Source organism: Mya arenaria, chromosome 17 (genome assembly GCF_026914265.1).
Source record: "Mya arenaria isolate MELC-2E11 chromosome 17, ASM2691426v1".
NCBI lineage: Eukaryota > Metazoa > Mollusca > Bivalvia > Myida > Myidae > Mya > Mya arenaria.
This window is the reverse complement of record NC_069138.1, coordinates 40,842,719-40,986,897: the sequence shown is the minus strand read 5'-3', so window position 1 is coordinate 40,986,897 and position 144,179 is coordinate 40,842,719. Positions and strand designations below refer to the sequence as shown.

At 38.2% G+C, this 144,179-nt stretch overlaps 9 protein-coding genes and 1 long non-coding RNA gene across 15 annotated transcripts in view; 4 read left to right on the top strand and 6 right to left on the bottom strand.

Annotated features, from left to right (window-relative positions):
* LOC128222863 (DBH-like monooxygenase protein 1) overlaps positions 1–5,664 on the top strand; it is an 11,654-nt gene extending 5,990 nt beyond the window's left edge. Inside the window, exons 7-12 of the mRNA XM_052932017.1 lie at positions 112–214; positions 1,029–1,201; positions 3,505–3,714; positions 4,195–4,254; positions 4,610–4,870; positions 5,318–5,664. Coding sequence (XP_052787977.1) covers positions 112–214; positions 1,029–1,201; positions 3,505–3,714; positions 4,195–4,254; positions 4,610–4,870; positions 5,318–5,401 — 891 coding nt within the window. The 3' untranslated portion in view covers positions 5,402–5,664. The remainder of the gene's footprint in view (positions 1–111; positions 215–1,028; positions 1,202–3,504; positions 3,715–4,194; positions 4,255–4,609; positions 4,871–5,317) is intronic.
* Positions 5,665–12,590: 6,926 nt separating this feature from the next.
* On the bottom strand, positions 12,591–13,523 carry LOC128223488 (uncharacterized). Its single transcript, XM_052932768.1, has one exon. The coding sequence runs from the start codon at positions 13,521–13,523 to the stop codon at positions 12,591–12,593; it is 933 nt and encodes a 310-aa protein (XP_052788728.1).
* Positions 13,524–25,945: 12,422 nt separating this feature from the next.
* On the bottom strand, positions 25,946–28,965 carry LOC128224807 (beta-1,3-galactosyl-O-glycosyl-glycoprotein beta-1,6-N-acetylglucosaminyltransferase-like). Its single transcript, XM_052934871.1, has 2 exons — positions 27,828–28,965; positions 25,946–26,462 (listed from the first exon to the last, which is right to left on the bottom strand). Exons 1-2 carry the CDS (start codon positions 28,948–28,950, stop codon positions 26,173–26,175), a joined length of 1,413 nt encoding a protein of 470 aa, XP_052790831.1. The 5' UTR covers positions 28,951–28,965; the 3' UTR covers positions 25,946–26,172.
* Positions 28,966–41,681: 12,716 nt separating this feature from the next.
* Positions 41,682–84,552, bottom strand: LOC128223487 (mucin-2-like). The gene is made up of 22 exons (XM_052932767.1): positions 84,198–84,552; positions 79,996–80,164; positions 79,068–79,324; positions 78,583–78,745; positions 77,661–77,860; positions 77,208–77,401; positions 76,715–76,923; positions 72,685–72,867; positions 58,815–59,017; positions 58,476–58,607; positions 58,202–58,297; positions 57,714–57,922; positions 52,279–52,303; positions 51,420–51,506; positions 51,027–51,162; positions 50,560–50,759; positions 49,704–49,886; positions 45,803–45,935; positions 45,316–45,506; positions 44,319–44,759; positions 43,912–44,047; positions 41,682–42,384 (listed from the first exon to the last, which is right to left on the bottom strand). Exons 1-22 carry the CDS (start codon positions 84,265–84,267, stop codon positions 42,195–42,197), a joined length of 3,807 nt encoding a protein of 1,268 aa, XP_052788727.1. The 5' UTR covers positions 84,268–84,552; the 3' UTR covers positions 41,682–42,194.
* Positions 65,994–68,961, bottom strand: LOC128223651 (uncharacterized). The gene is made up of 3 exons (XR_008259315.1): positions 68,221–68,961; positions 67,418–67,587; positions 65,994–67,105 (listed from the first exon to the last, which is right to left on the bottom strand). It is a non-coding gene; the product is annotated as an uncharacterized LOC128223651 (long non-coding RNA).
* Positions 84,553–84,573: 21 nt separating the features above from the next.
* LOC128223650 (receptor-type tyrosine-protein phosphatase mu-like) lies at positions 84,574–100,665 on the top strand. The gene is made up of 15 exons (XM_052932924.1): positions 84,574–85,281; positions 86,491–86,592; positions 88,699–88,794; positions 89,101–89,244; positions 89,590–89,727; positions 89,952–90,078; positions 90,260–90,486; positions 93,223–93,282; positions 93,588–93,780; positions 93,996–94,141; positions 94,259–94,588; positions 94,844–95,070; positions 95,317–95,490; positions 96,049–98,619; positions 98,916–100,665. Exons 1-15 carry the CDS (start codon positions 85,233–85,235, stop codon positions 99,075–99,077), a joined length of 4,746 nt encoding a protein of 1,581 aa, XP_052788884.1. The 5' UTR covers positions 84,574–85,232; the 3' UTR covers positions 99,078–100,665.
* A 906-nt stretch (positions 100,666–101,571) lies between these two features.
* Positions 101,572–107,792, bottom strand: LOC128223965 (surfeit locus protein 2-like). Its single transcript, XM_052933508.1, has 6 exons — positions 107,637–107,792; positions 107,286–107,443; positions 105,907–106,010; positions 105,296–105,454; positions 103,236–103,525; positions 101,572–102,973 (listed from the first exon to the last, which is right to left on the bottom strand). The coding sequence occupies exons 1-6, from the start codon at positions 107,721–107,723 to the stop codon at positions 102,920–102,922; spliced, it is 852 nt and encodes a 283-aa protein (XP_052789468.1). The 5' UTR covers positions 107,724–107,792; the 3' UTR covers positions 101,572–102,919.
* Positions 107,793–107,828: 36 nt separating this feature from the next.
* Positions 107,829–135,898, top strand: LOC128223964 (axonemal dynein light chain domain-containing protein 1-like). Of its 5 annotated transcripts, none has more exons than XM_052933506.1 (26): positions 107,829–107,917; positions 108,857–108,927; positions 109,321–109,502; positions 110,041–110,250; positions 111,470–111,555; positions 111,827–111,883; positions 112,220–112,328; positions 114,002–114,171; positions 114,677–114,769; positions 115,289–115,355; positions 115,520–115,678; positions 116,347–116,475; positions 116,837–116,973; positions 121,958–122,039; positions 123,965–124,147; positions 124,735–124,786; positions 125,167–125,326; positions 127,333–127,359; positions 128,167–128,260; positions 128,645–128,835; positions 130,820–130,916; positions 131,785–131,982; positions 132,289–132,429; positions 132,813–132,887; positions 133,385–133,500; positions 134,700–135,898. In XM_052933506.1, exons 2-26 carry the CDS (start codon positions 108,864–108,866, stop codon positions 134,998–135,000), a joined length of 3,180 nt encoding a protein of 1,059 aa, XP_052789466.1. In that variant the 5' UTR covers positions 107,829–107,917; positions 108,857–108,863; the 3' UTR covers positions 135,001–135,898. The 5 variants fall into 5 exon arrangements, with proteins under 5 accessions (XP_052789466.1, XP_052789464.1, XP_052789463.1 ...); XM_052933504.1 differs by having other exon boundaries at positions 125,167–125,383; positions 131,785–131,976; XM_052933503.1 differs by having other exon boundaries at positions 125,167–125,383.
* LOC128223486 (uncharacterized) lies at positions 135,523–137,987 on the top strand. Its single transcript, XM_052932766.1, has 3 exons — positions 135,523–135,527; positions 137,415–137,542; positions 137,724–137,987. The coding sequence occupies exons 1-3, from the start codon at positions 135,523–135,525 to the stop codon at positions 137,930–137,932; spliced, it is 342 nt and encodes a 113-aa protein (XP_052788726.1). The 3' UTR covers positions 137,933–137,987.
* A 2,331-nt stretch (positions 137,988–140,318) lies between these two features.
* LOC128224819 (casein kinase II subunit beta) overlaps positions 140,319–144,179 on the bottom strand; it is a 7,473-nt gene continuing 3,612 nt past the window's right edge. For both annotated transcript variants that reach the window (XM_052934884.1, XM_052934885.1), the window contains exons 6-8: positions 143,532–143,587; positions 142,936–143,069; positions 140,319–141,097 (exon numbers count right to left, since the gene is read on the bottom strand). In XM_052934884.1, coding sequence (XP_052790844.1) covers positions 140,989–141,097; positions 142,936–143,069; positions 143,532–143,587 — 299 coding nt within the window. In that variant the 3' untranslated portion in view covers positions 140,319–140,988. The remainder of the gene's footprint in view (positions 141,098–142,935; positions 143,070–143,531; positions 143,588–144,179) is intronic.

Genomic DNA, 144,179 nt, shown 5'->3' with positions numbered 1-144,179 from the left:
CTGTATACATTCTCACGCCATGTCGTTTCCATTACTTCTTATGTTGTATGGTTGTGATAAAGCTCAGCTCGAATGACATGCGTTTTAACGCCCCATATTTCCAATTCATAGGACTTTTTCCTGCCTGAAGACATGGGTATCCCTATTGGCGGCCCAGAGGAGGCAAATGTGTATGTTCTCGCCACACACTACCAAAATGATGGGTTTGAGACAGGTGAGGGTTTATTTCAATCATTAAAGATGCACTCTTACTCCTAAATAAGATAAACCACAATTAATACAATTGTTTTAATATACCAAACATGATAAATAAATGTCGAAAACAATGGTTCTTATGAAAGATACTGGGTTTAATTTTTGAAAGAAAGGTGCAAAAACACGGTATTTCTATCTTATTAAGCGATAGTAGATCGCAGTAAATATTTTAGCATTCACCAATCATTTAATATTTTTGCGTTTTCAGTAGGGATGGCAATGAGTAGTAAAATTGGTACTCGAGTACTCGGACAATCTTTCGATCGAGTACTCGAGAAGTGATTTGGTACTCGGGTACTCGGATGATTGATCGAGTACTCGAGTACTCGGGTACTCGTTGCCATCCCTAGTTTTCAGCTATTAAATACACAGTTACAATCGTGTTATCAGTTATTAATATTTTCCATTTATGCATTATTTAGGAAGTAGCTAAAGGTTTATCTCTCAAAATGTATGTATGTTTACATGTGTATGTATTGATTTTGAATAAGAGTGTCCCTTTAGACAAAGGTTTCTACGCTTTTCATAACAGTTACAAACTTATAGTACAATTACTCTAGGAACTCCTTGAAAGAGCTTGTTAGCAACTTCGAGATTCTGCTTTTATCTGATTCAGTGAGATCTACGCTTGATATATGTACGTATTAATTATGTAAATGTGACCACTCGTTCACATTAAGTGAAACATTTATGCTAAAAACCACGAACACTAATGACAGATAAACACATCATCTATGCTTTAATCAAGTTTTAATTTGCACCATCTCCCGCAGGCATTGTGGACAACTCCGGCATCCAGCTGACGTACACGGCGATGTTACGGCCTAACGATGCAGCCTTCCTGTCCATGGGGAACATCATCTCGCCCAACTGGCTGCAGTTCCTCCCGCCCGGGGAGAGTAGCTTCACCCAGAAGGCCTACTGCTCAGAGAGATGCCTAGGATGGGTGAGTAGATACAGAGCTTTAAGATTACTATTTTTATACCTTCTGCGTAGCATGGCAGACATAGATGGACCATTTTTCTGGTGTCATTGGCATCGTCGACCGCGTTGCCACACTTTTATTTCCGCTATCTGAATTTCGTATTTATGATCCAATCTATACTAAACTTGGCAATACTGCTTATTTGCATAATATCTGAACTATGTTCGATCAACAGCCAGACCACACAAATAGATCTAGAGATATGGCCTTGGAATTGTCAAAATTTGACCAAGTTTACTTCCTCCGCTTTCTTACATGTACTTGAGCAATTCTTATCTGATCCTTGCCGCACTAACGTACTTGTATATGTATATACAGCCATATTTCAATATCAGCCCTGGCTCCAATATCTCGAAACTTTTTAAGTCTCTTATAACAGGTTCAAGCTAAGCTCAATATTTTAGTTTTTCTATTATTTGCTTTATATTTATTTATAAAAGATTTTTTAGACTTAAGATATGAATTATCTTCATGAAAATTACAATTTAACATTTTTTTGTCATTTATCAAAATCAAACTTAAGTATGCATTTTGGCTCAATGAAATAAGCTACTTAAGCCTGTTAACTTTAAGAAGTTTGGAGAAATTGGGGCCTGATGTTATGGCCCTCAAATAGTAAAAGGGGTGGCTAAACCTCTTACTTGAGCATTTGTCATCCAATCTGGTCTACAATGGCTTGCAATGTTTGAAGCTGCACCCTCACAGATTGAACGTTTTGACAACTTTTTTATTTATTGTCTTGGAACGAGCCATTTTTTTGCGAAAATCCATGGAAATTAGAGATATAAGACTGCTGACAAAAAAATAGATCTCAGGTTTTTATATTTAAGTTTAAAAAAATCATGTTTTATGCATTTTTCTTAAACCGTAAGTAACGGTTTAAGCCATAAAACATTAATTTTCAAACGGAAATATGCAAATCTGCGCTCTGATCTTTTGTCAGCAATCTTTAATCATTGGTTTGCAGATATTTACGCAAAAATTTGCTCTTTCCAAGATAAAAAATAAAAAAGTTTTAAAAACGGTAAATAAATATGTGAGAGTGCAACTTTAAGGGCATAATATCTCGAACAAGTATAATCAACAGGCAGACCACGCTATTCACTCTGGTCTTATGGCCTCTTACATATTCAGCAAATGCTCAGCAAATTGGATGCAAACAGTAATGGATATAATACTTCGTTTGATGTTGAGAAACAAGCAGACCGCATTATTTATTCCACAGTTACGGCCTATGAAATTGTCAACACCCAATCAAGTTATTTTTGTTATTTTCGGTAAGAACGCCATGCATTCAGAACCATTATTTGTTTATATCCCTTGATCAGAACAGTATTTTGTTCGCGCGAATGGCAAAGTAAAGACTTAGCAAATATCAAATGTTTTACTTTTCAAACGTCCATGCTTTTCTCGAAAAATGGATGCAGTCATAAACTGTGAAATATATTGTTTTTTATATAAAAAGAAAAGAAAAATCTGCATTGACTAAGGCACTCAAAATTTTTGTTCGACATATTCATTTCTATATTATTTTTACGGATGTATCAGGCTATATTATGTATGCAAGTCCGTATATGTTACCACCTCATAAATAAACATCAATGTATGTGTGATGGTAGGAGCTAGTAGTCATAGTGATGGTAGGAGCTAGTAGCCATAATGATGGTAGAAGCTAGTAGCCATAGTGATGGTAGGCGCTAGTAGCCATAGTGATGGTAGGAGCTAGTAGCCATAGTGATGGTAGGAGCTGGTAGCCATAGTGGTGGTGGGAGCTAGTAGCCATAGTGATGGTAGGCGCTAGTAGCCATAGTGATGGTAGGCGCTAGTAGCCATAGTGATGGTAGGCGCTAGTAGCCATAGTGATGGTAGGAGCTAGTAGCCATAGTGATGGTAGGCGCTAGTAGCCATAGTGATGGTAGGCGCTAGTAGCCATAGTGGTGGAAGGAGCTGGTAGCTATAGCGGTGGTAGGAGCTAGTAGCCATAATGATGGTAGAAGCTAGTAGCCATAGTGGTTGTAGGAGCTAGTAGTCATAGTGGTGGTAGGAGCTAGTAGCCATAATGATGGTAGAAGCTAGTAGCCATAGTGATGGTATGATCTAGTAGCTATAGTGTGGTAGAAGCTAGTAGCCATAGTGATTTCGTCTTCCCTTTAATTCTTTTAGCAACCTGCTGAGTGATTTGTCTTGCATGTATGGTAATCGATAGAAAACTTTTGCCACTTGCATTACAAGAACTTGATAATACAGTAGTGTCAATATTCCAGGGTTTCCGGGGCAGCGGGAACGCTATACCCATGACGATCGTCGGTGCGCAGTTTCACGTGCACGGGCTCGGGAAGGCCATGAAGTTACGTCACTTTTCACGCACCGGGGGACAGAGTTTCGCTGAGAACCCGTGGCTCGTGCATGACGATCACTTCGACGCACGTCAACAGACGTTCAACTTTGCTGACCAACGGAGAAATGTTTCTTATGTACGTCATTTTACCACTCCAGTAATATACGTATTATCCTCGCTACGTTGACAATCATGCGGTCGTGAACGTTTAATCGATCAACGTAATGAATGCGATAGACCATAACTTACATGAACTCCTAGTTTGGCTTACTGACGTTTTATGTACAAGCTTTGTGGCTTTACTAGTTGCTATCCCGAGTGTTCGTGCATGTAGGTTACAACACACCGCATTATTATTACTTTACTAATACTTATATTTCAACGGTGTTATGAACGATACTCGATAAATATCGAAAACATGTTAACTGAAACCATTTCATACATTCGTGACGTAGATTTCTATTTATAATTAGCATTACTACATACACCTAACTATTGAAATTAAGTTTTGCTCCAAAGTTAAAATTTGAAAAAGTCGTTCGTCTATCAGAAGTTTGATTTATTCAAGCGTATATCGTATTTATGATCATGTCAATATTGTGTTTCCTATTTCCAGTTCGACCACATGCTGCTGGAATGTACGTACGATACGAACGAACGCAGTGGGCCAACCTTTGTAAGTTACCACACCAACGTCATTGAAACGTGGCGTTACCTTTTATGTCATAGGCAGTGTACGTGAAAAGATGTTGTTTGATATGCAAACATCACAATGAATGAGATCATTTTACCCCATACATATACAGCATACGACATTTATCAGCCACTTCCTTTTATATTTGAATATAAATTAAATTGCAGGTAAAGTCATTTAATTAGAATAATAGAATAGTTCTTGTTTCTTGTTCATATCTTTAAAATGTCTACTTTCGTCTTAAATTGGTGTTCGTCCGTCCCAATGAGAATTAACCATTTAAAACACGCTTTAAATTGTATCATCTGCAATGACCACCTAATCTTATCTTCCCTAGGGCGGCTGGAATATCCGTGACGAGTTGTGCCGCGCGTATGTGCTTTACTACCCCCGAAAGTCCATTGAGGGATGCATGTCGTGGAGCAACTATGACCAGCTGCGCAGCACCAATGGAACACGGATCCCCGGAAACCAGGTGTTTCAGACGCTTATCAACACCGACTGGACCGGAAATAACGTTATGCGACGGAACCTGCGCAGTTCCCTTGACGAATCGATAGAGAACGCTCAGTGTTGGTCGTCCAAGCAGCAACCATCGGTAGGTGCACTTTCAAGTTTGAACGGCGGTGGAACAAATAACATGGAGGGTAACAGTTTATATCAGTGTAAGATAGCTATAACCCTCACCAAGCGAGCACCAAAAGCTAAGCTTACTTTTGGTGCTCATAAGGTGAAATATAAATGCAATCTCACACCGAAACAAACAATATAGGCTTCTCATGTCGAGGTTATGATTTATTAATTGGTTGCTCAACTTTTCTAAACCCAGTTTATAGGATAAGAAATGATTAAACCCAGTGTCAAGTTACCGTAAGGAAAATTTAATAACCGGCCATTAACGATAAGGCTAATAGTTGACCCATAACAGGGTTGAAATATGCATGTAAATCTATCATTGCTATCGTCTCCCATAGGATCGTATATATAGCCTGTACTTAATCTGTCGGTTTAACGATTTAACTGTCATTTTGGGTCTTACTTTCAGTATGCAATCGACTGGATGCCGCGTACAGAAAAGCAACCAAGCTCGTTGTACACGCCTCCAGCAGACAGCACATGTCGCGTTTGAATGACGTCATTTCAAGTATCCTAGTAGTGCTTGCGTAAAACATACCGCAGTTCTACAACAGATTACAGCTACTAGACGTTAAACATTGTTTCAGTGTCGACAATGATATGTTGTTGTTCTTGGCAGTCCTTACCTCAGGTGTAAGAGCGGTCATGTTTTTATGAAGTATGAATTTGCCATAATATGTCATTCTATCTATTTATTATTCACTGTTTCATCTCTACATTTTTGTAAACTAAATGACAATAAATTGTTATAAAGTACTAATTTGCGGTGTAGCTTTTTTGAAGTAACCCTGATCAATCACGATCAACAGCAACGGGTTGTTCACAGTGGAAAATGAATAATAAGTATATCGAATACAAACCAGTTTTAAGGTTAAATTACACAAATACGGAAGTGACTACAACACGGGCTTTTTGGCTTTTTATTGACACATGTCAGTGATGGTAATGCACCAGTCAATTGTAACCACGGCCCCCAGGTCCGGGGAAAAGCGGGGACTTTGACTTGCGGTCTAGCCAACCCCGGGTAAAATATCCGTCCTGCGGGGACGAACTGCTGGTAAAATCCCCGCAAAATGCCCCCGTACCCCAGGGAACCTAGGTAAGGCCTCGCTATTTTTTGGCGCGAGGACAAAACCATCACATTCACACGGCACTGCGGGGCCACCTGAAAGGTAAAAATACGGCCCATTTCCCCGGCTATCCCCGGTATACCCCCGGACACGGGGGGGGGGGGCGTGGTTTCAGACCATTTGCTACTTTCCATCTTCATAAGTTTTGAAGCAAAATGGTTTGTGATGTCAAAAACTTGGTAAACATACACTTCATCGGCTTTATTTATTACATTTTAACCGTATTGTTTGCAGGGCAAATTACAACAATTAGGAATTGCCTACTCATTGTCACATGCCTTATTTCTTTGTATTGACAAATGACAGTGAATTAAAGCATATGTATACCATCTCAGACCATTGGCTTGTATAGGTTTTGAAGCTGAATGGTTTGTAATTTCAAAAAACATGCTGGATCTTCTTAATCTACTTGTTTGTGTTTAAATTTTCACCGCAATGTTTGTACACCTACACCAGATTTGGACACTTTATCGAATACACAGTGGTTACGTTCAAACAATTGTATTGTTCTTATAAGAAACGTTACTGTTTTCACCAACATTGTTTAATGTTTAGTAAAATTCATTCATTCTTGAATGTCCAATGTCCAATGTCGTGCCAGCACGACTTTCACTTTTGAATGTCCAATGTCCAATGTCGTGCCAGCACAACATTCGATTTTGAATGTCCAATGTCCAATGTCGTGCCAGCACAACATTCGAATTTGAATGTCCAATGTCGTGCTAGCACGACATTCATTTTTGAAATCCCAATGTCCAATGTCTAATGTCGTGCTGGTACGACATTCATTTTTGAATGTCCAATGTCCAATGTCGTGCCAGCACGACTTTCACTTTTGGGTGTCCAATGTCCAATGTCATGCCAGCACAACATTCGATTTTGAATGTCCAACATCGTGCCAGCACAACATTCGATTTTGAAAGTCCAATGTCCAATGTCGTGCTAGCACGACATTCAGTTTTGAATTCCCAATGTCCAATGTCCAATGTCGTGCTGGCACGACATTCATTTTTGAATGTCCAATGTCGTGCCAGCACGACTTTCAATTTTGAATGTCCAATGTCATGCCAGCACAACATTCGATTTTGAATGTCCAATGTCCAATGTCGTGCTAGCACGACATTCAGTTTTGTAATCCCAATGTCCAATGTCGTGCTGGCACGACATTCATTTTTGAATGTACAAAGTCGTGCCAGCACGACTTTCAATTTTGAATGTCCAATGTCCAATGTCGTGTCAGCACAACATTCGATTTTGAATGTCCAATGTCCAATGTCGTGCAGGCACAACATTCGATTTTGAATGTCCAATGTCCAATGTCGTGCTAGCACGACTTTCATTTTTGAATGTCTAATGTCCAATGTCGTGCTGGCACGACATTCATAATTGAATGTCCAATGTCCAATGTCGTGCCAGCACGACTTTCACTTTTGAATGTCTAATGTCCAATGTCGTGCTGGCACGACATTCATAATTGAATGTCCAATGTCCAATGTCGTGCCAGCACGACAATCACTTTTGAATTTCCAATGTCCAATGTCGTGCCAGCACAACATTCGATTTTGAATGTCCAATGTCGTGCTAGCACAACATTCAATTTTGAATGTCCAATGTCCAATGTCGTGCTAGCACAACATTCAATTTTGAATGTCCAATGTCCAATGTCGTGCTAGCACAACATTCAATTTTGAATGTCCAATGTCCAATGTCGTATGTTTAGCTAACTTCACACAGCTTAATTTAAGTATTCCTTTGGCAAAAGCATCCACGTACTATATCAAAGATAGGAACCTACGTCACGCGCACCTGCTGTAACGAGTCCATGCGGTCTGAAAAACGTCAAACCATTCACGTATGAAGTCTAATTCACAGTGTTGAATGTGTACTGTTAATTAGTCCTTCAGGTTATCAAAGTGACCATTTGACCATTTGGCATCGTATATAAAGGCACTTTGTTTAAATGGAATTTCACTGCGAGCATCAGATCGACGACCCAGAGCGTTCCAGAGATTACGAAAATTAAAAGTTTAGTATATCTAAATCCCCTGTTTGTGCAAAAATCCCAGTGACGAAAACATTTTTGCTCATTATATCAAATTAATTCACAAATTGTTCATATATGTTATACATTGTGATTAAATTTTAAGCTAGCTCCAGTACATGAAACGCAGTAGAACTGTTATGTTCAGATCTTTAATCAAATGATTGCCTAATACATACAACTTTGATGTCAGGGACATCCCCGACCCAGGGTTTTTTCATATATATCCCTGCCCTGGTTTGGCTGAAAATAACTAAATGAACATTCACGAACAAAGATGGCGGCCAAAGGTGGGTTTTCATCCGGGTACTCCGGCTGTCCCCACAACAAAAGACCATCCTCTCGCATAGGACCGCACTCTCGCGCAACATCGTGCCAACGAGAGTGACTCAGTATAAGTTAATAATAACTATCTTTATTATCGTTGTAATATATATACTGTTTAACCTAACAAAAAGAGAAGGTTATTGGCCGTCCTGATAAGACTCTAATACTAATCAAAGCGCGAGGCGCTGAAAGACTATCTGCGGGCAAATATGTGAGAGTTGCAAATTTTATTTGAACTATGGGAATGGTTGAAGGGCACATATATAAAGGTGAAAAATGTGCCGAGAGCGCTTGTGCCCACACTGGGCAAGGAAACAAACATATCTATATCTTTATGGCGTTTTGTGTCATTTTGTTTTTTTGTAAATGTCACTTCAATCGTCGTAATCCCCATCCCCATGTATTTAGTGTTACAATGCATGCCCCATTTCAATCGTTTCTAACGGTTTTTCGTTTTGATTAGATATCATACGATTGGAAAATACAATACATCATAAACCAGTATATATATATATCATTTCCTTTTATTAACATACACGTTTTGTTTAGGGAAAATCATTTTTTTACAAACAACTTCAGCAATAATTCCATTCAAAATGCACAGCTTATTACTAAAGTCGACATATACCCATGTATTTGAAGTTACAGTAAATGCTCTTTTCAATCGCGTCTTAAGGTTTTTCGGTGCTTTGATTAGATAGCATACGTTAGACAAGTTTTTATGAACTTACACGTTTTAATTCTTTAAGGAAAATGATTCTATTTTTACGAGCAACTTTAGCAATAATACCTTTTAAAATGCAGAGCTTATCAGATGGTCGTTTTCCCGCGGTGAGGACAAACATGTGGTCAGTTAATGTAGTTGAAACTATTTTTAGATTATCGAACTTGTCTGTTTTATGAATGAGAATATGATTGTGCTTTTTAAAGTTTATTGATAAATTTAATGTTATTAATGTTTTATGTAAGTACCTGTGTAGAAATAGTACTAGTGCTGTTATGAATGTTTCGTACTCTTTGGATGTTAAACAGGTTTAATCCGAACTACTTTGCTTCACTAAACGTATGCATGACTCACTGTCGTACCAGGGCATGTGTGCTTATATAAATTGAAAGCCTAATGTCTAAAACTATGCCAAGAATACACCGGAACGAAGCTTTATGCAAAAAATGAAAACATCTCATTAGAAATTTAAACGCCTAAAATCATAGAATGAATAGTATCTTGTTATTGTGTAGCAGGTAAATTGCAATGTATAGTATTTGAAGCATAAGCAATACGAAACCTGAGATACAACTATTTTAACACTTAGACAATCATTTCTTTTTATTATCTCATAAAAGACAAATAAAAAAGCACCATTACAAATAAGCGTGCTTCAGGGTCACGTCAGGTTATAATAACAAATCCTGCAGGCGATGGGACACTTGCGGTCGGTAATCATTTCTGAAACATCATGGGCTAAACTCAGAGTGAATATCAATATGTTATCTTCCTACCAGAGCCTCCATTATCTTGACCCTCATTAATCTGAAAACGATCTAAAATAGTTATATTCTGCTAATAATAAAACGCCGGGATACATAATTACAGCGCGAAAATAGCCGAACAAGCAAAATCTCATACTCGGACTGCAACACAACCAATCTATTTTTATAGTGTTGACGTCATTCTGCTAAACAAAGAGCGCATTGAGACAAAAAAAATGGGTCAAAACGACATGAATAGAAGTAGTTCTTTGGAGTTTGTGGTCTTAAGACTACCTGCGCGCATGCGCAGATAGTCTTAAAACTGAATGAATGTTAAGGGATAGTTCACTTCTTCGGGGGCTTCAATACTGTTTTCATGAAGTTAAAACTTTATCTTTGATTAGCATATAAACATACAATTGGAGAAACAAACATAGTATGCACTGCACGAATTCATATTTAAACATGATGAAAAACATAACAGATCAATATTGAGGGGCGTATCCTTTGATTTGTCGCCCCCACCCCCCGCAAAGCACTGCGAGTCACCCGTCCTTTCGCCCTGGGTCAGAGAATTTGAAATAACGTTCACATACCGGGAATAATATCACCATTCGGAACTCCTCGGTCATTTTCCATCGAAAACAACCTCGGATGTATGCCCGTTCATATGTAGAAGTAGTTCGTAAACTTTTAGTAAACTTAATAGTATAAAACATTTGTAGTGTTTTAACGTGTGTTTTCTATCTAAGTTTACATTAGTTGCCCGTAAAGTGAATCACTTATTATTAAAGTCATTAAGTTTAACAGCAAAATTGAAATTACTACGCGATCTACTTGCAGCGTAATTAAATTGTTAAGATTTCTGACATTGTTAACCGTCCATATACAACCGAAGTTGTTTTCGTTGAGAAAATGACAAAGGTGTTCCGAATGCAATATCACAAAGTTACTTAAGACAAATCTCAATCTTAACTCATTTAACAACAGAAAGGATAGTTGGATTCAAAATCTTGCATGTTTTCATACTTTTTGATAACACATTTTCTCAAACAATGTGTTGAAACAAAGTTTTTGTCAATACTTTAAAGAAAACTTATCCTAGTGCAAAAAAAATGAGTAATTGTTAAAAACAATGAATTGTACTCAAATTCAGTTTGGCTTTATAATTTTTGTCCCTTGATATCTTGACCAAAAGTTTTAATCATCATGACCCAATTTCTCGAAACTTCTTAAGTCCCTTATAATAGGATTAAGCTAAGCTCGCTATTTTTGTTTTTCTATAATTTGTGTTATATTTACCACTTTAAGATGTTTTTAGACTTAAAATAATAATTAGCCTTATGATAATCACAAGAAAAACTTTTTTCATTTATCAAAATCAAATTTAAGTATGTATTTTGGCTTATTGAACTAAGCTACTTAAGTCTGCTAACCTTAGTTTCGAGAAATCGGGGCCATATTCTATGATATAATCCGCTTTTAAAAGTTGTCAAAACATATATGATTTTAAAATCTTTTGATGCTATGTAATAAAATGAGTTGAGGCAGAGATTGAGATTTGCCTTAATAAGTATTTTCGTGATATTTGGACCTGGATGCCGTCTAGGATATCTTCTTTACTTAAGATTGAGAATGCTACTTCATATTTATTTTTTGTTTATTTCTGGTCTGAGTGATGCGAAAACCTCGAGCCTCGGAAAATTCGAGCGAAAGCAGGATTGTTTACCTTTTGTGTAAAGAAATCGGTCCTTTACATCTAGTTCGCGACAACGAGCAATTCGAGCCAAGCGAAATTCGAGTTCGAATGTACTTTATATTCAGTCCATTCCCTGCACTTAGATAGAAAAAAATCATGGATATCTCAGTGATTAAATATGTTTTGCTGGGAAAGAAATTGGCTCGCTTCCGGTCTGATGCATGATAGATTTCTTGAAAAAGTAACGGTGCAAGACTTCAAAGTGAGTGAATTTTCTTAGGAGAAACGCGACATATATTTCTTATAATTTAAATCAATTTGGTTGAACTAAGTTTAATTTAAAATTATGGAAGTTACCACATTTTAGCCAAAAATGTTATAATTATGGGAACTACTTTTATGCGCAGTCACCGATAGTCGCTTATGTGTTAATCCGACCTGGTCATTGTTCAGTTTAATGTCGTCCCGTCCAGACGTCCAGTAATTGACTTAAAAAAACCCATCCCTCCCTCCCTTATACTTATTATTACTAATATTATTTTGTTTGTGTTAGTTTGCAATTTACAAATATTATTAAATGCCTTGTTGAATGTATTACGGGCATTTGGCCGCGACGATTTATTATTTATGTCTAATGACTTACTTGTATAATAAATTATTATACAAGTAAGTCATTAGACATAAATAATAAATAATAATTATAATTCTAGCGTCGCGGCCATTTTCGGCAAATTATTATTTATTTATTAAATGTTATATAATGTCTTGTCTTTTCTTTGTCTTTTGGAGTAACGATTAATTATACGTGAAACACTAGAAATGGCTTTATTCAAATCTAAAGTGTTTCCTGTTTGGATTGAAATGTATAGGGAAATTTATTAATAGTGTATCACCTTAACAATGTATATCATCAGCTTGTGTTTTTAAATAGCCCGATGTTGTCTCAGTCTCAATTTATTTGCTTATTCGGCCATGAGCATCACAAATCCAGTATTATCTATTCACGACTCTTGGCTTATGTCAAAGCAAACACACTTTTCCTACGCGGCATAATTTGTGAGTTCTGGGCATTTCTCACTGTTGCCTTGAGTTTTGTGGCATATTTCTTCATTTTCTGAAACCCGTCCATTGTCCCATCCCCAACAAATTCCTCAAAGGCAGATTCAAGTTTGTTACTATTAACCTGCAGTCCTCCAAACTGATGGCGCAGCATGTTTGGATCAAGGGACTTCCTTCTGTGTCTTGTCGGTTGAGCAGATTCAATGTTAAACTCTGATTGTGCATTAAGGAAGCGTTTTATTCGTTCCTCAACCGGAAGTTGCTTATAATCTTCTTCGTCGTCAACATCTTTATTTGCATGTGGGCATGGCGAACCACCAGGTAGAAATCGCACAGATTTGTTCCGGAGAAGGTACGGTTTCCCTGGCGTTGGTGAGCGTGTACACGCAGACACTTGTCGTGAGGTCATTTCCGGGGTATCTAATGGAGCAAGTTTAGCCATTTGTTCCGGTGAGCGTCTGAGAAAAGTAGTCCTGGCATCAGCGGACTTGGAGCCTTGCAACCTGATCTCGGTTATGAAGGCGTTGTCACTACGGGAGCCGGCGGAATACATTTCCGCTTCCAACCTTGGAGGAGCTGAAATGTGCCCCGTTGGACCGCTAAGGCTCGAGCGACGGGTCCCGCGGGCAGAGCGGCGGAGGATGATATCATTCCGAACCTTTACGTAGCTGTCCCTCCGCCGCTCCATAAGTCTGTGCTCCGTTTTGTACGATTTGAGGAACGAGTCTTTCTCTCGCTCCAGGTTGTAACTTCTCTGTTCACACTTGGTTTTGAGACCCTTATGTTTGTTATAAAGCAGCTGGGAGCGCGCCGGGGCCATCATCAGTTCTGTATTGATAGTCCGGTCCTGCCACGATAGGTCTTGAGTCTGGACACAGAACAACGACATAGTCTGTATTCTGAAGTTCCCGGCTAAGTCCGTAAAATGGCTTTAGAAACTGGCATAGGTCAGGTAGGCTCTTGCGTTGAAAAATCGTATTCCGGTAATAATCTGGAAAGAAACGCAAAAATATTAAAGATGTATTCTTAATCCCAAATAAGAGGTACCACAATTAATACAAATGTTTTCATTTGCCGAAAATTAATAAAATAAATATCGAAGACAATAGTTCTTACGAAGGATACCGTGTTTAATAAAAAGAATTGCAGAAAACACGGTATTTCATTTACGATTTAGCGGTCTAGCGGCGTGAAGTTAGCGGTCTAGCGGCCTAAAATGGTTTCCTATTTCAAAGTATGTATACATGCCTTTTCTTCTTAAGCAATGATATATTTACTGTTTTATGCACAAATTATCACTCCAAAGCAAGTATCACCATTTTTTCAAAAAAAGTCGATCAAGCATTTCAGCGGCCTTGGGGCCAAGCGGCGTGAATTTAGCAGCCTGGCGGCCTAGCGGCCTAAAACGGTATCCTATTTCAAAGTATGCAACATGCCTGTTCTTCTAAAACGATGATATATTTACTGTTTTTTTATGCACAAATTATCATTCTAAAGCATATTCACTATAATGGACTTTTTAGGCAGCTTGGTCGAGTTTTGAGGGAAATGCAGATATTCGCTAAAGAATGTTGATTTGTCAAAGAAACCATAATTTAGTCATTGTTTAAGAAGAAAGAGCATGTATACATACTTTGAAATAGGAAACCATTTTAGGCCGCTAGACCGCTAACTTCACGCCGCTAGGCCGCTAGGCCGCTAGGCCGCTGAACTGCTTGATCGACTTTTTTGTAAAAAGTTGAAAAACGCTTCAGATTGATAATTTGTGCATAAAAACAGTAAATATACAATGTTATAGAAGAACAGGCATGTTTTCATGCTTTGAAATAACTGACTGCTTAATCGACTTTTTTTTAAATGGTAATAATCGCTTCATAGTGATAATTTGTGCATATAAACAGTTAATATATCATTGTTTTAGAAGAAAAGGCATGTATACATGCTTTGAAATAGGATACGATTTTAGGCCGCTAGGCCGCCAAGCCGCTAACTCCACACGCCGCTAGGCCGCTGAACTGCTTGATCGAATTTTTAGAAAAAAATGTTTATAATCGTTTCAGATTGATTATTTGTGCATTAAAACAGTTAATTTATCATTATTTTAGAAGAAATCGCATATAAATATGCTCTGAAAAGAAAACAATATAAGGCCGCTATGATAATGTATGAATAAAAAAATGAGTTTTCATTGTTTTCCAAAAGAACACTTGAACAATTGCTTTAAAATCGAGAAAAATAGGCCGCTAGGTCGCCAACTTCACGCCGCTAAGCCGCCAAGCAGCTAGGCCGCTAACTTCACGCCGCTATGCCGCAAGGCCGCTAACTTCACACTGTTAGGCCGCTAGGCCGCTTACTTCACGTACATCGGTATGTCTATCTTATAAGACGATCGTTGATCACTGTACATTTTAGTACCCACCAGTTATTTAATATGTGTGCGTTTTCAGCTATTAAATACATGGTTACAATCTTGTTATCGGTAATGAATATTTTCAATAAATGTATTATTTAGAAAGCAGTTAAAGGTTTATCACTCTAAAATTATGTTTGTTATATTGATTATTAATACCACTTTAATTAATCAAGAAGTTACGTTCCTCACGACCAAGAAGGTTTTCAAGAATCCAGCATTTCAGACCGGCATAATCTCGCTTTTAATAGTAACGTACCAGATTGACTCTTTACATCCACAGACATTGCCACATCTTTAAACTTAATAAACTGAAGATTACGACACCCGTTCTGCTTTGATATTCCGCAGCTATGAATCTATTTCAGCCCAATTATGACTAAAATTATTTATTTGATATAACGCTTGGGTCAATACGATTATACTGCTTATTCTTTAAGAGTTAATCTATGGATTAAATGATCAGATTTTCATTAAGAACAATTTGATTTTAAGCACAATACATACTTATTATAATACATAAACAGAATTACAACATTAATATGGCAACACGTCCTGTAAGTCTCTAAACGTTTTTAACTTAGGCATACCTTAAAGAAATTAGGTCACCATTATACATTAAATGCAAATTAAAGTGTCTATAATATAGTGGAACTATGAAACAATATATCAAGAGCCAGTGAGAGAGAGTATAGGGTCTTTCTTATGATACATTGTTCCACTTCCAAGAAAAAAATGTTATGAAAAAGAAAAAAAAGAAAATGTTCTACACACGGGCAGATCCAGGATTTGACGTTAGAGGGGGCGTAACTTCGAGTATATCAACCCAGCTTTACATGTAGTGAGTATATCAACCCAGCTTTACATGTAGTGAGTATATCAACCCAGCTTTACATGTAGTGTGTATAACTACCCAACTTTACATGTAGTGGGTATATCAACACTACTTTAAAAGTAGTAAGTATATCAACCCAATTTTACAAGTAATGAGTATATCAACCCAGCTTTACATGTAGGGAGTATAACTACCCAACTTTACATGTAGTGAGTATATCAACACAGCTTTACATGTAGTGAGTATAACTACCCAACTTTGCATGTAGTGATTATATCAATCCTACTTTACATATAGTGAGTAAAACTACCCAACTTTACATGTAGTGTGTATATCAACCCTTCTTTACAAGTAGTAAGTATATCAACCCAATTTCACAAGTAGTGAATATATCAACCCTACTTTACAATTAGTAAGTATATCAACCCAATTTTACAAGTAGTGAGTATATCAACCCAACTTTACATGTAGTGAGTATAACTACCCAACTTTACATGTAGTGGGTATATCAACACTACTTTGCATGTAGTGAGTATATCAACCCAGCTTTACAGCTAGTGAGTATATCAACCCAGCTTTACAAGTAGTGAGTATATCAACCCAGCTTTACAGCTAGTGAGTATATCAACCCAGCTTTACATGTAGTGAGTATATCAACCCTACTTTGCATGTAGTGAGTATATCAACCCAACTTTGCATGTAGTGAGTATATCAACCCAGCTTTACAGCTAGTGAGTATATCAACCCAGCTTTACAAGTAGTGAGTATATCAACCCAGCTTTACATGTAGTGAGTATATCAACCCAGCTTTACATGTAGTGAGTATATCAACCCAGCTTTACATGTAGTGAGTATATCAACCCAGCTTTACAGCTAGTGAGTATATCAACCCAGCTTTACAGCTAGTGAGTATATCAACCCAGCTTTACAAGTAGTGAGTATATCAACCCAGCTTTACATGTAGTGAGTATATCAACCCAGCTTTACATGTAGTGAGTATATCAACCCAGCTTTACAAGTAGTGAGTATATCAACCCAGCTTTACAAGTAGTGAGTATATCAACCCAGCTTTACATGTAGTGAGTATATCAACCCAGCTTTACAAGTAGTGAGTATATCAACCCAGCTTTACATGTAGTGAGTATATCAACCCTACTTTGCATGTAGTGAGTATATCAACCCAACTTTACATGTAGTGAGTATATCAACCCTACTTTGCATGTAGTGAGTATATCAACCCAACTTTGCATGTAGTGAGTATATCAACCCTACTTTACATGTAGTGAGTATATCAACCCAGCTTTACAGGTAGTGAGTATATCAACCCAGCTGTACAGCTAGTGAGTATATCAACCCAGCTTTACAGGTAGTGAGTATATCAACCCAGCTTTACAGGTAGTGAGTATAACTACCCAACTTTACATGTAGTGAGTAAATCAACCCAACTTTACATGTAGTGAGTATAACTACCCAACTTTACATGTAGTGAGTATATCAACCCTACTTTGCATGTAGTGAGTATATCAACCCAACTTTGCATGTAGTGAGTATATCAACCCTACTTTACATGTAGTGAGTATATCAACCCAGCTTTACAGGTAGTGAGTATATCAACCCAGCTGTACAGCTAGTGAGTATATCAACCCAGCTTTACAGGTAGTGAGTATATCAACCCAGCTTTACAGGTAGTGAGTATAACTACCCAACTTTACATGTAGTGAGTAAATCAACCCAACTTTACATGTAGTGAGTATATCAACCCAACTTTGCATGTAGTGAGTATATCAACCCTACTTTACAGGTAGTATGTATAACTTCCCTACGTATTATTTAACTTTTATGGAGAGGGAATTATAAAGGAAAAGTTTGACATATAAATTATATTTCGATTTGTTAAATTCACTTAAAAGGGTAAAGAGTCTTAACTTAGCTCAACGTTACAGTCCGTAAGAATCAAAATATCTTATTTCAGAATAAGAATGTACTTACCAAGAAGGTATCACGAAATGTATTTGCTTCTTGGTTTTGAACCAGGTTTTTAGTCCTTTCTCAAATAATTGACGGTTTTGTTTTCATTTATCAGACAGGCTGATTTTTCACCAGAACAGATTCCAAAATAAGCACATAACGTTTGTGTTGTTACGGATGATGTGTTAAGCAATCCAGGGTTGAGCTAAGAAACAGCCTGGAAATCACCCCAGTGTCACATTGTCAGCCACACGATCTGTTTAATTACTATCCAAGACAACAATAAGCGACAACAACAACAACCCCACTAGATTGTGTGACAATGAATATCGTCCCCAGTACGTGACAAAGCGACATCTTCCTGCCTCCCGTCTGAATTATTGATGCCTCCCTGAGTCTTCCTTGCCGCTAATACTTCTGGCTAAATGACCAACAACTGTTTATTGCGAACTCGAGGAAGAAATTTCTGGCTAGTTGAGAAAATACCGACGATAAGAAGGTTCGAAGTGTCATTGAATTATGTTAATTCTGTACCATGAAAAGGTTGAGTACATTGTCACATTCACATTTTTTGTTTTAATATTTCAATACATTGTATTAACATGTACAATATTTTAACATTGATAATTTCTGTGATGTCCTTTTTAAAAACAAACATGTACATGTAACAGCAACCTAAAGAAAAAGTCCATTTATGGCATCATTCATGAACACTATAGGTTGGCCTTAGCGTCTTATACGGGACAGAACACAGGTGTGTGAAGTTGGCTGAACATACGACATTGAAATAAACGTTCAAACTTCATTTACAGCATTCGATATTATATTCTGATTAACATTCACAACATCCAGAAATTTCGCGACTTTGACAATATTCACGACATTAACAAAATTAGAATGTCGCAAATGTTATGAATGTCGGTAGTGTTGTGAATGTTGCTTAAAGCTTAAACACAGGATGACGTGAATGTCGGTAAAATATGTATATGAGTACCTATGTTCAGCAAACTTCACTCAGCTAAAAAAAATCAACTATAAACGTCATGTATTTTGATAGTTGTAAATAGTGTCTTGGTGGTCAATGTGTTTTCTCCACCTACGGCCGGATATCCTGGTACAGCGTGTTGTCCGAGGGGTGGATGGGGACGTTGCACCGATCTTTCGTACAACAGAACGTGCAATCAAAATTGTACATGTACACGTAGCGATCGTCGAAGTTCTGACACTTGTCACTGTCGCTTGTTCCGACGTACCAGTCTCGGTAGCACGTGTAAACGTTACCGTATCTGCAAAAAACACGTGTGCATGTACATCATGGCATTTAAAGTGACACACTTATTCAAAATCAATACATACACATGCTTAACAAATACTATGATAAATTATGGGTGATAAACTTTTAACCTAAATAATGCATTTATGGAAAATATTAATTACTGATAATAAATTTACAACGGTGTATTAGATAGGTGAAAACGCAAAAATATTAAATGATTGGTGGATACTAAAGGATTTACTGTGATCTACTATCGTCTTATAAGGTAGAACTATTGTGTTTTCGACACATTACTTTCAATTTCATCTCATTATCCTTCATAAGAACCATTGTTTTCGACATCTATTCATCCTTTTCGGTATATTAAAGCGGTATATCAATTGTTGTAAATCTTATTTGGGAGTAATAGTGCATCTTTTAAGAGATTTTGTCTTTAAAATAAGAAAAAAAGAATGTTATCTTTTGAATGTGACATGACTTAAATGTAAATAATCGCATCTGCGTTATTCTGAAGAAACTAAAATAAAGAAAAATGACAAGATTTTTGTTACAGATGACCTTTTAGAGTTAATCACGATTTCTTGACGACCATGCTGCCTTACTCAAACATCGTACGGCATTACACTGAAGCTTCTAGAGAATAGACGGCTCACGATTTCTTGACGACCCTGCTGCCTTACTCAAACATCGTACGGGATTACACTGAAGCTTCTAGAGAATGGACGAATCACGATTTCTTGACGACCCTGCTGCCTTACTCAAACATCGTACGGCATTACACTGAAGCTTCTAGAGAATAGACGGCTCACGATTTCTTGACGACCATGCTGCCTTACTCAAACATCGTACGGGATTACACTGAAGCTTCTAGAGAATAGACGACTCACGATTTCTTGACGACCATGCTGCCTTACTCAAACATCGTACGGGATTACACTGAAGCTTCTAGAGAATAGACGACTCACGATTTCTTGACGACCCTGCTGCCTTACTCAAACATCGTACGGCATTACACTGAAGCTTCTAGAGAATAGACGGCTCACGATTTCTTGACGACCCTGCTGCCTTACTCAAACATCGTACGGGATTACACTGAAGCTTCTAGAGAATAGACGACTCACGATTTCTTGACGACCATGCTGCCTTACTCAAACATCGTACGGGATTACACTGAAGCTTCTAGAGAATGGACGAATCACGATTTCTTGACGACCCTGCTGCCTTACTCAAACATCGTACGGGATTACACTGAAGCTTCTAGAGAATGGACGAATCACGATTTCTTGACGACCCTGCTGCCTTACTCAAACATCGTACGGCATTACACTGAAGCTTCTAGAGAATAGACGGCTCACGATTTCTTGACGACCATGCTGCCTTACTCAAACATCGTACGGCATTACACTGAAGCTTCTAGAGAATGGACGAATCACGATTTCTTGACGACCCTGCTGCCTTACTCAAACATCGTACGGCATTACACTGAAGCTTCTAGAGAATAGACGACTCACGATTTCTTGACGACCCTGCTGCCTTACTCAAACATCGTACGGCATTACACTGAAGCTTCTAGAGAATGGACGACTCACGATTTCTTGACGACCCTGCTGCCTTAAACAACATCGTTCGGCATTACACTGAAGCTTCTAGAGAATAGGCGACAGACGATTTCTTGACGACCCTGCTGCCGTAAACAAACATCGTACGGCATTACACTGAAGCTTCTAGAGAATAGGCGACAGACGATTTCATGACGGCCCTGCTGCCGTAAACAAACATATAACGGCGTTACACTGAAGCTTCTAGAGAATAGGCGACAGACGATTTCATGACGGCCCTGCTGCCGTAAACAAACATATAACGGCATTACACTGAGCTTCTAGAGAATGGGCGACTAACGATTTCATGACGGCCCTGCTGCCATAAACAAACATCGTACGGCATTACACTGAAGCTTCTAGAGAATAGGCGACAGACGATTTCATGACGGCCCTGCTGCCGTAAACAAACATATAACGGCATTACACTGAGCTTCTAGAGAATGGGCGACTAACGATTTCATGACGGCCCTGCTGCCGTAAACAAACATATAACGGCGATATACTGAACATTCTAGAGAATGGTGACTCACGATCTCTTGACGGCCCTGCTGCCGTAAACAAACATATAACGGCGATATACTGAACATTCTAGAGAATGGTGACTCACGATCTCTTGACGGCCATGCTGCCGTAAACAAACATATAACGGCGATATACTGAACATTCTAGGGAATGGTGACTCAAGATCTCTTGACGATCCTGCTGCCGTAAACAAACATATAACGGCGATATACTGAACATTCTAGGGAATGGTGACTCACGATCTCTTGACGGCCCTGCTGCCGTAAACAAACATATAACGGCGATATACTGAACATTCTAGGGAATGTTGACTCACGATCTCTTGACGATCCTGCTGCCGTAAACAAACATATAACGGCGATATACTGAACATTCTAGGGAATGGTGACTCACGATCTCTTGCCGGCCCTACTGCCGTAAACAAACATATAACGGCGATATACTGAACATTCTAGGGAATGGTGACCCAGGATCTCTTGACGGCCCTGCTGCCGTAAACAAACATATAACGGCGATATACTGAACATTCTAGGGAATGGTGACTCAAGATCTCTTGACGATCCTGCTGCCGTAAACAAACATATAACGGCGATATACTGAACATTCTAGGAAATGGTGACCCAGGATCTCTTGACGGCCCTGCTGCCGTAAACGAACATATATCGGCGATATACTGAACATTCTAGGGAATGGTGACCCAGGATCTCTTGACGGCCCTGCTGCCGTAAACAAACATATAACGGCGATATACTGAACATTCTAGGGAATGGTGACTCACGATCTCTTGCCGGCCCTACTGCCGTAAACAAACATATAACGGCGATATACTGAACATTCTAGGGAATGGTGACTCACGATCTCTTGACGGCCCTGCTGCCGTAAACAAACATATAACGGCGATATACTGAACATTCTAGAGAATGGTGACTCACGATCTCTTGACGGCTCTGCTGCCGTTAACAAACATATAACGGCGATATACTGAACATTCTAGGGAATGGTTGACTCACGATCTCTTGACGATCCTGCTGCCGTAAACAAACATATAACGGCGATATACTGAACATTCTAGGGAATGGTGACTCACGATCTCTTGACGATCCTGCTGCCGTAAACAAACATATAACGGCGATATACTGAACATTCTAGGGAATGGGTACCTCACGATCTCTTGACGATCCTGCTGCCGTAAACAAACATATAACGGCGATATACTGAACATTCTAGGGAATGGTGACTCATGATCTCTTGACGATCCTGCTGCCGTAAACAAACATATAACGGCGATATACTGAACATTCTAGGGAATGGTGACTCAAGATCTCTTGACGATCCTGCTGCCGTAAACAAACATATAACGGCGATATACTGAACATTCTAGGGAATGGTGACTCACGATCTCTTGACGGCCATGCTGCCGTAAACAAACATATAACGGCGATATACTGAACATTCTAGGGAATGGTGACTCACGATCTCTTGACGATCCTGCTGCCGTAAACAAACATATAACGGCTATAAACTGAACATTCTAGAGAATGGTGACTCACGATCTCTTGACGATCCTGCTGCCGTAAACAAACATATAACGGCGATATACTGAACATTCTAGGGAATGTTGACTCACGATCTCTTGACGATCCTGCTGCCTTTAACAAACATATAATGGCGATATACTGAACATTCTAGGGAATGATGACTCAAGATCTCTTGACGATCCTGCTGCCGTAAACAAACATATAACGGCGATATACTGAACATTCTAGGGAATGGTGACTCACGATCTCTTGACGGCCATGCTGCCGTAAACAAACATATAACGGCGATATACTGAACAGTCTAGGGAATGGTGACTCACGATCTCTTGACGGTCATGCCTCGTAAACAAACATATATCGGCGATATACTGAACATTCTAGGGAATGGTGACTCAAGATCTCTTGACGGCCCGCTGCCGTAAACAAACATATAACGGCGATATACTGAACATTCCAGGGAATGGGTACCTCACGATCTCTTGACGATCCTGCTGCCGTAAACAAACATATAACGGCGATATACTAAACATTCTAGGGAATGGTGACTCAAGATCTCTTGACGGCCCTGCTGCCGTAAACAAACATATAACGGTGATATACTGAACATTCTAGGGAATGGTGACTCACGATCTCTTGACGGCCCTACTGCCGTAAACAAACATATAACGGCGATATGCTGAACATTCTAGGGAATGGTGACTCACGATCTCTTGACGGCCCTGCTGCCGTAAACAAACATATAACGGCAATATACTGAACATTCTAGGGAATGGTGACTCACGATCTCTTGCCGGCCCTACTGCCGTAAACAAACATATAACGGCGATATACTGAACATTCTAGGGAATGGTGACCCAGGATCTCTTGACGGCCCTGCTTCCGTAAAGAAACATATGACAGCGATATACTGAACATTCTAGGGAATGGTGACTCAAGATCTCTTGACGATCCTGCTGCCGTCTGCTCGGTTGCTGATCACGTTGATGCAGTAGTTGTTGGGAGGCTGACACGCTGTCACGTGGTATAACTGCTCACAGATGCCCGGAGGTCCGGAACACGTGGCACACTTGGCTGAATTTCAAGGTCAGATTTATATTACGTTAAATAATAACATAAATTAGTATTAGCATTATCATGGATGTCAATGTTAATCTAGCGCAAGATAAAGTAACCTTTTGGTCCGAAACAAGTTAGCAATACGTTCTGATATATATATGTTTCGGACCAAAATGGTTACTGTTTTTGTCGTTGTTTGTCCTGGTAATATTGTTGTTGTTGTTGTGGATATCGGGTTCGTTGCTGTTTTTGTTGTCGTTGTTGGGACTGTCACGGTAGTGCTTGTAATTGTTGTATCAGGTGTTGTTGCTGTTGATAACGTTGTATTTGCGTTTGTTACCTTCCTTGTTGTCGTCAATGTTTTACCTGTTGTGGTTGTTGTTGTTGTTGTTGATGAAACGCTCCATTGTGATGTTCAGTGCTGTTACCACACATCCTGGTCAACCTAGTTCAGAATGCCTGCTCAGTGCTGTTACCTCAAATCAAGATCAACCTAGTTCAGAATACCTGTCCAGTGCTGTTACCACAAATCCTGGTCAACCTAGTCCAGAATACCTGTTATGTGATGTTACCTCAAATCAAGACAACCTAGTTCAGAATACCTGTCCAGTGCTGTTACCACAAATCCTGGTCAACCTAGTCCAGAATACCTGTTCAGTGCTGTTACCACAAATCCAGATCAACCCAGTTCAGAATACCTGTTCAGTGCTGTTACCACAAATCCAGATCAACTTAGTTCAGAATACCTGTTCAGTGCTGTTACCACAAATCCAGATCAACTTAGTTCAGAATATCTGTTCAGTGCTGTTACCACAAATCCAGATCAACTTAGTTCAGAATACCTGTTCAGTGCTGTTACCACAAATCCAGATCAACTTAGTTCAGAATACCTGTTCAGTGCTGTTACCACAAATCCAGATCAACTTAGTTCAGAATACCTGTTCAGTGCTGTTACCACAAATCCAGATCAACTTAGTTCAGAATACCTGTTCAGTGCTGTTACCACAAATCCAGATCTACCAAGTAATGAATACCTGTTCAGTGCTGTTACCAAAAATTCTGGTCAACCAAGTTCAGAATACCTGTTTAGTACTGTTACCACAAATCTAGGTTCATGTCAACCTAGTCCAGAATACAAATTCAGTGCTGTTACAACAAACCGAGATCCAGGGGCCATGCTTTCTAATAGTCTCAAGTGCAAGTCTAGACTCAGACTCAGATCAATACTTTCATAAAATATCCAAGTATAATCTTTATTTCATTCGCTTTACTAAAAGTATTTATAAATGCAGCTAATTTCACCATCAAATTGTAATGTGTTACTTCTTTTGTAGAGCTGTTTGAATAATTCAATTTCAAGATTAAATATTAATTTTAAAAGAAGTGCATTTTTTTTCCACCACCGCCGTGTATCTATTTTCTGTAAATAAACACAGTTAGTCTGACAAAGTATACAGAAATGCGTAAAACAAATTATTTTATTCAATTTTATGGAAAACGTTTAAAAATCATTAAGCGATTTACATGATATATAAAAACACATCTGAAAATCAAAAAAGTAAAACAATGAATTGCTTAAAATAAAACAACAAAGGGGAGCATTTTTCGTCTATTATAGACAGGATAAAAAACAAGACTATATTTTGCAAGAACAAAACAAAAAGGCATTGACAAACTTTTACATTTTGAGTATTCACAGATACTGAACAAGGGATGCAGATTTTAACAGATCATATACAACAAAAAGTGTTAATACTCTTAGGTATAGATGACATAATGCACCAGTCAATTGTAACCACGCCCCCCCCCCCCCCCAGGTCCGGGGGTATACCGGGGAGAGCCGGGGAAATGGGCCGTATTTTACCTTTCAGGTGGACCCGCAGTGCCGGGTGAATGCGGTGGTTTTGTCTTCGCGCAAAATGTAGCGAAAAATGAGCCTTACCTAGGGCCCTTGGGGTGCGGGGCATTTGGTGGGGATTTTACCATCAGTTCGTCCCCGTTTTACCCGGGGTTGGCTGGACCGAAAGTCAAAGTCCCCGCTATTCCCCGGACCTGGGGGGGCGTGGTTACAATTGACTAGTGCATAATGACAAACAACACTTTCTTCATGTTAATTAAACGTTGGTCGTGCCATGGGAGATAACCTCCTCCATACTGAACTACAAAACAGATGTAGTTATCGCTTAATGCTGATTACCACACATAAGTTCGAGGAGAGACATGCCCAACTCAAAGTCAATCACCGGAAGCGGCGTTTTACATGTGCTTCTCTCAGTGACCGCTGTATATACACATTATATGTTATATACCGTACACATACATACACGGAACATCATAATACGCGGCCGGTGTTGATGAAGGATAGTTGGCGGTAGTATGTTAGGTTGAGAGGTTGGTGGGCGGGCTCTGCGGTCCGATTGTGCAGCCACTCCTCCAGGCACTCGAGCGCACGCGGCTGGTAATCCAGGAAGAACTTGTTAACGAACAAGTGCCGCTTGTGCACGAGCGCCGCGAGGTCCCCGAGCCCAAACACGCAAACGCTTCGCACATACTTGCCTTTGCACGGGACCACTCCGCCCCAACCGGCGTGCACAGCCAACCAAGGCTTATCATCTGGCTTACCTGAAACAGAGGTATTTAAAATTGATACGCTTTTTCGTTTTCAAATACTGTTAAATAATCGAGACTAACTGAAAACACAGTGATCCTTCCAACCAGTTCGATTGTCGATCATGTGCAACTTGTGTGCTTTATAAACATTACTCAATAGTTATTTTATAATGCTGCGTACTGTTGTGTTATAAAACAAAGCAAATATAATTAACATACACGGAACTCGGCTAACATCATTTATATTGTCTTTCTTTTAATAATCAGGTAACACAAAATTGATGTCATGGTCATCGGATTATTTTTAAATTGGGCAGTCGCATACTGTTAAATATATCTGAATAGCCGTTAAAAGTTTTAGTGTTCGGGATTATATTTTTTCTACTTGAACCATCATCTGTTTAAATATACGGATTCACCGGATGAAAATCGATTACGGCCAATTCGACAAAATATAATTTCGAAACATGTTTATTTCGATTCATTTAAAGCCGAAATCAAACTTCATTTTACAGTCGTTGTTTATGATTGTGCGCTATTTTCAGGTAATTATATTGTATATTCTATGCACTGCTCCATGAACAGATAAAATATTAGGCGCCATGAAGACAGAATAATCATCATAACAACATGCATAGAATACTAAGCTGAAAATCGAACGTTGCCAACATTCGAATGTGAATGGGTCTTTTTTTGTCGGGGGGGGGGGGGGTCTTGGGCGAAATATAATAACAAATTTCTCCCAACCCAGATAAGTAGAACCAACTATCTGGCCATGCAGGGAATTCTTACCTTGCCCACGGCCAAAGATAAAAAGAACCCGTTTTTAAAAAACATATATACATTTTAACTACATTTTGATTAACCGAGGTCGGAGAAAAAGCATCTTCCATGGCCGCTTGTGTTAGATAGGTTCATCGCAACCCTTGCGCAGGATGTTATGCGAAAACGAGGTTTACCGAATAACACCCTACGATCGGGTTGGGGTGGACCTATCTTAAAGTCTCGGCAATGAAAGATACATAATTATACTCTTTGACACATACAATCTTTAAACGGAGCAATAATCATTACTAGGACTACCACTATCATGTCCCTGGACTCCCGTGTGAAGCAACGTTCATGACTTTACTAGACAAAATGCTCTTGAAACTCATTTTAAAGCGCATGCGTGGTCACGTGCTCTCGAAAGTCAGTCTATAGTGAATTCAAAACTTGCATTGCCGGCCGCTGGATCCTATCATTTTCATGTTTGCTAAGTCTGATAGTCAGACCAAGAAGCTAGATCCAAGACTGACTTGAGCGTAAAACTATGATCCGTAAGGATGCTGAAGTGTGGGTTGCATGTGTGCTACCCCGTGTATATCTACTACCTACCTGAGTAGTGCGAACCTGGAGTGCCGAGGTTCTGGTTGTACTGCAGAGTTGCCCAATAGTACTCGTCCGGGCTGTACACGTCCCGCATCCAGTCCAGCAGCTCCCGAGCCGCCTTACTCTGGAGCATCCATTCCACGAACGCCCGGCTGAACACGCCGTATGCGCTTCCCTTGACCATCGTCACATTCGCCGGTGGATCCACCAGCTGGTAGTTTGTCTTATATATTTTCGGTTTTATTTGGTCCTTTGCAACTCGTTTATAAGCGTATCTAAATTTGAATCTATGTTCTAGTCGTCCATTGCCTGTACGACCTTTTATATCATTAGCACCGTTGTATGTTTGTAAAATTTGCACTATTTCTTTGGTCGTTTTAATCGGGAACTGCTGACTGGGAAGGTTAATAAAATACTTCCAATTCCTGTTCCTCTGCATGAGATCCTGCATACAGTTGATATCCGCTTGGAGGCGGGTAAAGCCGGCGTATACCACGTATTCCTTCCGAGAGACTACAAACACGTTCGGGAAGCAGTCAGCTATGCCCTGAACGGCCTGGTGAACTACCGGCCGCGCGTCCATGTCCACGTGCAGACAGAACACGTTCCGCGGCGTGTACAGCGCACGCAATAGCCGTTCTGCTTGTTCCACCTCTTTGTAAAGCAGTATGCTATAGGCCACTGGAAACTCTTCCTCTTCCGCAGAGAGAATATAGTTCCTGTAATCTCGATATTCTTTGAACTTATCACAGTCTTTTGTTAACTTGATATATGATATGTCTGATATATTGCCACCACGCACGAACCCATCTTTGTCCATAATTTCCATTCCTTTGTTAATTTCTTTTAAGTCGCCCCTAAGGACAGCTGCACAGTTAAAGTCAAATACTCGTCGTCTAGCTGTGCGGAGTATTTTAGTTAATCTCTTACCAGTTGCAATGTCTTTCTCAATGTGTCGAGTTTCTGTACGAGTTGTGCTCCCGGACAAGTAATAGAGATTCTTAACCGACCTATGATATAACATGGAGGCCGGCTGGTGGTTGGTGGACAGACGGATGGACATCCACAGCACCAGGCATAAAAGCAGCACCAGCGCCAGGGTACGTCGCCAGAACCACGTCCGCCGCATTCCCGACCCCGTATGCAGTCTGCAACAACAACAAAGCGACTTGGAAACACGTGTTTTTGTTGTGTTTTATTTCATTTCTTAAAATTATTTAGTCTTGTATTGTTTTTGTGTGTTAAGCGGTTGCAAAAGGCACACTCGCAATTTCGTGAACCTACCTTCTAATTAATGCAAACCTAAAGCATTTAAATGTACATGTATATCCGAATTTATCACACCTTAAAGACCGAACAAAATAAATAAAACAAGAGCTTCAAAATATCAGTTGTTCTTATATGTGGTGTCTAGATGTTAAAACCGTTAAAGACCTTTTTCTCAAAAAGCATTTTAACGTGGATCTTTTTAGTACAGTGCTTACCGTAAAGCTAGCGGTTTTAAATTAGCGGTTTAGCGGTTTAGCGGCGTTAAGTGAGCGGCATGCAGTTAGCGGCCTAGCGGCTCGTAGGCTTGAAGATAGAGGCCTAGTATAGGGGCTTGGAACAGTGTGGACATACCACGTGGTTTGTGACGTCGCATTTTGTTATAACATGAAGCAAAAGACAGCTCGATTCGGAAAGGATTATGTACACTATACTCGGTTACTGAGCGATATGTTAAGCAATTTATAGTTTTTTAAGAAATCGTGGGCAAATGCTGAGAATGTACAAAATATTGTTTGTTATAACGAAAAGCAAATTACGTTTCTGGTCCAAAAAGTTTTTCATATATATATTTATATTGACAATTGCCGACCTCTCTCCTTCTTGCCATGAGCCCAATTAAAACCTGTTTTGTAATATGTGTTCGCATAGACAGTTATATATATATGACAAATAAATTTCACAATCATACTGCTTAGTATGTCACTCAATTTATTTATCAGGAAACACATTCCAACAACACATCGCATGTTCTTCATTAGCTCGTCTGTTTCTGACAAAATGGACTTTATGCGTCGTATATAATTTTATGTTCACTTTAAACGTTGTAAAAAACTACTTAAAGTGATAATCAATATAAGTAAATATATCAAAATATAAATCACTGATAACAAGATTGTTACCGTGTATTTAATTGCTTTAAACGCTTAAACAGTAAATGATTAGTGGATTCTGACAGATTTACGGCGATCGACGATCGTCTCCGTAAAAATGTTTTGGAGATATTGTTAATGCCATTGACCCCATCTTACATACTAATGATATAGCTAAAATCATTAATGAATAAGCTCATATAATGTTTATGCATATTAAAAGTATAAGCATGCATATGATAACCAACATTCACAACAAAAGCAGTAAGCCAACATATGATTCTGCATCCAGACTATGTTTTACAAGATGGACAAGAACATGTTGAACCGTCCCAGAGACTTATCATTGATTTCAATTAAGACAGCGTTGATATTTTTCTAATGTGATTTGGTAAAGAGTTCCATAGTCTGGCTGCTGAATACCTACAGGAGTTCAAACCATACCTTGTTCTATAGACTTTTGGCAGTTCAGTCACATTTGTATATCTGTAATCATAGTGAGAATGTTTAATATTTACAATTTAATGTAGATATATAGGTCCCTGTTTATTCAAAATCTTAAAAAGCTTCAATAGCAGCAGTTCTCATTCTCCTCACTTTAAGTGATGGTAAGCCAGATTTTTCAAGTAGGGTTTCGTAGGAGCTTGTATTATCATTATAAATAAAACGAAGGGCTCTGTACTGGATTTTCTCAATCTAAGCTGTATTTGTTTTACAAGAGAAGTGCAATAATTAAAAATCGAGAGTATGAAAGAGTGATACATCGTCAGTCTGCCAAGTTTAGTAAGGTTGTTATCAATTCTTTTTTATAGCATTTAGCTGTCTTGATGCCTTCTTACAGATTGTAGCCACATGGCTTTTAAAATTTAGAAGATAGTCGAAGGTGGCCCCAAGTAACACAACTTCATTTTCACAATTAACAATAACATAATTGAATCTAAAGTGCAAATCTAAATCATGTGTTTTCCTTCCGAGGGATATTGCCTGAAATTTCTCCGGGTTTGCCTGCACAAGATTGTCTAAAAACCACTTAATCAGTGTAAGACTATCTGATTTAAGGACCTGAACAAGGTTTTCAGGTGAATCACCTGCATAAGACAATGTATTTCATCTGCATAGTTGTAGAGACTAGAATCAGAGACAAAGTGAAATATATCATTAATAAAAACATTGAATAGAATCGGACCAAATATTGAACCCTGATGAACTCCATTGACTATAATTTGGTCTAAAAGCACTAAGATAAGGGTAAAAAATATTACCAAATTGATCCATTAGCTGTGTGTAGATGGCCCTTTCAAACACTTTCTACAGGAAGAAGGCTAACAGGTCTGTAACTGCCCTTTTCTAGCGTACTTTTCTTTTTATGGATGGGAGCAACTTGTACATGGTTCATGTTTTCTGGAAAGGAAGATTGATCAATACTGTTATTAACAAATAATATCAGAGGATGACAAATGGCAGGGGCAGCATGTTTGAGCATTTTTACAGATATACCGTCATGACCTAACGTCCTCGTACTGTTCATTTTCTCTATATGATTAAGGACGAAATCAATATCAACATGTTTGAAATTCAATTCTGAGTTTGGTCAGATATAAGATCATCACTTTCTTCTAGTACAGTGTTTTTAGACACAACAGTTCCTTTGTTTATCATAAAAGGTTTAATTGTGTTCCAAAATTCAGTACTTTTACATCCACCATTACATATTTTAATAAATTATTCCTCACAGATTTCCTTCTGAGTTTGTTAACAGTTCCTTGATTGTTTATAGTTATGCCAATTAACATCAGTTTTGTTCTTCATAAACTTATTGTAACACATATGCTTCTTATAGATTTCTTTTCTTAACTCAGAATTCATAAAAGGTGCAGGTTTCAAGGGTTTTCTCCTTGTTTTAATAGGAGCATGTTTATCATAACATTCTTAGATATGTATACTGAGACTTTCTGATTCATTATCAATGTTTGTAACAACCAGTAAATTGATGAAATCACAGTGTGCAAGATACAGCTTTTTAGATGTGCGTCAGACTTGCCATGATTTCCAACAACCTGATAAATGAAGTAAATCATTTCAATTCAAAGCCAAACAGAGATACTGTCTTGTTAACAATGCATTAATTATATGACTTAAATAATGTTGGACATTTGAATCGATCGATTATACGTGTTTTAGATGTCAAATCATTTTATAACATTGACCTTGTTAGTATTACACACACACAGTGACACACCCACCGTCATTTGTAAAAAGGCAATTGTTTTAAAATGGATAACAGCATGGGAATACTTGACTGAAAATGTCATTTGGTTCTGTTCGATTTAACGAAATCTAATAATTTATAGTGTTTTCATGAGAAAGTACCAATGACTCTAACACTGATCATGATATGGGTGACGACGAATTCGAATTGGGAGGGGGGTGGGTTATATAAAAAAGATCCTTCACATTGTAATGCAATGTAACCTGAGGTAAAAAGTCAAGGATAAACACAATCTGCACTGAGCCATTAACATTTACCGAGTCGTGAACATTCATGAAGCATATTTTTTACCCGCAGTATGTTCAACAGTTTTGAGAAAAGTGTCTTGTCAATATCTGTAGAGAATATTTGTTTATCGTATATATGAAATAAATTGCTAGCAGCACATCTTAAAAAAGCAAAATATATCATGAATATTAACAGTTAAAACAAACACCTCTATCTTAAATGTGTGCTTTATTGTCTTCTAATATCAAATGCTGCGGGACACTACACATTTAATTATGCTTCACAAACAACCTAAACAAAATGTACCTCCTTGGGAAGGAAAACTCATAGACATGTTCCCATTTTGCTGTTAAAATGTTTAGTTTCAGCATTGTAAACTGTTTGAAGATTATCTTTGAACAATTCAAGATGAGGAGGTTCAAGGTTGGCGTTTGACATTTTGAAACTTGCCGTTTGAAAACATCGTTCGGATCAAAGGGGGTTGTCACGGTGCCAGGACTCTATATTAGGGTCAGTTGTGACAAAAACTAGGTCCAGACCCAAAAACCATGTGACCCCCCTTATATACATGTATAGACAAGGGTTCCAACTAAAAAAATGCCTGTTTTCCACATGACTTTAATTAAGGCTATTTTTTAAATATTGTCCTTCAACTAAACAGTAAACGAGGATCTTACTGGATAAGTTGTTTTTATGCCCCCACAAAGTGGCGGCATATAGGGTTGCCTTTGTCCGTACGTACGTCTGTCCGTCTGTCTGTCTGTCTGTACGTACGTACGTCCCGAAGATTGTTTCCGATCTAATTCTTGAAAACCGTTTGTCCAATCCTCACCAAACACATGTTTGTGACCATAATATCTTGATCAAGTTCGATAGTCATGGAAATCGCTTTAGTCATTTAGGAGTTACGGCCTTTTTTTGCCAAAAATACTTCAAAAATATGTCCAATGTGGATCCAACAAGTTTTTTCCTGCCTGAATGGCGCCATATAACCTATACAGTCTTGCGATGCCGTAAAACCCAACTCAACTCAACTTATTTTTTCAGATTTTATTGTCTCTCATATTCAAAATAGGCGACCCCTTACTCTTCAGTTTTTATTGCATTTTTGGTCCCAAATATGTTCTGAATTGTGCGACGAATTGTACGCACGGGCGTATTGTGCGTAACGGTAGCTACGCCACTGATTTTATTCAAATATCAATATCTGATTGTAAACACATGTATTTGCCTAAGGCCTAAAAATGTTTGGTTAGGGTAACACCCTTTTCAAAAACAGGTAAGGAAGGTGGGCTTTTTTAATTTATTATATTTTTATTATGCTTTATATAAGAACGTTTGTTGTTGTATTTTTACCAACTTACTTTAAAAAAACCTATTTCGTAGGTAGGGTCGGATAACCCGAACCAAATGTATTTGCTTAGGCCTAATGTTGCATGAATGGATATCCGTTTCATATTCGTGTAATGTAATTAGCTTGCTGACTATACAATAGGCTGGCACTGGCTGAAAAGCTCAACAATTTAAGAAAAGGAAGGGTTAGTGTATTTACAATTCACAAGTACTTCACATAATAAAATATGGTTATGTTCATAACATTTAATATTTTTAAACATAATGACGATAATTAGCAAATATGTATAAAATTAGCTTTTCTTCGACTGTAAACAAATGCCCACCTAGATCAATAAAGATGCACTCTTACTCCCAAATAAGCAGTAGCACAATTAATACAGTTGTTTTGATTTACTAAAGAAGATGATTAAATATAAAAAAGAATGGTTTTTATAAAGAATGCCGTGTTTAATTTGAATGAAAGGTGAAGAAAGCACGATATTTCTACGGTATGAGACGATATTTGATCAATGTAAATCTTTGTAGTGTTCATTGAAAAAACATTTTTATTATTATTATTATTATTATTGTTATTATTATTATTATTATTATTATTATTATTTTACCCAATAATTATCTGATTCTGTCTCCTTGCTACGCATACCTATTGTAAATATCAAATCTTATTTCGAGCTTTTACACTATACAATCCAATCCCTAAAGTCAAAATGATGAATTGAAAAATACTACGGAATTTCTTCTTGTCCATGGTTACAGACCACTAAATTAATTTTTTATACATTATATAGTCAATTGACCAATTTGCTTGCAAGGTAACACTGTTTTCTAGTGCTTCACGATCCCCAACGACATATATTAGGGGAAGGCACCAATTGTGTACTTTACATTAAACAACGTTAGAAAGAAAGTTACGCTTCTCCTGAGAAAAATAAAGAAATGGTTGAACGTTACCTCGAGGGAGGCATGGTAATTGTAGAGCCAAAATGCACGTCATGATATTTTGAAAATATATACTATATACTACTTATCAGGAGAAAACAGGTTCCGAAAATCCCATTTTGTCATTGTTTCGCCTCCGTCTTGCATATCACCTGGTCCGGACTACCTGGTCTGTTATCAGAAATCCAGGTATATACCCACCTGGTCAGGACTACCTGGTCTGTTATCAGAAATCCAGGTATATCCCACCTGATCCGGACTACCTGTTCTGTTATCACAAATCCAGGTCTATATCCACCTGATCCAGACTACCTGGCCTGTTCTGTTATCACAAATCCAGGTATATACCCACCTGGTCCGGACTACCTGTTCTGTTATCACAAATCCAGGTCTATACTCATCTGACCCGGACTTTCTGGTATGTTCTGTTATCACACGTCCAGGTCTATACCCACCTGATCCGGACTACCTGTTCTGTTATCACAAATCCAGGTCTATACCCACCTGGTCCGGACTACCTGGTATGTTCCGTTATCAGAAATCCAGGTTTATACCCACCTGGTCCGGACTACCTTTTCTGTTATCACGAATCCAGGTTTATACCCACCTGATCCGGGCTTCCAGGTCTGTTATCAGAAATCCAGGTCTATACCCACCTGGTCCGGACTACCTGTTCTGTTATCACAAATCCAAGTCTTTATCCATCTGATCCGTACTATCTGGCCTGTTCTGTTATCACAAATCCAGTTCTATACCCACCTGGTCCGGACTACTTGTTCTGTTATCACAAATCCAGGCCTATATCCACCAGATCCGGACTACCTTTTCTGTTATCAGAAATCAAGGTCTATACCCACCTGGTCCGGACTACCTGGTCTGTTCTGTCATCACAAATCTAGGTCTAAACCCACCTGGTCCCGACTACCTGGTATTTTATCAAATATCCAGGTCTATACCCACCTGATCCGGACTACCTGTTCTGTCATCACAAATCCAGGTCTATACCCACCTGGTCCGGACTACCTGGTCTGTTCTGTTATCACAAATCCAGGTCTATACCCACCTGGTCCGGACTATCTTGGCTCTTCTGTTATCAGAAATCCAGGTCTATACCCACCTGGTCCGGACTACCTGTACTGTTATCACAAATCCAGGTCTATACCCACCTGGTCCGGACTACCTAGTCTGTTCTGTCATCACAAATCCAGGTCTATACCCACCTGGTCCGGACTACCTTGTATTTTATCAAACATCCAGGTCTATACCCACCTGATCCGGACTACCTGGTCTGTTCTGTTATCAGAAATCCTGGTCTATACCCACCTGATCGTGACTACCTGTTCTGTTATCAGAAATCCAGGTATATACCCACCTGATCTGGACTACCTGGTATGTTCTGTTATCAGAAATCCAGGTCTATACCCACCTAATCCGGACTATCTTGGCTGTTCTGTTATCAAAAATCCAGTTATATACCCACCTGGTCCGGACTACCTGTTCTGTTATCACAAATCCAGGTCTATACCCACCTGATCCGGACTACCTATTATGTCATCACAAATCCAGGTCAATACCCACCTTGTCCGGACTATCTGGGCTGTTCTGTTATCAGAAATCCAGGTCTATACCCACCTGATCCGGACTACCTGTTCTGTTATCACAAATCCAGGTCTATACCCACCTGATCCGGACTACCTGTTCTGTTATCAGAAATCCAGGTATATACCCACCTGGTCCGGACTGCCTGGTATGTTCTGTTATCAGAAATCCAGGTCTATACCCACCTGATCCGGACAACCTGTTCTGTTATCACGAATCCAGGTCTATATTCACCTGGTCTAGACTACCTGTTATGTCATCACAAATCCAGGTCTATACCCACCTGGTCCGGACTGCCTGGTATGTTCTGTTATCAGAAATCCAGGTCTATACCCACCTGATCCGGACTATCTGGTATGTTCTGTTATTACAAATCCAGGTCTATACCTTCCTGATCCGGACAACCTGTTCTGTTATCACGAATCCAGGTCTATACTCACCTAGTCCGGACTACCTGTTCTGTGACCATAATTCCAGGTCTATACCCACCTGGTCTAGACTACCTGTTATGTCATCACAAATCCAGGTCTATACCCACCTGGTCCGGACTATCTGGTCTGTTCTGTTATCAGAAATCCAGGTCTATACCCACCTGATCCGGACTACCCGTTCTGTTATCACAAATCCAGGTCTATTACCACTTGGTCCGGACTACCTGTTCTGTTATCAGAAATCCAGGTATATACCCACCTGGTCCGGACTACCTGGTATGTTCTGTTATTACAAATCCAGGTCTATACCCACCTGATCCGGACAACCTATTCTGTTATCACGAATCCAGGTCTATGCCCACCTGGTTTGGACTACCTGTTCTGTTATCATAAATCCAGGTCTATACCCACCTGGTCCGGACTACCTGTACTGTTATCACAAATCCAGGTCTATACCCACCTGGTCCGGACTACCTAGTCTGTTCTGTCATCACAAATCCAGGTCTATACCCACCTGGTCCGGACTACCTTGTATTTTATCAAACATCCAGGTCTATACCCACCTGATCCGGACTACCTGGTCTGTTCTGTTATCAGAAATCCTGGTCTATACCCACCTGATCGTGACTACCTGTTCTGTTATCAGAAATCCAGGTATATACCCACCTGATCTGGACTACCTGGTATGTTCTGTTATCAGAAATCCAGGTCTATACCCACCTAATCCGGACTATCTTGGCTGTTCTGTTATCAAAAATCCAGTTATATACCCACCTGGTCCGGACTACCTGTTCTGTTATCACAAATCCAGGTCTATACCCACCTGATCCGGACTACCTATTATGTCATCACAAATCCAGGTCAATACCCACCTTGTCCGGACTATCTGGGCTGTTCTGTTATCAGAAATCCAGGTCTATACCCACCTGATCCGGACTACCTGTTCTGTTATCACAAATCCAGGTCTATACCCACCTGATCCGGACTACCTGTTCTGTTATCAGAAATCCAGGTATATACCCACCTGGTCCGGACTGCCTGGTATGTTCTGTTATCAGAAATCCAGGTCTATACCCACCTGATCCGGACAACCTGTTCTGTTATCACGAATCCAGGTCTATATTCACCTGGTCTAGACTACCTGTTATGTCATCACAAATCCAGGTCTATACCCACCTGGTCCGGACTGCCTGGTATGTTCTGTTATCAGAAATCCAGGTCTATACCCACCTGATCCGGACTATCTGGTATGTTCTGTTATTACAAATCCAGGTCTATACCTTCCTGATCCGGACAACCTGTTCTGTTATCACGAATCCAGGTCTATACTCACCTAGTCCGGACTACCTGTTCTGTGACCATAATTCCAGGTCTATACCCACCTGGTCTAGACTACCTGTTATGTCATCACAAATCCAGGTCTATACCCACCTGGTCCGGACTATCTGGTCTGTTCTGTTATCAGAAATCCAGGTCTATACCCACCTGATCCGGACTACCCGTTCTGTTATCACAAATCCAGGTCTATTACCACTTGGTCCGGACTACCTGTTCTGTTATCAGAAATCCAGGTATATACCCACCTGGTCCGGACTACCTGGTATGTTCTGTTATTACAAATCCAGGTCTATACCCACCTGATCCGGACAACCTATTCTGTTATCACGAATCCAGGTCTATGCCCACCTGGTTTGGACTACCTGTTCTGTTATCATAAATCCAGGTCTATACCCACCTGATCCGGACTACCTGTTCTGTCATCACAAATCCAGGTCTATACCCACCTGGTCCGGACTATCTGGGCTGTTCTGTTATCAGAAATCCAGGTATATACCCACCTGATCCGGACTATCTGGTCTATTCCGTTATCACAAATCCAGGTCTATACCCACCTGATTCGGACTACCTGTTCTGTTATCACAAATCCAGGTCTATACCCACTTGGTCCGGACTACCTGTTCTGTTATCACAAATCCAGGTTTATACCCACCTGATCTGGACTACCTGGTATGTTCTGTTATTACAAATCCAGGTCTATACCCACCTGATCCGGACAACCTATTCTGTTATCACGAATCCAGGTCTATGCCCACCTGGTTCGGACTACCTGTTCTGTTATCATAAATCGAGGTCTATACCCACCTGGTCTAGACTACCTGTTATGTCATCACAAATCCAGGTCTATACCCACCTGGTCCGGACTGCCTGGTATGTTCTGTTATCAGAAATCCAGGTCTATACCCACCTGATCCGGACTATCTGGTCTATTCCGTTATCACAAATCCAGGTCTATACCCACCTGATTCGGACTACCTGTTCTGTTATCAGAAATCCAGGTCTATACCCACCTGATCCAGACAACCTGTTCTTTCATCACAAATCCAGGTCTATACCCACCTGGTCCAGACAACCTGTTCTTTCATCACAAATCCAGGTCTATACCCACCTGGTCCAGACAACCTGTTCTTTCATCACAAATCCAGGTCTATACCCACCTGATCCAGACAACCTGTTCTTTCATCACAAATCCAGGTCTATACCCACCTGGTCCGGACAACCTGGTCTGTTCTGTTATCAGAAGTCCAGGTCTATACCCACCTGATCCGGACTACCTGGTATTTTCTGTTATTACAAATCCAGGTCTATACCCACCTGATCCGGACTACCTGTTCTGTCATCACTACCTGGTCTGTTTTGTTATCACGAATCCAGGTCTATACCCACCTGGTCCGGACTATCTGGTCTAATCTAGGTATATACCCACCTGGTCCGGACTACCTGGTATGTTCTGTTATCAGAAATCCGAACTATTTTTGCTGTGCAGCTTCTTCCAAACACAAATATGTCTTCGATTTCAGCATTTTGTCAACTCAGCATTTGAGTTCAAATTCAATAAGAAAACATGGTCTGTTTCAGTTTGTACAAAGAATTTAGTATAATTTTCAATTTTCATTAAATAAACAAAAATGCATGCATATTATAATGCATTTTAACTCGCTGAAGAGGTGCACGACTAAAAATCATTAAAGAAACTGAGTTCGAACTATATATTTACTTCATTTAAATAGAAATTGTTGATCTAAATGTGTTATCTATTTGGAAGAGCTGTTTGATTCATTCAATTTTAAGATAATAATGATTTAAAAACAAGTTTCAGAAGAAAACGCATACAAATAAATAATAGGAAACAATTTAAGGCCGTTTTGTTAATGTATGAATAAAAAACATTGATTTACCATTGTTTTCCAAGAAAATGCATGAACAATTCCTTTGAAATTGAGAACAAAATTAGGCCGCTAGGCCGCCAAGTAAACGCCGCTAAGCCGCTTACTTCACGCCGCTAGGCCGCTTACTTCACGCCGCTAGGCCGCCAAGTTAACGCCGCTAGGCCACTTACTTCACGCCGCTAGGCCGCTTACTTCACGCCGCTAGGCCGCCAAGTTAACGCCGCTAGGCCGCTTACTTCACGCCGCTAGGCCGCTTATTTCACGCCACTTGGCCGCCAAGTTAACGCCGCTAGGCCACTTACTTCACGCCGCTAGGCCACTTACTTCACGCTGCTAGGCCGCTTACTTCACGCCGCTAGGCCGCTTACTTCACGCCGCTAGGCCACTTACTTCACGCCGCTAGGCCGCTTACTTCACGCCGCTAGGCCGCTTACTTCACGCCGCTAGGCCGCTTACTTCACGCCGCTAGGCCACTTACTTCACTCCGTTAGGCCGCTTACTTCACGCCGCTAGGCCGCTTACTTCACGCCGCTAGGCCACTTACTTCACGCCGCTAGGCCATTTACTTCACGCCGCTAGGCCACTTACTTCACGCCGCTAGGCCTCTTACTTCACGCCGCTAGGCCGCTTACTTCACGCCGCTAGACCGCTTACTTCACGCCGCTAGGCCGCTTACTTCACGCCGCTAGGCCGCTTACTTCACGCCGCTAGGCCTCTTACTTCACGCCGCTAGGCCTCTTACTTCACGCCGCTAGGCCGCTTACTTCACGCCGCTAGGCCGCTTACTTCACGCCGCTAGGCCGCTTACTTCACGCCGCTAGGCCGCTTACTTCACGCCGCTAGGCCGCTTACTTCACGCCGCTAGGCCGCTTACTTTACGCCGCTAGGCCGCTTACTTCACGCCGCTAGGCCGCTTACTTCACGCCGCTAGGCCGCTTACTTCACGCCGCTAGGCCACTTACTTCACGCCGCTAGGCCACTTACTTCACGCCGCTAGGCCGCTGCTAGGCCACTTACTTCACGCCGCTAGGCCGCTTACTTCACGCCGCTAGGCCACTTACTTCACGCCGCTAGGCCGCTTACTTCACGCCGCTAGGCCGCTTACTTCACGCCGCTAGGCCGCTTACTTCACGCCGCTAGGCCGCTTACTTCACGCCGCTAGGCCGCTTACTTCACGCCGCTAGGCCGCTTACTTCACGCCGCTAGGCCGCTTACTTCACGTATATAACTACCAACTACATGTAGTTGTATATTCGCGAATAAACCGCTGGAAATGGTAGAATATCAGTTTTCAAATGTACGAAAAATAGTAATTGAAAACAGTGTTTGTTACAAAGATATTCACCCAAGTGTCACATTGTCAGCCATTGTCAGATCTGTTTAATTACTATCCAAGACGAAAATAAGCGACAACAACAACAACAACAACAACCCAACCAGGTTGTGTGACAATGAATCTTGTCCCGTGACAAAGCGACAACTTCCTGTCTCACGTCTGAATTATTGATGCCTCCCTGAGTCTTCCTTGCCGCTAAAACTTCTGGCTAAATGACCAACAACTGTTTATTGCGAACTCGAGGAAGATATTTTTATTTGAGAAAGTACCGATAATAACAAAGTTCAAAGTGTCATTGAATTATGTTAATTCTGTACCAAGAGAGTTAAGTGCATCGTCACATTCACATTCTTTGTTTTATTACAATGTATTAACAACATTTGAACATTGCTGTTTCTTCTTTTGTTAAACAAACATGTACATGTAACAACAACCTAAAGAAAAAGTCCATTTATGGCATCATTCATAAACACTATAGGTTGGCCTTAGCGTCTTATACGGGACAGAACACAGGTGTGTGAAGTTGGCTGAACATACGACATTGAAATAAACGTTCAAATTTCATTTACAGTATTCGATTTTATATTCTGATTAATATTCACACTTTCAACAACATTTGCGACATTGAAAATATTTACGACATTCACAATATTCGAATGTCGCAAATTTTATTAATGTCGCTAGTGTTGTGAATGTTGCTTAAAGCTTAAACATAGGATGTCGCGAATTTCGGTTATGTATCTGAGTACCTATATTCAGCAAACTTCACTCAGCTAAAATAATCATTTATTAACAGCATGTATTTTGATAGTTGTAAATAGTGTTTTGGTGGTCAATGTGTTTTCTCCACCTACGGCCGGATATCCTGGTAGAGCGTGTTGTCCGAGGGGTGGATGGGGACGTTGCACCGATCTTTCGTACAACAGAACGTGCAATCAAAATCTAACGTGTACACGTAGCGATCGTCGAAGTTCTGGCACTTGTCACTGTCGCTTGTTCCGACGTACCAGTCTCGGTAGCACGTGTCAACGTTACCGCATCTGTAAGTACACGTGTGCATGTACATCATGGCATTTTAGAGTTTTACATTCGGAACTCCTCGGCCATTTTTATCGAAAAAACATTGTTTTGATAAAAATGACAGGAACTCCGAGTGAAGAGCTTAAGTCTTTGAAATAAGAAAGAGTATTTTTCTTTTGAATGTGTAACACTTGACATGACTTGAAAGTGAATAAACAAGCATCGCACGGCGTTATTCTATAGATTCTAAAAGAATGAAATGAAAGTTGACAAGATTTTTGTTACAGTTGACATTTTAGATTGACCCAGGATCTCTTGACGACCATGCTGACATATACAAACATCGTACGGCGTTACACTGAAGCTTCTAGAGGATGGGCGACTGACGATTTCACGACGGCCCTACTGCCGTAAACAAAGATATAACGGCAATATACTGAACATTCTAGGGAATGGTGACTCACGATCTCTTGACGGCCCTGCTGCTGTTAACAATTAAACATACAACGGCGACATACTGAACATTCTAGAGAATGGTGAGTCACGATCTCTTGACGGCCCTATTTCCGTAAACAAACATATAACGGCGATATACTGAACATGCTAGGGAATGGTGACTCACGATCTCTTGACGGCCCTGCTGCCGTTAACAAACATATAACGGCGATATACTGAACATTCTAAGGAATTGTGACTCACGATTTCATGACGGCCCTGTTGCCGTAAACAGACATATAACGGCGATATACTGAACATTCTAGGGAATGGTGACTCACGATTTCACGACGGCCATGCTGCCGTAAACAGACATATAACGGCGATATACTGAACATTCTAGGGAATTGTGACTCACGATCTCTTGACGGCCTTGCTGCCGTAAACAAACATATAACGGCGATATACTAAACATTCTAAGGAATTGTGACTCAAGATCTCTTGACGGCCCTGCTGCCTTTAACAAACATATAACGGCGATATACTGGACATTCTAGGGAATGGGTGACTCACGATTTCACGACGGCCCTACTGCCGTAAACAAACATATAACGGCAGTATACTGAACATTCTAGGGAATGGTGACTCACGATCTCTTGACGGCCCTGCTGCTGTTAACAAAGATATAACGGCGATATACTGAACATTCTAGGGAATGGTGACTCACGATCTCTTGACGGCCCTACTGCCGTAAACAAACATATAACGTCGATATACTGAACATTCTAGGGAATTGAGACTCACGATTTCATGACGGCCATGCTGCCGTAAACAAACATATAACGGCGATATACTGAACATTCTAGGGAATGGTGACTCACGATTTCACGACGCCCATGCTGCCGTAAACAGACATATAACGGCAATATACTGAACATTCTAGGGAATGGTGACTCACGATTTCACGACGGCCATGCTGCCGTAAACAGACATATAACGGTAATATACTGAACATTCTAGGGAATGGTGACTCACGATTTCACGACGGCAATGCTGCCGTAAACAGACATATAACGGCGATATACTGAACATTCTAGGGAATTGTGACTCACGATCTCTTGACGATCCTGCTGCCGTCTGCTCGGTTGCTGATCACGTTAATACAGTAGTTGTTTGGCGGCTGACACGCTGTCATGTGGTATAGCTGCTCACAGATGCCCGGGGGTCCGAAACACGTGGCACACTGGGCTGAATGTCAAGGTCAGATTTAAATTAGCATTAACATGGGGATTATCATGGCTGAAAATGTTAATCTAGCACAAGAGATAGTGATCATGGTCGGTAACAAAGTAGCAATATACGTTCTGATATATATATATATATATATATATATATATAGGTTTATATAATACACGCCCTTGACCTTTAGAGATATATATATATATATAAATATTCAATGTTGTGGATCGGTCCATGACATTGTAGTAGGTAAGCGGGCAGGATACGAATTGTTTCTTACTAGGGTTTGGTGGTATCGTATAGTGAGGCTTTGGTGTTGGCACTGGGGTATTTGTCGTTGTTTTCATTGCTGTAGTAGTTGGTTTTGGTGTTGTCATGATAGTTGTTGGTTCTGTTGTTGTCATTGTTGTTTGTCCTGGTGTTGTTGTTGTTGTTGTCGGATTTGTCGCTGTTCTTGTTGTCGTTGTTGGGACTGTCATGGTAGAACTTGTAATTGTTGTATCTGGTGTTGTTGCTGTTGATGATATTGTCTTTGCGTTTGTTGCCTTCCTTGTTGTCGTCATTGTTTGTCCTGTTGCCGTTGTTGAAGAAACGCTCGATGGTGATATAATTGCTGGTGTAGTTAGTTTTGAAGTTATTGTTGTTGTTGGTGCTGCTGTTGGTGCTGCTGTTGATGATGATGGCGTAGTGGTAAGCATCGTTTTGGTTGTCTCAGTTGTCCCTGAAAAAAGATATGAATTAATATTACCAACGTTTAATTAATCACTAGCAACTTAAGACGCGGCCGCACCGCCGCCCTCTAAAATTGTTAAAGTTTATTCTTTATATCATTATCCGAGACACAATATGAAAACATTGCACTTGAGAATGAAATATTTTAGACTTAAATGTCTCGATCTTTCCTGTGGGACGCATTCAAGCCCCAATTAACTGATTAAAACTATGTATTGTTCTTATTCTTTGGGAAGCGATCGCACGTTCTTTCCTGCACTTCCACAGTACGCCCCTTCTAACGCGAAATACTGGATCCGCCCCTGAATACTTTATTTTTGCTTTTAGGAAAAACCAACAAATTATGGCGTGTATGAAGTTTATAAAATAAAACTATGCTTTAGTACAAACATCTAAACTTATTAGATCTAAATTGCAAGTATGAACTCATGTTGACCTGTTTGTTGTCCTTTTCCTTATTCCAACCATAATGGTTGCTATGGTTTGTTGACAAATTGTTAACAAAGATGAGCTGTATTCATGCAAATTATAAAACTACCCCTCACTGTCAAAGTTCACGGCGTTATCCGGTACGGGAGCTCTGTTACAGGGCGGGTCACCTGCGTTGCCCTGGCAACAGTACTGGCATATTCGGTCGGCTCCGGGGTCGAATTTAACATCAGACCCGGAAGAAGAGGTCCGACACGCGGATGCGAGAGACGAGTGGTCGTACACACACTCCAGCTTCGTGGAACAACTGCAACATTATCGAACTGAATTGTGTCAACTTGCATTAAGATGACAATGCAACAGAATATAATTTCTTATGACCTACATTTTGTAAATATGTACAATTACTGTAATATATATATATATATATATATATATATATATATATATATATATATATATATATATATATATGTACACATGTATGTTCAAAATAGTCAAATCTGAGATATCCGAGCGAAATTAGCATTCATATGTCCTATTTAAGAGCATTTTCTTTCGACAATAAACTGAATTTTTTAATAAAAACGCGTATAATATTACGTTTTCTTGACAACGGTGAGGTTGCCGTCGATGTCCACTTGGACGGCATTTAGGCAAAATGTCTCGTACGGCTGGCAAACCGTGACCGGAAGTGAGCTGGACTGGCAGTTGGCGCCGTCACATGTCTCACATACTTCAAAGAACAGATTCGCAATTTCAATAGATTGATAAGAATAACTTTTAATCAAATTCTTAATAGCAATACATTTATTTACATTCGTGTATACATAAGCGTGTATGTGCCTAATAATTAATAATGGATATACACTTCGACAAATTTCCAATTGGCCACCATAAAAATTTGATGCTAAGCGACATTTTTAATCAATAAATCTAATTTTTGGTTATTTTTGTATTGTACAAACCAACCTATCGATTTGTTTAAAGAAAACACGTATTCATGTACAAAATCATCCATGCGGAACGGTAGGTGCGAAAATAGTAGGGATGCAAACGAATATTCGAATATTCGATCAAACGTTTGGTATTCGAATGTCAAAATCGGTATTCGAATATTCGAAAAAAAAGTTCGATAAAGAGAACAAAACACATTTTGCCTTCATCACTGATGTTGTTTATAAAGCTCGTTTGTCTTGTTTTTACTACGATTGGCCCCTAATCCTGGAGGTGTGAATGTGATGACAAGACACGCGTCATGTGTCATTTAGGGACATATCGTCGGGTACTATAAAAAGTCCCCCTATTTTTACATTAACTGGCTGTCCGCCCGGTTAGCTCAATCGGTAGAGCGTTGGACTCTGAATCGGACAACCCGGGTTCGATTCCCGGGCGGACCAGGTCACTTCAGTTGTGATTGGTTATGAAATCCTTTCTACGACCATTCGCACTGTACCACTGCCCCTGGCATGTACAGAAGTTGTCAGTTCCTTGCAGAGGTGAAGGCACCCAGTACTGGTTCTGCCCAGGATAGGTGTGCGGTGGTTGAACTGTCACTCTGGGACCCTTCAATGTGCTCACGCCGGGACCCGGAGTATAAACTACTAACACCACCACCACATTAACTGGCTAGGGATCGGATTTAACACGAATGTGTTATCTTGGCTGCAAATTATGCTGTGCAACATAGCGCAAATCGAGGTGATGATATGATTGCCACAATAGATGAGTCCAATTCTCTAATGTTTTCGTTTTACTATTTAACTAATTCCCGAGTTGGTTTGGGTTTTCCATAATCATATTTAGTCAGTTTATAGGTCAATCTCAGAACGAGGCTGATCATCCTACGGAAAGACCTTCTATTGGCGCAAAACATAGGACTCCATCTAATTTCACATTGTTTACAAAAGACAGCGGAATTGAATAATTCCATTTTGTTGTTTGTCTGCTTATAATGTATTGCTTTTTTCTTCCTGAAAATGGAGAATTTCAAAGGCTCATTTGAGGAAAATCAGGGTCCGCCGCGCGTACTTGCTACGACAAAATAGGGTTTAAATGTCCCGGCTATTACTTTAACGAATAATGATAGTAGTTTACTACATCTTTTTAAATATGAATTTCGGTAATCGAATATTCGATCGAAAGAATTAACGAATATTCGAATATCTATTTTGCCATTCGTTTGCATCCTTAGAAAATAGCCTATGTGCTCGAGTTTCTACTGCACGGCATGCTAGTTGTCGAATATGTAAGGAATGAATTCTTCGTGGATTGTCTTTTATGAAAAACATTAAATATGGCGAGAATGAGCAGTGCAGAATGCGCTCAAGCCGTCGGAATATTTCGTGCCGGAACCCCCATCAGACAGGTATGTTACGCGTCGTTATAAAAGTTGCAATATGTGTTCTTATTTGATGTGTGTGAAGTTAGCTCAGCCATCGGCAATCGACAATCGACATTCGATATTATATAGCAAATCTTCAATGTCGAGCTGCAATGTCGAGCTAGAATTCAGTCCAGCTCGACGTTCCAGGTCGACATTAAATATCTGCTATATAATATCGAATGGCGAGCTAGAATTCCGTCCAGCTCGAAGTTCCAGGTCGACATTGAAGATTTGCTATATAATATCGAATGTCGAGATAGAATTCCGTCCAGCTCGACAATTCATCACAACATTGAAGATTTGCTATATAATATCGAATGTCGAGCTAGAATTCCGTCCAGCTCGACATTGCAGCTCGACATTGAAGATTTGCTATATAATATCAAATGTCGAGCTAGAATTCCGTCCAGCTCGACAATTCATCACGACATTGAAGATTTGCTATATAATATCGAATGTCGAGCTAGAATTCCGTCCAGCTCGACATTGCAGCTCGACATTGAAGATTTGCTATGTAATATCGAATGTCGAGCTAGAATTCTGTCCAGCTCGACATTGCAGCTCGACATTGAAGATTTGCTATATAATATCGAATGTCGATTGTCTATTGCCGACGGCTGAGCCAACTTCACACACATTATTATTTGTAATTAAGTGCAAAATATTCACAGAAACATGTTTGTTTATATTAATCTGTAGGTGATTATTATTTACGTGAAAACGGTCGTAAACAATAACACGAGTGGTCAACCAAACAATACCTGTGTCATATCGGACTGACCAATCATACAATGAAATACATTGTATCCTATTTACATTCACCTTTGAATCAACTTTAAGTGGATTTTATTATTTTTCAGGTTGCACGGCTTTTTAATATGCGACATTTCAGTATTTAAACTCTCTGGGCGAAATTTGTACAAACCGGAAGTGTAGCGGATCTCCGACGACGCCCCAAAAGAAGAGTGACGACTCCCCAACAGGACTTTCAATTTGTCAATGACCACCTTCAGGGTCGTTTTACCACGGCAGCGACGACGGCACGTTAGACATTGGGCAGACACAACCACGCAATATACCCACAGACAGTGCGCAATCGCCTAAAGGCTGTCGGCTTGTGGTGCCGTCGTCACCTGCGGGTTCCGATACTTACCGCAAGGCACAGGCAGGCAAGATTATTGTGGGCCAGGCGACTTTTGCGATTTACAAGGGCGGACTGGGCCAATGTTTTATATCTTGATGAGACACACATCGCACTACGTGGGAATGGCAGATGTGCTCGCGTATATCGTCGTCGGGGTGAGCAGAACAATGAGATCTGTCTGGTAGAATTGGATAACTTCAGGGATGGTTCCATTATGCTGTGGGCTGGAGTTTCCATGCACACGAAAACTCTAATTGTACCCATTCAAGGAAACATGGACGCGATGAGGTATCAAAATGACGTCATTCGGCCGGTTCTTCTACCAAATATCCGTGCCAATCGCGGTATGATGTTGGCAAAGGATAACGCACCATGTCACGCGGCTAGGAGCACACAAGTTATGCCTGTAGCAAAGAACGTGCGAACACTCCAATGGCCTGCAAAAAGTCCACATTTATATCCGATCGAGCACGTATGGGACCTTTTGAAGCGCAGGGTGCGCGCCCAGCCGCTGCAACCAAATCTCAGGGTGCTCACGCGTGTTATTCATCAGATTTGGGAAGCCATTCCACAACAGTATCTTCACAGATACATTATATCAATGAGGACATGGTGCCTCGCTGTAATTGCCGCATCATTGTGACATACAAAGTATTAAAACAAAATCAAATACGATCTTGCAGTTTTTGTTTTAAGGGTTTCAATGTTAACCCTATGTGTTAAGTTTGTTCCCGTAATCATATTTCAATGAAGTTTTGTTTTACGTATTAGGAATAAATCGTATTAAACTTATATTTGGTTATTTGTATTTTTCTCCAAATACTTTTCCTAAAATATGATAAAAACTAGGCGGCTAATTAGGAATTCGTCATAGTGTACATAGTATGACGCTATTTTTAAAAATAAATAATCGTTCTACTGCGTCAGAAAACTGTTTCTAGATTGATTGTCTTACAATAAACCAATAACTCTACCTGGGGATGATGCTGGTACCGGCCTTGAGGTCGTCTTGAATGTTGTTGTTGTTGGCATTGTTGTTGTTGTTGTTGTTGTTGGAGTTGTTGTGGTTGGTTCTGGCGTTGTTGTTGTTGTTGTTGTTATTGTTGTTGTTGTGGTAGTTGTGGTGGAAGTGGTACTCGTCGTAGGTAGAACAAAACCTGGACAGAAATACAACGACCGTAGTGCTTTACTGAATTAATGAAAATTAATATTAAAATACGGATATGCATGTGGCTGGAATTATACATTAAAGTCGTCTGGAGATTTCCTTTAGGCTCCCTATAGTTTCGTTTCGTATTGGTTGACCGATACACCAATCACCATAGAACAAGATTTGTATATACATGTACATGTATATGTATTATGTGTATTTTACTTATTAATGACTAAACATAATGTTATAGCCATTTTGATTTAACTAATGTACTTATGGATAATTTATGTTTATTCGAAATTTTAGTTTTATTTTGATTGTTTCATTTTGTAATGTGTATGCATTGAATCATAGATTTGTTTCGTGATTATCAGACTGCTTACTTCCCTTGACAGTAAAAAAAAACTTGAAAAAAAGTCAACTTTCAGAACTACTTTTAAAGTCCATTACAGTCACCTTTGATCAAAACAGAACACTTCACTTTGAAAAAAGTGAATATTTCACAAATTATAGAAGAACAAAAATAACGAGCTTTACTTAATCGTGCTTTAATAAAACATACTTAATTAGTTGGGAGAAAGCTGCCCAAGGGCATCCATCTTCTTTAAGCATCGTACATGTTACAGCCGATACTATCCGCAACTAGGAATGGGCTAAAAGGATATATACTCCAGTACCTGGTGGCAGTGTATATATGTTCTGTTCGCGGTCCACACACTGGTTCTTTTCGTTTGGATCGCTATAGCTCTCCCGGGGCAGCACACAACAGTACGTACATACACTTCCGGCCGCCATCATCGTGGTGTCCTGGGCCGCGCAGCCGGATGTGGCGTTTGACAACGCCCACTGGGTTAGACAGTCTGTCCGGCTCATGCATCTGAAAAAATAGTTAGACTCGGACCAACGACTTCCGATTATACGGTAGTTTGTCTCTTAGAATCCAAGTTTAAAGGGTGCTGTGCAAAATTTAAACAAGTGAAATGCTGGCCTTAAAATAGTGAATAAGTATTCTGTTTATTGAAGAATAAAATCCGCTGAGCACTACCTCAAATTTAAATATACAAGAAAAGAACGGAGCGATTTTACAATCGGTGCGCCATGAATGATGACAAAATAATATGATTATTCAAATTATTCCACGAACCCCTTGCTTTTGATCAGTTGGTTCCCGTCATAGTATAGCGTGGTGGCGCAGACGGCGGGGTAGTAGCAGACGTGGAACTGATTATTACATCCGGTACAGTTGTGTTCCGGCACGTGGTCGTTACACTCGCAACACGCTGGGTACCAAAACATTGGTGTTATACGAATGGTGTTTAGTGGCATTGCTTAATATACAGCTCATACCCCAGAGTTGTTAAAATGTTTGAACAAAGAATGCTCCTTAGCTAAGGTAAGTATAATGTTTCACAAAACCAACGGATTTTCAGTATTCTCTAACTAAACATCGGAACAATCATAACAGCACAATATTTTATTGTATGGCAGTGTTTTATCTATTTTAATAAATAAACTGGTTGCCTAGTTAACAACTCACGTGTTGGCTGATCACGAGCTTCAATGAACCTCCGGACACGTCCATTTCCGGGACCTGTGATCCTCGGGTCGGCGTCACATAGAAAACCTAGGGGTGTAAACGGATTGAACACGTCTCAGTATATGTCTAGCTAGTTCGGAAGTATGTACCATAGAGCTGATATGAATCACGTACATGTATGCTTCCTACAGTCGATGTCCATTTTAGCGGACTACTAAAGTCTAATATTGGGACAACATGATAAAGTGTCTCTGAATGGACGACTTTACTTAAAAACTTCAGATAAATAATTTGTCGAGACTTCATGCGAAGTGTTGAGGCTTCATGGCATGTGTCGAGGCTCTATGCCAAGTGTCGAGGTCACATGCCAAGTGTCGAGGTCACATGCCAAGTGTCGAGGCTTCATGCCAAGTGTCGAGGTCACATGCCAAGTGTCGAGGTCACATGCCAAGTATCGAGGCTTCATGCCAAGTGTCGAGGTCACACGCCAAGTGTCGAGGTCACACGCCAAGTGTTGAGGCCACAAGCCACGTTTCGAGGCTTCGTGTAAAGTATTGAGGCTTGATGACGAGTATAGAGGCTATATGTCATGTGTCGAGACTTCATGTTAATTATCGAGGCTACAAGTCCTGCGTAGAGGCTACATGTCGGGGCTACAAGGCAGTTGCCGAGGCTACAGGCTACATCTTGACAGGTCATTTGTGGAAGCTACATGCCATGCATCGCAAGGATAACCAAGTATCAGTCAGCTTTGTGTCATCAGTTCCTTTTTAACTGAACCTTGAATACGAGGATAAAAACTTTAAAAGAATTCTGTTTTACTTTGAAGCATACATACTTTGGTAAATAAAACACTTACCACATACTATACACAATAAGCTCCAACACAAAATGGGTAAAGTTTTTGTCATTATGAAGCGAATGTTTTCAAAATAAGGAACGGTTTATCCTTTTAACTACAGATCATGGATATTACACTAGTACACACGTACTGAATGATGTTAATGTACAGATTAGGTTTATTTCGTTATTCAATGACATAAGACATGGGACCAGCTCGGTAACCAAGGTATGTACAGTCACATGGCGCGAGCGCAGTTTATTCAGTTCGTAACAATATTTGCCAAGACTCAAATTCAAACGGCTGGATGTCCAAACCTTTCTGCTTTTTATTTCAATGTTCTGTATTGTTATTATTTTAATGTTGACACTATTCATCGGTGGCCGTATCGATCAGTGCTGAACCCTTACAGAGGTGGAGGGAACCACTTTAAGCTAACTGCCGTTATGGCGGCCGGATGAATCCATCCTATAAAACACGCATTAGGAACACGTGAACTTCATTCATTAAAGTTTTGCGTCTTGTGCCCAAGGCTAGGAAAACTGAATTATTCAATGTTTCAAAGTATCTGAAATATCACTTATTATGGCAGAAGATGCGTGCCTTATATTAGAAATGATTATTTTTAACAGATGCGTCACTGTGTACCATCTTTGCTCCTGTGATAGTTATGCCAAACAGAATTGAAACTTTGCTCTCCTGCATCTCAACCCCAGACTAAAGGCCTAAGTGAATATACGCCCAGAAACCACTCAAGGCCTTAGTGAATATAAGCCCAGAAACCACTCAAGGCCTTAGTGAATATACGCCCAGAAACCACACAAGACCTTAGTGAATATACGCCCAAAAACCACACAAGACTTTAGTGAATATACGCCCAGAAACCACGCAAGATCTTAGTGAATATACGCCCAGAAACCACACAAGACCTTAGTGAATATACGCCCAAAAACCACACAAGACCTTAGTGAATATACGCCCAGAAACCACGCAAGATCTTAGTGAATATACGCCCAGAAACCACGCAAGATCTTAGTGAATATACACCAAGAAACCACGCAAGATCTTAGTGAATATACGCCCAGAAACCACGCAAGATCTTAGTGAATATACGCCCAGAAACCACGCAAGATCTTAGTGAATATACGCCCAGAAACCACGCAAGATCTTAGTGAATATACGCCCAGAAACCACGCAAGACCTTAGTGAATATACGCCCAGAAACCACGCAAGACCTTGGTGAATATACGCCCAGAAACCACGCAAGACCTTAGTGAATATACGCCCAGAAACCACGCAAGACCTTGGTGAATATACGCCCAGAAACCACACAAGACCTTAGTGAATATACGCCCAGAAACCACGCAAGATCTTAGTGAATATACGCCCAGAAACCACGCAAGATCTTAGTGAATATACGCCCAGAAACCACGCAAGATCTTAGTGAATATACGCCCAGAAACCACGCAAGACCTTGGTGAATATACGCCCAGAAACCACGCAAGATCTTAGTGAATATACGCCCAGAAACCACGCAAGATCTTAGTGAATATACGCCCAGAAACCACGCAAGATCTTAGTGAATATACGCCCAGAAACCACGCAAGATCTTAGTGAATATACGCCCAGAAACCACGCAAGACCTTAGTGAATATACGCCCAGAAACCACGCAAGATCTTAGTGAATATACGCCCAGAAACCACGCAAGATCTTAGTGAATATACGCCCAGAAACCACGCAAGATCTTAGTGAATATACGCCCAGAAACCACGCAAGATCTTAGTGAATATACGCCCAGAAACCACGCAAGATCTTAGTGAATATACGCCCAGAAACCACACAAGATCTTAGTGAATATACGCCCAGAAACCACGCAAGATCTTAGTGAATATACGCCCAGAAACCACGCAAGATCTTAGTGAATATACGCCCAGAAACCACGCAAGATTTTAGTGAATATACGCCCAGAAACCACGCAAGATCTTAGTGAATATACGCCCAGAAACCACGCAAGATCTTAGTGAATATACGCCCAGAAACCACGCAAGATCTTAGTGAATATACGCCCAGAAACCACGCAAGACCTTGGTGAATATACGCCCAGAAACCACGCAAGATCTTAGTGAATATACGCCCAGAAACCACGCAAGATCTTAGTGAATATACGCCCAGAAACCACACAAGACCTTAGTGAATATACGCCCAGAAACCACGCAAGATCTTAGTGAATATACGCCCAGAAACCACGCAAGACCTTGGTGAATATACGCCCAGAAACCACACAAGACCTTAGTGAATATACGCCCAGAAACCACGCAAGATCTTAGTGAATATACGCCCAGAAACCACGCAAGATCTTAGTGAATATACGCCCAGAAACCACGCAAGATCTTAGTGAATATACGCCCAGAAACCACGCAAGATCTTAGTGAATATACGCCCAGAAACCACACAAGACCTTGGTGAATATACGCCCAGAAACCACACAAGACCTTAGTGAATATACGCCCAAAAACCACGCAAGATCTTAGTGAATATACGCCCAAAAACCACGCAAGATCTTAGTGAATATACGCCCAGAAACCACACAAGACCTTGGTGAATATACGCCCAGAAACCACGCAAGATCTTAGTGAATATACGCCCAGAAACCACACAAGATCTTAGTGAATATACGCCCAGAAACCACACAAGATCTTAGTGAATATACGCCCAGAAACCACGCAAGATCTTAGTGAATATACGCCCAGAAACCACGCAAGATCTTAGTGAATATACGCCCAGAAACCACACAAGACCTTAGTGAATATACGCCCAAAAACCACACAAGACCTTAGTGAATATACGCCCAGAAACCACGCAAGATCTTAGTGAATATACGCCCAGAAACCACGCAAGATCTTAGTGAATATACGCCCAGAAACCACGCAAGACCTTAGTGAATATACGCCCAGAAACCACGCAAGACCTTAGTGAATATACGCCCAGAAACCACGCAAGACCTTAGTGAATATACGCCCAGAAACCACGCAAGATCTTGGTGAATATACGCCCAGAAACCACACAAGACCTTAGTGAATATACGCCCAGAAACCACACAAGACTTTGGTGAATATACGCCCAGAAACCACGCAAGACCTTAGTGAATATACGCCCAGAAACCACGCAAGACCTTAGTGAATATACGCCCAGAAACCACGCAAGATCTTAGTGAATATACGCCCAGAAACCACACAAGACTTTGGTGAATATACGCCAAGAAACCACACAAGACCTTACTGAATATACGCCCAGAAACCACGCAAGATCTTGGTGAATATACGCCCAGAAACCACACAAGATCTTAGTGAATATACGCCCAGAAACCACACAAGACTTTGGTGAATATACGCCCAGAAACCACGCAAGACCTTAGTGAATATACGCCCAGAAACCACGCAAGACCTTAGTGAATATACGCCCAGAAACCACGCAAGACCTTAGTGAATATACGCCCAGAAACCACGCAAGATCTTAGTGAATATACGCCCAGAAACCACACAAGACCTTGGTGAATATACGCCCAGAAACCACACAAGATCTTAGTGAATATACGCCCAGAAACCACGCAAGATCTTAGTGAATATACGCCCAGAAACCACGCAAGATCTTAGTGAATATACGCCCAGAAACCACGCAAGACCTTGGTGAATATACGCCCAGAAACCACACAAGACCTTAGTGAATATACGCCCAGAAACCACGCAAGACCTTAGTGAATATACGCCCAGAAACCACGCAAGATCTTAGTGAATATACGCCCAGAAACCACGCAAGATCTTAGTGAATATACGCCCAGAAACCACGCAAGATCTTAGTGAATATACGCCCAGAAACCACACAAGACCTTAGTGAATATACGCCCAGAAACCACGCAAGATCTTAGTGAATATACGCCCAGAAACCACACAAGACCTTAGTGAATATACGCCCAAAAACCACACAAGACCTTAGTGAATATACGCCCAGAAACCACGCAAGATCTTAGTGAATATACGCCCAGAAACCACACAAGACCTTAGTGAATATACGCCCAAAAACCACACAAGACCTTAGTGAATATACGCCCAGAAACCACGCAAGATCTTAGTGAATATACGCCCAGAAACCACACAAGACCTTAGTGAATATACGCCCAAAAACCACAAGTTGTTGTGAGTAAAAACTTTCTGTCAAAATAATCTGCCCCTGAAGTTACAAAGTCTGACCGTATATAAAACTTATATTTCGCTGGCTTCGCACCTGTCCACTGTATGTACCAACCGATAAAAAGATAACAAACCCTTGTTTTATTAACATTTTTGTTTAATAAAACCCATAACAATCGTATTCACACAGGTTATATCGAATAGTAAAACAAAACTCTTCAATTATTCCAGTCTTAAACAAATTATTGATTAATACAAGTATAATAAAATATTAAAACGTAGATTAGCTTTTGTATGTGGTAAATGAAAAAAACTGTATGTGTATAAGTCTTAGCATATTTGCAGGTCTGTGCCACAATGGTGTAGATGCACTTCAACTGTTAATTCAATTATTATTTCAACTTTTCATCACCAATAAAAACGTTTAGTTAAAAATCAAATATAGTGTTAGGACATGCATAACAACTATCATAAACAGATACAGGTGGGAAAATGTACATGTAGGTAACACATTTAAAAACAATCTCTGCAAACGACGTTGTATAAACGTTCAATGACGGTGTGTTTACGTCCAATGACGTAACATATAAACGTTCAATGACGTGGTGTTTACGTTAAATGACGCAACATATAAACGTTCAATGACGTGGTGTTTACGTCCAATGACGTAACATATAAACGTTCGATGACGTGGTGTTTACGTTAAATGACGCAACATATAAACGTTCAATGACGTGGTGTTTACGTTAAATGACGTTCAATATAAACGTTCAATGACGGTGTGTTTACGTTAAATGACGTTACATACAAACGTTCAATGACGTGGTGTTTACGTTAAATGACGTTCAACATAAACGTTCAATGACGGTGTGTTTACGTTAAATGACGTTACATATAAACGTTCAATGATGTAGCAAACATGTTTAATGAGGAGACAGAGTTTTTACTGCTGTAATACGTACACATACCTACAACATCAAACACATGGAAACTATAAAATATCACAGACTATGTTCTCTACTTGAACTTAAATGTACATGTAGTTCAACTGATTAACTAAATCTGCGTTTAATGGCAATTATAAGGCCCCCTATTTCTCGATCAATCTAAAGCCAACAATTGGTATAACAAAACATGTAAAAATACCTATGGTTCTTGTTCGAAAAAAATAAATAGTGCAAAAATATATCAGTGTTTTTTAAATTTACCTGTAAAGCACCTGAGTAAATGCAACATTGAGTCAATTTTGCTTAAAAAATCCTTACTAACATAAGTATTGGCAACACAAGAAATGGCAATAAAGTAAGTGTTATTGAGCTTCCGGAACTCCTGACCAAACTCTCTAACACGGGGTCTTCTATCGTGGCCACGTGATCGCCTGGCTTGGTCACTGGAACAGGTATTTCCGGTTTAGAGGTTGTACCCGGCTGACCCGGATTTACCGGATGTGCGGGGCTGGAAGAACTCGGATTCCCTGGTAATGAAAAACATGGTATAAACAACATTTAAAGTTTTGCTTAGGTGATTGATAAAAATATAACAAAATGTACACGCTGAACACTAAAATGGGGCACAATATAGGTTGGTGATCATAAAGGCAAATGTATCAAACATAATTAATAAAACATTAAAAATGGAAATTCATACATATACTCTCAAACTAAACCGAGTGTTGTGAAATAAACTAATAGATGCTTTAATGAGTGTTTCATTTCAAGATGGCGGGGGGGGGGGGGGTCTCGTCTACAAGTACCTGCTGGTGTTGTGGACGGAGTGGCAGTAGACGGACGGTGGCTGGTTGAGAACACTATCTCCGGCCGTGGAGGGGAGTTGGCGGGCGTCCCGGTCGCTGGAGAAACAAAAAAAACCTATGTCTCATAGTTCAAAAAGGAATAGGCCACTAGCTTTTGGCTGAATTTCTCTGAGTACGCAATGAGATCCTGATGGTTTTATGTCACGGGGAGCAATGACAACTTTAAAGCGATAAACTACAAAAACAACACTTATTTTAGATGGTTCAAACTCACGTGGCTGCTCTGGCCTCTCAATGAGCGGCGGTTTCGGTGGAATTTCCGTTTTGTAAACGAACAACGTCGGACTGCTAACGTGCACGAGCGTAGGAGCGATACTTTCGGCGCTCCGCTTCCGTCGCTTTCCCGCTACATGAAATAAAAGAAAGTTCTATTAGCTTACTTGTTGCTTTTTTTTGTCGAAAATGAAAATTTAGATAGATAAATAATCGTTGAAAAGCCCAATGGTACGATTTCACATAATGGTGTGTAAAGCTCGCGCATTTATCTGCGCTTTTCATTGTTATTTTTATTATTTGCCCTCTAACACTGAACGTAAAGCAGATATGTCTCTACCTGGTGCGGCGGTGGTGGTTGTGGTTGTGTTTGTGGGGAGGCAGCTGCGGTCACACTGTGGGGAGGGGTCGTCAAGCGCGCACACGTAGGCATCACAGTGGATATACACTTCCGTAAACTGTACAAACTTGAACGTCTGGTAGCGGTAGCCCCACCATGTCTCGTTGATCGGGAAGAAACCAACAGTCTGGTCGGAGACGCACCTGAAAACGTTCAAAGAAACGGACGTCATAATACCGGATGTTTCACAAATATTTGTATTAATTAACAAATCATTGTATCAATTTTATTCTACTACGTATTTATGACATCACGTCATTTAATCATAATGAACGTCAATAAATTTGAATGGCTTTGGGCAGACATATTTCATTAACTCACTAGACTTTCTGCACTACTAAAATTCCAAGGTAATTCGTAGGTAAGATCATAAGTATCTTCCATGGCCAACCAGGTAATATAGGTTCATTCCAACCCGGTAGTAGGGTGTGTTGTGGAAACGAGGTTTACCGAGATTCCTCAGAACACCCTGCGCGAGGGTCGGGATGAACATATCTTACACGAGCGGCTATGGTTGATGCTTTTTCTCCCACCTCAGTTCAACAAAATATGAAAATATATATTTTTTGCTGGAACTCTTGTGCGTAGTGATAACAATTCGCGTAGATTTACAATATGAAAATAGTCAAATCGTTCTTTAAATAGTTTTAGGGAGAGTGCAGCCATATTTCTTTGTATACAGCTTGAAAACCTTTTTGGCGACATTTGCAGCGAGAAATGTTTTATTTTGATTTTAATTATTGCCACAAGACGAGGTATGTCTATCATTTTATTGCTTTCATCGACATTGATGTAAACGCAAAGTCATCGCAAAGAATATGGCAGCCATAACCGTTTCTTGGGAAGTCCACGTGAAAAACAAGCTTATTGCTGCTGACTATACAAATGTAGTTCCATAAGGGTACTTAATAATCTTTACCCGAGGGCATATAAGGATTTCCAGCATGGCCAAATATTTGGATCTACTTATCTGGGGTTGGAGAAACACAATTCTAATATACAGTAAAAGTTAAAGGTCATGGAAGTGTATATAACATGCTACAAAACTAATAGAATCTAAATTTCTTTCGCTTTCATTTGTTTATACGATAAAATATATGGAAGGGAATATCCGCCAGGACATGCATGCTGCTAAATGACAATTGCATATTGCCTTGTGTTATTTGATGTATGTGAATCACATATTCTTGCGTGTAAATGGCAAATGCATCCATTCTGTGCCATCTTAAAATGTTAATGCGAACAAGTTCTTATTGCTTTGTACGTTTTACTTTGTGAAATTGATTAAATCATTCCTCCATTATTTAATACTGACACATGCATGTTAACATTTAGTTGTTGCCCATTGTTGTTGTTTTGTATATAGGTCCCTGTTTTAGGTTTCATTCATAAATCTGTCAAATGGATTCTTACTTTTGCTATCTTCACTTGCGTAGCTGTGCTCTTTGATATGCTGGATGTTAATATACCCGTATATATTTATTAGATATCAAGTAATAGTAGTTTAGGCATTAAATGATTGAAAGTTATGCAAGGCGAAAACAATACTAAGTAAGCACTAAGCAACATGAAGTTTATCAAATGAGCCTTTACCATTTGTAATATGTAATTCATATAACGCCGGGAACCAGAATTTCCGGCAGTTTCCGTAAAATCGATGAACCATGCACGGTGTCTTAGAAAAAAAATGCCAGACGGATTCGACCACAACCAAACAACAAACCGAAAACACCAAACCGAAAACAATCAAGAATCAGTATTTAGGTAAGCTCATTTGGAAAAATCCATGCAATTTAATTGTGCCAATAATGTTAAAACCTAGTCAGGAAGAGAAATATGTTCAGTATCAATAACACTATCATAAAACACTGTGAGCATTTCGGAATAGGACCCCAATTCGGACAGTTGAGAGTTTTCGTAAATAACTAGAGACAGTGTGGATTTAAGTAAACGACAGTGTGTATTTTGGCAGATGCTTGTTTACATAATTACGTCAAAGATTTCTGTGTACTACACATGTGATGAGGGTAGAAAATACAGGAGTTGGAAATTCAAGACATTGTTCTGTTTGTGACTGAGTACAAAGAATTTTGGAAGAACGGTATCACATATTTTCGTAATTAAATTTGTTATTAATGCACCAGTCAATTGAAACAACGCCCCCCCCCCCCCCCCCCCCCCGGGGATAGCCAGGGAAAAGGGCCGTGTTTTTACTTTCCAGGTGCCCCCGCAGGGCCGGGTGACCGCGGTGGTTTTGTCATAGCGTCAAATTTAGCGGAGATTGGGCCTTATATAGAGTCTCTGGGGTGCGGGGGCATTTGTCCGGGGTTTAACCATCAGTTTGTCCCTGCAGGGCGGGGATTTTACCCGAGGTTTCACTTTGCTGGACCGAAAGTCAAACTCCCAGCTATTCCCCGGACCTGGGGGGGGGGGGGGGCGTGGTAACAATTGACTGGTGTATAATATTACCAAATTAAGCCATTGATGCAAATAATCTGTTCAGTAGAGCATAGCCATACATGATACACTGACAGGTTATCCACCAGTCAATTGTAACCACGGCCCCCAGGTCCGGGGTATACCGGGGATAACCGGGGAAATGGGCCTTGTTTTTACCTTTCGGGTGGCCATTTGTCTTCGCTTTAAATATAACCGGGAATGGGCCTTACCTAGGGTCCCTGGGATGCTGGGGCATTTGTCAGGGAATTTACCATCTGTTCGTACCCGCAGGGCAGGGATTTTAGCCGGGGTTAACTGGACCGAAAGTCAAAGTCCCTGCTATTCCCCGGACCGGGGGGGGGGGGGGGGTACAATTGACTGGTGCATAATATTATTTTATTTTATAATAATTTTTATTATTCAGTCAGTAACAAGAATAATAACAAGCAATTGGATATTCTATGTTTTGCAAGAAATTTTCTTTCAAAAAACTGAGAAAACTAAATTGTTACATGATATGAAGTAAACCGTAACATGTCTTATAAACCTCTTTTAAACCATTAACATGAGAAGTTGAGAACCAATCCTTTAGTAGTTAAATTACAAAGAAAATTTGAAATAAGGTCTGTAGTGACTTACTGCCTTGTTTAGCATCTGACTAAATAAATTAGCATATAGTAACACCTCTACATTTCAACATTAACTAGAATTAACCAGAAAAAGAAAATAAGTCAGTAGCGACTACGTCCCTTGTTTCCATAATCGATTGTTCTAATTTCACTATCGATTGTTGCCGACGTAGGTCTTTCTGATCAATTGTCGATTATAATCAATCATCGACACAACACTAATCTCTATACTGGTGATCATAGCTGGGGGGCACGTTCTAAAGCACTGTAGATGACATATGACCATTTTTACTGATGTTCATAGTTGACATACACATTTTAAGGTGCTGCTGTTAGACAACTGACCGTCTATTTCTATACTGGTGACCATTGCTAGGGGATATGTTTTAAAGTGACCTGCTCATGATTTGTTAAATGCACTTTTTTTTTTAATTAATTCCGAAATAAAGAGTGGCAAATCATAAGGAGTGTTAAAACAAAATTACCAAAAGCTGGAACCTTCAGCAAATGTTGATACATGTATTTGCTCAAATATCGTTTTGATGAACACAATTTCAAACGCATTAGTCATGTTATCACATGATATTATGAATGTTTCCTTAACAGGTCAACATATCCACCATTTTTGTTAAAGTCCTGGTGGTTTTGTGGACTAGCCGGCTGTTTTCTACTGTTTTCTTGGTTTTACCAGCGTGGTTTCGAACCCCACTAAAACCGGAATACTGTTTTAAGCACTGTATTTTTTTCTGCAATTTTTATATCATAAAATAACGATAAAATACGTGTTTTCAGATGCAATACCGGGAAAACTAATTTTTGGTCCAAAAACATAAGCGATTCACTTTAAAGGACTGCATCTAGAAAACTTGGTATATGTCTTCATATGAATAGTTATAGTGATGACACCTGATGTGAAGTTCTAAATCTTAAACAATGCAGTTTATCAACTGAATACCTGAAATCATTGACCTAAGATTGGATTCAAAAGTTAAGTTTGATTCAGTTGAAAAAACTATGAAATTAAAATAATGTTGCTTGATTTTGAAGTCTACAGATAATACACAGGATTTATGTAAGAAATATGGTTAGAATCAGTAAAGACTTGAAAGAAAGTCTTAACTGGTTGTGTAAAGAAACAGATAACTTTTAATTAAGTGAAAAAACATAAAAATGGAATTACATGTAGAGAAAACGTCAGAAAACCATTGGATTAAGAAAGAGATCTACAAGAATAGGTTGGATTATGTGAAGAAAACTACTAGATCAACAATTGGATTAACCTGAGATATTACAAGAACATCAAATTAAGAAGATGATCTACAAATATAGATTGGATTATATGAAGAAACTACTAGATCAACAAAATTGGATTCACCTGAGGAATTACAAGAAACTATATGATGAAAGTCTTTTTACGGTGCTTTAAAAAAAAATGTTCATCGGAAATGGGCCAAAATTCAAGAGAATATTGAAATTATATGAAGAAACTACTAGATAAACAGAATTGGATTCACCTGAGGAATTACAAGAAACTATATGATGAAGGTCTTTTTTACTGTGCTTTGAAAAAAGTTCATCTGAAATGGGCCAGAGTTGAAGAGAAGATTGAAATAATATGAAAGAATTGTGTGGATTTTTGATGACATGATTGAGTCTGTGACAAAAAACACTTCCATTGTAGGTAGTTTTCCATGCTTGGTGAAATTAAGAAATAGTTTTTCATACAAGTATGGTTACTTATCTGCATGGAAATATCAACATCAAGTGGAACTAATGTGAATTGTGTCACAAATTATTTCTTCTGAAAGTACACCGTAACTATTACACACTTCTGTTTGCAAATCACGTTAGATCAAGGATCTGAAGCATTAATTGATCTTGGCGTTTGTTCAGGCTTAAACCACCAAGTGAATTTCCTTTAAAGTCTAACAGCTATGGCTTATCATTCAACTTCATACATCGAAAAAACACTAACTTTTGCTAACACCATCAGCAATTTGACCTGTTGTTTAACTAATCACAGAACTTTCCCTTGAAAAAGCGGGCTCCTTACCACACAAACCATCCATGTACAGTTTGCATTGATCTCCCCTCGACCAGCCTATTGGATCGTAGTCTTAAAGTATGCTTGCACAACTGCATCGTTACAAAAGGATATCTTTGAAGAGGTGATAATGACTACCTGGGGTATCTTTGAGAGGTGACCATAACTACCTGGGGTATCTTTGAAAGGTGATCATGACTACCTGGGGTATCTATGAAGAGGTGACCATAATTACCTGGGGTATCTATGAAGAGGTGACCATGACTACCTGGGGTATCTATGAAGAGGTGACCATAATTACCTGGGGTATCTATGAAGAGGTGACCATAATTACCTGGGGTATCTATGAAGAGGTGACCATAATTACCTGGGGTATCTATGAAGAGGTGACCATAATTACCTGGGGTATCTATGAAGAGGTGACCATAATTACCTGGGGTATCTATGAAGAGGTGACCATGACTACCTGGGGTATCTTTGAAAGGTGACCATGACTACCTGGGGTATCTATGAAGAGGTGACCATAATTACCTGGGGTATCTATGAAGAGGTGACCATAATTACCTGGGGTATCTATGAAGAGGTGACCATGACTACCTGGGGTATCTATGAAGAGGTGACCATGACTACCTGGGGTATCTTTGAGAGGTGATCATGACTACCTGGGATATCTTTGAGAGGTGACCATGACTACCTGGGGTATCTTTGAAGAGGTGATCATGACTACCTGGGATATCTATGAAGAGGTGATAATGACTACCTGGGATATCTATGAAGAGGTGACCATGACTACCTGGGGTATCTTTGAGAGGTGATCATGACTACCTGGGATATCTTTGAGAGGTGACCATGACTACCTGGGGTATCTTTGAAGAGGTGATCATGACTACCTGGGATATCTATGAAGAGGTGATAATGACTACCTGGGATATCTATGAAGAGTTGATCATGACTACCTGGGGTATCTATGAAGAGTTGATCATGACTACCTGGGATATCTATTAAGAGTTGATCATGACTACCTGGGGTATCTATGAAGAGGTGATGACTACCTGGGGTATCTATAAAGAGTTGATCATGACTACCTGGGATATCTATGAAGAGTTGATCATGGCTACCTGGGGTATCTATTAAGAGCTGATCATGACTACCTGGGGTATCTATGAAGAGTTGATCATGACTATCTGGGGTTTCTATGAAAATGTAATCATGACTACCTGGGGTATCTATAAAGAGATGATCGTGACTACCTGAGGTATCTTTGAAGAGTTGATCATGACTACCTGGGATATCTTTGAAGATTATAGGGTGTACATGTAGTGTGATGGTCCTGAACAACTGTGTAACAGGTATTGGAGTTTTAAGTGAAAATGCCAACTTGCCCCAAACCTTGAACTGGACACCAACAGCCTCCTTATTCTTCAAATGGTCAAGCTTGTCAACATGGTTAAAATTTTACATGTTCACTAAAAAACACGTTTTTTGGGGAAATTAAGAAAACAAATACACACTACAGCAAAAAAGTGTAGGTCCAGCAGAAAAAATAGTGATCAGTCAGGTTTGTGGAAACAAACAAAAAAAACATTTCGCCTTAGCTGTACACTGGGCTTTTTTAAAAGTCAGTCAAATATGACTGCATTTTAACCTTTTATTGTTCATTTAACTAATTAAGACAATTATCTGTCAGTATGTGCAAAGATCTTGCATAAATTTATTAAAATAATTTGGTTAAAAAGCAATGACTGTAATATTGACTTTTGACCATAAAGAATGTTTTACTATTAATTTATACCAGTGATTTCCTGGTATTAAATACAAGCAGGAATTGATATAAGAGGGGATGATTAAGGGCGCAACCTTTTGCCACATGCCTCTCAGAGATGAAAATTATACAGTTTTAAATGTTTGCAGTGAGGCTCAGGGTGATTTTAAACAATTCATGTGCATGGTGCATATTTAGCCTATTTTATAACCTTTTCACAATATTGACATAATAAGCAAGTTGAATAAATTACACAGATTTAATAACATGTAAATGCAAAACTTTTTATATAATTATACAAAAACATTGGCTCTGAAACATAACGTATCATATAGTCTTTGTTTAAAGCTGCTCTTTCACAGCCGGATCAACTGATTTGACATCTTAATTGTCTTGGAATGAGGTATTTTTTGCTAGATGTCTAGAAAACAGTGATATATATGACTGCTTTCAAAAGATCAGATAGTTTTTTCTTAAATTTCCAATAACATGGGCGAATGCAAAAAGGTTCCAAGTGACATTAAATAAAGAAGCAGATAGAACCTTTTTGCTTTCACCCCCTTGAATTGATAATTGATGTTTTATGGCTACAAAAGTTACTTATAGACGCTTTAAGAAAATTAAAATTTTCAGCAGTTTTTCACACAATTGAGATCTGTTCTATTGTTTAATCTTAAATGAAGGATGCTTCTGAGACAAAACATGCAAAATAATGAAACAAGATAAGATCAACAATGACCCTAATTTGTGATGGTCAAGTTTCTGACACAAAGCGTAATAGTATTTACAGTTACATGCACAAATAATGATTTGCAATGCTAATAAGCTCTTGCTGAATTTCAGCAGGACCCTGTTACATATGTGTTGGACTGATATATCAATCACTAAATATCAATGGTATAAGGTCAAATAATTTAAGAGTCATTGTGCAGAATAACCACTGTTTGCCATGACCATCACCTTTGACCAACAAACTTCAAAAACAATACTGGTCATGTTCTGGTCAAAGATAACCTACCATTAATCTTTCATGGTCTGAGGGGAACCTACCAAATGTATTTTCAAGATATTTACAAAAATAAAATGTGTCTGTTTGCAAACATATGCTAGTGTATATGCCCATTGTTTTTTACAATAGTGGCAAAATACATATAAAATACATTTAAGATCAATAAATCAATAACACAAAGCAGCCCAGTTTTTTTAAGTAACAGATTCTCTGCAAGCCAAGCTAAGGTAATTCTATTCAAAGAGCATGCAAACTGTCAACAGCCGGTTGAAGAGATTTTCCTGAGGAACAATCCTGGGGATTCATTTACTTCATTCTGTCAGAGTAGAGATGTTTCAATCTGACAGCCTGCAATTTAAATGTACTCATTTGAAAACTGTTCATATTCACAATGACTTTGTGTTAAAAAATTCCATTAAGTGATGTTACATCAAATGTTGCCCATATAGCCACAGACTATCATTAAACAGTAATTTTACAGGTATGAAGCTATGGCATTTACAGCATTTAAAATAAAACACATTTATGAAACAAATGATATAATTTACTTTGTCTGTATATAATTATTTATAAACTAATATGTTTTAAACAGATTATTATTTTTAGTTTTAAATACAGAAAATAATGTTGATGCTGAGGTCTTGGAAAGTTTATTCTTACACAAGGAAGAGGTGCAAAATGTATGCAGATGTCATTCTGTTGATGTTGTCATGGCTGCCACTGAGATCCTGGACTCAACGGCGTGGTCAAGTGTTGATCCAAGCAGCGATATATCTGCCATCGCTGTGGAAGGCTCTGGATAAAGGACGGCAAAGGTCCATGACCAGCTCCTAATAGCAAATTTAATTATGATAAATAGTATGAGATGCATTGTTTATTTAACATGTACATGGGTATATAATTTAACACTACATAATAATGCACCAGTCAATTGTAACCACGGGCCCCCAGGCCCGTGGGTATACCGGGGATAGCCGGGGAAATGGGCCGTGTTTTTACCTTCCAGGTGGCCCCGCAGTGCTGGGAAACTGCGGTGGTTTTGTCTTCCTGCCAAATATAGTGGGTAATGGGCCTTTCCTAGGGTCCCTTGGGTGCAGGGGCATTTGGCGGGGGTTTTACGAGCAGTTTGTCCCTGCAGGGTGAGGACTTTGCCCGAGCATGGCTGGACCGAAAGTCAAAGTCCCTGCTATTCCCTGGACCATGGGGGTGGGGGGCGTGGTTACAAATGACTGGTGCATAATCAACACACATATCCAACTTTCAAGAACCAGTTGACCAAACAGCGTATGAGATGACTAGGGTACGAACTGACTAAGTCTAAGGTAAGAGTAGTACTACTCATAAAACGTCACACATTGATTTCTATCATATTTTTTTTATTTTCTATAATGTGTTCCGCATGCAAACAGAAAATGTCAATAAGAAATAGGCATCGAAAAGGCTTTTAAAGCTTGTAAAATTACCTTTGCCGACAGGATATATCCCTGTCAGTCAGTAGTAGTGTATGTTTCTGTAATTTCAATCGAACGATCTATTCGTTTGTTGATCATAACTCATTTGAAGACAAAACTTCTCGCATCATCATTTCCAACGAAAACAACACAAGTACGGAAGTAGACGGGTAAGTTTGGACTCTCTCACCGTTTAACCCACGGAAACTGCCGAACACCTGAATTTGCTGTCGAGAGTGGTCTCCCGTATATAGTAATTTGCGCTAGAATTTGACATTTTTATTGGTTCCCTGTAATGTTATAATGCACTTACCAGAATAAAATTTTCGTTGTACTGCAAATTTACATATTTATTACTGTCGTGTGTGTTGGTTTATTTTTTTTCAGGGAAACTGTTCTATAAAAAAGAATCAAATGGCTGCAAACATGAATAATGTAAATTCCAAAAGGCAGTAACAATCCAGTTAAGAAATACGAAAGATCCACAAGGAAGTTAATTGCTCGTTACATTCAGTAGGCGCGAAGAAATCATAGAATGCAGTTATGATTAGTATAAATAAACATTTCAATATTGCAGTAAGCAAACAAAAAGGTTGAACGCACTTGTCAATATCATGCAAGAATGAATGATATTCATGAAAGGATTGTTTCCTTAACAATAAGAAGCAAGAAAGATGAATTGCTTGTACATCAAATGTTAGAAACTAAAATGCAGTTGTCATGTTGCAGAACGCATAAGCAAGTTAATAACATCACAATGTCATTTAGCAGTATGAATGTCCTGGCGGATATTCCCTTCCATAAAAATAATCTGATTGATAAAATTCATACAAATCGTTGTTGTTTTAAACTAAGTGATATACGCGGAGACCATACATCTCACAGGTTTGAATGCAAGTGAACCGTGCATGAAACAATAACATACGAAAATTACTATCATACTACATGGACAGTTAGCAACCGCATGCATTCTTCAAAATTAGTACAGTGGTAATTTCTACAGGGATACAGGCGAGCAAAACAGTCACCAAAAACAGACAGGCCGGGCCCCAATATCACAACAGTACTTAATAAGTAAAATCTCTATATCAATATCAACTCTTTTTAACACACACCAACATAGTATGATTCTAAACTTAACTTAATTCTTTTGAAAGTGCATCGTCCCATAGTTAGAGTTAAATAGTTCTTGGGCAATCACAATGAGTAGTACACAATCGTTCCATGGGTTATTAATGGCGTTAAAAATCCCGTAACACTCGCATAACCTATGAGAGAACGCAGTTTAAAAGGATAAAAAACATGTAAGATTTTAAATTGTTATGTTCGTATGCGGACAAATGAGTTGAGATTGTGATTGTGAATTCGGGCTTAAGTATTTTTATGATATTGGAACGAGGCAACCACTACAATCTGACCTTGACTTTGAGCTATCCCGGCTACATGAGCACCAATCCCTACACAGAAAATGCGCATTGCAAGAGGGTGTTCATCAAATGGTTGGAAACATGTTTGCTTTCAACGATTCAGTCTATAGTATGTCAAATATAATGTGGATGCAAGTATGTCAAGTATAACGTGGATGCAAGTATGTCAAGAATAATGTGGATGCAGTAAGGTCAGGTATAATGTGGATGCAAGTATGTCAAGTATAATGTGGATGCATGTATGCCAAGAATAATGTGGATGCAAGTAAGTCAAGAATAATGTGGATGCAGTAAGGTCAAGTATAGTGTGGATGCATGTATGCCAAGAATAATGTGGATGCAAGTAAGTCAAGAATAATGTGGATGCAGTAAGGTCAAGTATAGTGTGAATGCAAGTATGTCAAGAATTATGTGGATGCAGTAAGGTCAAGTATAGTGTGGATGCAAGTATGTCAAGTATAATGTGGATGCATGTATGCCAAGAATAATGTGGATGCAAGTAAGTCAAGAATAATGTGGATGCAGTAAGGTCAAGTATAGTGTGAATGCAAGTATGTCAAGTATAATGTGGATGCATGTATGCCAAGAATAATGTGGATGCAAGTATATCAAGAATAATGTGGATGCAGTAAGGTCAAGTATAGTGTGGATGCAAGTATGTCAAGTATAATGTGGATGCATGTATGCCAAGAATAATGTGAATGCAAGTATGTCAAGAATTATGTGGATGCAGTAAGGTCAAGTATAGTGTGGATGCAAGTATGTCAAGTATAATGTGGATGCATGTATGCCAAGAATAATGTGGATGCAAGTATATCAAGAATAATGTGGATGCAGTAAGGTCAAGAATAATGTGGATGCAAGTATGTCAAGAATAATGTGGATGCAAGTATGTCAAGAATAATGTGGATGCAAGTATGTCAAGAATAATGTGGATGCAAGTATATCAAGTATTATGTGGATCCAAGTATGTCAAGTATTATGTGGATCCAGGTATGTCAAGTATAATGTGGATCCAAGTATGTCAAGTATTATGTGGATCCAAGTATGTCAAGTATTATGTGGATCCAAGTATGTCAAGTATAAAGTGGATCCAAGTACGTCAAGTATAAAGTGGATCCACGTATGTCAAGTATAATGTGGATCCAAGTATGTCAAGTATAATGTGGATCCATGTACGTCAAGTATGATGTAGATCCATGTATACCGCGGATGCACATAGGAAAAGTATTACGTGGATGCAAGTTAAACGTTGATGGAAGTATATCACGTCTTGTATGGTTGCAAGTACGCCCAGTTTAACGTACACGTAGATGCAATAACGCCATGTATAATGTGAATAAAAGTACGCCAGGTTTATTGTGAGTGCAAGTTTGTTTAATGTGGAGTTTAATGTTCAGAAAGTTTGTCAAGTATGATGCGGATGTTAGTGAAATCCGAAAAGGTAGTCCTAACAATAAATGTGAAATAATTGAGCCTAAAGCTAGTTGTTCAGTGTTTCTATTACAAGATGGATAAATACTTTTGCAAGCAAAGTTTGCAAAACTTTGACATTTGAGACTCATTACATAAACTAGATATTGCTTTTTTGAAGAAAACGCTTGTCTCATTGTGGGGTCGTAGCAGAGAAATAATCACCAATGAACATGACATTTGTACTTTTGGACTGGAGACGAACAAACGTAAGGCTCATCTTCTGTTCGTGATCAGCTAAGTTTAAAGTTCCCGGGTTTAAGCGTTCTATAGTAATTGAGCGGAAACGAAGTGTGACGAACGGACTGGTGACCAAAAATCGTTTTTCACCAGAAGGTGAACTTGACCTACTGACCTTAAAATCAATAGGAGACATCTACATATGATGACCAACTAGCATACCAAGAATGAAGTGCCTGGGCCCAAGTGTTCTTTAATTATCATTTTAACCTACAGGTCACAACGACATTGACCCTTGACCTACTGATCTCAAAATGAATAGGGGACATCTACTAACCATGACCCAACTGTATGAAGTTTCCTGGGTGCTGGCGTACCTTAGTTATTAAGCGGAAACCGTTTTTTCACATTCCGAAGAAAATGTATAATAGTGCACAAAATGAAAATGAGTACTGCTCACTGATTTTGAGCAATTACTCAGCGACACGGGTAGATTTTTCTGCTTTATTTTTTTTTCTTTTGAATATTTTCAACAATTTTTTTTTATCATATTCTCAATTGCGATTGAGACTTGACTTACTTATATAGAAGAAGAAGAGTTTATTAACTATAAGCTTACAGCCCATGAGTTACATATAATATAAACATGTACATTATATATGATGATATTGGGGTACGAAGACTACGCGCATGTTAATATCTACATTTAAGTCAATGCAATTAAAAATGCTTCGCTAAGCTTTTATTTCTTCAATGAATGAATCTGAGGTCCATGGAATATCAGGTTCATGGTTGTGATAGTAGTAAGTAATATATAAATACAGTTTTTATTCCGAGAAAGGGGAAGGGGCCTGGGGCATTTGAGAAGGGAAAAAATTCGCATCGTTTTAGTAAAAAAGGGGATAATTGTATATAATGTACATGTTAACTTTGGTAAATTGTTATCAAAGTCAAACTTGACTTGAATTTGCTATCAAACTTCTTCAGGGCCCTTTTACCAGTCACGAGGAAGTCCTTTCTTCAGTGTTGGGTAAAAACTACCAGTACTATTTCAAACATTTTGGGGACCAATGCATTAAACTTATAATAAAGCAGTGAAGATATCGCTCAGAAACATCATTAAGTAAAGCGAGGGATTCGCATTACATAAAATAAAATAAAAATACTGAAAGGGGAAAACTTGGGAAAACTTATCTAAGTTTTCGAGGGAAATGTGCCGTTAAACGGCCGCTGTTATATAAAATAAACAAATCCAGGATATATATTACTTGCGTTCCATATGCTCTCCATTATTGGATGTATACATTAAATGAAATGAATGAATGAAATGCAAAAAAACTAAGGCTAAACACGACGGGTAAATGCCGTTCCCAAAAATATCTTTACTTCCACCTACTTTTCAGTGAAGAGCGGGTATCGTGTGGCGTCGTTCCGGTCACTAGAGGGTGTGGCGTAACAGTTGGGGACGACCAATCGGAGGTTTTCGTCCACATCTTCTAGTTCGAGGGCGGAGGCGAGCCACTCCCCCAGGGGGATCTCCAAGGGGAACTGTAGCACGGGAGAGACGAAAGTGTTGTTTCTGAAATACACGACATAATTACGAGGCAATTGAAAACGTGATTAACAATAGAAGACCCACCGCCCAACAGAAGAAGCGGAAGAGGTGTAATTGGTTTTCCAATTTTCCAAAAATAATATGAGCTGTCACAGGAGTGCACATATCCCTAAACGCCGCCTTGACACAGGAATGGAAAATATTTCTAAGAAAATGAACCACAATTTTGTTATATAATTGGTAAATTGTTATCAAAGTCAAACTTGACATGTGTTTTTCAGTGTTAAACACGTGAACCAAAAGGTATTCACAGCCATTGAACCAGTGAAAAGGAATCGTGAAGATGCCAACTTTTGGTAAGTACTAAGGGAAAGGGCCATAACTACGTAAACAGAGGGTCTGAACACAAAGTTAAACTTGACCTGTAGTCAATGGCGTTGAACATGTGTACCAATTATGTTACCAGTCGACCTTGTAACGGACACCATTTTTACCTCCAAATTATAGGTTGAAAAGGGAACATGACGTTAGAAATGTGTGTTTTGTAACCAAGGTCGATTTCTGTTATTATGTGTACTAAATAACATTTAAATCCGTCAACGCTTTCATAAGTTATTGTCCGGGCATCGTATTTTTGTTAAACCTGAGTAGAAAAGGAGAGAGACATGTTTTCGTAAAAAATGGTGGTTTGTAGCCAAAGTAAACTTGATCGGTATTTTATGGCGTTAAACATGTTACCGAAAGTCGTTAAAATTCTTCAACACGGCCTTTTACAGTTATTGTCGGTACAGCATTGCTTTAGCAATTGCTAATTTAAAAAGGGATCATAACTCTGTTTGAAACCAATGGCGAACATGACCTATAGTTTATGGCATGTGTATAAAAAATGTTTAAATCCGTCGACCCTGTGATAAGGTATCTCTTGGACACCGTTTTTCTTTTACAAATTCTAAATTGAAAATAACACATTTTCTTTGTAAAAAAAATAGTGGTGTGTAACCAAGAGTGAATTTGACTGTAACTGACGGTGTTAAACATGTCTAGCAAAAGTTATTTCAATGCGTAGACCCTTTTATGAGTTATCCTCCGGATTAAATCAACCAATCGACCGACCAAACGACTCACACGCTTAAGTCTATATCCCGCCCCCCCTCCCCCCTCCCCCACCCCTGCTAAACTTTTGTGGGGTATAATAAGAGTAACTCAGGCAATCTAGACTGTTTTCGGATCCCCAGTTAAATTTACTGATTTCACTTCTTCAGATTTTAAAGTTTTAATGGATAATGTTTAATCTTTCAAAGACTCCTGTTACAGTAAAACTGTGAACATTGATTTTCACCTGGCTATGTAAATAAGAATCCAGGGATTTGATCATTTCTTAATATATTTTCATCCATTTAAAGATGAAAAACCTTTGGTTACATTGCAAAGATCAAATAGTTGATGATAATTTAGAAAGTTATTCTAGTACAAGGTCAGGGGTCAGTTTGCAGAAAGGGCTAACATGTCTTTGTCGCGCTAGCATTTTAGATGCTTTTATACATTACAGCTTGGACTACATATAACCATACATTACATCTTGAACTACATAGAATTAAAATTTTCAGCTTGGACTACATATGATATGCATTACAGCTTGAACTACATATAACATGCATTAATACTTGAACTACATAAAACCATACATTACAGCTTGAACTACATATAACATGCATTAATACTTGAACTACATAAAACCATACATTACAGCTTGAACTTCATAGAAAAATGCATTAATACTTGAACTACATAAAACCATACATAGAATTAAAATTTTCAGCTTGGACTACATATGATATGCATTACAGCTTGAACTACATATAACATGCATTAATACTTGAACTACATAAAACCATACATTACAGCTTGAACTTCATAGAAAAATGCATTAATACTTGAACTACATAAAACCATACATTACAGCTTGAACTTCATAGAAAATGCATTCATACTTGAACTACATAAAACCATACATTACAGCTTGAACTTCATAGAATATGCATTAATACTTGAACTACATAAAACCATACATTACAGCTTGAACTCCATAGAAAATGCATTAATACTTGAACTACATAAAACCATACATTACAGCTTGAACTCCATAGAAAATGCATTAATACTTGAACTACATAAAACCATACATTACAGCTTGAACTTCATAGAAAATGCATTCATACTTGAACTACATAAAACCATACATTACAGCTTGAACTTCATAGAAAATGCATTCATACTTGAACTACATAAAACCATACATTACAGCTTGAACTTCATAGAAAATGCATTCATACTTGAACTACATAAAACCATACATTACAGCTTGAACTTCATAGAAAATGCATTAATACTTGAACTACATAAAACCATGCATTACAGCTTGAACTTCATAGAAAATGCATTAATACTTGAACTACATAAAACCATGCATTACAGCTTGAACTTCATAGAAAATGCATTAATACTTGAACTACATAAAACCATGCATTACAGCTTGAACTTCATATAACATGCATTAATACTTGAACTTCATAAAACCATGCATTACAGCTTGAACTTCATAGAAAATGCATTAATACTTGAACTACATAAAATCATACATTACAGCTTGAACTTCATAGAATATGCATTAATACTTGAACAACATAAAACCATACATTACAGCTTGAACTTCATAGAAAATGCATTAATACTTGAACTACATAAAACCATACATTACAGCTTGAACTTCATAGAAAATGCATTAATACTTGAACTACATAAAACCATACATTACAGCTTGAACTTCATAGAAAATGCATTCATACTTGAACTACATAAAACCATACATTACAGCTTGAACTTCATAGAAAATGCATTCATACTTGAACTACATAAAACCATACATTACAGCTTGAACTTCATAGAAAATGCATTCATACTTGAACTACATAAAACCATACATTACAGCTTGAACTTCATAGAAAATGCATTCATACTTGAACTACATAAAACCATACATTACAGCTTGAACTTCATAGAAAATGCATTAATACTTGAACTACATAAAACCATACATTACAGCTTGAACTTCATAGAAAATGCATTAATACTTGAACTACATAAAACCATGCATTACAGCTTGAACTTCATATAACATGCATTAATACTTGAACTACATAAAACCATGCATTACAGCTTGAACTTCATAGAAAATGCATTAATACTTGAACAACATAAAATCATACATTACAGCTTGAACTTCATAGAATATGCATTAATACTTGAACTACATAAAACCATACATTACAGCTTGAACTCCATAGAAAATGCATTAATACTTGAACTACATAAAACCATACATTACAGCTTGAACTTCATAGAAAATGCATTAATACTTGAACTACATAAAACCATACATTTCAGCTTGAACTTCATAGAAAATGCATTAATACTTGAACTACATAAAACCATACATTACAGCTTGAACTAAATAGAAAATGCATTAATACTTGAATTACATAAAACCATACATTACAGCTTGAACTTTATAGAAAATGCATTACCGCTTAAACTACAAAGAACCATGCATTGTAACAGCTTCAAGAACATAAAACCATATATTATTGCATAAAGTACATAGAATCATACATTACAGCTTAAACTATATAGAACCAAACATTACAGCTTTATCTTCATAGAACAGTTGGTAGGGGAGTGTCATTTTCAAACAAAGACCTTGTTGTAGTTTAAATTACATGCATTGGCCAATAAACTCTAAATACAGCCTGTGGATAATTAAACGACCTCTACAGCAATGTTTTCCTTGTGTACAAAGACCTCCTCCACCCACCTGTAAAAGTGCATGTTCACAATGAACTGTCCCTGTGACACCTGGGTGACGGTCTCTGTGAGCGGCACGATGGGCTTATCAGCCCCCGGGTCACGTGGCAGCTCGCACTGTACTTCCACCATGTACGTGTTCGTGTTGCTAATCGACCCGCTGGTGTACGTGGGTAGGTACTTGATCACGTTCTTGTAGAAATAATGTGTTTCGTTGTACTGAAATTTAAGAGATAGTTGTAAAACACAAATTTGGGACCTTATTTTAGACCTAAATTTAGCACACGTTCTAAATGAATATAGTAAATGACTTTTACGTACTGCAGATTCAACGCAACTATTTCAGGGTGTATTGAAATGTAACTAATAAGCACTTTGGTGCAGGACACGAAAACTTAACACTGACAGTAAAACAGTCTGCAAATAAATAAAGTAGAAGACAGCGTCTCAACAAACATACAGTAATAACAAAATAGTTTTCCTAATTCCAGATGAACACATACAGAACTCTGTGTTCCGCACTCGTCAAACGGTATTGCTATGGTGATGAACTGCGTGGTTGCCTCCTTGACAACATTGCACGGGCCAGTGTACGTCAAAGCCACTTCCAAGTGCTTCGTTTCAAGATTCTTGTCACGTGAGCGGTCAAAACTCGCCCGCAACAGCCCGTCCGTGCACTCGAGAATCGGTTCTGGGCCTGGGAAAAAATATTACACATACAGATAAATGTCGCCGAACATGACCAGATACTGGTCACATTGAAACAATATATATTAAATAAAAACATATCACTAGAATACGATATTCTCCCTAGATGTAACGAACGAATCTACAATATTGGACACTTTTTGAAATGTTCAGTCGATGGTTCAGTATTAAACTTTTAAAGACAATATAAACGAATGTATTTTGCTTGTAAGGAATTTTGTGTGATAGTCATGTATTTGATCACGCACGTGTAGGTGGTGAATTGTCCATGGGCGTGCAGGTGACACGCGCCATTTCGGTCTTAGTACAGACGCCAATCTGCCACGTGGACTGAGCACAATCGGCTAGGGTCCCCTCGTTACCCGTGCACGCCACGTCCTTGACCACCATCGGTTCCGTAATGACGCTCGTGTCAAAATTCACCGAGCCCGCCAATGCGGTGTTAGGGCTTAAAATAATGAAATATTGCAAAATGTAAGATGCGCATTTGCCTTTTAAATCGTTAATTTTGTTACAGAAAATGTAGTTCCATTTTGTTTATATGCAAATAAAAATGTATAAACATAAATCACAGGACTTTAATTTAGGAACATATATTGATTTTCATATTTGGTGTTTTATATATAAAAACTACTAGACTGTTTTAAGAGATTTTGAAAAATTCTGAAATTGTTTGTCGACAATTTGCGATTCTTACAACTGATTCTAAAACTTAAAATACATAGATCAATTCAGTCCTTAATAAAAAAAAGTCAATTGCCAACGCCACTAGCCAGTCTATAATGCCATTGGTCAATAGCTAAGACCACTGGTCAGTCTATTAGGCCAATGGTCTTTGTTAAGGTCATTAGTCAGTCTGTAGGGCCACTGGTCAATATCTAAGACCATTGGTCAATAGCTAAGACCATTGGTCAGTCTATAAGGCCTCTGGTCCACAGCTAAGACCAGTGGTCAGTCTATAATCCGACTGGCCTACAGCTAAGACAATTGGTCAGTCTATAAGGCCACTGGTCTACAGCTAAGACCATTCGTCAGTCTATATGGCCACTGGTCAATAGATGAGAATATTTCTTAATTTCTTAAGTCACTTGTCAATCGCTTATGCCACTGATCAATCACTAATGTCCCTTGTAAATTACTAAGTATTGGCTAATCGCTTAGGTCACTCACTCGTAGCAAAGCATTCTACAGACGACCTTGGCGTCATTGAAGCCCCATCCGTTATCACAGACCGTGCCCCATTCGTTAGTTCCAGGTCGTTTAATCTGGACCACGCCCACTCCCGTCAGGTCGGAGGGGCCGCGCAGCCGGATGTCAGTGCTGGGGTCGGTACCTGTGGAAACACAGTGTAGTGAAATATAGCATTACAAGTGTGGTTAAATGCGTTCGTTTATGTGTATTTGTGAGATTTAAACATGTGTCCTGTGTGTCTTTAGAAGGCCACATTGAAAATAAGTTTTATATTCAATTCTGTGATTATATCACATTGTGAGCCTTCCTAAAATAAAGATGTATATTCAATTTGCACATCAAGGAAAGGAATACTGGAAACGCTGTTTTTGTGTGAATCAAATGGGAAATATGTACCTCCATATAATAAATGCTATGTATGACAGTAGCTGTAAGTGTTGCAACAAGTATACTATTCCACTCACAGTTGCCATCGTCGGGGACAACAGGTGCGGCGGTGACGGTAGCGGTCTGGGTCGGAGAAGGGGTCTGGGAGCCCGTGGGGCAGATGACGCCCACATCTTCGCTGTGTTCACAGTCGCTGGTGTTCAAGAACTTTTGAGGGCACGAGCTCAAGTCGGGCTCAGTGGCTTCGCACTTAACGTCATCCATCCATATGGGTCCCGTTCCCTTTCCGAAATATTCTGGGTCGTTTATCGTCACTGCCGTGGCGCCACCTGGACTGTAAATATTAATATTTATTCAATATTTACATTATACATTTATAAGATGTTACGAGTGCTGAGGCCAATGGAACTACCGAACCCACTAACAGTTTACCACATTGCGACGCTGGGTGTGGCGTATTGTATCATGGTTATTGTCTTTGTCTTGAAAGCACTCGTGGACATTCCAAAAGCTGACACTACTAAAAACTTGGTTGTGATAAAAAAAACACATTGATTTTGTAAAGTTTATGTGATTTAATCGAGCATAAATAAAGTTACAATGGATATGTTTACCACTACATGTATCGAGGCTTAGCACCAGCCTGACTCAAATAATTTTATTTCGATATGGAGTTGCCACCGTCTTGCATTTAACCCTCGCTGTGCAAATCTAAATAAGGCATTTTAATATCTCTTCAATCGCCTCGCCCGCCATTTGCATAAAATTGTCAATAAATGATTCATCACATATCTGCACTTAACGGGTGGGATGATTTAAGGAACTATTCGAGTTCGCTGGTTATACCATGCACATTTTCATTCCCGCAACCTGATTATCCATCACATTACCAAATATTACTTTTTGATACGCAAAGGAACATTAATGTGAACGCGTTTGGTTATTTATAGAACATGAGATTCACTCAACTCATGCCAAACAAATTTTAGCAACAATCTCACTCACGCTGTAGAGCCGAGCTGCCTGCAGACTACGATGGCGTTGTTGTTATTGGCGTCCCAATTGTCATCACAGACCGTTCCCCACGTACCATTGTAGAACACCTCTACCCGGCCCTGGTTGCTGTTGATCGACCCATTGTCATCTAGCCTCACGTCACCATCTTTCTGACAAACTTGAGAAAAAAGAAGCATGATGGAAGGTTTTGCACATATCGGGACGGCGTACGGAAAGAAGACATTGAGGGGGGGGGGGGGGGGGGGGGGGGGTAGATGTTAGATGTCAAGAAGATGCCCTGAAGATAAGTTTTGTTCAATTCTTCTAAATGTTGATATATAGATGTATTAATGCACAGACAACATCTGGGTGTCGTGTAATAACGAATGCTACGATCGCTTTCATAAGAGTATTTTCCGTAAGAGTATCGCATTGTTTAAAATCTCTCCTCGTTACGAAATAGCTATTATGATACTCGATGCCCCCGGGACATAGATCTATAATAGTGATACTGCATGGTCATATCTATAATAATGATACTGCGTGGTCATATCTATAATTATGATACTGCGTGGTCATATCTATAGTAATGTTAATGCATGGTCATATCTATAATAACAAGAGATGTTTGTCAAACATTATGCCCCCCCCCCCCCCTGAGCGCCATGTTGTCAGGATTATATGGACAAATAAATGAAATATGCATGGACCGAAATGACAGCTGATTTGTTGCTGTTTTAAGATTATGACCATTAAAGTGTGAGGATAAAGTGTGTTATGACCGTCATGACCTTTGACTCTATGAACTCAAAATCCAGAGTCATCAGCTGGTCACCAGAAACCTAAATGTCAAGTTTGAGGGCCATGGGTGCAGGCATTGTCAAGTTTTCACAAGACAAGTTTTTTTTTTCTTCAAGGTCACTGTCACCTTGACCTTTGACCCGATGTCCCCTTAAATCATAAGGGGTCATCTACAAGTCAGATGCAACTCCAAGTCAAGATTGAAGGCCATGGGTTCAGGCATTGTTGAGTTATCACTCGGACAACCTTTTACCATTCAAGATCACTGTGACCTTGACCTTTGGCTCTATGAATCCTAAAATCAATAAGGGTGATCTACTGGTCAGGCTTAACATCCATGTCAAGTTTAATGATCATAGGTTCAGGCATTGTTGAGATATCAGTGGGGGAAGATTTGTTAACTTTTTTGCGTTAAAGGTTACTGTGACATTGACCTTGGCCTGATGACCCCCAAAGTCGATAGGGGTCATTTACTGGGCAGGCCCAACCTTCATGTCAAGTTTGATGACCATAGGTCCAAGAATTGTCGAGTTTGCTTTCAAGGTCACTGTGACCTTGACCTTTGACCCCTAAAATCAATAGGCGTCATCTACTGGTCAGGCCCAACCTCCATGTCAAGTTTGAGGGCCATGGGTGCAGGCATTGTTGAGTTATCACTTGGACAACCTTTTATCATTCAAGGTCACTGTGACCTTGACCTTTGGCCCAATGACCCCTAAAATTAATAGGGACAATCTTCTGGCCAGGCTCAACCTCCAAATCAAGTTTGAGGGCCATGGGTGCAGCCATTGTCAAGTTATCACTCGGATAACCTTTTACCATTCCAGGTCACTGTGACCTTGACCTTTGGCCCAATGACCCCTTAAATCAATAGGGACCATCTTCTGGCCAGGCCCAACCTCCAAGTCAAGTTTGAGGGCCATGGGTGAAGGCATTGTCGAGTTATCACTCGGACAACCTTTTACCATTCAAGGTCACTGTGACCTTGACCTTTGGCCCAATGACCCCCCAAAACAATAGAGGTCATCTACTGGTCAGGCCCAACCTCCAAGTCAAGTTTGAGGGCCATGGGTGCAGGCATTGTTGAGTTATCACTCGAACAACTTTTAACCATTCAAGGTCACTGTGACCTTGACCTTTGACCCATTTAGCCCAAAAAACAATAGGGGTCAGCTACTGGTCAGGCCCAACCTCCAAGTCAAGTTTGAGGGCCATGGGTGCAGGCATTGTCACGTTATCACTCGGACAACCTTTACCATTCAAGGTCACTGTGACCTTGCCCTTTGGCCTGATGACCCCCAAAAACAATAGGGGTCATCTACTGGTCAGGCCCAACCTCCATGTCATGTTTGAGGGCCATGGGTGCAGGCATTGTTGAGTTATCACTCGGACAAGCTTTAAAATTATTTTACCATTAAAGGTCACTGTGACCTTGACCTTTGACCCGATGACCCCCAAAATCAATAGGGGTCGTGTACTGGTCAGGCCCAACCTTCATGTGAAGTTTGATGACCATACGTCCAGGAATTGTTGAGTTATCACTCGGACAAGCTTTGGTCTACCGACGGACCGACCGACCGACATACCGACATGCCTGTGCAAAGCAATATACCCCTCTTCTTCGAAGGGGGGCAGAAAAATACTACATGGTCATACCTATAATAAAGTTACTGGATGGTCATATCTATAATAATTTTACAGCATGGTCAAATATATAATAATGATACTGCATGGTCATATCTATAATAATGATACTACTGCATGGTCATATCTATACTACTGCATGGTGGTATCTATAATAATGATACCACATGATCATATCTATAATAATGAAATTGCATGATCATATCTATAATAATGAAACTGCATGATCATTTATATATAATGATTCTACATGGTTATATATATATATATATATATATATATATATATATATATATATATATATATATATATATATATATATATATATATATATATATATATATATATAATATATAACTTTATAATCGTGACACTGAATGTTCATATCTAAAATAATGATACTACTGCATGGTCATAATGATATATATGTAATGATACTACTGCATGGTCATATCTATAATAATGATACTACTGCATGGTCATATCTATAATAATGATACTAAGTACTGCAAAGGTCATATCTATAATAATGATACTACTGCATGGTCATATCTATCATAATGATACTACTGCATGGTCATATCTATAATAATGATACTACTGCATGGTCATATCTATAATAATGATACTACTGCATGGTCATATCTATAATAATGATACTACTGCAAAGGTCATATCTATAATAATGATACTACTGCAAAGGTCATATCTACAATAATGATACTACTGCAAAGGTCATATCTATAATAATGATACTACTGCATGGTCAGATCTATAATAATGATACTACTGCATAGTCATATCTATAATAATGATACTACTGCAAAGGTCATATCTACAATAATGATACTACTGCATGGTCATATCTATAATAATGATACTACTGCAAAGGTCATATCTACAATAATGATACTACTGCATGGTCAGATCTATAATAATGATACTACTGCATGGTCATATCTATAATAATGATACTACTGCAAAGGTCATATCTACAATAATGATACTACTGCATGGTCATATCTATAATAATGATACTACTGCATGGTCAGATCTATAATAATGATACTACTGCAAAGGTCATATCTATAATAATGATACTACTGCATGGTCAGATCTATAATAATGATACTACTGCAAAGGTCATATCTACAATAATGATACTACTGCAAAGGTCATATCTATAATAATGATACTACTGCATGGTCATATCTATAATAATGATACTACTGCAAAGGTCATATCTACAATAATGATACTACTGCATGGTCAGATCTATAATAATGATACTACTGCATGGTCATATCTATAGATATTAAATTTAATGGTACTGCAATCGATTTGTTAACCCTAGCCACAGGCAGCAGTTACGTGGACAGGACCCAACCTATGGCCACGCCCCCCCCCCCCTCAAATCAATTCTATTTTCATTACCAACATGCTTGAAACATGAACATACATCACAAAAACTTTATATCAACCAAAAATTCAATGATTTTTTTTTTCATTTTTTTTTACTAATTTTCTTTTAGAGGGGGGTTGCCATAGGGTGGGTCCTGTCGACGTAACTGCTGCCTGTGTTCCTAGCTTGTCGATCATTCATAAAGCACTTTTCAACAAGTTTAATTTATATATAAATATAAATTCATATTTTTTAATACTCATAACAGAATCCGAAACTCCGATATGAGCTGATTTAAATTCACAAAGACATTGAGAAAATTCCACAGTTGAATATACGAAAGCAAAAGTATTTTTAGACATACCTGTTTCGTGGAGTCGATCAGCAAAAATAAATAACACTATAAAGATAACTTTAAATCCGACTAAACTCATGGTCCCTTCAATTACGTCAACATTGTGCTATACAGGTAGATTTATTTGATGTGATTATGAAAAAATGTCACTCGATTGTTTATATGGCATAAGTGGCATGTGCACCGCTTTTACAACTGAAATGAAAATCTTTAATCAATCCGTTTTCAGTATCGATATTTTAAAAAGTGAAAGATAATTACACTTCTATCTGAGTGCCTCTTTTTAAAAAAAAATATTGTTGGCAAATCGAAGAAACAACTAAATTATTGTAATATTTATTTTGCATTGATATAAGCGAGGAAAGGAAACTTATACTACCACACCGCCGTTGCGTAGAAACAGATAAACAGGTGCGACAGAATGGTGTGTCACAGCTTGCAGAAAATCGATCGAAATCTCATGCTTTCACTTCAATTTCCCTATTGAGTTGATTGGCTTTTGAATCTACCAGATGTAATTTCTATATAACAGTAATACTTTAAAAAGACTCTATGACATATGCTGAGAAAATATTCATTTTGTCGACTGATGCTGCAATGTTTACATGGAAAGTGCCCCGCCCCCTCCTTTAGCATGATCTGGCATGATTTTAAAGTGTTCTATATTCATGTCATGAAGGATTAAGTCCTGATACGTTCTGTATTGATTATTTACTACAAATGAGAGAATATTCTAAATACCTTGCATGTATCATATATGCTTATTGGATATATAAACTGCTTGCTTTGATGTAAAATAATGACACAGCACTCAGAAAAGTGAAGTTTATGGATTTAACCGTGTTCGAACGTCGATAACATTTATACAGAAAGTGATAGAGTTATCTGTCTGTTATCAATATTGAATAATAATAATATGGCACAATAGAAAATACTTCTCCTGAGACGGAACAAATGTGATTGTATTGAAAGTTGACGTTGTTTGGATAATATTGACATCCAACTACAAGAGCTGCCATTACTTTGAGAAATGCAGATAACTTGATGGAGAGATATATCAAAATATTGGCATTTTTCTGTATTTGCATCTCAGGTATGTACGAACTATTCTTAGTTTATTTAAAAAGACACTTACATAAGTTTTACTCGTGGTCTTGTATGATTGTGATGTATATTAAAATTACTTATTTTTCAATCAACAGACCGATACAGTACAATATTCCAAGATACAATGTACAAGAACCTTAATTAAAATCGGGTATATGATATCAAAAATAGCTAAACGAGATATTTTCCGACATGAATCAAAAACAAACATAACATAACATTACATAATGTCAAAGGAATTGGTGACTTGGAAATACAGGCATACTGGTATATAGGATAGGTTAAGCATCGGAAAAGTATTAATAAATGTCATTCATATTCATGCAGAAATTTACAAAAGTAAGATGGGTTAGAGCACTGTATACAATGATAACATTAGCTAGTTTCCCTGATGTAAGGCCAGTCCACACGCGCATGGTTTCGCTAGTTGACAAACATCTGTATCACTGCTAGTTCTATGCTTTAAGGATAATAATAGTATACACTTCAAACAATAAAGTTGTAATTTGCAGTATGTACATGGGAATTACAGCATGGTATAATTAAGTTTAATTGGTAAAAAGTTATCTATGGGCTTGCTTGCTACAAAAAAAAAATTGAAAGTATTGCTAACACGAACTACATAATTCCTCATGACATTTAAAAATACACTAGTAGTACAAGTGGATGTTGCTGACTTTATAAGAAACACTAATGTACAAAGACATGGTTGCTCCTATGATTGGGTCAATCCCTACCTACAGGCAACCATCCAAATATCTGCCAGGTCAGTCATCTGACAATATCAGCACGTACCACTGTGTAAAATAATAATAGAATAATCAAATCATAACACCTTATCAAAAACTTGCCAAAACAATACACAAGTAGTTGTATGTGTTCGATAGATGTTTATGATATAGAAATTTGAAACAAACACAAATAAAGACCATTAATATTCAAAATGCCAGCTGATTTTTTTATGTTTTTTTAATACCACATAGTATTTACCACATCTTATTTAATGGATGTTTATATTGCTATTGATAATCTCATTTCGTATTAATATACAGTTCTAAAGATAAATAAAATATGTTCAATTGGATGGAGAACAGAAAGATCATTTTGGAATTTCTTTAAAGTATTCAACGGTTATTGCATGTATCTAGTCGAAAATTTCCAAAATACCGTAACCATTTATTATATTTCGAACCAGCCGCCGGAGGGTCCTCCACCCCTTCGCCAGACCAAGCGGCCACATGCAACCCGCCGTGCAAGAAACAGCAATACTGTGCTACAGCTGGACTCACCTGTCTAGGTATGTAGTCGTATCTTTTAACCACTTTTTGTAGCTTTTATGAAACATCGAATTATTATTCATTCGATCAATGCCACAAACAGCTTGTTGGTATTTTTACATGTTCATTCTCTAGATATCAAATTATTTCAAATGATACCAAAATGTGACTGTATTATGGACAAGCTACATGTAGACAATGTCTGACATTATGAACGTTGAAATCATTCGGAACTCCTCGGCCATTTTCCCATCGAACACAACTCGGATGTATATGGACGGTTTACAATGTCAGAAATATTTACATTTAACTAGGCTGCAAGAAGATCGCGAAGTAATTTAAAGTTAGCAGTTAAACTTAATGACCTTACTCTTGGAAATCTTAATTATTAATGAAATAATACACTTCACTGGAAATCAATTAATACTTTGTAACACAAATACACGCTAAACTCGACAATTAATTATTACTATTATTTAAAATTTTACGAACTACTTCTTCTGATGTACCGGTTTTCATCCGAGGATGTTTTCAGTGGAAAATGGCCGAGCAATTCCGAATGATCGAATAACTGTTTACATGCATGTTTATAAGCTATTATACAGTCGTTTAATGCCACAAATAGCCTGTTGGTATTATTTTACACATTCATTCCCTACACATTAGATCCTTCCAAATGATACCAAAACAACAGGGAGTCAACAGACATTGTAAGGTTCCCCTACGTCAAATAGACGTCCATTCGGGCTTACGTTGCCGTCTTTCAATTCAATGTAGAGTTGGCTGGCGTTTCTCCCAATTATTTTTAAATCTCTTTTAGAATAAGCGTGTTAAGAAAATATTCAGTGTAACGTTATCTACGTTCAGCATATTACTAATTTGTGTAGTTCCTAAAAGGTGACCAAGCTGGTAACATTTTCATCAGTATGCACTGGACCTTGATAGCAGAGGAAATCGTGTGAAATTAATAATGAAACGATGTATCCTCATAGGAAACTAATCGAAGAATGTATCTATAGGAGATGCAGCAATTCTATCGTGTGAAGTGTGAGTCTCCCGGAAACATACATGCAATATCATTCAAACCTGTACCAATCATTATCACGGAGGTTGTTTTGTCAATAAACTCGTATTCCTGATCTTCCTGATCTTGTTAAACGTTACTATATATTATACAGTGCTGTATGTTATAGTCATTCATATGTTTACCATAACTACCTATTTTACGATAGTTTATAGAAATATTAATGCTTTTTTTCGATGAATCTTTATTTACAGGGATATCAACATACCACCCATAAGTATGTATATTGTATACATGTATACAAAATGACACGTATGTATCGTTACTGTTGACTTCCAAATCAGTTTGAAGTTTCCGCGGTCTGTTCACCGTTCGAAGATCGATCTGATGGATCTTATAGAACAATGATAGATATTCGATGACAAATCTTAAATAAAATCTTCAAAATCAGATCACTGTACGTGTATTTGCTATTTACAGTATGATAATGCAATGAGTAATACCGTTTGTATTAATTTTCTTCAACCTAAAAATAATTACTTAATTGAATTATTTTGGAAAACAAAACAGAGAGTCGTTTACCAAAAGCATGTGTCACAGTAATAAATCGAACCCAGAAGTGAGTTTGATATAATAGACAAAACCAACAGCAACAACAACAACAACAATAACAACACCAGCACACAATACCATAACATTTGCCTATCACTCTATATCGGTGTCTCAATCTAAAGATCTTGGTTTCGATATCGGTTTGCCTCTCAACCTAGAGTACATGGCTTCGATATATTTTGGACCGCCTCTCACGCCGATGTAATTGGTTTGATATCGGAGTGCCAATCACTCACTACAGAGGTGCCTGGTTTCATGTCGGTTTGGAAAGCTCTGGTGACATTTTTGGTCCACGTTTTTGAACATCGAAATAATTATATGATTTGTGTTTCCGTAGTTTCTGGCGTTCGAAGGAAAAACGCGTACCAGGTACCCATTAAACTATGGGTATTTTTTACCGTTTGTTTGAACAAGGTTCCACGTTAACTCCAAGAACTCTTTTTATTCTTCTGTAAAGCCTTATGTTAATAAAATGACCGTTCGGTTGCAGACTGCCACGAGTCATGTGACGGCTGCCACATTTTCGGGAACAACCACTGCTTCCAGTGCCGGCTAGGCTTCTATAACGTGAGCGGGACGTGCAGACGTAAGTTTGCTTCTTTACAAATACTTCACTGTCACAATACGCAGTAAATAATGCATTGATATTTATTATCGTTCCGGAAAAAAATATACAAAAAGGCACGTTTTACCCTATTGATTGTTTATGTTATATCAACTGGGCTAGGAGACGACACTGATAAAATTAAGCTCTTACGAATACGACCCAAGTTGTATCATTTGTTTTATTTTTACACCTGTATTAAACATAAAGTTTACACGTATTTGAATCTTCTGATAAGAATATCCTGTTCATAATAATTTTGTACTTTTTCTCCTTTTGTCCATGCAGCGTGCCCGGATAACCGGTTCGGGCCGGATTGTGCATCCACGTGTCACTGTCTGCAGGGGACGGACGACTGTGACCCGACGAACGGTCATTGTGCAAGCTCCCAGTGTGAGCACGGCTGGCAGGGAGTGCCCACGTGCCAAACACGTGAGTATAATCTATTGCACTAAGTAGTGTTCTAACTGATTTAATTTGGGTAGGATTGTCCAATCAAGTGTTTGTACTCCTTATAAGGGACTGCAACTTCGTCAAGCCCTTAGCCAGTGGGCGTCAAAGTAACACAAGTAAAACTTAGGAAGGGTATTGAACAGTCAAAATTGTAATTTAAGTCTACCTATGTCACACATGCCCGATATCTCTTTTCATTCCACGTTAAGATTCCTGGAGCATTTTATATTTAAAATTTTAACACGAATCTGACCGAGAGAATTATCAATGTGTCATACGAGCAGTTACATCGCAGACAAGATCTTCATCTATCTTCCGTTTCAGCATGCAAGAATCTAACGTACGGATCCGGCTGTTTGTCCGCCTGTCACTGTCCGCTCGGAGACACCTGTTCTCCCATCAATGGATTGTGTTCCGGGGGTACATGCGCAGTAGGATGGTCCGGCTCCGGCTGTCAAAATGGTGAGCGTTTGAATTTCCTGTAGTTAGGACTACAATAACAACGATGGTTGTAGTTTAATAATTAAGCCATTCCATTGTGACCACATCGAAGACTATATAATTATGTGTTAAAATTTTAAAAGCAAGATATTTTCATTTGTATTTAATTAAAATATCTTGTAGATCTTGCGTTTTACTTTTATTGCAACTTTTCAAACCTGATGAATATTTTGAATCGTTGTTAGAGCTACTACAACTGTCGGACCCACTGGAAGTGAGTCACGTGACATGCGACAACGTGACCGTCACGTGGCTAGCCTGGCGGTCAGGCGTTGACCGGGGGAATGTTGACGCGGTGATTTCCCATTACGAGTGAGTACCTGCATCAACAGTGCTTCTAGAAATAATTAAACGATCTGACTGAACTTCCCGACTCCTTTGTAAGCCTCATTCGTAGCGTTTAGAAACATTTAATCAGATTGGATATACTTCTGCTTACGACGGAAAATTGATAATTTTATGATAGGCAAGTGATTTTTCGCTTCATTCTTAGGTTGTACTCATCATATCGGGTAAACAACACGGTGGCCAGCTGGACGCTCAATATGAAGGTGCAACCGGAAGCCGGGCGGGATAACTACTCGGTGACGATAACGGCCCTGGAACCGGATGCGTTTTACAAGTTCCGGGTGGACATCCGCCAGATGGCGCCCGGTGGCAAGGAAATGAAAGAGATTCTACAGGGCCGTGTTATGGACCCCGTTTACATCCCCTGTACAGGTACTTCCGTTTCTTGAACAATTGTTTCGTTTTGTTAAAGTGAAATAAGATCTGATATGTGTAGAATTTTTTTTGCATCAATTTGAAGAATGGGATATGCTTACTATAATATAGAACAACCTCTTGTGTATAGAACAACCTCTTTTGTATAGAACAAACCTCTCTGTCCAGTATAAAACCACCTGGCTGTCCAGTATAAAACAACCTCTTTAGCATAGAACAACTCTCTAGTAGAACCACCTCTCACGCTAGCTATACTAGAAAATTTGTGTCGTTTTTCCAATTTTCATAGCATAATTAACTTTTGCCAATTTTCTCCGAAGTTTCTGTTTGAAAAATCGGCTGAAAGTTGTAATTGTAAAGAATATCTTAGTTCCCATTTTTATAAATTGTTAATTGTACCGCACGGATTTTCTTTATGTGCTTGAAAGGGGCAGGACACCCGATGGTCGAAAACTCGGCAAATACAGTATTTTCTCACATCAAGCACAGAGCTGTCAATGCGAGTTAATAGGAGGCCGATAATACATCACTTTACATACATGTAGTTAAAATAATAAATGCAACAACCATGTTGCTGTCTCATCTGTGTTTTCCCGTTTAAAATGGAGCATAAACTGCGAAAGATACATGTTTCGTATGCGATGCGATAGATACATCAGTAAGTAAGATTTAATGCGTTGTACACAACGATGTCAATTTTATGTAAGTTTTTGACATTTTTTCTTGCAATTGAATTATCTGGTGTCTAGCCCCTTTAATATTTCGGAAAGGGATTTTATTGCTGAAGTGTCATGCCCAAATGTATACATTCCTCCATACAAGCTAGCGTGTGCCTATCCCTTTCCAATACCAATACTTATATAATAGATGTAATAATAAACACCCCCACCCGATCCCTCCATTCCTGAACGTATACGTGACTCTTATCAGCGAGCATTCAACAATATGAGCTTATTTGGGTACTTTCAGATATGAAAATAATGCATTACACTTGAAAAGCATTCATTCTTTGCTCATTGCATGATATATTTAAAACAATTCAAGCCTGAACAATACGTTCTCACCTGACTAGCTCGTAGCGGCTTATACACGAACATTGGGTCCGTATTCACTAACGTCTAAAGTCTGAGTTCAGACTCAGACTCAAACAACTTAATACTTATTTCTTTTAACAATCAATAATATAGCTTATTTTGACAAAAGATGTATAATGTCTGATTGTAGAAAAGATTATTGGTAACACACATACATCGTTTTTTACCATATTCGCTTCTATAATTGCATTTAAAAAAAAAAAAACGAAAAAAAACAACAACTTCAGACTCAAAACGTGAGTAAATACGGGCCCCGGTTGTAAGGGGAAATGCTTTATGAATATCAAGCCATTTGTTTCAGTCACTGTGAATGTATATAAACGGCAACTATCTGGTATTATTGTTTCCTCTACAGGTCTACTACAGTGTGATTTGTAGCTTTGGTATACCAGCTTTTCTCATCTAACTTACTCACACTGTTGACCGGGTCTCACATTTTTAGCTCGTTTGGGCTTGGTTTTTTTTTTTTTTTTTTTTTTTTTTGGGGGGGGGGGAGTAAAAAATCGTGATACTGTCTTGGTGTCATCGTCTTCATCGGCGTAAACCTGAAACCTTTTATGTTGGCCACGACTTGAGCACCGTTAGTTATTTAAGACGTTGCGAAATATTGCGAGTACGTTGACGTGTGCGTGTAGTTACTACTTGGGCAATTTCACTTTAAACTTCTAAATGTAGGCTTGCTGGTACTCCATCAATTACATTTCTGAGAACGTCCACGTCATCTTAAACATGTGTACGCGCTGTGCACATACTTTGATGACGTAGCTCGCAAAAAGTAGCCCACACGTACACGTTATCGTACAATTCCCGTTCCGCAGCCTCTCTACTTTTGCAATAGCATGAGACTTGGAATATGAACGTGTTCACAACATGTAAAAAGTCCCGTAACTTTCGCTCGTATTATTGTTTGGGTATGCCCCTTTATTGACGGAGGAAAATGCACGAACGTTGATATCCGCGCCCGGTGCCCTTGTACTATGAATTTATTTTACACAATTAAAAGGTGTTTTTCTATGTGTATAATTTGTCAACATAAAAATGAACAAAGAAGCATTGTGTGAGAAATACATGTAACGCATTATACTGGATGTAAGTTTTAGTTACGTTCGTGTTTATTTTTAAGGTCACATAACGCCTAACAGATATATGACACTTTTATTGTTTTATTGTATGTGTTTTATTATTGAATGAGTATTGGTGAATGGGTTTGTCGATAAAATTGTACTTGTATGGTAATGTTTTATATGGCGTTCAGATAACATAAAGCATGACGCATGTTTGTATTTTGGGTGGAAATATTTGTAACATAATTTACATGTTTTAACAACATTTTATGGGGATCAGTTTCATCATGATCGTATTATGTTTATAGTAACAATGCTTATAAATCACAGACAAAAATAACTATTTTTATATAACTTATGCAAAACAAAATTCTGAATTGTTTTGAAACGCCTGTTTAAAAGAAATCTATATCGTGTCGTTAACGCAATTCATGTTTTTGAAATACACTGTGTGACATTTTTTCTTCTATGATTTTAGGTTGTTTCGTAAAATCATTGAATATGTTGAAGCAACAATGTTGAGCTGAAGTAACTGATTGCCAAATATTAACAGAATATTGTTTGTGTTACCATAGTAACGACGACGACAACAACAACAACTGCTGCCCCACCCACCACAACCAAAAAACCCTCAGGTGGGTACAATATTCTAGCATTTAAAAGACAAAGATTTTTCTTGTACACTAATTACTTAACTTGAACAACAGATAACAACAGATAACAACAGATAACAACAGATAACCAGTAATTGCCTTCAAATTATGCCGTTTTAGTTTTGCATCGCATTCATTTCACAAAATCCAAGTATGAATACAGGAACATTCAAAAATAAAAATATTTTTTTTTTTAAAAAAACAACACATTTTTGCCCCTTAAAATCATTTATTTAGTATTATATTGATTTCAAGTTGTCTTGATGATGCGGTATTTCTATTTGAAGCTTTCCTTAATGATTCCCTCACTGAGGTGAAGGCTGAAGTCGACCCCGGAAGCGGGAACATCACCATGACAGTCACATGGGTAATCAACGACGAATGGGAGAACGAGACCTTGAACTTTCACCTCAATGTCACAGAGGTCAAACACGTAGGGACAACATGTGGCAACTTTGAGAACCCGAGATCTTACGAGAGGTGTGTTCAATAATCGATAACAGCCATTTGACTGAACTATTTATTTTTTCGTGCAGGCGCTATCATCAAGCAGTTATGATAGTGACCACTATTTTGTTCGAATAACAATATTTCATTTTACGCTTAAAACTGATAGTATAGTTCATACAATTTATGATGATAAAAATTGTTTTATAAGTAACACATTATTTCTCCGTTCATTATGTTCACTGTAGCGAGGTGACGGGCGCCACTATGTACGAGTTTACGGAGGCCCTGCTAGCATGGACGGAATACATCGTGACCATCACCACTAGGAGGCCCGGCTTGAATCTCTCTGATCCATACCCCGTCGTCAAGACGGAACAGACGCCCGAACGCGGTAGGTAAACGTTCTTGTAATGTGTCGACAAGATTGAACAATAACTGTTCCCCATAATATCACCTCATCGTGATGCAGTTGACAGATTTCAAACGTTCGTCAATCTGTGTGTTCCAGTTCCAGTCGTTGAAGTACGAGATGTGAATGCCACAGACATAGAAACGCACGGTGTGACATTAAGATGGCCTCACTTGAGCTGCAGTGAACGGAACGGAGCGTTACTCTACTACCGAGTCCTACTGTACCGACTGGGAAATCAGATGATAATTGGGATTAACACAACAGCGACAACCTGGACAGCCATTGAAAACGGCGACCTGTTCTATATCAAAACTGTTACGGGCTTGAAGCCCTATACGGAGTACGTTGCTAACGTAGTTTACGTCAACGCGGCCGGACGAGGACCGGATATGACCAACCTGACTCAATTTCGGACAAATGAAGGCAGTATGTTACTTCTGTAGACATATGGTTATATAATCATTTCTGCATGTGTATTGATATTTATTATTTATACTCAAGGAATGACGTCACCATAATGTCATAGCTTTTTCTGTTGTTAGCAAAATTCTTATTATAAAAACACCGTTGTAAAAAAATGCTGATATATTATTACATAAAGACTACACTGTGAATTTTAATTTTTTTATCATTATTCTTACACAAACTTATCCAAATGAAACACCTACAAGCATGTTTCAGTTCCGAATCCACCCACAATACAAGCCGTCTCAGTGGCGGTAAAAGACATTACCATAACGCTGAAAACGCCTGACGTCACCAACGGCGTCCTGACGTCAATAACGATAGAGGTGCACTTGTCTAACGAGACGAGCGGAAAAAAGAATGTGTTGCCGGCGACTTCCAGTGTGACAGAGTACACGCAAACCATCGCTAACCTTCAGCCTAACACGCAATACACTGTCAAGGTATGGAAAGTCATGAAAGCATTCCGACATACTTTCAATGAGTGATCTTACAAATATCAATTTCATGATTGGCTTTTAAAGACAACCGCCGATGCTATTTGAATAGTTTTGTTTCACGTTATGTTTCGTGAAGTAAAAAATACTGCTCAACAGTTCGACATAACATGGAATGAAAACATATAAACTCTTACTGTAAAAGTATGTGATTGTTTTAGATAAATTGTGCCTTTCTTATTTCAATATCAGGCCTACGTTAGCACTTTGGCCGGTCAGAGCCCGGCGTCAGTTAGTAAGAACATCACCACATACAAGTCCGTGCCTCCGCAATCCACAGACGTCGCATCAGACGAAAATTTCAGGAACGAGTCGTGCATCAAACTGACGTGGAAAAATGACGACGACGATGTTTTTAGATACGAGGTACGGCCTTCCGTATAAATAAGACCAACATCAAGATTGATCATATAGTTAATTGTTAAGTTGCTATGGAGTTACTGCAGTATATATCACAATACCTTTGGAAATAAGTATATTTCAGGAATTGTTGACAAATTTGCTGGGAATGAGATATAATAGTAATTATAAGATTGTTCTTATTCATTTAGACTGATTTTTTAAACAGGAAAGGTTAGAACATTATAATGCTCTGTCATTACCTCAACCTTGGTTAAAGCATTATAATGCTCTGTCATTACCTCAACCTTGGTTAAAACATTATAATGCTCTGTCATTACCTCAACCTTGGTTAAAGCATTATAATGCTCTGTCATTACCTCAACCTTGGTCAAAACATTATAATGCTCTGTCATTACCTCAACCTTGGTTAAAACATTATAATGCTCTGTCATTACCTCAACCTTGGTTAAAGCATTATTTTTTCATGAAATAATATTGAAAAAACACATGTTATATGTATTAAAGCTAGAAACCTAATGGTATTACCTCTCATTACCTTAACCGTGACACGTGTTACTGCAGGTTCATTACGAGGAAAGGGGGATTATAGATTCTGACGTCATGGGGCTGAACACAACAGACACGCAGGCGCTGATATGTTACCTGACGCCCGGTGCCTTCTATGACTTCACCATTATCGCTGTCAGCAAAGCCGGCCCTGGCCTCCAAACAACGGCAACGTTCTCAGTGGAACAGCCAGACCCACCGCTGCCCAAAGTACCGGAAATAATTAAAACAACGTCTTCAACAATAACTGTAGCGTTGGACCCTGTAGTTCTGACATCAACTGCGTATAAATACGGATATTTGCTCGCAATAAGAGATGTGACAAGTGACGTCACGCGCACAAAACGTGCAACCAGCCGCAGCAACGAGACATGTCCTGGCGTGAATGAAATACCCGGCAACGTGATTAGGAATTTCTCCCATTCTGAGATTCCAACTAGAATTATCTTTGTCATCGGGAATGAGTCTTATGCCGATGGTGTTTACGAGAATCAGCCGCTAACTAAAGACCATTTCTACCATATATACTATCTGATTACTAGCTATTTTCAAAACGTTTGCAAATACCAATTTGTTGGCACTATAAACCCAGTTAAGGTGGCCCCAGCGGAAGTAATTGTAACGCCAGCACCGATGGTAGTAACGGAGGAATCCAGCAACACCGCTTGGATAATAGCAGTCATCGTGATCGTCCTTCTTCTAGTCATTATAATTGTCGTCATTGTCATCCTGTTCTGTATACGGAGACGTCAATCAGGACAGAAGTACGAGCAATATGTGAATGAGAAGGAGGACTTTAATATGAAGGTCTACAACAGAGTCGACGACTACGACCCACACAAGTACTGGAACACGGTGTATTCTCTACGAGAAAGCCGCTATATAGTGGCCGGTCGCGAGTATTTACCATCGGAACAAAAGCACGCGATGAACGGGCAGGTTGCCATAACTAACGGCGGTCCTCCAATTACGTTCCACGACGAATTCTCCAGCCTGCCACACGGTCCCCAGCTTCCACACATGGCCGCAATCCAGCATGAAAACGGTCCGAAAAACAGGTTCCACCACCTCCTCCCTTACGACCAAACAAGAGTGATACTGGATGTCGATGAAAACTGCGACAGTGATTACATAAACGCGAACTTTATAAAGGGCTATAAGCATCAGAGAGCGTATATCGCGTCACAAAGTCCGTATGACGACGATACGGTGCTAGATTTTTGGAGAATGATTTACCAGTATGAGGTAAAGGTTGTCGTAATGATGGCAAACATAGTTGAGGACAATATAGTTAAGTGTACACAGTACTGGCCCAATAGCGGCCGGGTTCAGTATGGACATTTCCTATTGGACCATGTAGATACGCAGGAGTACGCGTCTTACGTCATTCGCACGGTGCGCGTCAAACAGCGAGGGGAGAAGGAATGGCAAGTTGTGTATCTGTTTGAGATGACGTACTGGCCGGAACATGGCGTCCCTGACGACCCGATCCCGCTCCTAGAGATGCGACACAAGGTGAATGACTACCAAAACCAGTCCAACAAACCCATAGCTGTCCACTGTGGGACGGGCGTCAGTCGCAGCGGTGTGTTCATCGCGGTGGATTCTTTGCTGGACCAGTATGAGGCTGAAGGGAGAATCAGTGTATTCTCGTTTGTAAGACGGATGAGGAAAGAAAGAGTTAACATGGTGCGGACTGTGAAACAGTACGTATTCATATATGAAACTATCTTTGAAGCAATGCATGCGGGAAATACACTGACAGGCCCGGATGACTTGAAAGAACGGTATCACTATTTGACGCAGAAGAACCCAGCAAATCACCATTCCTATCTCCACGGACAGTTTCGAGGGCTTGTTGATTTTACAAGAAAGCTCTTCCCCACCTCTTGTACTGGTGCTTTCCTTCCAGCAAACTTGAACAAGAACCGCTTTATAGAGATTGTTCCCCCTGATATGTACCGCCCCGTGCTATACACGCCGGGCGGTATAGGCCGAACGGACTTCATTAACGCCTTGTTCCTGGACAGCCACCGGAAGAACTCGCACTTTATAATCACACAGACCCCGCTACACACAACCGTGATCGACTTCTGGAAGCTTGTGTACGACCACCAGATCCACACCATCGTCATGATGGAACCAATGATGTATGAGGATGACACGTGCGCGGAGTATTGGCCGGAAGACCATATGAAGCAATATGAGCCATTCTTCGTAGAAACAGCGGACGTCTATCAGCAAGAAAACATCACAATCCGTAACCTCAAACTCACCTCAATGAGTCATCCAAAAGACCCGCGCCATATTCGCCAGTTCCAATTTAACGCTTGGTCCGACTCGGAGTTCATACCGAAGTCGAAATCCATGTTTCTCGACGTCATAGATCTTGTCAACGACTGGCAGACCGTGAACAACAACGACACCACCCCGATCCTTGTCCACTGTAAGGACGGGGCGACCCACAGCGGGCTGTATATCGCATTGAGCGTCCTGTGTGAGAAGATCCAGTCGGAAAATGAGGTTGACGTCTACCACACCGTCAAACACCTCAAGCGGAGACGTACACAGATCATAGATACGCTGGTAAGAAAAAGAATACATTACATGTACTTCCAACATCATCAGTACACACAGTGTGCCTAGTATTCAATTAGATATAATAATTATATCAATCATTTGAGTCTATGTTAAAAATAATAAAAAAGTTGATGCTGCATGTACATTGAAGGAAAAAATACTTTAAATTATTATATATTATTATATATGGATACTTAAATATGGATTCGGGATTAATAATGTAATAAACTGATTTATATATCTATTTGCTGTATATACTTTGTTTGTTAGTGATTTGAGCCCTAATATCATTGATTCTCAAGGACCAGTACCGGTTCTGCTACAAGGCGCTGTGGGATTTCATCAACATGCGACTTTCGGGCGGCACCCTTACCGACCAGATGTCCCGTACACGCATGGACCGACCCTACAACAGCCTCAGCCTGGAATCCTACACTTCCGGTCAGGAATATATGCCCTATTAGACGGAAACAGGTCACCCTGAGATGAAACCCAACTTCTGCCGAGCATCTTCGCTGTTTTGGGCTGCTCGTCCGATTTCGAAAAAAAAACAGTCATTGTAATCGACTTGGGTTAATTGTCTTCATGCAAAACCTTTATTTTTGACTACAAGTCCATACTCATTTTATTTATTCATATGAAACATTGTACACGTGTTACCGGTATCAAAACGCACATGATGGTAAAGGCCCGTGACGCTGGCTTGAATAGCCTTCGAGTAGGGCTTCTTATTTAACTGACTATAAGATAAACAAACGAGCGTTGGCTGGCTGTGTGACAACAGCTCCGTCGATCTGCCGCAACGGCGATGTCACGTTATCCATTGTTTAATTTATTTTTAATACTGCATGTTCAAACAAATGTGTGTATATGTCCGTGAACAAAGTTCCGTCTTACAAACTAAATAAACTACACAATTAACGACAGGATTCGTATGGCAATATCAATATCTGATAGTTTGAAGTGGCATTTCAAACTCTTAATTGCATGTACACCATATTTTATAGTTCCTATTCGGTCATTGTGTATTGCTGTTTGTTTATGATTTTACAGCACTGTTTGGTATCATGACAGGAAATGTACAAACACAATACTCTAGAAAAGGTGCTTGACAGATGTCTTGATATTTAATATTTATTTAAAATAAGAATACACGTTCTGCAAACTCAATATCGGGATGTAACTGCTCAAGCGTTTCACAGATCTTCCAGTGAAACAGATATTTCGAACACTGGTGCTACCCTCCAGCAGGATCGTTGTACAATTACGTTTAGTTACTTATTAAATTTACAAATACAATATATGAATCACTCTCGTTGGCACAATGTTACACGAGAGTGGGATCTTGTATTGTGGGGGAAACCGGAGTACCCGGAAGAAACCCACTTATCCGGCTTGTTGACCACAAACCAAACTCAGGCCGGGAATCGAACCCAGGTCGCCTAGTTGAGAAGCAAGTGCGCTAACCGGACAAACAATTACGTTTAATGGTGCTTACAGAGGGGGGGGGGGGGGGGGTGTTGATGTTTGCGTAGCTTCAACTTAAATATATAACATTGTTACAAGGTCAAGTTCCATTTGCTTTGGCAGTGTTCATATATTTGAGGACCTCATTTGTTTACATTAGAAATAAAGTGTTTGCCTGTTAGTTATGAACCTATTATACTGGCATAGCTGTGATATCTATATTCTTTATACTGTCTCATGATTTTTATTGTACATAATATTATTAGTGTTGCAGGAGAATAGTTCTTGCAAGGTTTTTTGTTCAAGTAGAAATCTCCACACTTCCAAGTGTATGGTTGTATTTCAGGTAATAGTTCCTCCATGTATGCGACGTGAAGTTTTTGTTTTCAGTTCCGTATTTCAGGCCTGTGGCCTTCATTATCAATAAACCACAACTGACTTGACTATTATCCAAAATAAATGATCATACTATTATTCACAGGCACTGCATTGCTAAAATCCGCATTTATTTATCTTTGTTTAGTTTGTATATTGTTTTAATTTCAATATGTTATGCTTTTAAGAATAATAAATATTTCCAACCTATTTGTACTAATTCCATTCCATTTCCATTTTATTTAGAGCACATTTCGGATTCTGTCAATAAATGCAATCATCAGTCGAGACAAAGTAATAATTAAGATCTAAATAAGAGTCAATTTGCAGATTATTTCTATTGGAGTTCATTAAATGACAATTTATAAATATCATTTAACAAGAGCGCCGCGCAGTGGGCGCCGCGTGTCCCCTACCGGCTTAAAGCCTTGTGAAAAGGATGAGCGTGTCTCAAGAGAATCTCCATACCCCTTAAACCTGCCAGATCACCCATGGTTACTTTTGACATATTTACCTCTATCCACATACTGAGTTTCATGAACCTAGCTTTGATACTTTTTGAGTTATTACTTGACCAAATTGGCTATATTTTTAATAAGTAAAGGGCCACAACTCGGCATAACTTTGTCTGACAAAAAAACTATTGTGCATAACCTCTATATTGCCCAGTGAGTCTTTCCACATTCTAAGTTTCATTAAGCTAGCTTTGATACTTTTTAAGTTATGGCAAGACTGAGATTGTTTTTCAGTCAACAGCTATATTTTGAATTAGTCAAGGGTCATAACTCTGCATAACTTTGCCTGACGAAATGATTAAACTAATGTGCATAATCTCCATTTTACCCTCTATCCACAAACTGAGATCATGAACCTAGCTTTGATATGTTTTAAGTTATCACAGGACCAAATTGGCTATATTTTCGGTGAAACCGTTAGGGGACTGAGGAGATTTAGTCCTTATCTTATTTAGTAATGACATGTTGATCAAAATATTTCAAACCATTCTTGAAAAATCAATGGAAAGTTAAATATGAGTTTGTTTGCTGGTTACTAAGCCAGATAGTGTATGGATTACTGTACGAGAACAACACAAAATAAAAACAAGCATTCATTGGATCAATTATATAACGTTTTTATTTCAAAAATGCAAACTAATGTTGGCAACCTAAGTTGCAATGATAATTATTCCTTGCCAACATATGTTACCTACACACTTGGCATAGTAGAAAACATATGTTTAACATGAAAACTAGAAATGAAAATACTAATAAAAAACAGACATGTTTAACCATAAAGATGTTGACCAAACTGCAATCTTTCATACTAGATGGATATCAAATGGAAAGATGAATACGGGTTATTAGTCAATCACATAGCCAGATAGTGCGTGGATTATCATACAAGATAAGGCAATTTTCTATCACAAAATACAAATGAACATACATTTATACAACTTTTATAACCTTTTTTTTCAAAATTCTAAAGTAGAGTTTAACATTAGCTTATGTTAAAATCTGGCAATCAAAGTAATCTGTTAAACATGATAACTAAAAATAAAAATACTAAAAAATGTTTTACCATAAACATTTAAACATAATGATTAAAAATGAAAATACTAAAAAACATGTTTTTCTATAAACATTTTAATCATGAAAACTAAAAATGACAATACTAAAAAAACATGGTTTACTTTTACTGTTAAGTTGTTAACTTAAACATGAACATGAACATGATAACTTAAAATGAAGATACAAAAAAACGTGTTTTACCAAAAACATTGGAAAAAGTACACAAAACAAAAATAAATGAAACGGAAAGTCCCCAGGTCTTTTACCAACCACTTGCACCCTGAATGATACAAACATCTGGTTGAATAGGCTTCATGCATTGAAAACAATTCCAATGCAAGAGATCGCCAACATCTGAGTATATGGCACAAAGGTAAAATAAATGCCATCATAAAATCCACCGTACTTTACCTCTAATAACGGATTCTGATGTTTGGTGACCACATAATATTTTGGTATTATTTGAGGTTTTTTTATCTTTTATGAATAATGAAAGAATGCGTATAAATACACCAAGAGAATATTACAAACATGATTTTCTGGTCTTAAAAAGATTGCAAAGTAGGCCATTTTATGTCAGATTTCAGTTAAATACAGGCTCTTATAACTGTAAGGTATTTTCTGCCATTATTCTACATAACAGTAATCAGTAAGTAATGGGGTTTCAAATGATACCACAATTATAGAGTTAGGCTAACCCAAACCTTTCCCCTCACCAGGTAACAAAAACAAGTGTCCCCAACAATGCTAATTTGTACATTTACCTAGTCTTAAGATAAAAAAAGTCAGTCGGAACACAGTTCACAAGTAGTTCTTTTCTTCTTCCAAATGAACACACTGGTAGATTTATGACAGGAACACAACATTTACACAAAGCACCAAATATTCATATTTCCTCATACAGTTTTTTGTTTCTTCTTCTTTTGTTTGTCCTTCTTGTTTGTTGGTTTCTAAAATATAATAAAACAACAGTTAAAGAAAGAAAGAAAGTAAAACCAAAAGATTAATTGCGATTAAAGACACAAATTGTTTCATCTTTTACTTAGGTAGATAGATAGATCTTTTATTTCCTCCATAAATGAAGAGTTATATTTCCTCCACATTCATATATATTTATTTATAACATTGAATAAGCACTTGCAAGTTATGAAGATATAAAAGAACTTAGAAGCGTCTAAACAATATTTTACTCCAATATAAACCCCCACCCACCTGAGGTGGTCTTTTCTTCCCTCTGGGCTCTGGTGTCCCTCCACTCACAAACTTAACCTTAGTGCAGTTATTTCCCCCTGCTTTTGTGTCAACTACATGGTCACTAACTGTGTCCATCTTCTCAAACTCAAAGTCTGAATCCTCCTGGTCCTCGTCATTTTCATCTTCCGGTTCTTCTTCATTATCTTCATTGACTGCATCTGGCTCTTCAGCATCGTCATTGACTGCTTCCGGCTCTTCTTCAATATCATCATCATTTTCACTGTTGTCATCCTCTTTGAAATCACCAGCTGAAGATAGTGACACTGGTAATTAATGCTGATTTATAACAAGAGTTGTAACAGAGACAGCACTTTTGAGTATTCCGCCACATTTAAGTTTAGGGATTACAAAGATTTAGTGAAATATGCATGGATCACTGTAAAATTAGATTACCGGGTAAACGCAAAACCTTTTTCCAAATTAAAAGGGCAGAATTTGTATTACATGCCAGATAGAGTCATCATGCTTGATTGTTTAAAGTTTCTGTGCAATACATCTAGTAGTTGCTGAGTTATGGACTTACATATGCTTACATGAAAAAACAACTTAGCTATAACTTCTAAGTCTAATAATAAAGGGGCTAAATCTTTATTAAATGCAATACAGTGTTATCTAACTTGATCTATTAAAAGTTTAAATGGTTGGGAGCTCATATAAAAGTATTCAATGCAATTCATGATGTATATGGTTAGATATGGACTCAAAAGTGGTAACATGTAAAACCTTAACCACAATTTTGAAGTTGAATAGTAAAGTGTCATTATTTACATTAATGCAAAGTTATTTAACTTGGTTATTTGAGTAGGTTGGATGGTTGAATACCATTGCATAAAATCTCAATGCAACACATCAAGCAGTTTCTGAGATATAAACCTATGTGTGCTTACATGCAAAACCTTGACCAGAATTTCTAAGTCTATAAAATTATAAAGGCCTATAATGTGCACTTTACTCAAATTAGGTATATCTTACTTCATTAATTAAGTATGTTGGATAGTTGGGATGGGGAATACATATCTAAAGTTTAAATGCGCTTTGATAATGACTTAAAGGTGACTACATGCAAAACCTTAACCAAGGTGTGACAACATTCTTGTTGAAACCACACGTTTCCAAAAAAGATATGACAAGCTTAAAAGGGCACCATAAGGGTGTTTGTCGAATCCAGTTGACCAAGGAACATTTTATTATAGAAATATTTTTGCCAGATTGACACAGTTGTTCTGTCATTGTTAGCATGTGTATGGTGGACCAGGTTTCATGTTAAGTAAGTTTTTTTAAGTCATTGATCTGACAAAACTGTAGCTAATATCTAAAATTTAAGGTTGATAACTCTCGTATGATTCTCAAGATATAACTGGTTATTGAACTTGTCCAAGATATCATGCCCCTACACAGTCTGATCACATTTGATGATGTATGGACAAATAAGGGGATTAAAACAACAACCTCTTAGGTGAGAGGCGACACCTATAACACTCTCACCCTGCTGGAGATTGAAATCGACAACATCTTTAGTCTTAGGTGAGAGGCTAACACATATACAACTAGACCACTCTCACTATGGTAGGGATCAAACCAAAAACCTCTTGGATGGGCTGCCCACTCTTTATTCCACTAGACCACTCTCACCCTGCTAGAAATTGAAATCAACAACTTCTTTAGTCTTAGGTGAGAGGCTAACACCCATACAACTAGACCACTCTCACCATGGTAGGTATCAAACCAAAAACATCTTATGAGAGACACAGACACCTATACACTAAGACCATTCAACCCTGGTGGGGATTAAACAAACAACATCTTGGTTGAGAGGCAAACATTTAAACTACCTGACTACTCTCACCCTGGTGGGGATCATTACAAAACCATTTGGGTGAGGGGTAGACACCTATACCATTCAGATCATTCTCTCCCTGATGGAAACCAACAACCATTTGAGTGAGAGGCACCACTAGGCCACTCTTGCGCTAACAAGAGTATTTCAAGAGAGCTTTTCCATCCATCAAACCCCTTACCTGGGTATAGATCACTGAGACTATCAGCATCACTTATCTCCCCTGCCTCATTCTCCGCGTCGCCACCAAACTTTTTCCCTTTGATGTTATCAGGGTCCTGAGCCTTCCTACGTCCCCTTGGAGGCTTGTACTCCACACCCTGCCGCTGGCACTCCTCCCCTGGAAGAAAGGGACAGGTAAGTGGATTATTGCCAAGGTTAACTTTAAGGCTATTTCCAAAACCACAGCCACTACAACAATGTTAACAACAAGAACCATTTTGATTAAAAAAAATACCATTTTTGATGACTACTAGAATATGTATTAATACTATTTTATTAGATTGTATGAGTTGTATGAAAGGGAAAAAATTATCATATTATAGACTCATAACGAAATGAAAGAGAAGTTTGCGGTTGGTTTAATACATTTTAGAGAATGAGAATGTCCATGAAATGTTTTAAAGACTAACAGCACTTACAGTTACCAGTATCAGCATAGAACAGTAATAAATATAAGTAAGTTACTGAAAACTATTATGATCAGAATGGTGCAATTTGAAGTAAACCTAAAATATGTTGGCATGTCAAATTTTACATTATTTTGTATAAAAGTAACATGCAAGTACATACATCTGGCCATTGCCCTTTTGAACTTTGCCCCATTAACATGTCTCTCCACATGAGCTGGTGTTTTATTCACATGACTCAGTGTCAATACACAAAATAACTGGTGCCTGAAACAAATAGGAAAGGTTATAAAGGAAGTTAAAATATCTTACAATAGTTTATCATTTTAAGTCTTTCATAGAAGTTGTGGTTTAAATGCAAGAATGTACCAACTTGTTCACAACTAGTTTCCACTTTGATCTTGCTTATGCACCAGTCAATTGTTACCACGGCCCCGAAGATCAGTGGGATATACCGGGATAGCGATGGTAATGGGCCATTTTCTTACCTTCAGAGTTCCCCCACAGTGCCGAGTGAAAGGAGTGATTTTGTTTTCGGGCCGAAAATAGCAGGGAATTGGCCTAGTCCAAATAATTCTACGTTGACGGATTTTTTTTACGATTTTTGATATGGCAAATCCTTCACATACAAATTGTTTTGTATCAAAAGTGGGTAGTTATTCCGATCGGGATTCCAGGTTAAAGCATATATCATAAAAACAAGAAATATTACCAGGTTATGTTATTTTATATTAGTTCCGTACACAAAAATGTCATATCCTACGAATAATTATGAGTTTGATGTGTTTTTGTCAAAACACATCGATATATACATGAAGGGCACCTGCAAGGCTTCAGGGCACAATTTTAAAACAATCGGAACATTTCGGTCATGGCCGAGTTGTTACGATTGTATTTAAGAGGTCTATCTCGAAGCTTGTCAGTGGTGGCCGAGTTATTACGATTGGATTGAGTTGTTCCATTTGGCATAATTGTTGTCTGTATCAGGCAACTTTCGTTTTATTGGAAAGGTAAACAATGTGTTTCAATGCATTAAATGCTTGTTTTAAGCAATAACTTTTCACTTACATGGTTAAATATAAATATAAACCTTTATGATCAAATTCAACCATAAAATATTTCACTAAATACAATTTCAATATCTTTCAAACACCCCCGGTTTTTGCACAAACCCGTTTAGACGTTAGGGATTGAAAGAATCCCGTATAACACGTCTATTATTTTAGACTAGGAATGGGCCTTTCCTAAGATGTCCCCAGGATGCCCTGCATTTGGAGGGGATTTTACCAGCAGTTTGTCTCCAATTTTACCCGGGATTGGCTGGACCGAAAAAAGTCAAAGTCCCCCCTATTCCTTGACTGGAGGGAGGGGGGGGGGGAGGGTGACTACAATTAACTGATGCATTACATGTAATCATGAAATTTTCAAGCACAAAATAGTTTGGATTGAACAGTATTAAAACAAATTTGAATAAGTTTTAGTTGATGTGTTGTTACGCAAGAAAGCAGTTTTTAAATCTAATGGAAATACTTCAAGCCATACTCATGGTGCTTCTTAGAGCTGGGGACAAGGTGTGGTTTGTATTTTTCAAAATTCTGTTCCTGTCGAGCCTTCAACTTGAGATATTTCTTCCCCTGCACATAGCTGTTTACCGCATCTGCTCTACCTGGCATCTCATGTCCGGAGAGAGAACATTGGATCTAACGAAAAAAACACATTTCAAATCTGAAAGTTCTTCAACAGGATCAAACATTCAAAAATTCAACTTCCCTCATGTATAATCAGAGCAGGATAATTATGTGTTGTGAAATTATGCAAGTGTACTGTATAGAAATATGTCAGTCAGTCTTTGCAAATTCTTTTTAAAAAATTATCAAAAAAAATCACGTTTACCTTTCCAGACTCTTTGTCAAACGACAATGATGGATGTTTTGATATAAGTTTTTTTAACTGCTTTGACAGCTCCACACGCGGTATCATTTTGTAAACAGATTAGACGCTTATAAAAATGGTCAATAACTCAAGCGCTTTCGTTACGCCGATGCAAGGTGCGACGGATATCTTCGGCTTTGTTCGTCTAAAATTTCCTTGACGACTGGTGTAAGCAATATGGCTGCCGGATAGATATTTTTAATGAAATATTTTACTCTAATTGCCGATTCATTAAGTTAAAGGTAAATGAAATCCGTATTTGATCGGTTTAATTATTAATAACAACGAACGTAGCTACTGTTCTCTGTCGTAGTCTAAATAGAAATCTTTTGTTGATCGTACTAAATGAAGGCTGAATTAAAAAAATACAAAATGCCTTTTTTGGCAGTTGTGATTTCTATGATTAGACATAGCCCACAAGACTGATTGGCATTCATCATAAGTCTACTCATCCAGGCATAATTATTTAAAAAAGAAGCCATATTTACTTTTTTTGAAAGGTTGGCATCTGCACTCATTCATCTTTAAAAGTATAAGAAGGGTATCCCAAACTGTGATTTGAAACCTGTGCTTTCAGTTTAGACCTGCTGACATCGCCAAAATGGCATATCTATAAAAGCTTGCTCAGGGGCAAGGCTGTTGAAAGTGCCATATTCAGTTGACACTATACTTCTCCTTTTTTACCTTTTTGGGACTAGACTGGAACCCTCTAAACCTGAATGCAAATGACCTCGACAGGTTCCATTAATCCCCCATTACAATCAGTTGCTACTGAATTAATTCTGACACCCTTGAATTGACATTACAGTCACCATTCCATCTTTAATGTATAAACTCAACTAACAGTTATTGGGGACTGCAATATTAAACAATATTGTCAGAAAAATATCTTAATCACTCAACCTCCCAGGAAAAGAGGCTGCTCACTGATATCTCAAACACACACACACACACACACACACACACACACATCTGGCCAGTTCCCAGGAATAGAGGCTGCTCACTGCCACACATACCCAAAGTTAAACAGATTCCTACACCCAAAGATGACTGGCTTAATAATACTAATAGAATTATACAGCAGCATTTACAGAATCAGATTCACATTACAAATTGCATGTCCTATCGGTACATTGAACCTTCACACTACATGAAAATGCATTCATCTTTTTTTGTGGCAGGTAGAAAATGTCAGCTGTCAGACGTGCCCCTGTCCCACCACCAAATCCACCAGCTCTAAAAGGAGAAAATGGTAATTACAAATGTGATAACACTCTAAAGAATTGAATTGAATTATGTATACTTTAAAAAGTATCAGTGATCACATTTCTCCATATTTTGTGCATTATCATTAATGAACATACAGTTTTAGCAAAGTTTCTTTTTTGACATTGGGTCAATTAAAGTATTTTATTGATTTATGCCATGAACTCATTGTTTTGTTGCACTGCCTATATTACATGTGCAGACAGTTTGATATAGAATAAATATTTTATTTGGTGATGGTTTAATAATTATATGATTTGGTCAATGACTGATCTCCTTATAAATCTGTTTATGAATCACAGGCTCATTCAGAAACACACAGCAATGTCATATCAATGCACTGAAACATAGCCTATAAAGACCTTAGTTCTTTTTCCAGCAATTGACAAGTTGCCTGAGCTTAGAAGCAGTGACCTGGCCCTAGATAAGACCAAGCCTCTCCCCACATCACTGCAGAGTGACTTCCTGCCAGAGGATGTCCTTTTTGCCCTCACCCAACCTCCAAGCTCCCGCGACACGCTTGGTCCCCTCTCCAAGTACAGGAGTCTCAACACATCATCGGTATGTTATTGATTGTAATAGTGCATGGCAAATATTTCCTTGTTGTCTGAGTGCAAACAAAATTTACATGTCCTTAAAAGTAAATGTTTACATGTATTTTAAATTGACTACAAATAGAGGCAAAATGAATGTGTAACAAGGTATTCTATATGTTTATATTATCACTTCAACTGTCTGGCTATTGAGCTACTGCTTTTATAGTGGCCCGGTAGAGTGTCCGCCTGCAGAATGAGAGATCATAGATTTGATCTACACAGGAGACACATAACAATCTAATTTTACTGTAGTAAGAACAACTTTTAAGTTGATTTGGTGATGATCAATTAATAATGTATAGCTGTTGAAACTTATGTATGTAATCAGCTGAACAATGTACTATTGAACTAATGAAATCGCATACGAGAACATTAAACATTAAAAATGTTCTTAAAGCAATTAAAAAACGTCAAATGAAAAAGTATTTATTGTGGTTCAGCGTAGGTTTCTGTAAAGATAAGCCTTTCAAATCTTAAAATATCATTCCTACTTCAAATATCAGTCGAAAGCCCGCCCTCCACCTGCCAATGTTTGGAACAGTCAGAGGCGGGAGAAGTTTAAACATTTGACAGAAAACACAACCTGTACATGTGGCTCTGGCAAGGATATCTCCTTTTTGTACGATGTCCCTAAGCCAGACAAGAAGGCAGAAAGGCCGGACAACATCGACAAGAGCGTTGTCAGGAAAGATGCTTCTGAGTCTAGGCCTAAGGTAGGGTACAGATGGTTTCTTTTCCTTTGTATGTTAACGTGGTAAAATTATGTCCATTTTACATGACAATAGAAATTAATTTATTCAATTGATAAATTCATATTTTGGTAAAAACCTGATTTATATTGTTTGAGATGATATTAACAAGTACAGTAAAACTGCGATCGCTCGACGTCGCCAGGGACCGAGCCAAAACCTTGTGGGAACCGATGTTTCGAATGACCCGATTTTCAATTTTCCAGTTTGATATGAAATATCTTTCAGTGTATTTTAAGTTTGAAGTCGTCAAACAGACTGTTTACTAAGACACCGATTATGTGTTGCGTTGTGGAAATCGCTAATGTATTCAAAGGTTGGCGTAAACTTAATGTAAAACGCAAAAAAAAACCAATAAATGAATAAATAGAGATGTTTATTTTTACAAAAAAGCACATTTTCGTAACAAGCAACATTTGCATGACAGTACATATTGTGGCATTAGTCAGATTTAAGTTTCGCAAAATCAAGGATTGCTGATTGGCCCATCTTGTCGGTTTCGCGAAACTGTTCAATCGTAATGTGACGTGACAGCGTACAGAGCGTCTGAAGATCACGGTCAGCATCGGCAGTGAATTCAAAGAACCTTCTGACCACATCTAAGGCGTTAACTTCTCGTCATTAACTTCTCATAATTATCATCTTAAATGCCCATATCAACTAATATCGGTCATGCGTTAACAGTGAAAAACGATTTTTTACACCTTATCAAATTGCCTTTCAACTGTCATTGCAATTTTTACAACTTGCAAAAATTTTAACACCTAGCAATTGCTTGTTAATTTTGGAACACGCATTCGGGAAAAAGTGTGAAATTATGTCCTCGAGGGAGCCATAAGGTTTTGTGCACAATTTTTGTACTTGGGACCGAGGATATTGCTCGACTGCTCGACATAATTAGGTTTCGATGCAGCGTGGGTATATTTTATATGAAAATAGAAGGAAAAAAGTTCGGGACCAAGCTCCGACCTCGAGGGAACGCAGGTTCTCGAACGACCGCTTGTTTGAGGGAACGCAGTTTCACTGTAGTTTAAATTGATGAGTCACTTTGCTTTACCACTATTTCTTTTCTTTAATTTTTTGTAAAGCATTGAATTTGTTGACAAATATAACATGTTCAAATTGTGCCACAATTCAAAATATATTTAAGATATCCAATAGAGTGACATATTTTTGGTTTCAGGTTCTTCAGTTGCCAGACACATTGATCCCAGAAGAGTATCATGTCGTGAAGAACAAAGGAGTGCTGGGCATAGAACACCATGAAGAGTGGGTCACAGATTATATGTCATTGGCTTTTAATAAAATTAATAATGATTTTGGCAATCTTTCATTATAACCCATATATTTCATGCTACAGGGTACCATTTTAAGCAGTTAAAATGTAGTGATTTTAACAGATTCATTAACATATTTTATATAGGCTGCATTTGGTATTTGTTTTCATGACTCGAAAAGAATAGGAAGGTTGATATATCATGCATCATATAATGCATCATTAGAAAATTTGTATTTCTTATTCTAATTAATTCTTTTACAGTAAATACAGCACACAAGTGGACGATCATGTGAAGCATTTAGTCATATTTCCATCCATGTAAGTAATGGAGATCGTGTGAAGCCTTTAGTTATATTTTCATCCATGTAAGTACTTGTAATCATGAGAAGCATTTAGTCATTCTTTGATTCAAGATACTTATTGAGAAAAGACAAAGCCCTGTATTTACACAATACAAACATCCTCACTGCATCCTCACTTCTTCCCAGTCCACAAGGACGTTACATTCTGTTTGTGGTAAATGAGGATAATAGACAACATACATGTAGCATCTTTATAGCCATTTAGCTGATTTGTTAAACTGAAACCAAGGTCGTTTAGAGTGAACTCATATGTCATGTGAGTTGTGTATAAAACATGAAAGTTGTTTTACAGGAAGCCATCCAGCAGATATGAGGTCGTGCAGTTGAAGGCCACAATGGAGGAAATGTTGGAGCGGGCCGGTGTCAATGACGTGGAAATTGAGATCAAGGGACCCACACAGGTACTGGGGGATGGGAATAGGTACTCTGTAAGGTCAGGATTGGGGTCAATGACATGGTAATGCACCAGTCAATTGTGACAACGGCCCCCCAAGGTCCGGGGGTATACCGGGGATAGCCCGGGAAATGGGCCGTGTTTTTACCTTCCCGGTGGCCCCGCAGTGCCGGGTGAATGCGGTGGTTTTGTTTTCGCGTCAAAAATAGAGGGGAATATGCCTCACTTAGGGTCCCTGGGGTGCGGGGGCATGTGATTTTACCATCAGTGCATCCAAGCAGGGCGGGTGTTTTACCCGGGCTTGGCTGGACCGAAAGTCAAAGTCCCTGCTATTCCCCGGACCTGGAGGGGCCGTGGTTACAATTGACTGGTGCATAATTGAGATCAAGGGATGGACACAGGTACTGGGGGGCTGAGATGTGTATGCTGTTAGGCAGGGGTTGATTGCATAGAAATTGATTTCACGGGACCTACACAGGTGTAGGGGGCTGGGCATTGGTATGCTGTGAGGAAGGGGAATTGTTGGAGTGGGCTTGCGTCAATGACGTGGAAATATTGATCAAGGGACTGATACAGGTACTGGGGGGGGGGGGGGGGGGGGCTGGGATGTGTACGCTGTTAGGCAGGGGTTAATGGCATGGACATTGAGATCAAGGGGTACACTGTAAAGTAGGGAAAATTTAGAAAGACTTGGGTAAACTATCAGATACTTGAAGTTGAAGGGGGATTATGGAAGGGAGAGGGATAATGGCTGAGGATGGGACAGGGAAAGGGGGAGAAATGTTTGAAAATGGCTAACGTAATTGCCGTAACATAGGTTGCCTACACCACTCTGATGTGTTCAATTATGTATTTGCATTCTACTGAATACATCCTTTCATCTTTTTAGATTCATTCTGACAATTGTGCATTTCAATGATTTAAATCGACATTCTCGTCACTGTTTGAAATAATGTAATGGCTATGGTCAGTGTATAATAAATTGTGCTGCACAAGTATTAGTGTATACATGTGTTTGGAATATTTTGGCTACTCAGCTGAATAACTCTGAGAGACAAGGTTTGAAATACTGTTGTAATTTATAATATTACAGGGCTTTTTCACAGGTCTTCACAAGTATACTTGTAATATATATGATATCTGGCCCATACTTGTTTTTTATCACTTCACAGATGTTTTTAATTATTGCATTATCACATTCTCATTTGCTTTATTGTCACAATTGTGGTAAACCACTATTAAGTTTTGTCTTGCTTGACTATTTAAAAAAAAAAAAAAGACGACGTATTGTCATGGTGTTGGTGTTGTTGTCGTCTGTGTAGTGCAAACTCTTTTACCTTTGAAATAACTCAAAAACTGTTAACTAATATATATTCAAATAAAACTAAGTACTCATGTCTGAAGAGACAGTATACTCATGTATAGCGAGGCCCATAACTCTGGTTTTAACATAAACATCCTTGTTAACTTTAAATCTGTATTGCTAGAGACATTTGTGATAGGCAGTATTTCTATCCAGCTGTGAGACAACTGTTTCAGCTTTACATGTTTTATATTAATATATGAGTCTCAAAATGTTACAAAATAGTTCATCTTTTAAAGTTAACAATGATGGTGTTAACAACTTTGTTAACTTTAGCAAAGTTCTGAACAATCGGTTAAATTCTTCCCTTGTTGTAGATGCACAACCTGCTTGAGCTTATCAAGAAGGAGCAGAATATCTACAACATCGTGTTTCACGAGCTCATCAGGCAGGCCTCCATCGAGTGTGTAGAGAGGGGCGAACTGCTGGCTGACTTGAGGGGAAAATACAGCAACCTGCTTAACAAAGTGCCGCAGCAGATTAAGAGGTAAGTACATGAGGCAAGTTGAATGGATCTGAGGAGAGCGGTAGGTGTTTGTGAGATGGACTACAAAGGGAGGGTGTGTGTGGAACATAGTGACTTTTGATTGCCCTGAGAGGGGAATCAGTAGCAACCTGTTCAACAAGGTTGCCAAGCAGATTCAGAGATGAGTTAAAGAAGATTGACCAGGGGAGTGGTGGGTTAGTTTGGAGAACAAGGGAGGTAAAGGAGGGGCGTGGTGGGTTAGAGGTGGAGACAGTGAAGAGTAGGGTGAATGGCTTTTGATCTGCAGGTGTTATAGAGCGACCTGTTGGAATTATCAGGACTACAACAAGAGCCGAGTTCGGGTAAAGTTGTGGTTGGTGGTGTAGGTCTGTTGCTTTGAAGAGAGGTAGTGTGTGGAGAATCTTCCGTAAGAAGGCAGGTGGGCAAAGGGGGCTAAAAATCCAACAGCAGTTTTTGTACTCTGAGGGGCCATCTTATTTGATATTTTTTTGTTATTATATTTCAGCTTGCATGAGGAGGTGATGGCCCAAAGAGCCCTGGACAGACGGCTCACAGAGGAACTCATGCGGTTCAAGTCCACCATCTCAGTCCTTACAAGGTAAGGTTTGTCAAAGTTTTGTTAAAATCCATGTATATTTTTTGCATTGGGAAGAATATTGATTTGTAGTATAAACGACCAAAACTTGCTCCATTTATAAGCCAAAAAAATACCATAAAAATGTTGTTTGTTTTTTAACAAAAATACACATTCAATACGAATGATTGCATCTGTACCATGTGTTATGTCTTTCTGTTAATTTACTCTGATTTTTTTCTAGACTAACCTAACACCCTACAGTGAGCTGTTTTTTTCTCTATTCTCTAATCAATAATTTTCTGAACTGACCTGGTTGTCTCTGTCTCCCCCAGTGAGCTGTTTTCTTCTATTTTTCTTGTACTGTTGTTTTTTCTGGACTGGCCTGTTGACCCCAAACCCAACAGTGGGCTGCCTCTTTTCAGTGAACTGTATTAGCCTGTTTAACTTGTTGACATCATAACCCCAAAGTGAGCTGTGTGTTTCTCTATTTTTCTTGTACTGTATTGCTCTGGACTGACCTGTTACTTGTCTTACCCACAGTGAGCTGTCTGAGGTGAAAGAACATGACAAGAAGGTCACCATTGAGGCTCAGCAGGCTCAGGAAGATGTACGTATAAACTTGCTCATTCCATTCATTAAAGGTCATTTTGAAAATTCTATAATGGCAATGATTTTGATAAAAAGAATCCAGACAGAAAAAAGCTACGGCAAAAGTTAACAACTGTTATCCACCTAAATTTCAAACTTGGGAAACGTCACAATATTTTACAGTTAAAGAAGGCATTGAGTGATGCAGAAAAAAGTTCCAGTCTGCTGGAGGAATATCATGACCTGTACGAGCTTCAGAGACGTCGCCTCGAAATCCTGGTCAACAATCTCACCAATGAACGGGAAATCTGGAGTACTGCTGCTTACTGCCTTGCCATGAAGGTTAGTAGGGAATAGGTTTGGCAAGGCAAGGGAAGAGGCAAGGGAAGGAAGGTTGGGCATTAATTAGTCTCAGTCTTGGAAGAGGTCGAAGAAACTGCTTAAGACATTTGTCCCCTTAATCCAGGGGGCAGATAGCTAGTTGCTGCCACTTAAGTTTACATGTATTGTATATTACATTAGATTATTTAATGCAGAATTACTGGTGTTCCAATGCTATAGTATCTTCATGTTTAATTAAATAGCAGATTTATCATCATAAATTAAATACATTAAGCCGTTTCTTTTACTTAAGTTATGCTGTGCCATGAAGGTGAGTTGGTAGGTATATTTGGGGTGGTACGGAATTATGTTCACCAGATGATCAGTACAAACTTCAGCAGCATCACCCCAACATCCAAGCTAACAATAAAACATTAGATATGGAGCCATAAAATTCAGTGTGTTTTCATTTGAGTAGTTGGGTGGTCAGACAATAAAACACCCTGATTGACGATTGTGTGATCACTGCAGCTAAGGTTTGAAAACTTTACAATATGGGCAAAACAGGTAACTATTGTTAGTAATTTGCATTGGTAAATATTTTGCAGTGCATTGTCAATCTTGCAGCAAAATAAGTGATATATTAGATCAAGGTTCTTTCTACATTGCACTTGTTGTGTGTGTTTCAGGTGACTGAGGAGGCCCAGCTGACCACGGCCAAGCGTCTCCATGTCAGTGAGAAAGCATGGGCAAAGCTGGCCAACCACTTCACCATCCTGCTCAGTGATAAAGATACAGACCTCATCACTAAAGTCCAGGTATGGTGTGCGGGACTTCATTTTACAAATATGGCAACACTATATTAATCCACTTGATTATATGATGCTATGTGAGCCTGTGGGCATATAATATGGGAAAAAATGGAGTTCCCGACTTTTTGACCACAAACCAAACTCCGACCTCAGAAAGAAGAGATGTGTATTAGCCCTAGGCATTAATTGGTGGATATCATCCTGTAATGATATTTGGCTCCATATTTCGGACCCATGTAGAACGCAAGCTGGACATGGTCGAGGAGTTCAGTATCTCCCTCTGACATCAGAAGGAAGAGATGTGTATTGGCCCCCGGCATTAATTGGTTGATATCGCCGTGTAATAATAATTGCCCCCATATTTCAGACCCATGTAGAACGCTGGCGGGACATGGTCGAGGAGTTCAGCATCACCCTCCGACATCGCGAGGAGGAGATGAGAAAACAGTTACGCGTGCTGGCTCCGGGAATTGAATGGTGGCTGAAGGAACTCAGGAAATGCTTGTAAGTATATTTACTTTAGGTTTTCTTGGCTAACTACATTATAATGTAATAGGATATATCATCTGTTATTGAAGACTTTCTGTATGATTTTCAAAATGTACATGAATGTTGTGAGCTTTTCTTATGATTGACTTTTTATACATTTTAGTTATCCTGAAAGCTGTGTTCAATATTTATTATTTCTTTAGCTAATAAACATCTCCTTCTCCTTCAACTGTACTCTAGCTGTTTGACCAAGTATTTTAAACATGTTAATCAAGTTCTTACCTATTTATGTTACTTGTACTAAATTCCTGATGTTATATCCATGTTCCTCATCATACTTCCTGTTTGTTTTCACGGCAAGGTATGGGTAAGGCTTCTCCACTGCTTATTTTAAAGAGCTTCAATATTTTAACCTTGTTATGTCATTCAAATTTTTAAGCTTGCATTAATTTTGAAACTTAAAAGTCATTTTGGTAAAAGGAATTTTTAGATATTTTACTGATTTCTGTGCCTGATTTTTAACCAGGTCTTCAACGAAAACCAGGTTATTAGAATGAGGTTGTCGTTGGGCGGGTGGGCGGATGGGCTGGCGGGCTTCAAACATTGGTTTCTGTTCAATAACTTTAGTTAGCATTGATAGATATTGATGAAACTTGGTGTGTAGGTAGCTTATGGGAAGAGCTAGCTTGGGATTTTTTTTTTTGGGGGGTGGGGCTAAGGTCAAGGTCACTGTTACTAAAAATAGAAAAATGGTTTCCACCCAATAACTTTAGCATTGATAGATATTGACGAAACTTGGTGTGTAAGTTGCTTATGTGAAGAGCTAGCTTGGGATTGCTTTTGAGTGGGGAGGGGCTAAGGTCAAGGTCACTGTTACTTAAAATAGAAAAATGGTTTCTGCCCACTAACTTTAGTTAGCATTGACAGATATTGATGAAACTTGGTGTGTAGGTAGCTTATGTGAAGAGCTAGCTTGGGATTGCTTTTGAGGGGGGAGGGGCTAAGGTCAAGGTCACTATTACTTAAAATAGAAAAATGGTCAAGGTCACTGTTACTTAAAATAGAAAAATGGTTTCTGCCCAATAATTTTAGTTAGCATTGACTGATATTGATGAAACTTGGTGTGTAGGTAGCTTATGTACAGAGCTAGCTTGGGATTGCTTTTGAGGGGGGTGGGGCTAAGGTCAAGGTCGCCTGTTACTAAAAATAGAAAAATGGTTTCTGCCCAATAACATAAGTTAGCATTGATAGATATTGATGAAACTTAATGTGTAGGTAGCTTATGTGAAGAGCTAGCTTGGAATTGCTTTTGAGTGGGGAGGGGCTAAGGTCAAGGTCACTATTACTAAAAATAGAAAAATGGTTTCCGCCAACAGTAATTTTCAGTTACGTCTCTTTTTGATAAAAGTAAAGATAAAGTCATACAACAAATTAATTGGCTATAATTTCTGATTGCCCATGACGAAAACCTGGTTTCGTCGCATTGCGGCGCTTCTAGTTTTGTTTTGTTGTTGTTGTTTTTTAAACAAATAAGATGCACACTGCTTTCATAAACAAACAGAATATCAGCTGCTTATAAAACTAATGTTTTTCTTTAGTGTTTGACAAATTATATAATATGTATCCATCGTGTTCAGAAAACTTGCTTTCATACTTGGATTTGTCACATTGCTTTGAAATAATGGTGTATTTATAGAATATGATTGTTGAAAGTTTGTTATTGATATTTTCTGCCTATCTAATCTGTTTAGATCACCAATTGTGTGAGTATTGTCCACCAAGCCCATCGATATATTCTTTTCTCTTCATCTTTGTAAAAGTTTAAAACCGAACCTTTTCTGCCTGGAATGCTTTGTATGCACCTGTGGCCTATAAATTGGAGTTCAATTTGAATACTTATGTATAAGCAGGTCCACAGCAAATAGAATTTTCTCTTCTTTTCTTTCTAAAATCATGCATCCAGTTTGGGTGTATAAGTTATATAGATAAGATTCCACTCTCTCATCACAACATAATCTGACTGTGATTGAATTCTAGGGGCGTAGCTTCCTATAGGCCGTGTAGGCCGCGGCCTACACAATTTTCGGAAAAATAATAAAAATAAATGCCAAATCTGCAATAAAAACTTAATTAATATATCGGACACCAGGTATTTCAAATCTATCGTTTTCCTTTTCACTAAAATACACATGCATACGACATTAATGTTACGTATATGATTTGTCGAAATGTGCATACCAGTAGTCTGCACTTTGACGCTGTTCATTACATAAAACATTTATTAAAGGTAAAACATATTGATATCGTTACTCTCATTAATTTTTTTACAACAAAGAACTATACGCTAAAACGCACCCAAGACCACCTAGCTAAAACGAAATCCCGGGGATGCATGCCCTCGTGACCCCCCCCCCCTCCTCCTCAGAAAGTGGCCTACACATACCGTAAATGACTGGGTATAAGACGATAGGGGGTATTAGACGCAGGGAAAAAAATCTGTGAAAAATCCGAGAAAAAAACTTTTAATCTATGTTTTTGGTTAAAAGACGCATAGAAAAAATGTCAAAATCGTCCGGCATTTTCAGCCACCATGTTTGTTGACAGTGACAAAAAATATTTTTTCGTGAAAATGGCGATGGTTATCTTTAAAACCATACTGTCGAGAATGAAAAGTTATGTTAAGCAAAAAAAATATTTTGACAGTGCCCAACTTTGCTTTTTTATATGTAAGTTTGATTATTGTTTAATTCAATTTATTATTCAAAATAATATTGAATACCGTAATTCACAAGAGTTCGGACACCATAAATTAATTATTTTTTTCGCTCTCCGAATACATAGAAAATTATCATTTTTACATTTTATTTACATGTTTGTATAACCTGCCTTTTTTCTTCATGTTTGCTTTTTACCACTTATTAATTTATCCGTAGTAATCAATGGTCATAAACTTATTTATTACGCCTATAAGTGTAAATCCTTCATGAAGTTAATTAAAACACCATTTTATACATGCACTGAACTGAATAAACACATTCTATCGGCTTCAGATCAAAGAGTCACACTGTGTGACGTCACATAACTTACAGTTATGCCCACGAGGATCTCGTGGAGAGCATGGACATTGCTATGCAGGATTAATGTATAACTGTACGATTATTGCTTCATATAGTCTATAAGTGTGGTACAAGTTTGAAAGCTTATTGGCAGATCGTTTTACAAACATGCCATGTCGATGTTTTCTTAATCCCTTGATTGCCCTTGTTGTTTCTTTAATCCTCCAATAAATATATCACACTTCCTTTTCAACAGGCAATAAATCGTTTAGGATGGGTAGTAACTAATTAAATTGTCACCGTGGTGTATACGGTTAGGTAATCTAGCCAGGCAGTGTAAAGATAAAAATCAATATTCTTCGTCTGTGAAACTTGGTAACTATGAAAGTTATGATTGATGTCCTTTGGGTGTCCGAAAATTAGGTACGCAAAATAAATTATTTTGGGAAATAATTATGGGTGTCCAAATATAAAATATTTTTGTTGAAATTATAAACGTCTTACGATATACCGTATCCCGATCTTCAACTGCCGTTTTAACCCGTATATACTCGATCAATATGACGCGAGTAACATCCCTTTCTACATAAATCTAAACAAACTCTCGGCTTGAAATTGACATCAGAAAAAAAGTTCAAAAAATTGTTACTGGGTATTATACGCAGGCATTTTTTTGCATCAAAATCTGAGGGAAAAAAGTGCGTCTAATACCCAGTCATTTACGGTATACTTTCGTCAAGCTACGCCCCTGAATTCAGTATTTAAATAAACCTGTTAGGTAGATCATGTCCCCAATAGAGATTCTTGGAATCGATATAAATCGTTAGATGAGGTTTACTTGTAATATTTATCTTGGCAGTCTAGCTTTGTAGAGTAGAATCTAGAATGGTGTTGGAATCATTGCAGAATTATCACACAAGTGTGCTTCTTGACTCGTTAGTTCAACCACCAGGGCTGTCACCTCTCCCAGAGTGCCACATCTTCATAGAAATATTCACCACATTTTAGATGTGACTATCAGTCAATAGTGTTTCACATGCTTTGATTGCAGGAAAGTTTAGATACACTCATAAAAAACTTACTGAAGATTAGTTGGCGAATATTTGGATTTTTCATTTACACTGAAACAATTTAGTTCATCCAATGTTAAGATGCATGCTTCTCTATAAACCTTAGTGAAACAAGGTGCTCAACATGATGCACAGTTCAGTGTTTTTGTTGTAACTGCTGTTTGCAAATGAAACTAGCATATATAGTGTATTTCGTCAATCAGTTAATAAAAAACCCATCCAAAAACCAAAGAGGCAGTCATTTGAAAAACTCCAAGACCAGTTTTGATCTTTTAGCTCAAAGAAATTCGACTAAAACAGGGCTGTCCTTGTGAGGATTATTTAGAGCTACGATTTAATTGGTCAGTTGATGTAAAACCAATGCAAACTGTACACGTATGGATCCTGTGTTAGGGACTATGTCTTTAGTGTCTAGTTCATGGTGATACATAATAATATATGCCAAAATGCTGATGACTGCAGTTCATAATCTTTGATGCAGGAAGTCTATTGGCAGGTTGTAGGTGTTGCAATTGATTTGAAATTCATGTGTCCAATTTGGGCGGGAATAAAGCCAAGATCATTGAGTGCATCAATGACTTGAAGTGCTAATTTCATTTGCAAACAGTTTAATTACACTATGTAGACAATATATGAAAAATAATAAAAGCTTTTGCAACTAGTCAACCCAATAAAATGTTTTGTAATGTTAAGTATGATGAAATGATTAACATTTGTTTATTTCATCACTTACTCTGATAATTAGTGAAATTGCAATTTCAGCACAAAGGATTTAAATTACACTGAACTTGCAGTATTTGTATTTGTTGTTTGTTTCCAAAGTAAATATCACTAACATGACTGTATGATGAACAAGTTTACTCCCCATTCCAGCACCAAGGATGGACAGTTTGTGCGCGCTCCTGATGAGAAGGAACAGCGTGGCCTACTGGAGGAAATGAGAAAGTGGGAAGAGGTTGGCATACGTTTCATATCACTTGAATAAATAGAATTTATTCACAACAGTGTTATTTCCACAAATGGAAGCAAGTTTGTGCCAACGCTCTATTAAGTAAGGGGAAAAGGTGGGGTAGATTTCACTCTTATCCGCCTTAACCCTTTTTAGTAGGGATGGCAACGAGTACCCGAGTACTCGATCGAACGTCCGAGTACTCGAGTACCAAATCACTACTCGAGTACCAAATCACTACTCGAGTACTCGGAAAAAAAAGAAAAAAATCTATAAAAATCACCAAATACACGATTTACAGACAAAATATCAGATCTGGTTAGTTGCCAAGAGGACAATTTACGGTCACTCTAATCCCCGCTGTGTACACAATTGACCTCAATCAATTAGATGACAGTTGTTGTGATAGTTGCAAACTGTCAACAAAGGACCCCTATTTCAAATTAGCACTGATGTCAATAAGCGAAGTTTTGATAGCAGTACTTTCACCTACACAATTCTATTGTATACCAATTAGAGACCTTTTACCAAACAATGGACGCTAACGAGCGAAAGAGTATCGACCGTTACGAGAATTGATTTCTTAATGGGCGTATTTTAACTATTTTTGCAATGATTATCACAATTGATTGGTTGATATTTTAAATCAAAAATTATGAATACTAATGAGGTAAACAACAATTACACAGTACGAAAAACTATCATTTAAAAAAAAAAATTGTATAGTAAACAACTGAACTTTGTATTGAATTTCGTTCACTATTTTTATGTATGGTATTAATTTTCGTTATGTAATTCTGATTGTTGTTCATTTCTGCAGAGCATACTTGTATAAAATGAAACAAATAAGACAAATTAAAAGCCTGAAACAACATTTGTTCTTTTTATATCATTTTTTGTTAAAATAGGTTATGAAAGTTTACTTTAAAGGTGAAAATGACCAATAATACGACCAACGCACAATATTCGTCATTAACGATACATGTATACACAATCTTGTCTTTGCGAACACATATTCAATTTTTCCGAGTAATCGAGTACCCCGGAATACTCGATCGAACGATCGTCCGAGTACTCGAGAATTCATTTTACTACTCGTTGCCATCCCTACTTTTTAGTGATTTTATAGATTTACTGAGGTTGCCTTATTACTCGGCATTAATTTAATGTTTTGTTTTGGCCCCAAATTCTTAAGCATAACAAGCTCAAGTAGCTTATTTCATTAAGCCAAATTTATACTTCAATCTTTACTTGACTAAAAAAATTAGGTTGTCATTATTATCATTAAGATAATTTCTATAATGTTTCGAAAAACTCTTAAGGAATGTAAATATTATCAATTATATCAGAAAAAATATATGCGGTAGTGAGTATAGCTGAATCCAGTTGAGGGACTTAAGATGTTTTGTGAAATTGGTGCTTGGGATAAACTAACATATAGGCAGAATTTGATAATTTGATAGCTACTCTTTAATGCTTGTTACATTTTAGCATGTTAACTTTGTCATAGTTATTCAAGTGGTTGAGGTAGCAAAAGATTGCAGTTTGTTGGAATTATAAAAGGTGCTTGCCTCGATTGAAAGATATCCAATGAAATCATTTAAATATTGTTAAAAGTTATCTTAGGAAACTGCATTTTCATTAACTCAGTATCAGCCTTTAGAAGAAGACACACTGAGTTTTATCATGGTTTATCTTATATATTGTAGCTAAACCATAAGACTGAATTTGGCAGTGACATGCTATAGTTTGACCACGAACTTAACATGCTCTCCAGATTGGAGATGATAATTTCATTCTGTATCTTTTTTCCAGCTGAAAAGCCATGAGGTTATGAAATTTGTTGGAATCATGCTATTGTTCAGCCTTTAGGAACAGCTCCATGCTGTTAATATGGAGATGTTAATTACATTTCATATCTTGCTTTCCAGCTCCTTAGTCATGAGACTGAAAAGTTTGGTGGAGACATGCTATTGTCTGGCCAGGAACAACTACATGCCGTCAAGATGGAGATGGAGGGGTGGACCGACAACGCCCTCCAGATGTTTGGTCGTCACCGTTCAGTTGAGGGGGAAGCCCACCCGGACCAGAGGAACATGATGAACCTTAACGATGTATGTTTTGTGTGTTAATGTCATGTATTCTCTTGGTAGTTTAATGTGCTAATGTCATGTTTTATATGATTTCCGGTGGTTTCTGGAGATTTATCATAGATAAAAAAAATTCTTTTACTGCTCCAAACAGTGAAAATAACAAAATGATACTTGAAAACAATTTCTACGATGTCATTTCTGAGATATCGTTACATTCCCATATAATTTGGTGCGCTTTTCTTAAAACTATAATTAACTGTCATTTTACATCCTTCTTAGGCACATAATAATTAAAAAATTGTTTTCTTTCAGTTTAAGATTGCAATATATTTCACCGCATGAGAACCTAAAGTTAAATATAGCTTTCTGAGCTCACTCGGTGATTTATATTATGGTACAATATTACAATTACTCTATGTATTCTCACTATTACTTTTGTAAAGGTTTACTCTGTATTTACCTCCATTTATGGTTGATACAATGGTAGGTCTTTTTTCCATCACACCATTTTAATAAATATTATGCTTAGATACTTGGAAGTATATCTGATGTTCTTTGAATCATAAGTATTTGCACATAATAACATAGCAATATTTGATATTTTCCAGGAGGTGGACAAGCTACTGCATCAGTTCAATACAAGAATCACTGGGGAAAATGGTGAAACAACTTTGTGTTTTAATATATAATTATTGTCCAACATATCATAAACAAAACAAGTGTATTAATAGTGAAGTTGATATTATATTATATATTGTTTTTGTGGATTTCATGGGGTGGCTTATCAACGAATTCAAGATCCCGAAGAAATTTTGAACTTTTATTCTGAAATCATACTGTCTATGTATAGGGTATACATGATCACATTTTCGTTTATTTGTTGTTGTTTTCTCAAAAAAAATGAAAATCCACAAATTTAAGTACCCACGAAAATTTCCTTTTTTGAAAAACAAATTTCAAGCCCACTAATATGAATGATTTTTCAGTATGTAACACTATCCAATTAAAATCCCGACTATATAGTGCACATTTCACTGCAGGTGTTGCGACAAACGTGATCCACCTGATGAACGGTATGGAGACCTGGGACATGAAGATAACGTCGTGCCTCAACGGGACATTGCCCATACACGACACAGAGTGGGCAGGGCTGCTTCTCACCATGGAGGAGTGGCTGGCTGCCATCGAGGAGGCTGTCGAGTATGTTGGGGCAACACAGAGGGAGGACGAACGCATGGAAAACAGACCACACACCAGGTACACGGGTACACCCGCGGAAGCACAAGATCTGTTAGCACTTACTCTAATGTTGGGTTTCCTGACAATGGGTCTTTGTATCAACTTGTCTCACATAATATAAAAAATTCCAACACACTTTTATTGGGCCTTGTAAGTTTAAAGGTTTTTTTCTTTGCACACTATTTACAATTATTGTAACCAGTTGCACCATATAGGTTAAAGTCATATATAATCGGTCAAAATGTACTAAATTGTTTGTTGTTTTTAACCATAAGTGGGAAGGTTAAACAAACTCAGTTTAACATCTTTTTTTTTTCTCTTTCAAACTAATAATTGCCATGGTTAACATTAATAGGTTGTACCAAACTCTATTCTAAAACCACCATTACTTTGAGTGTTTCTTAAGTCTATGTGATACGTTGACATCTCTGTGTGCTAACCAACATGTGCCGTCCGTGCTAACCCCAACTGTCGCTTTCAGTGTCCATGACCGTCTCTAGGACTATCTCTGACCACTGTCTGTCTGTACGTAAGAAAACTAAAGTGATTTTTCGAATTTACCAAAAGTTCTCCTTAATTGGCAAGAACCTGCAGAAATATTTTGTTCAATCACCCACAACACAAATACTTTACGGTTGATACAAATATTGATATCATATTATGAAGTTAGTTGAAGTTCACTTATATGTATTTGTTTTTCATCAATTAAAAAAGCTATTGAGTTTCAACAGGACAAAATAACACTCCATTCCAATAAAACATGAACAAAGCACTGGTGTGTGGTTTGTATGGAATTAATAGCTCATAGTTTTACCATATATAGCATGCCACTATAGTGCTTATGGTTTCTTTTGAAATTTAAGTTTGTAGTTGCATTCATATTAGTGCATGCTTGATATTGCATGAAAACCATTTTTTTTATAGTGTATAATTTTCTTATGAATACATAATCTGTTATGTAAATTTTATTATTTCCTATTGTATAGAAATAGACCATTAAATGAGTCAATATATTGCAGAAGCTGAGTGTTTGCAGTTTAAACTGTATAATTGTAATCATAATATGGATCCATAAACATTGTACAGTCCTAAAGCATCTACATCTGTAGCATTCCTTCAAGTTCTTGCTGCTTTCAATAAAAAAGAATTTCCCCCAAATGTACGCATCCCACCTTAGACGATTCTGATACTTAGAAGATTCTGATAGTTTCCTGGATATTGTCTTAGTATAAAACCATAATTTTAGTCTCAAAAAACAATACATGCAGGTACATGTATTGAAGTCATTCCTATCAAATCCCATGTAGGTGTAGATAGGTAGATTAGAACAGTCATTCAGTTAATAAACTTAATTTTTAAAAACGGTTGATTTTAATTTTGAAAATTCCATCAAATTTAGATTTTTAAACTTTGCTTCTTTTCAATTTTCTCCAATGTAATTTCAATTATTATCCAATGTAAAATTTCTTTTGTAATTAACACCAGTCGATAATATTTCCTCTTATTATCAATGTTTGTTTTGCTAACTGCACGGTTTAACACACATACACTGGGTTTACACAGAAAATTTGACTTGACTTGGGTTCACAAAGACATCAACGCAAACATATCAAAAAGAGTGATAAAAAATTGCTACAGTTTGTTCCTTCATTTCATCACAAAATATCATCAATCTTCGAAAGACAATTTGGCCCTCCAATCAGTGAGCTTTAAAAGGCAATATCTTATGTGATTTCAGTTAAATGTATTTTGCAAACATCATTATAAGTTGCTTTTACGATTTACAGTTTGAACCAAACAAATCACACAGTAAAGCAAATGGAATATTTTTGGTGATAAAATAAGCTCATAGTTAACATAAGTGCAATCATGGTTACCATGGGTACCAGATCCTCCCAGTATGTGTGTGTTGCTAGTCACAGGCGTGTTGTGTGTCGGCACTCATGTTGTTGTTGTTGTTACGCCAGGTCACGGAATCACGGCTGGCCCCTAGGGTACGGTATTGCTAATGCATGAGATACACGTGCAGGCTCTTCCACTGTGTTCAGTTGTAACTATTAGTGTAACAGTCAAGCAATATTGAAATGCTTGACTCAATTTATCTTAAATTAGTTAAAACTATAAAAATAAAGAATTTTCAAACTACAAACTCCAAACCTCTCATTTTGAATATAAGATTTGGTTAGATTTTTTTACACCTCCATGTGGAAAAGCTTGCAAGTGGTAATGTTTGTTCAATTGCTAATAATAACAGTTTCAGTTTCAGTTCTACATTTTTTTCAAATGACATGATTGTTTAATTGTTGAATTTCATTACTTTTTTTTCATGCTTTATTTAACTTTGAATAATTATAATGAATGGATATGTTGCTTTGAATTGATTGCATGGCATACTTGGCATGTAATGATGCTGTTGGTCATTTCATTACAATTGCATGGTACAGTTGAAACCTCTTGGCTCGATATCCCAGGGACCCTCCAAAATGCTTTGAGCCTCTTGAATATTGAGCCAAGCTGGAATGCTTGAGTAAAAAAAAATCGGTCCTTAGCATCCGGTTCGAGCCAACAAGGACATCGAACCAAGTGATATTGAGCCAAATTGGTTTCGACTGTATTTCTGTTTTCTTTGAGAGTTTAAATAAAACATTTTTTTAAAACAATTTTTTTTAAAGAATAAGTTTCAAGTTTAAAGATTTAATTCATGATGTAAAAGTTTCAATTATTTAAGTTTTGATTGAATATTTTTAAAATAAAACAACTTCATGTTGATTAATGATTATTTTAATTCCCACTTTCTATAGGGTTGAGGTGAACGAGTGTGTGCGCCGCGTCCAGAAGTGGGTCACCACGGCAACCAACGCCATTGACAGCGAGGATGCTAAACTTGTGGAACAGGTGTGTTTTTTACAGCCTGTATTTTTCAAAAGCTATATGCAGGATGTTTCCTAATGATTTTAAAATTTGTTTTAAGTCATTACTCCAATTAATTATACATACATGTTTTTCTTTGAGATTTCTTTCTGTAAAAAGTTCAAGGCCAAACCTGAATTCATTACTACTTTCATTAAGTTGAATCACCATTTTGTTAGCTGTTTCGATCTCTATATTCCAAATAACTGGCACTGCTTTAAAGTTATAACCATTCTACCAAAAAAATCTTACAGTCTGATATGTCAGAAGGTGTTGTTATGTCTTGTGCCAGACTGGGAGGGAAGTATAAGGAGGCTTGAATAATGTTTGCCATAGTTAGTTGTTTAGATAAGTTCTTTCATTACCAAGGTGTCAGGCCTTCACTCCGAGATGATACAGTGGATGGTTCAAGTGCTGCTACGTCTGGCCCCGGACCGAGAAGGAAATTCCAAGGAAGCGGGAGAAATAGCTCTCCTGGCCAGCAAGACTCTGAATGAGCTACACGAGGGGGCCAAACGCTTGTTTGAACAGCTGCAGATGTTCTCCCTAAAAGTAGTACAGTAAGTCTGAGGAATCTTCTTCTACTGTTAATTTACATTATGTATACAAACAGTATCTCACCTATAATGGGCCAATTGTTCAGAACCTATGTTTACGTTGACAATGTTATTCATAGAAGGAGAGCTATTTTGTAACATGCTCACATATTTACATAAAATGTTATCACAAGTGTGTCCATTTTAGAAGTAAAGACTTGAAAGTTAACATTGATGGCATTAACATTGTTGTTAGCTTTAACAGGCATCTGAACAATCGGCCCTTTGTCTTAATACATGTATCTTGTTTATGACTGTCTTGACTTCTAACATTTTTAATTTTCTTTTAAATGGTATAGATTGAGTAATACATGTCTTGGTTGGTAGCTTAAATTTGATTTTCGTAACTTGTTTTTTTTTGTTTTGTTTTTTTACTCTGAACAAGTTATTAAAGTAGTGATTTAAAGCCACTTATTGCAATACACAGTACGGTAAGTGTATATTATTTTACGTAAGGGATAACCTGGTATTATGTTAAAATTACCTGCTTTTTCTTTCCCCAGGGAAGTGACAGCATATTTGGATAAAGAATTGATAAGATTGAATCAGAGTATAGTGTAGGAACTGTTAAAACATGTTTGTTTGTGTTATTGTTTTGTTTTAACAGAATTACATTCATTTTTGTTTATGTTTTGTGCAAGTTTACTTGTTTAAGCCCAGACCCATATCCTTCAAACAGAATAAAGCTTAGATTACTGTTTCTGTGTTTGTATAATTTATGTAATTTCCTCATTTTAAACAGTTATTTTAAGGATAATGTATGCCAGAAAAAAATAATATTTATACTATATTAATAAAACCTTTAGCTTTTCATTAAATTGCTACTAGTTGACCTCCTACGCAGTAATCTCCCTTGGTGACAGCAAAAATGCCGAGTTTTGAAATTTTAACCTTGAGCTTAATTATTTGTTTTGAAAATGTCATTCGAAAGAATGAACTCCAGATATTTCCCTCTTGATGTATATTATTTTTCATCCCCGTTCTATATACTCATATTTGTGAAATGTGTTACAAAAAATATACAAATATAAAGCAAGGAATTAACATAACATGCCGGTACAAATAAAAGGTGAATTTCCTGTTATTGAAATCTATGTTCTAGACCATATTTCTTCCGAAGAAACGTATGTATATTTTTTTATAATTTAGTTTTAACCAGAGGATTAGCTTGGGAAAACCCCCAGAATATCTATAATTCCGGGCTTAAACTATTGTAACAATATTATAATATTAATAACCATAATGTCCTTTAAGCATATGTACACCTAACATAAAAACAAATATTATCATTGAAATAATAACTATTTTTGGTTATCTGCATGCACGTTTTTCTTCTAATTTCATTGCGCCGACTTGATGCTATGCATCAACTTTTTTCTTGGTTATTTATGATGAACACTTTTTTTCAATATGGTAACTGGAATGGTAGTTTACAAACTGTTTGCATCAGATTCATGACACTGTTACTAACATTGCAAGCAATTAGGATGCTCACTAACCTGCATCATAGTTAAATGTAAAAAAGTAATTGGCTTTGACAATTATATGGCATAATTAATTACTGAGCTTCAATTATGTGTCCTTTATAATGGATGATCAGTTGCTGGGGATGTAGTGAACAATCCCAACAAAGCGTTTAATGGCTGCCTATTGCAGGTGTGGTATGGGTATTTTAGTGGTTATACTGTACCAATACTTTGCAGGTGTTGTTATAGTATCGTGATTTAGGACGCCTTACAACAACAGGACCATTGCCAGGTGTACTTAAATTAATAATACACATACTGTTGTTGTAATGGTTACACCTATCCCATATATTACAGGTGTTGTAACGGCATCGTGATGGAGAACACCCAACAGCGATGAGACCATTGCCAGTTGTACATAAAACAATAATGCTCATACTCTATAGTAGTTGTAATGGTTACACCAGTGTCATATATTACAGGTGTTGTAACGGCATCGTGATGGAGAACACTCAACAGCGACGAGACGAGATGGAGGAGAATGCAGACCATGAGCTCAAGGACCTCAACAGACTCAAGGTACACTTCCTGATTAAAGGGTTTTTTTTCCTCCATTGATTATAGAAATTATCTGTAACAAAATGCTGGACCTCATTATGCTCAGTTTTATTAACTGCTAATGTACAAATGAATATCTGATACATTTTATATTGATAACATTTGTTTAAAATTGTATGTAGATTATGATTAGAATATTATTTCATTTTGTCATTCAAATATCTAAATACTGAAGTGAATATATATTGCTATGCTGAGCAGGCACCTAATAAGAAAACTAATTAAGAGGCTGTACCCCCCCCCCCCCCCCTTCGGTATGTGCTATTCACGGGAGTTCTCGGTACTCAAGAGGATAGTACATGATACACATAAACTCTAAATTTGGCATTATTCAGTACTCTCAATTCATTATTGTTAAGAAAGATTTTGTGTGAACAATGAAAGAGAATTTGGTGAGCATTCCATTCAGCAACTTTTTTAAAATCCGCTTTTAGTCAAAAACATTAAAGATTAGTGTCAGCTGCTTTGTAGCTGTAAACATACCCTTCTGTGTATTTCAATGAAATGGTCTGCTTTATTTATGTCACATAATCGGAAAAAAGAACCCCTGGTGCATCTGTGCACATTTAATAGGACATTAACGGTATCTACCTCTGCAATTAAATGGTGTTTAAATACTAGCATAGGGAAAGAATGTTGAAAAATTCTCACACTAACTTTAAGTGTGCTCCTTGTAGTAAATTTGAGGGCCAAGTTTCTGTGCAGGCATGTGTGAATGTGTAGAGAACCTGTTTCTAACTTCAAAAAAGCAGAAGATATGTGATATGTGAAGTGATGAATTAAGCCCCACTCTTGCCACATTTTAACCGTTCTTATATGTCTATTTCAGCAAGAGTGCGAGGATTGGACCAAGACCGCCAAGATTCTGTGCGGGCACCTGATGTGTGAGCCGGTAGAAAGCCTGTTCCCGCCATCAAAGGTAGAGAAGGATAGCAAAGAGAAGAAACAGGTTTCTCTGCTCAGTGATGACTATGTGGACCAGGAAAAACTGGCCAAGCCTGAGGAAGCAGAGGTTAAACAGGTACAGGTGGATGTTAATACAGTGTTTTATGGGAGGACTAAGAGATTAAACAGGTACAGGTGGGTGTTAATACAGTGTTTTATGGGAGGACAGTTGAGAGTGTTGACAGTACATTTAAGTTGTTTGCATTGTAGTTGATCTTTTGAATACATTTTTTAGAAAAAAAATAATTTATTAACCTTCAATAACTAGATTAAATGTCTACCTACCTCACTCCTGCCCAAAATAAGCTTTTGCATCTATTTCACCTTTGATGAGCTGGTACTTTACAATTACATCATTAAAAGTAACATTTATCAATTCATTTTTTAGGCTGAGGCAACAGGAGAGGAAGCTCAGAAGCCCACGGAAGGTGAGGGTGAAGCCCAGGAGGTGGAGGAAGGAAAGCCCGAAGAGGAAAAACAGCCAGAGAAGAAACCAGAGTCTGGCAAGAGCACACAGACGCTTGAACAGGTAATGAGTCATGTAATACTTATCACATATCTCAACTGAACGGTTTACCATTAATTGTAGTTCTGATCTTAATAAGTCAATTTTAACGCTAATAATGTATTGTTTAATTTGAATACTTCTGCCGTATCCATGATTTTTTGCCAGATTCAGTTTGGTTTCCCATGTTTTGTTGTACACGCCTTCAAGGACTCTGTTGCATTCTGGTTCCATATGCGTTTGTGAATTATTTTTTTGCTGATCAAAAGATTACAAATTTTATTTATGTTTTGCCGTATTTGTCATGACCTTATGACTGATAGCAAATACATATAATGTAGAGAGTCAGGTATGTAGGACTTACATGGTAAAGGTTTAAACCCACATTATTACATGGCCTGTTTCAGAAGCCAGACAAGCTGGAGGTGATAGGTGGTGATGACAATACCCATGAACACGACCTTGAACAGCGGGCTTCACAGGTAGGGACGGTGAATTAATCTTACATTTATAATTTCTGAGAACAGACATGTCTTAAAAGCTGTCTTTTCTGTTGTCACATGCTTGCGTTTTGTATCATATAAGTAAATTGCAAATAATAATCAGCTTTAGAAACAAACATGGTAACTACCAGTCCTTAATATAAAGAAATTATTTCTTAATCGCTATAACAAAACGCATATTTACATTCTATCAAGCAAGTCTTAAACTATATCCCAGTTAATTTTCAGCCTCACCTAGCAGGTAAGTGTAGTTGGAGGAGAGCGACAGTTGGTATATTATACTATATAATATACTTTATTATACAGACTGGATTGAGCAGGGGATCTTTACCTATCTGCCTATTAAATTTCAGCCCCATTTAGCTGATGGCTTGCTAGGGATGGGACTGGTTGGTGAAAGTGGTCTTTACAGGGGGATACTAGTAGTTGGTTTATTATGATAACAGTCTCTATGATCTTTGCTCCGTTGATTTCAGCCCTTCCTTGCTGACGGTGGCATGCCAGGGGCGGGGCTAGTCGCTGCAGGGGGACCCAACACTGCCAAAGCTTTCGAAGCTCTTGCTGCTGTGGATGCTCTACAGAAACGTCTCTTGTATGTATCATACACAATACAGGTTCCGAAACACTACATGTACTTTTAGCTTCCGGTACCAGTTATAATTGCCGTTAAAGGTGTTTACAAAATCTCTCTTTCCACATGCCCTAGTAGGCTCTTTTACTATAATATACACTTTTTTCGTTATTTTTAGCTCGACTTTTTGAAAAATAAGGAGAGCTATCCTACTCACCCGCGCGACGGCACCGGCGTAACAACTTATGTAAAAGTTTGCGTACCACCTCAAATATTTTCAAAGTCCATTGACATCTGGCTTTGAAACTTTGCACGCTTCTTCACCATCATGCCCCCAACTAGTACACAGGAGGTGGTAACTCTACCAAGAATTTGACAAAATTATGCCCCTTTTTCTACTTAGAATTTACGTTAAAGTTTGCGTACCACCTCAAATAATTTCAAAGTCCATTGACATATGGCTTTGAAACTTTGCACACTTGTTCACCATCATACCCCCAACCTGTACACAGGAGGAGGTAACTCTATCAAGCATTTTGACAAAATTATGCCCCTTTTTCTAGTTATAATATACGTTAAAGTTTGCGTACCACCTCAAATATTTTCCAATTCAATTTATGTAAATATCTCAGCACATCATGTATTGCATTGAAATCTAATCTAACAGTGATCCATGCATGTTTCGCCAAAACTTTTCAATCCATACACCGAAAAGCGGCGGAATAGTCGAACTCGCTGTCTCTGTGACAGCTCTTGTGTAGTAATGTCAGTATTGTTCACCTTGCACGAATCTACTCAAACCATTATAACATACTTGTTCCCGGAATAATATCCATAAGACACATTACACTTGTACAATGTACACATATCTTAATGAAATAGCATACAAAAAGAAGTCCATACATATACATACCATACAAGTAGCGTTTCTCAACCTCGTTGATATCTCATATCTCATATTTGTTATGCCATTTTCATGAATGATTTTTATGCATCTGTTTTTTCTATAAAAAAAATACATTTGATCTGTATTTAGAATCTTACTCTCAGTTTTTAATACAGGTACTGTGTATACTATTATTTTACTGTTTTAGATGTTGACATACACTTGTATACAGAATGTTATCAAAACTGAGAGAGTACATGTTTGACCTTGTATACAGAATGTAATGCAAGGTAATTATCAAAACTGAGAGAGTACATGTTTGACCTGTTTCCAGGGAGACGGAGGAGCGAGCCCAGACTGCTGAGGAGAAAGCTGATAACTCCGAGGCTGAGCTCAATGTTTGCCTAGAGAAAATAAGGGAAATGGCCAAGAAGATCGCTGAGCTGGAGAAGACAGAGACTGCCAAGGATGGTGAGAAATCAGAGAAAGATGGGAAACCAATCACTCCTAAGACGCCCAAAACACCGACCCGTCCTGCTTCCAAGGAGGGCTCTGATGTGAAGGAAGATAAGAAGCGACCCGAGTCTCAGACGTCCAAGAGTTCTAAGGGGTCTAAAGGAGGAAAGAAGAAATAAAGAATGATTAACATCTACTATTTTAAATGTGTGAAATAATGTCACTGTGATGTTGATATTAATGATAATGCGAACAACATTATTGAGTATGTTTTTGAAGAATGTCATTGGGGACTTGCAGTCAGTCTTACACATTGAAAAAGACAACTTGACACAATTAGTTTTATTTAAGACTTTAAGTTACCTTATGCACTTCTCTAAAGTTTGAAGCTCTGCCAGCTTTGTACTGATTTCTACTTGAACAGTTCATTTTAAGGTAACACTCATTACAGTAATGTAGTACTGGACTTTGATATTTGCTAGTGAACATTCACATTACGTGTGTAGGTAAATCACTGTTTGTTTCATTCGCTTGCCTTTAGTACTGTCACATTGTACTATTGTTTTTATTTTGTTTTTAACAATATGAGTACATTCAAAATTTTATTTCTAAAGGTTGGCTTAATATAGATTTATCATGAATGAAAGCGGATGACTTATTAGAAAGCTGTAATTTCAGGGTAGTTTTCGTTCCTATGTAAGATGAAGTAAATTTATATATCGAAATTGCATACAACACATATTTGTGTAACAGTTAAGGAATACTATGTTATAGTTTATTGCTGTAAGTTATCATTATATCTTTATGTGTGTTTTAACCTATTATCTATATGTGTGAGCAGTATTTATACAAGTAAACAGAGTACTTAATAACTGAGCATAATTTAAGGTATAACATGTATACTATAATAACATATTTATATGGTTTTATTTGTTTCTTATCGTTTTACTGTTTTAAACAATTTTATATCTATAGCAGTTTACCTGTTGAACTGCTGATCAGAAAATATGCTGTATGAAATCTGTGATACATTTATTGCACTGTTTATGATCCCAATAAATAATGAATCCAAAAATACATGTAAGTTGTATTTTTTCTTGACCATTTTATAATATATATGTTGTTCAATGAATTATAATTTAAACAAGAGGCCCATGAGTGTGTATGCTCTACTGGCATGGCTCTTGTGGTCATTTTCAATCCAGAGCATGTATGTATGGACAACAAACATATAGTTCACGTTTTGTGTTTGGGTTAGCTGAAAACGTTGCACGTTCAACATCTGAGGACAGAATGTGTTGTAAGCAGATTAGTTGCATTAACTATTTTAATATGTGCCAAGTAATGCTCATCTGGGGAAAAAAACATTTGTTTACAAAACAGTACACATGGTCCAAATTTCATTTTTGTTTCTTTAAAAATTAAAAAGTTGGTCAAAAGGTCAAAGTTAAAGGTCATCAGATGACAACATTGATGCTCGTTTGCAAAACTGTACACATGGTCCAAATTTCATTGCTGTAGCTTTAAAAATAAAAAGTAGGTCAAAACGGGTGGATCCAGCATTGGCCCCAGGGGCATAATTTCAACTGTTTTGCTAGACGGTCATCATATGATGCTCCACAACATATCAAAGGTATGAGCCTTGTGGTTTGAAACAAGAAGATTTTGAAAATATTTCTTAAATAAGTCTCGAGGGAACTTGTGACCCCCAGGGCAGGGCCATTTTTGACCCCAGAGGCATAATTTTAACAACCATGATAGCGGACCACTAAATTATGCCTTATTCAAAATAGCAAGGGTCTGCATAGCTGTTTCAGACAAAAAGATTTTCAAACATTTCCCAATTTAAGTATACCAAACCTGTGAACCTGAGGGCCAGTAATGACCCCAGGGGCATAATTTGAACAAACATTCACAAGCAATTGTGTCAAGATGGATGCGCGAAACACAAACAAATTTCAAACATTTCCCAATTTAAGTACACCAAAACTGGAACCCGGGGGCGTGGCCAGTAATGACCCCAGGGGCATAATTTGAACAAACATTCACAAGCAATTGTGTTGAGATGGATGCGCGAACGACAGACACTTCTGGTCTTTGGCCAATAGAGCTAAAAATGGCCTTTGGCCAATAGAGCTAAAAATCAACCACCCCCTTTAAACTGTAATTTTGATATCTTTCAACAAGGGCAAGGGAAAGTACAACACAAAACCAACTGCACAACCAAAAAACAAGTTGTCTCTCTTTAATCCTAGACTTAACTTTACATGTAGACTTGGCTAAAAATAGACTTGGCTAAAAATAGCATTTTTTTATACTTTCAAGGGCCATAATCAAGGCATGCATGGTTTTCGAAAGGAACCTAGCTCTGATGGATATCTAAATTCTGTACAATTTTCATCGAGATACAATCAAAACTGAAGACTGTATCGTGTTCACAAACAATTGTTTACAGACGCACTGACGCACAAACGCACATACGACGTACACATTACCATCGCATAAGCTCTTCTGGCCTTTGGCCAGTAGAGCTAAAAATTGTAAATATCAAATAATAACTAAAGCAAAAGTCAAATTATCAAAATAATTTCAGTTGGTGCAACGAAGATGCAGATAAAAATTGGCACTGCGAAGTTTGTAGAGGTGCTAAGTTGGACAACGCCTACGCACGTGGACATGACCAACCAGCAAAAACAACCAATCATCAGAGACATGGCTTGTGTAAGTATTTATTAAAACAATAGAAGCATTGCTTAGTCCGCAGATAAATCAATTCAAAGTGGTATTGATTTTAAGGTGTCTGGCTTAATATATTTTAAAACATGTTGTAATATATGCCCAAATTATTTTAAATGTCAGCTGAAAATGATGAGATACTGTGAAATATTTTGTGTATTTTCAGCAAATCAGCACAAGGCCGCCTTGGAAAAGACAGTTCTGAGTTCCCAGGAACCCATGAAGAAAATTGTACTGGCCAAACTGTCCAAGGATGACGAGCTTGGGGTCAAGCTCCTTAAGACTGCCTACCACCTGGCCAAGCGGGAGCTCCCCAAGGTGGAATTTCAGTACCACCTCCAGCTTGCCAGGGCCATAGGTGCTGATCTCGGCTGACCTTGAGACCTACATTGTGTAGACTGATCAAGTGTATAGTGCTTCTTGTTTTGAGAACTAGGATGTGATAATATATTGACTACTTTTTTGTTTTTTACAATTGATGTCATGTTGTTTGATTTCAGCTAGTTTTGTTTGTATTTATTAGCTTATTTTATTTATTTATCATGTATTTAAATTCAGATATATATTTATGGTAGGTTTGCATGTAATAAAATGTTTGAAACTTGACTCTTTTTTTAAAAGATATATACAACAAATTAATTCCAACTAAAAACCAGTATGACTATTTTATAACAATTTAAACACCTATTTAATTGCATAGAAAAGTTGTCCAGGGCACACCAGAACCCACCATTTGACATTTAAAATCTCAAAATTTTCCGACCTGCAAGCGGGGGAAACCCCCTCCCGCACACTCCCCCGTTCTCACTTCTCCCTAAAATTTCTGTCTAGGATGAGCCCTGTAAAGGTCAGGGCAAATACGCTTTGCCTGGCAAGCTTTAACATAAATAAACCATGTAGCTTCACCAGTTAGTAGTCCTTGATCAAAAGGTGAATGTGTTTGAGGTTATAAGGTCAAGGTCAGCATTCTCTGGGGTGCAAAAAGCTGAGAAAAGCTCAACCTCCAAGGTCAAGGTCACATAAAGTGCCAAAAGTCTTGTCCACTCAATAATTTGACCATGTATTGTCTGATGCTTATGAAGCTTGGTATTTATGCCCAGTCGATGACAAGTGATGTGTGGAGTGAACCATAAAGGTCAAACTCAAAGTTATTGTTATACGGAAAACTTGTAATATGTTTGCTCACAAACCAATACCCCAGACCATGAATCGTTACTGGTAGGTTACCTTTGACCAGTAGCTGACTGGATGACTAGGTTAAAATCAGTAACCACCCGATGCTGTTTTGGGGTCAGTAGGATAAATGTCAATGTCCTGTGGTTAATTCCTTTTCATAACTGACAAAATGTTTTACCTAAAATCATGAAACTGGTGGAATGCTGCTTGCTGTGTGACCTATATATTCCAAAGGTAAACTTTAAACTTTTTATTCATTCAAACTTATATTTTAGCTCCCCTGAGCACAAAGCGCTCAGTGCTTCAGTGAGATATTGTGATAGGGTAAGTGTACGTTGTCCATCCATCATCAACATTTTCCTAAACCACTTGGATAATTTCAAACTTCACATGAATGTTTAACAGTTTTTGGGGTGGTCCTCTTCCAGATTCCTTAAATAAAATAGGTTCCATGCAGAACACTGGTTGCAATGGCAACCGAAGCAAAAACTTTGAAAATCTCTAAGAAACTGCTGGCTCGATTTCCAAATAATTTCATAAAAATGTGTCTTGGGGGACCCTAAATTCCTTCACCCAATGTTGTTTCATAAAAATTAGACATGGCCACCAGGAGGCAGGGCTAGTTTTCACTATATGTCTACATGGAAAACTTTGAAAAGCTTCTCTTTAGAAACTGTTGGCCAGATTTCAAATTAATTTCACAGTCATGTTTCAAAAGTGACCCTCTGTAAAATTCCTTTACCCCATGTTGACACATAAAAAACTAGAACTGTAAGCCATAGGCTAACGAATACCCCCCACCCCTCCATGTCTAGGTTGTTTGCCCTGGAGTTAGGCCGGACAAAGCTAATTTTGCCTACAAGGGGAGATAACTCCAGTCAGGGTCATGTGACCTGTACCAAATTCACAGAGGCGAAAGTTTACAACATGGCCATTAATTTCTGAAAGTTTGATAAAGATTTGTTGAATAATAACAAAGATGAATCCCGGACAGGGCTTATTTTGCCTACTTTAACACATCAAGGGGAGATAACTCCAGTCAGGGTCATGTGACCTGTACCAAATTCACAGAGGCGAAAGTTTACAACATGGCCATTAATTTCTGAAAGTTTGATAAAGATTTGTTGAATAATAACAAAGATGAATCCCGGACAGGGCTTATTTTGCCTACTTTAACACATCAAGGGGAGATAACTCTGGTCAGGGTCATGTGACCCGTACCAATTTCACAGAGGCGCAAGTTTACATCATGGCCATTAATATCTGAAAGTTTGAAAAAGATTTGTTCAATAACGACAAAGATGAATCCCGGACAAAAAAAAACGGACGGACAGACGGACAGACAGACAGACGGACAACCCGATTCCAGTATACCCCCCCCCAAACTTTGTTTTGGGGGGTATAAACATAGTTGCTTGGGATGGGGCTTGATACCACCGTGTATACAGAAAACTTTGAAAATGCACGATGCAGAGGGACGGCCTTTTTTACCCTGACGGAAATGTAAGCATATGAACAACTGATTTCTCATCCATGACAGCAGGCATTTGATGCATTATATTAATGTAAGAATGCACAACAGTACTTACAAAAGACCATTTATTCATAAATATCACATAAATAAGTCAGACAATGAAATTCTTACAATGATTATCCTTAACAACACAATTTTGACTTAATACAGCACATGTTTGGGAAAATTATGACTAAGAAAAAGCATCACTCCAATGATAGAGGTCAAAATACTATTAATACAGATAGAAATCCGAGCACTGGTACATTTCCACCAGTTTTGCTGGTGCTAGCTAATTTGAGAATGAAAGGAGGGTGCTGCACTCAGTCCCTTTATGTTAGCGCCCTCTGGCTGTGCTGAACAGGCTAACGGATAAAATGTTGTCAATGTTTATTCATTTCTATGTCAATACACCATAATCTGTATTTACAATATTTTTGACAATGCAATTTTGAATTGTACAACACTTCTTTATGTGCAACAAAAATCACAAAACTGAATGTGCTTACTTTGAAAAACTATTAAAATTATCAATAACTAAAAATTTAAACACGCTTCACGTGTATGCATTAATCATGTCAAGTATCTGCAATCGCATTTTCAACAGTTCTAAAAAAATAAAAAAAGGATTTAACAAATCTCAATCTTTAAGTATAATACATGTACTTCCAATACACCCGTTGCATCTCCAGCATCTCCATCTATCCTAAGCCTAAAACAGTATCTGACTGGATGCCTTAGTTCATCGTTTACTGTTGTTATGGCCGATTCCCCTCATGGGCATCTTGAAGTTGGCAGCAGCCTGGAACTGCAGCTGATAAGCTAGGGGGTGGATCTTGAATCCGTACAGTCTGAAATTAGGAGAAATAAATAAGTATTATATGATTTATATAAGTACTTGACAAATTTTTACCGATATCAAGCAATTTGCAAAACCAATCCTACACATATATAGGAATTGTATCACATGGGTGAAAGTTGGAAATCTTCAGAATACTGAAAATTTAGCTGGGGGCCGCCTGGACCCCAGTGGGTCCAGGGCAAAGCCCTGGTAGGGGGCCCAGGGAGGGGCAAAGCCCCCCCCAGAAGTTCCTGGGAATTAGTGGTTTTGAGTGCTTGTACAGCGCTTTTCCAGGATTATATGATTGCCAAAGAAACTGACTTATTATCATGCAGAAAATGCATGATTTTCTGTAAACAGCTCTTGTTCATGGATATACCCTAAACATACTCTTTGATGTAGATTAGAAATGGGTTGGGTCTTCCGCGTGTTTCTTGATGTCTTTTTTACCACCCCCGCCATACTTCAACAGTTTAGCACAACATTCACAATATGCAGATCCCGCAATGTCTGGGTTTTTTTAACCAAATCACCCATTTCTCACCATTAGTGTTACATTCAGATAGCCATGCCCATCTCCATTTGTTAGTTTGTTTACTTTCTAAGTCCTTAGTGTTGTACGCTGTGGGAGAAACTTCATTTTCAATATTTTTTGCAACAATCTTTTATCACAAGAATATTGTTGTTGTTTTTTTAAATATCACCTAACCGCCAAAAGACCAGCTATTTTATTGGACTACAGTGTACAGCGAGCAAATCAGATTTGTTGTATTATATCGTAATTCACCGCTACCTAGTTGTTTAAAAAGCGTCTGCAATGTCTTGATGATCGCGAACATTCCTGATTGGCTTTCCCGTTCGGAACTTATTGGCGGAAACAGTCGAACCCAGCTAGTCTATTTACGGCTGTAGCCGTTACGCGCTCCGGGCTATCTTCGTAAAAACCCGTAAGGGAGCACCTTGCAATGACGAATCGTTACAACAATTTGAAAGTCAGGGTTGAGGTAGGCCTATACCCCCTACCCCCCTCTGAACGGATTTACACGATTTGGAAAAGTGATCCTGTTAATATTCATTTTATCATATTAATTTAAATTTGAATTATTTCTAAAATATTTATTTCTGATAATTAAATAGATACAAATCAGAAAGAAGAAAAGAAAAGAAAATATAATGAATGTTAATTTCATGTTCTACAACTCTGTTTTAAGTTAGAATACTCTTCCTTTAGAAACAACATTAGGTGACGTCATTGTCATGTCATGACATCATGAACTTGCTAAGCTACATCAGTGTGAAATATATCTGCGTGACTACTTATTGTGAAGTCTGAATAAAGTGTAAACTATCCAGTGGTGTTGGTGTATAATATCTGGATTAAGATTAACAGATCCCTGAGGACATCAAAAATCCAGAACTTCCGGAGCAGTCCGGAAAACTTTCACCCATGGTATCATTACGATACTGTTAACAAGAACACTAGCATTTGTCCTCTGCTTTGGGTAAGCCATAAAAAAATGTTTGTTTTTAAAGCATTCAATTGCTAGGTGCATCTTCTAAGTTGATAAAGAAATATATCTTTTTTCATTTTCAGATGAAGCAACATCATTAAAGACTTGTTATGTCCGTCAAACATATTTTATAATCTGTAAATATTCATGAGAATATCATAATGTTAAGATTTTTGATTCAAAGCAGGTTTTTTTTCCAACTAAACAGAAGATAAAAAGTATTCCTCAGTAATAAGCCTGACAGCTTCAAGTTACATCTGACAGCTCTTAAATTATTATCAATATAAAACTCGAATCTCTGATGCCATTTAGAAGCACTTTTCTAACAAAAACATACCTTGGTACAAACTGGTTTGCTGGGCGTTTTGGGCGGTACTCTGGGTGCACCATAAACAACATATGGGGGAAGCCCGTACCAAAATATGCTCCATCTGTATGGTGGTGTCGTGATGACTTGGGCGTGTACACATCCTGCATTGCATCAAGTTCATTTATATATTTGGTAAATATAAAACATTTACAATACCAGTCAATTTGATTTAAATACACAATTGACTTCAGTAGTTACTACGCTGATTAATTTTAAGGATGAAGATTAAAACTTGTTCAATGACAGTGGCAAAAATCCCCTCTAACAATGACACACAGCACAATCTTCATTTTAAGCCAATGGAATTGAAAATAGGCAATCATTTAGTTCTAGACTTGATCATTAAGATTTTCGCCTTTCACAGACCTGTGTTAAAAGGTCGGCCTAATGCAACTCAGACGGTACACACTCCCTGCATCAGATTTTGATTTCGCTACACTCACTCCGCACATTCTTATTTATTAAGAATATACTTCATGTCATCTTACTATTACTTAATATAATTTAATCTGTTTTTTCACTTCTTTATCACTGCACTGCAAGATCACACAGCAACCCCTTACCTGGCATTTAGGACAATACAACTTCACCATTGCCTCACCGGGAACATCAGATAAACCTGCACAAAGAAACATTCCTGGCTTTAATAAGTGAGTGAAAATCTCACAAATATCATACTTTATGTTCATTAAAAAAAAAAAAGGGTAGTTGTACTTATTATAACCCTGAAGAAGGCGCTTGGCGCCGAAATGTTGGTTTATAATTTAAAGTAAAGTATAACTGATATTGTTTGTGTTCAATTAATGTTTAAATTAACAAATTGTTTGCACAGAAAACATTAAGGATAACAAATGGAAAAAAAAAATAGTTTCTTAAGATGTTTGCATTGTATATACACTTTGACAGGTTAGACTTTTTCTCAAATGTTCGGATAATAAATTGAAAAATTGTTTGCTTTCTGGACCATAAATATATAATAGAATGACATTCCAGATCATTATGCACACATGAGTAGTCCAATGGGTTTCTGTGAGAACTTTAAAAAAATTATTGTTTTGGTTTACAAAAAAAATAAAAAGCCATTGCCTAGATTCATCATTAAAAGAATTTAGAATACAAATATTTTGTCACTGACAACTGTTACCTGCTATAAAATGATAATTGCCAAATTCCGAGGCCAAAAATACTCAACCATTTATCATTTAATCTCT

Coding starts and splice junctions, on each gene's coding strand:
- LOC128224807 (XM_052934871.1), bottom strand. CDS start 28,950: ATGCGGCGGACGTGGTTCTGGCGACGTACCCTGGCGCTGGTGCTGCTT. Junction 26,463..27,827: donor TCCAGGTTCGCACTACTCAG/GTAGGTAGTAGA, acceptor CCTCTGTTTCAG/GTAAGCCAGATGATAAGCCT.
- LOC128223488 (XM_052932768.1), bottom strand. CDS start 13,523: ATGTCGTTGTTCTGTGTCCAGACTCAAGACCTATCGTGGCAGGACCGG.
- LOC128223965 (XM_052933508.1), bottom strand. CDS start 107,723: ATGATACCGCGTGTGGAGCTGTCAAAGCAGTTAAAAAAACTTATATCA. Junction 105,455..105,906: donor CAAAAGGGCAATGGCCAGAT/GTATGTACTTGC, acceptor CCTTTCTTCCAG/GGGAGGAGTGCCAGCGGCAG. Junction 102,974..103,235: donor GGAAGAAAAGACCACCTCAG/GTGGGTGGGGGT, acceptor ATTATATTTTAG/AAACCAACAAACAAGAAGGA.
- LOC128223487 (XM_052932767.1), bottom strand. CDS start 84,267: ATGAGTTTAGTCGGATTTAAAGTTATCTTTATAGTGTTATTTATTTTT. Junction 77,402..77,660: donor GGACAATTCACCACCTACAC/GTGCGTGATCAA, acceptor ATTTTTTCCCAG/GCCCAGAACCGATTCTCGAG. Junction 57,923..58,201: donor TCCGTCCACAACACCAGCAG/GTACTTGTAGAC, acceptor TTTCATTACCAG/GGAATCCGAGTTCTTCCAGC.
- LOC128223650 (XM_052932924.1), top strand. CDS start 85,233: ATGGAGAGATATATCAAAATATTGGCATTTTTCTGTATTTGCATCTCA. Junction 94,589..94,843: donor ATTTCGGACAAATGAAGGCA/GTATGTTACTTC, acceptor AGCATGTTTCAG/TTCCGAATCCACCCACAATA. Junction 98,620..98,915: donor CACAGATCATAGATACGCTG/GTAAGAAAAAGA, acceptor TTGATTCTCAAG/GACCAGTACCGGTTCTGCTA.
- LOC128223486 (XM_052932766.1), top strand. Junction 137,543..137,723: donor TCATCAGAGACATGGCTTGT/GTAAGTATTTAT, acceptor GTGTATTTTCAG/CAAATCAGCACAAGGCCGCC.
- LOC128223964 (XM_052933503.1), top strand. CDS start 108,864: ATGTCAGCTGTCAGACGTGCCCCTGTCCCACCACCAAATCCACCAGCT. Junction 108,928..109,320: donor AGCTCTAAAAGGAGAAAATG/GTAATTACAAAT, acceptor TTCTTTTTCCAG/CAATTGACAAGTTGCCTGAG. Junction 132,888..133,384: donor TTGAACAGCGGGCTTCACAG/GTAGGGACGGTG, acceptor CGTTGATTTCAG/CCCTTCCTTGCTGACGGTGG.